General features: G+C 34.1%; 10 protein-coding genes across 10 annotated transcripts; 4 read left to right on the top strand and 6 right to left on the bottom strand.

The window, feature by feature from the left end:
- Window positions 1-22188: 22188 nt before the first annotated feature.
- Window positions 22189-23287, bottom strand: LOC138330889 (uncharacterized). The gene has a single exon (XM_069278378.1). The coding sequence runs from the start codon at window positions 22913-22915 to the stop codon at window positions 22253-22255; it is 663 nt and encodes a 220-aa protein (XP_069134479.1). The 5' UTR covers window positions 22916-23287; the 3' UTR covers window positions 22189-22252.
- A 15323-nt stretch (window positions 23288-38610) lies between these two features.
- Window positions 38611-47878, top strand: LOC138331782 (putative cysteine protease YraA). The gene is made up of 3 exons (XM_069279546.1): window positions 38611-38921; window positions 43869-43983; window positions 47192-47878. The coding sequence occupies exons 1-3, from the start codon at window positions 38816-38818 to the stop codon at window positions 47301-47303; spliced, it is 333 nt and encodes a 110-aa protein (XP_069135647.1). The 5' UTR covers window positions 38611-38815; the 3' UTR covers window positions 47304-47878.
- Window positions 47879-61397: 13519 nt separating this feature from the next.
- LOC138331781 (cholecystokinin receptor-like) lies at window positions 61398-66305 on the bottom strand. The gene has a single exon (XM_069279545.1). It carries the CDS (start codon window positions 65933-65935, stop codon window positions 64544-64546), a length of 1392 nt encoding a protein of 463 aa, XP_069135646.1. The 5' UTR covers window positions 65936-66305; the 3' UTR covers window positions 61398-64543.
- A 9987-nt stretch (window positions 66306-76292) lies between these two features.
- LOC138331780 (protein adenylyltransferase SelO-like) lies at window positions 76293-80242 on the bottom strand. The gene is made up of 2 exons (XM_069279544.1): window positions 79474-80242; window positions 76293-77949 (listed from the first exon to the last, which is right to left on the bottom strand). Exons 1-2 carry the CDS (start codon window positions 80150-80152, stop codon window positions 76865-76867), a joined length of 1764 nt encoding a protein of 587 aa, XP_069135645.1. The 5' UTR covers window positions 80153-80242; the 3' UTR covers window positions 76293-76864.
- A 325-nt stretch (window positions 80243-80567) lies between these two features.
- On the top strand, window positions 80568-85047 carry LOC138331778 (uncharacterized). Its single transcript, XM_069279543.1, has 4 exons — window positions 80568-80717; window positions 82389-82492; window positions 83636-83730; window positions 84190-85047. Exons 2-4 carry the CDS (start codon window positions 82418-82420, stop codon window positions 84290-84292), a joined length of 273 nt encoding a protein of 90 aa, XP_069135644.1. The 5' UTR covers window positions 80568-80717; window positions 82389-82417; the 3' UTR covers window positions 84293-85047.
- Window positions 85048-87345: 2298 nt separating this feature from the next.
- On the bottom strand, window positions 87346-94032 carry LOC138331777 (dynein regulatory complex protein 10-like). The gene is made up of 4 exons (XM_069279542.1): window positions 92837-94032; window positions 92298-92531; window positions 89687-89758; window positions 87346-88765 (listed from the first exon to the last, which is right to left on the bottom strand). Exons 1-4 carry the CDS (start codon window positions 93809-93811, stop codon window positions 88496-88498), a joined length of 1551 nt encoding a protein of 516 aa, XP_069135643.1. The 5' UTR covers window positions 93812-94032; the 3' UTR covers window positions 87346-88495.
- A 247-nt stretch (window positions 94033-94279) lies between these two features.
- On the top strand, window positions 94280-117657 carry LOC138330635 (two pore channel protein 1-like). The gene is made up of 27 exons (XM_069278187.1): window positions 94280-94423; window positions 96159-96484; window positions 98904-99017; window positions 99887-100017; window positions 100634-100722; window positions 101476-101510; window positions 102682-102740; window positions 103171-103270; window positions 103509-103625; window positions 103932-103995; window positions 104681-104790; window positions 106031-106097; window positions 106319-106363; window positions 106941-106997; window positions 107353-107418; window positions 107842-107914; window positions 108431-108535; window positions 108907-108978; window positions 109206-109295; window positions 109905-110002; window positions 110223-110269; window positions 110527-110595; window positions 112172-112262; window positions 112788-112909; window positions 113549-113626; window positions 114135-114291; window positions 117515-117657. Exons 1-27 carry the CDS (start codon window positions 94330-94332, stop codon window positions 117655-117657), a joined length of 2619 nt encoding a protein of 872 aa, XP_069134288.1. The 5' UTR covers window positions 94280-94329.
- Window positions 117658-119430: 1773 nt separating this feature from the next.
- Window positions 119431-121036, bottom strand: LOC138330634 (uncharacterized). Its single transcript, XM_069278185.1, has 2 exons — window positions 119796-121036; window positions 119431-119647 (listed from the first exon to the last, which is right to left on the bottom strand). Exons 1-2 carry the CDS (start codon window positions 121034-121036, stop codon window positions 119431-119433), a joined length of 1458 nt encoding a protein of 485 aa, XP_069134286.1.
- Window positions 121037-123428: 2392 nt separating this feature from the next.
- Window positions 123429-125140, top strand: LOC138330633 (uncharacterized). Its single transcript, XM_069278184.1, has 2 exons — window positions 123429-124564; window positions 124933-125140. The coding sequence occupies exons 1-2, from the start codon at window positions 123429-123431 to the stop codon at window positions 125138-125140; spliced, it is 1344 nt and encodes a 447-aa protein (XP_069134285.1).
- A 9304-nt stretch (window positions 125141-134444) lies between these two features.
- LOC138331776 (uncharacterized) lies at window positions 134445-136641 on the bottom strand. The gene is made up of 2 exons (XM_069279541.1): window positions 135773-136641; window positions 134445-135290 (listed from the first exon to the last, which is right to left on the bottom strand). The coding sequence occupies exons 1-2, from the start codon at window positions 136368-136370 to the stop codon at window positions 135118-135120; spliced, it is 771 nt and encodes a 256-aa protein (XP_069135642.1). The 5' UTR covers window positions 136371-136641; the 3' UTR covers window positions 134445-135117.
- Between the last annotated feature and the right edge of the window lie 7538 nt (window positions 136642-144179).

The following is a 144179-nucleotide window of genomic DNA, read 5'->3' as shown; positions in this document are numbered from 1 at the left end:
GTTTTTTTATCATAGATTTATCCGCCTTATGGTATTTATTCAATGATAAACGATATGTTGGACTATTGAAAATTGCTTTTCAGTCTATAGTCTCTTTTTCATTCATAGTGCTTTTCTTCATTCTTTTATTTTATATCTATGTGACATCTTTATTACAATATGGCCAATGATAGATCTTTGCCATATTCACCTAATATGATATTGAAAAAATATGATTACGGAGAGTTAAGAAAATCTTCCGCAGTAAAAATAGATGGGCGAAATGCAGAGTGATTGGACGATCCCATACCGACCACCAGATTGCACTTCGCTCCAACATTCTACCCATGTCATATTGAATTGTGTGTTACATTATAACATTACATTGTATGTACATTACAGCTGTACATATGTATCAAGGCCTGATTGCAGGGGGGGGTTAAACGTTAGTGCGATCACATATCCACCATCATAGGTATAAATGTATATAAGTTACAATGTCTTCTAATAATTTAATATAAATAAATCCACTACTCTTAATTTCAAAGATAACATATTTAACGCAGTCCATTCCGTGTGATTTTTTTAGTATGACTTAAGACCCTTAGTTCGTTTTCAAATATTGCTTTTACATTAATATTTTACGTTTTCGATCACTGGTATGAAATGCCTTATAAATTGAGTAACCTATTAACGCTAACAATATATTGGTTTCATAGTGTACTGATTGATTAATTTTATATCCAGTTATGATGAATTTTAATTTCTTCAAATTTACTGTGTATCCAAATGAATTAATTGATTCTTCTATATGACTCCAAAATTCGTCAAAGTATTTGCATTCAATGAAACAGTGAAGAATGCAAATACTTTGACGAATTTTGGAGACATATAGAGGAATCAATTTTAGAAACTAATTGATACATTGCATTTCATGACCTGATATTGATATATTTTCCAATGTAGGTATCGATTCGCGGAGACAAACGTTCACGAATTTACTTTGATTTGGAAAATTCTCGAAGTAAATAGCACACGACAGAAAGTGGGGTTACAGTATAAAAATATGTTTGGAGCACTAGTGAAAAATCGGATCAATTAATATTATCAGTATACTGAAGATGGCTGACTATACTAAACAAATGACAAGGAAAAAATCACTATCTCTCAGCTGCAGTCAATTCTTCTATTTTATGTCGTAGATATCATGGGCTTTATCGAATTTAGATTATTAGCTTTGATTCTCATTAGATTTGCTTTTCGACTACGTTTATATAGAGAGTGCAAACAGTGTTTTTGATTGCGTTTAAGGTGGTATGACCGCTATGGGATTACTGACATTTCCAAAGTATGAGGGTGTTCGTTTAGCGCCGTCCTGGTAGAAGTGATGTCTGTTTATCCTCAGGGCGGTTACTTACACACGAGCCGGGTTTTAACGCAATCATATAACTCTGTGCAAATTTTTCTAATTGACATTATAAATAAGTCTACTTATTTACGGCAAATTTTTAAAAACTGTGGATGGTTTGCTAAGTTGGGGGTGTAATGTAAACTACGGTGTAGTCAGGATGCATTGACGAAAAGAGAAGATGTTAAATTATAGTTCCGATTGCTGCTGACTGTTATAGCTTGTGCAGTTTGATTTGATAATTATAACATTGAACACCTTGTAATTATTTTGTTTTAACATTACCCTGGTTTTATTTTTTTCCCATTTGGATTACTGTATAAATAATGTCCATTTTGAAAATAAAAAATTGCGGATAAACGCAGGCCGGAATCGAGAACTACCGGTATCGTTGTCAGGGTTGTTGATGGCAGGGTCCGATGGTGGAAGCGACAGAGGCTAGCCCCCCGCCCATATTTTGATTTTCAACCGAGAGGGAAAGGAAAGTAACTCGTAAATAGTTCTGGTGATCAAAAATGGTACATGGTCTGAACTGTTGAGCATGGCTCTGATGTTCTAATGTATTGTGCACTGGTTCTACGTACGGCGATATGACGACAAAACACGATTTTCATAGTTCACGGACTTTTATGAATTATTTTATTGTACGGATGATAGACAAAGTCGTTTGAATTGGATGTGGGGACGGAGCTTAAACTATGGAAATTCCGTTGAAACATTCCTGAGCGGCGGTAAGCCACGGTTTCCGGGTAGACTCGACCAGAGCGCATTCTTCTTTTTGTTGTTTATTACGTTTTTTTTTGTTTTTTTTTTTTTATTATTTAATGTGCTTTCGATTTACATTATTTCTGGTTGTTTTTGATGTAATAAATGCATTTTAATTGGGATAATCTAATAACAACTGTTCTTTTTATTATTTTGATTCGGATAACGATTGAAACTTTGTTTTTACATTTCATACAGTAGGCCAACCGAGTAGTAAGCGGTGCCGCCTAAGGATCAGTCTTGAGACAAATAGTAGACCGAAATCGTTTTTTTTAGTTTATTATTAATTCAAAGCAAATCTGTCATCTTGTGAAAAGGTTTTTTAAAAATGTAAATTAATAAGTAATTATATGTTTATTTCTAGATTATCAGTATGACGCAAAATCCCTTACCTGAAGCGTATGGAACTAGGAAAGGAAATAGTCCGATCTACTTTGGGTTTGTATTCATACGTCTCGTTTATGCGTTTAACGCACGTAATTTTGAACGCAACTCCAACTCCCCATTGGACTATATAAGAGGTCGATATGGTCAAATATATGTGAATGTGAAGTTACAAAATCAGGAATTATGGGTAACAGCCTTTGCATTTTTTCAAGTGTAGTCATAAATATATGGATTGCATATGTATCTAGCGATATACATGTATGTTATATAAGGCTGAAACGTGTATTTTAAGTATATTAGCTATTTACAGAGTATAATTGTACGCTCTTTGTATCTAGGTTTGCTAAAGCCAACGTCTTGAAAAACATATATTGCTGGTGCGTGAGGGTTTATTATTTTTGTCATCCAAAGTAGAATGGTTGAAATAAACATTCTAAGGACAGGTTGAATTGTCAATGCAATATTTTACGAAATATAATAATGTTCTAAGTTAGATTCTCGAAGAAACCTAGAATATGACTCGAAATGACTTCTAACATAGAATGACCAACTTTTTTTTTTTTAAGTTATCAAGAACTAATGTTTTGCAGGTGGGTAGATTGTTAATTGTTTTACGATTTTTTGTTTTGTTTGTTTTTGGTCCTTCTTGAGCAAGTTTTCCATTTAGAAGACCATACTGTATTTCCTTCTCCTAGCGAATCATATTCTGTTCAATATGCTTGGCTAGATAAAATACATATTTGCAAATATAGATCACAGGTACTATTGTGCAAAAAGTCGCGATATTATAGTCTCGACACGGGAGGCGTGAAATAAAACACGTGAAAGTGTGATGTGTGATAAGGTAAGTATTGCGTTTGAGTAATATATTGTTTCACAATAGCACCACGTTAACTGTTGTCACATAAAGCATTCAGTTATTTACCTAAGCAGTACCTGGATGTGGAAATCGATTGTTGTTAAGGCCCTTAACCTCTTACCCCTCATTTCGCCCTGGCGACACGACCATCATCCGTTGGCATTCCTCCTGGCATTATCACGTGAACCACTAAACGCGATATTATTTGTTATATTTATGCACAATGGTACAATGTATTAATGTTTTCAGATATTAATAGTATAATTACGGATATATGTTTTTTTTATCTGGAATATTCAATAATGAATATTGGGCAGCTGCATACTCGGTATCTTGAACAGGATGATAAATAGTTCATAATTCATAATCCAGACACAAGACAGTGTAATTGTTGCAACCTTGGCATTTATAGAAATATGAAAAGAAGCAAGAAAATCACTTGATCATTTAAGTGTACGTTGCTCTTAATGATATTTCTTAATTGTGTAAATAACATTGCATTGTATGGTTATAATGCTATATTTACTTTGTTTAAATAAACAAAATATATTCTACCTAATCACTAGAATTATGCTGTAACTAGACTTCATTGTCCACTTTATCACCCGTGTAAAATATTATTAGTACCACTGTAGTGTTTCAATAGTTATGCCAGACAGAAAATCCCCTTTGACGTCATTATATGAACATTGACGTGGCGTCAGGAAATAAAATGCGACGTTAAAGTCAGAATACGTGCTTCTATGTGTTATAAACTATATGTAGCGAAACATATGAATTAGTGCATTTATAATGCTAATTTATATGGTTGACGACTTGCTATGGCTTTACTTTATAGAAATTATTGTGTTGAATGTGGTGTGTTACAATACATAAATTAATACGTTGATTATGGTGTTACTCTATACAACAACGTACTGATGTTGCTAAGATGTTACTTTACCACACGAGGTTAATACGTTGCTATAGTGTTATCATCCACAAGTTTAAAATGTTGCTTATGTTGTTACTGCCATCGTTTAAGGGGTTGCTATGGTGTTACTATACACAAGTTAAAGGTTAGTTGCTATGGTGTTTACTACACACAAGTTAAGGTGTTGCTATGGTGTTAACTACACACAGGTTGAAGGTGTGTTGCTATGGTGTTACTGCACACAACAAGTTAAGGTGTTTTAGCTTTAGTGTTACTTTGTACAAATCGACATTATACTATAAATTAAAATACACTTTTCTGGATGTTTATTTAGTTCCAGTATGTGTTTTATATAATAAATTATTTTGACCTTGTCTGATCTTCAATATTAAGTTGCACGTTACGACGAGACTCTACGACACCCAAAATGACCTTGGCTGTAGAACTCTAGGACGTTAAGGCCTAATACAACAAAACCCAACTTACTATGGTGATTAATAATTGCAAACACATAATGTACCATTGCGATATTTCAACATATAAAATCGATACGATACAATTGCTTTACCTTATATATTTACAGATCACTATGCTACCCGCCTAGATAACCAAAGGTCCGCGCGTCATGCCGGTTTCCACCACCCCCCCCTCCCCCCCCCCCACTCTCATGCCACCCATTCAACGTAAGTACAAAAGCATGCTTTATTAATCCCAATAACTTCTTTAGGCATTGTATGATTACATATGAGGGATTCGCTGTCGTAGGCCGCCAATGACCACATGTTTGTAGAAAAACAATATAATTGACCGAATACAAAATCACATGATATGGTAGTATACTATCCTGTGTGTATAATAACCACATCAGAACTCAAGTCTGATACTAAGTTTTCTCAAATGACGGATAGGGAACTAATTTGTACAGCTTTATATTTTTGATTGTGTGTAACTATTAATTTCTGCTAAAGGAAACCAAGAGTTAAAACATCTCCGGCCACCAACTGTACCACCTGGCCTAATAAGGTTTCATTTCTTTGGATACGACACATAGCCCTACATGTATTTTAACAATATATTGACCTGTGTAATAATATTCCAAGATATTGTCTGATGGTTTGGTGTAGACAGATTTTCAATATATATTTTTGTTTTTGGCAACTGTACATGTGTGTGTCTGTTGAGCAACAAGAATTATCCTACAGTTTAGTGCGTGGGTTCTGAAATTTATATATTCTCAAGAGGGACTAATAAAATTTTAAGAACCCATCTTGTCTTTTATAGTATTTAAAAGTTTCGGGATTTTTGAAAATATTTAATTAGGCTGATAACAAAAAGAATGTATGGTAATAAGCAACAATTATGTAAACTAAATCTACCTTTATTACTTAGAGAACCAATTTCATTTCAGCCTATACTTTGTATACAGCCACCGTATATGTCATCATCAATAGAGACGAAGAAAGAAGAAATTTAACACTTGAAGACTCAAACGCATATATTTGTCGAACATTGATTTATATAAAGGTTTTTGTAATTGTGGTAACCAATGTACCCTTTGAAAATCGTTTATGTTTTCGAGTCGATTTCACTTAAAATTACCCGTCATATCTATTAGGGCAACATTAAGTATGTGTCAAATATTGACAAAGATAGTCACACAAAATTTGGCTAAAATAGGGTACACACAGCTGTGAATGTAATAAATTCAGATTATGAAAAAGTTCCTAAAGAGCTGGAAGTAATCCTGGATATACATTCTAATAACTAGACACTCTACCAGATTTGTGCTCTAGCGACACTTCCAGCATCAAACACATTAAATAAAAATAATATATAGAAATCGAGAAATGAAATAAAAAATTCTTAACGATGAAAACATTAGGTAAAAGTTTTAAAGCCAGAATCGGACAATAGACAAATTTCCACGCCTGGGACAATAAATCAAATATTACTAGTAATTTTATACCTATTTTGATGATGTAATATCAACTGAGAGATTCTCATAGATATCTCCATAAAATTAAATACAAACGATAAAGGGATATCGATGTATAAATATTTAATAGCTTTTAAAAGGAAGCTAATGAAATGTAACACCAAAACTGGTCCTAGCAAATGAGTGTATATGTATGACTCAGTTGATCTATGTGGAAAGCGTCATTCTCTATATCAAACCCAATAAGTTGGATTCAGACAATCATAGGTTATAAAATATGATTTTTTACTAGGAAATGTAGTCTTCAGTGCAATATCACCGTTTTTACTAGCACCCAGCTCTTTTAGTGTGTCATGTGGCTTTCATATGCGACATTAAATATGTTATTAATTTTGAGTATAATGGATTTAGAAATACAGTTTAATTACAATAGGTTTAAAACAGGTAAAATCAATATGGGAAACAACATAACAATTTTTAAGTCAACTCCTACTGGAAAAAACCCCCAAATCCAATTAAGCTGACAAAGCCTGCCTGGTATGTATACCGCTTTAAGTTAGAGTTTCGCATTCATCATGTTACTAGGATGTTGGTTGTTAATATTTACTGCTATACCACGCACATGCTTAATGTGGGGGATGAGGGGCAGGTGGGCGGGGATGGTGGTGAGGGGAGGGGGGGAGGGGTGTGATACTGAGAGGTTGGGGGCGATTTATTGTCCAGGGCTCAAAAAAATTTGAAACGCAAAATAAATTTTTAAAAGCTATCCACCAGCGCAGTGAATTCACCTGATACACCCCAAAGCACCGAAACACCCAAGCTAATACAAATAAAAAGACATGCATTCCAGAGAATACGCTGAATGTATAAAATCACAAAGAAAATATGACAAAGCTGCATATTATGTTAAGTCCCCCCCTTTAAGGTTTAATGCCATATTGAAACATAGTTATTTATTGCAGAGTGAGTTGTGAGTTCTGGCGTGCAATAGCAGGAGAATGAACGGGTCAGTGTTGTAAAAAAATATGTTACATAAAGGACGTAAGCATATTATTAAATGATCAGATTTAGTTCTTTTAGATTGGTAACCGATATATAGATCGATTCGTTTCTAAACTAGAATTGTTGAAAACGTTTTTGTTTGAAAATGGCAAATGACTTCACTCTTTCCCCTATTTTATTTGAGTTCGTTTGTTTTTTTTGTGTATTTAAGTGATAACATTTTGGGAACAACACACTTTCGTTGATTTTTTAGCAATATGTGATTGCTATATGTCATTTTAATTTTTGTCAATTTCGATGTGCTGTCAATTCGATGTGCTGTCAATGCGATATGCTGTCAATTGCTACATTTTATGTACCCTATTATGATGCTCCATTTCTGATGATATTTTTGCGTTAGTTCCAGGGCGACATTCCCGGCCAAGCGTCCGTTTACGTTACCGTGGGGGCATAATCCACATTGTGCCGGGTTTGTCGGAGGACTACTTATCGTCATCGCCGTTATCCTCTTCTGCAAGTTTTTGTCTGACGAAAGATAAAGGACTTGGCAGGTACGTGTAAATGGAATTATTTATCCTCTTCACAATGCGATAGTAAATAATCATATCCTAAAAGGAAGCCACTTGCACGTCTTCAATGCGATGGGAATAAGTCACGTACCACGTGATACCCGATAATGTTTGTGCGGGATTATTGTTTTTTATTGATGATAGAATGACGTCAAAAGATTATATTCCGCACTAACGTCATTTTAGCGGGAATATTACAAATAGTTACGTCCCATCACCAGTGGAGATACTAGCCCCACACAAACGTTATCGGGTATCACGTAGTACGTGAATTAGTCCTATTAAAATGTGACTTCATGACCAGGAAATAATCCTTGGAGATCTGAAGTGTTTAGGATCATCCAAACCATCAGCTTGCTTAAACGTATTAATAGTGACAAAAATTGAATACTTTGCCATGATATTGTAGCCAGATCTTTCATTACATATCGTTTACGAAAACATCTGACGAAACTGACAAAAATACTAATTCGTCTGCTCCTCTTATTTATTAAGACAAAGATACCATTTGTCAGCGGTGTAACAGTTTAAGCATATGAAATGATATATCATTTATTTTATACTGGTAACAATATATAAAACAGTTTAGACAATCAGAAAACGTTCTGTGTACAGTACACCTTGCCACATCGCTGAAGGAGATACTTTATTTGATAAAAGTCGGGATGATAGATATGCATTCTTATAAATATCAAAAGTAACTTCTCTGTTACAGACGAAGTAATAGCGACAACAGATTAACGTTAATACAGAGATCAAAGGTTCAAACCCACTGCAGCGATATGAGACCATCAACTCGGATGTTTTTCTCTGAGCCCAGCACAGGTTTCCATGGAGGGCGTTCCTATCAGTCCCCGTAAAGCCTATGACTCAAGGTAGAACGTTTTTTAGAAAAATAGTAGTTAGGTTATGGATATATAACACACAAATACGAGTGTGCTCGAAAGAAAACGCGAAAAGGATGGGGAAAAGAGTACATTCAGATTATATTATATCTCCTAACGTAAGAATAAGGGTCAAAGAAGTAGTATCAACAGGAATTTCCAGACGACACGGATCCAATCAAACGTAAGTCTGTTGGATATGAATTACTTCAAATGGTAAATAGTGGACAAGGAAGTAATTCCAACCGTGTGGACAAAACGAAATTATCAAATTTTCGAGGCGATCTACCCCTTTATCAATACATACAAAACGAACACGATTACATAATTTGGATACGAACAATAATGCGGGACAAAGTAGACAAATATTAAACTAAAAAGCACAATGGAGCGCAATTTACCCTTCGGCAAGTGGCATTCGAAGGCCGGATCTACAAAAATTATCAATGCTGTTCGGCAGAACGCTAAATATATATTAAAAATTGTTTTCATTATAATCAAATCTACTAGATAACCTCTTCAAAATTCATTGAGAGACTTTTCTGTGAAATTTACGCCGTTGGTAGTGTCAATCAGACTTAGAATTACAAACGACACTATCAGTTTTTCGTTTTAGGTGATAAAGTGCGATGACGTAGCTCTGAACGACGGACGGAAGATTTCTGACAGATGGTCGTCGTCAGAGCTACGATTCCGTCCCATTGCCCGTAGTGTTGCAAAACATCCAGCGGTGAAAATGTTGCATTTCATGTGTGTCATGTAATTTTTTAATTAAATTCAACAATATCAAACATTTTTAACATAAAATGATTATTTATTTACCCACCTCCATGTCTAAATTATGTTTTGAAGCACTTTTGAATGGCTCACATCTCCGACACGGCTCACTTGGCCGCCATGATGCTTCTCGTTAGAAAGTCTCGCGCTCCAAATATGGCACCTAGTACCATATCGTTCATTCTCCACTAATTTGCATGTTTTCAGAAATGAAAACATAAAATATAAAAATTGAAAACAAAGTTCTTATGTATTGTCATTTGTTTGGCAAATATCTCTACTTTTTAAATCCAAAAGGGCTGGCTCCTATCTTTACTCAAAGAAAAGTTATAATTGTTACAGTCAACCATCATAATTTGGTAAAGAACAGATACGTGACTTTGTTAAAATGAACTAAATTGAGGTTTGTCATTAGAAATGCCACAAAATATACATTTTAACTGAATTTTTGCTTTGGTTTTGGACTTTTCTTTCCATTCAAAGCCATTTGTCCGTCTCAAAAGCAACTTGTCTTTATCAATTGCAGTTATGAAAAGTTCATTTGTGAATATTGGTTTGTATGATTCATAAGTGTGTTCGAATAGTTTCATATAAAAATAGTACCAAAGTATTTTGTTTCTATATTTTTCCTTATTATCAAACTGTACCTTTATCTGCATCAGTACATGTCAGTAATTTTGTATTTGTATAAATCACAAATTACTCTATAGGACATTAAAATCCTGCTTTAAACAGTAACGTATATGTTACAACATACTTAATATATGACTGTAGAAATCTGACAGGATTATTGTGTTTTTCTATTTCATAAATTCGTCAAAATGCATCAAAGAAAACGTACTTATCATCGGTTTCACTTCTCTGCAATACTTTAGATGATTTTTGCCTAAATTAGCAGCGATAACGTATCTGTTCTCTTGGTATAGGTCTTTATGAAGTATTAGAAAATAAACGAATTCAATAACACGAATCTGCTTCAAAACTTGTAGTCAAAACTACAACATCGAAATTATCAAACGATAGATCAAAACTACTGAGTGGCGTCGATGAAGGGATGATTATGTTTGTACTATATTGGTAACGTATCTGTCTACACCGATTCCCATTGACTGCGAATGGTTTCGGCGTTCTTGTCATTTAATTGGGAAAAAACGACCCGCAAGGCTGACAGGTAGATGTGATAACTCAGGATAAACAGTTCGTCTAATATTATTGGCCAACGAAACCTCACTTGTCCTTTGTTGATGTTTTGTGACATGAGGAAAAGGAATAATTCATTGTCATTGTCCTCGCCTTCCTTCACCTGAGAAACGTATCAGTCTCCGTCATACTTGATTGCCACAAACAACCCTAAACTTACATTTTCTGACCATATCTAGTCTGAAACAAATTGCTACAAATGAAACCAAGTTCACTCAAATTAAGGTTTACGTACAAAAGTACAGATCCGTTACCAAATATGACAGGTACGTTACCAAATAAACAGATACGTTATTTCATGTTTATATATCACATTACCGTATCATTAGTATAACAAACATTCTAACAATATCTGGCTATAAAATGTATTTGAATTAGTCGATGTAACAGTATTTTTATTGGTTTTACACTAAATATTACAGTTAACGGGACATCTTTCATCAAACAGATACGTGATCTTTTATACCAGATACGTTACTATTTTGATATGTGATTTATACATTTAACAATTAATTATATACCTAATAGCTTAATCAATACAGCTAACTAGTGTTAGGAATCACGTGATTATTATCAGAAATGTATATATATGTTACTATGTACAGGTATATACTAAAGGAAAGTAAAGGTTTTTCTTATTTCGAGTTTCCCAACACTGGCAACACAACGAATCTTCCCGCTTGTAAACTATTGACAAACTCTCGGACACTTGCCACGTGGTTAAGCTAATTTCAAATGTTTTATGACAAGCGTTAGAATTTCTGTCGATATGGGTATTTTTCCATAACGTATCTGTCGATAACGTACTGACCGACACTAACCCCTCTCATCATTTAAATGACACCGTGTGACTTGTCGACCAAACCACAAACATTGTAACACTTAGTATTATATACTTTTCAAACTGTGATGTGAATTTATCTCTGTGGGAAAGTGGCATCTTAGGTAATCAAGTACATAGTAGTAACGTATCTGTTGATGTCGTTGCGTAACATGTATATTTTCAAGATTAGATCGCACCTGTCCATTTAATTGTTAATGGATGTGTCCTTGTCATAAAGGTAAAAGTTAGTATACATATTAAAGTACATTATCACGAAAAAAACGTGGACATTTAATAATACATTAATTGTGTACATGATTTTATTTGTTTGTAACGTATCTGCCAACATAGTTTGTGACAGTGATAAAATGAGTTATATAAAAAATATCTAAGCATTTTGTGTGCCAATACTTGTCTATTCTCATTGCGTATGCTAATATCTATGATATGATAGAAAAAAATATAACATTTACCCATTTCCTTCGTCACAGTTGATTTACGAAATACATTATAGCTTAAGAGGACAGTCGAAATTCGTCACAAGAGCCATATTTAATGTGATGATGAGAAAAATCTTAATTGGTCAGAGGAACCACACTTGATTGTTTTCGAAGATCAATCAATATATTTTACGTGTGAAACAAACATGATATACAAACATGGTTTTTAAGTCCCGATATTGATAGAGGACACTTAATAATGGAATTTGTACATTTAGTGGAGAATGAACGATATATGGAATGACCTACAAATTTTCACTACGAAAGAAATAAATGTTACAAAGTTTTTAACATGAACTTTAAAAATTCTTTTTTGCTTAATTCTTAATAATACTTACATTTGTTCAGTTTCACCATATTTATTCTTAGTTTGTTGGCTTTTTAAAACTTTTAAACATATTTTACCTGTTGAGTGTTTCATTTCGTCACGGTTTCCGGTAAATCAAACATGGCGGCGTATTTGAACAGAATTATACATGTGTTGTGTTTGCCTTGGATTTTACCACTAATAGTTGATGAAAGATTATAATCGAAAGGTTTGTGAATTGAATATTGATCATAGTTGTCAGAACAATACAGTTACATAAGGATAATACCCGAAAAATATATTTTTATCAGTCTCAAAGTGCCCGATGTGGATCACATCGGGGCTTGCAACACTAGCGGCAACGGGGTGGAATTCATACCCAATAGGAACCTCTAGTACAGTACCAAACCATGATTTGTGTTTTCATATACTAAAAGTGACCACCTGTTCAATCCCTCTAATCGGTACTCAGTTTGTGAATTAAACTATTCAAGTAATGCCATGAATCTGACTTTAAATGATTATAAGTTCCAAACGTGTTAAGCTCTAAGAAGACATCAAATTTATGTCGGGGTGGTTCGGTATTGGCCCACAATATGGTAATGAATATTTTCAATATGCATATGTGACTATTGAAAAGCAATATTACCAATAAATGTATTTTGTCATATTTAGTTATTCAAATAAGCTGATATATATAAATCAGTTTTAGATCTTTTCAGAAAATCCACATTAAATTTTTTTGAAATTACCCTATTTAGTAAATGCGAGTCTTTAACTAGAATCACAAAAGATACCACCAATGGAATTCAGGTATTTTACTTGTTCTACAAAAGATGGTACATTTTAGCTATAGCTAAATAGGAATATGAAAATTGTTTAATCTCATATTTGACAAATATCACATGTTCTACCCTGATGTAGTAAACAAGCTTGGACAGAACTTCAGCTCACTGCTTTGAACGAGACCTTTGGGCAAAGCTTTTGTTAATTCTAAAATGTGACTTGTCAAAAAAGAAATAGCTCCTTGGAAACATTGATTCCTAACTGTAGCTGAAATAGCAATCGGTAAAAAATAATGTAAGCTCCTTTTATTTCCAGTGATTTATGCGATTATTCTGAACATTTCAAATGATTCGTACATCACTAAACCCCCCTAAGTACAACAATTATTTTTGCTCCGATATTTTAAAAAAACGCAGTTTTGAACTTGTGAAATTTAAGGTCCAAAAAAAAATGAGATAACTCCTTATTGCCATCAAAAAAAATCATAATTTAAAAGTATCACCAAATGACATGTTGCCTGTTATAAGCCATAATTGTGATCAACGAAAAAAAAGTCGGATTAACAATAGATTTTATTAAATTACATGACAAGAACCAAAAGTTTTCTGAATATTATTCAATTGCATGCATGTATTGTTTGCCAGATTTAAGTGAAATAAAAAAATTACAAAAATGCTAAATTTTAATAAATTGTTTAAAAGAATCCTCCATCATTTCTATAGGACAGAGATGCATAATTGTATTATGAACACAGCTGAGTATTTTTTGTTTCCTAAATGTCATTCTTGACCTTTTTCCTTTGTCATGGGTACATTCAAATAGTTGAAACTTATTATAATTATGTTTGACAAAATTACCGAATTTATAAACGCCTATGAATTGCGTTTTTCCCAAAAAGACTATTTGTGTACTGATGAATTATTTTCCATAGAATCAATACACAAGGTTTTATAGTCTGGAATTTTAATTGGTATATTCCCAGTTTAAAACAAATAGTGAAGATCTTCGTCCCAAAACACTGATAGAATTAAAATTGGATACCTAAATAGAATGGACTCCTTTTTTTAGTTGTTTACCAATGTTTGAATGCAAGTTCAAAATAGTATAAGTTGCTAACAAAACATGCGGTCTCCGACAGTTTATTAGTCTCTAGGCTTAAAAGATGTTAAAGTTATGACTCAGCTGCGTACTGAAATAAATGATTAGCTATTCAAATTCAATGTAGATTTTATGACAAATTTCTCTGGTGATTAATTGAACTAACTTCAAATACATTTGTTTCTAGTTCAAGATGAAATTTATTTTAATGTTTTTAATCTTGTGTCATTCAATAAGGGCCTATCTTATAGTTAACCTTGGTTTATCACAAAATGGGATAATACATGGCCCTTACCAAGACATCGATTTGTCACCTAGTTGTTGAACAATTGGTTCGTAATATTATCGTTATTGTGGGTGTAATGACGTTTGATGTTTTTAAATGGAACATATATGATACTTCGTTTATAAATATATGATGGGAATGTAACATGAGTTTGAAGTTAAATGTGACATTGAGATGTGTTTATTAGGCATATCTAACAGTTTACTTCCTTGTATGCAGTGAATTAGCGGATTCACCGATGTTTGAACAATAAATAAAAACGCTGTAATTAAATCACCGCCAGTGAATTAAAAGAAATCATCTCCCATTTATGCTGATGGACCAGTTCTCTGACTTAAATTTGGTGATATCATTAGGATACTGTAACAAATGTATTAAAGATGTTTGCATAATACACCATAAGTTTCAATTATATTCATATCTAACAGGACTGAAAAGGATAAAAAATTTGGTAAGGTGTGCGATTAAAAATTTTCTTTCATTTAAAGTACTGTACATTTTCATGAAGAACATATATTTGCAAAAGTAACATTCCTAAAAGATAATACTTAGTCATGAAAAAATATATAGGTCAATGGAATTTGCACAAGTTTTTTAAAGAGTAGAATTTTAATTTAAATTTTGTTTATTCAAATTAATTATATATTTATGATATGAATCGAATGAATTTGATCTTATTTCAAGATATGTGTGAAAAATGCTCAGCAACGAGTCTATGAAACACATGATAACTCAATAACATATATTGTTGGGTACCATAAAACCGGACATTTGGAAGTACCTTAAGCCATAATTGAATTCTTGCCCTTTAACTGGAAACCTATCTTAGCTTTATACCATGCTTTGAACCCTAGTATAAACAGTTTTGCCATATAGCATTTAATTGATATTCAATCTTTACCATGCAGTTAAATTGTAAATTCCTACTGAGTTGCAAAAGGTATGAAGTATGCAGGGAAGCCGATGTGTTAGCATATTATCGTAGCTGAAGTTGATAAATAAAAGATTAGTCCTACCGTCTTTTGAAATTCATGAGGCAATGCCATAATTGTGGATATGCATTCCAACTCAAATCTGCTATCATTAACTTTCCGTGGTATTTAGATGTTATTAGAACAATGTCAAACTGAAATTGGAAATACTTATATTTGGGAATTTTACCAAGTAATGAAATAGCTTCTTTTGCAAATGGAGTTTTAATGCTGTGTTTACGCCACGTCTTGAATTACATTTGGTGTAGCTTTCTACACATGTGTAACCAGATTGCACCGTATACAAAGAGATGGTAGAAGCGCTATCGGCAATGAATGCATTCCATGAAAAGTAAATGGACATATCTCCGAATTTTCACAGTTGACATCGAATGCTTTCAATGTTCATATTAAATGCATGACAATACACTTAATTATATTGTATTCATAATGTTAATGTAAATATAAATTATTGGATGCAATATAGTCCTAAATTTACTAAGACTGTATCTGCACTGTTGAGGCTTTTAAATTAGTTATTATGTTTATATCCGTGTCACTGTTTTCTTTTTACATAGAAGTTGTCATAGAAGGAATGTAAAATTCCACGAATGTAGTTAACGCCATTATTGTTCATAATCTAAGATTGGTAGCAACATGGTAAGATATGCCATATTGGCCATTTTTTATTGTGCACCTAGTTGTTGAGGAACCTTATAAGCATGCTTCAAATTTTGTAGGCTTGCAAATTTAGTATCCGTCGCTAGCCTAGATTGTATACTACAGCTGTGTTTCAATGATGGACCCAATTGCTAAAATTTAGGTCACTATAAGCTCCAGCATTAATCTGTAATAATGGAGTTTTATTATGTAAATAGGCCTTTACTCCTTTTCTTATGTAATATAGATTTGCGGGTTTGTAACTGTTTCAGGGGTGTGAATACCTGAATAATCTGGATTTAATTATGATAAACGCGGCTTCGTATTTTGCCTATGTGTTGACCTTTATCCATGATGGTTTAATTTATAATTCCGTATGTAATTTGGCCCTTTTTTGGCGTTACGCCTTCAGTCAATATTGTATACGCTTGTAATGAATATGGCTTGGGTGTGTCGATGTGGCCTGCTGAATCCTGTGGCGTTGCCTATGCTAGTGTAGGCACTTGGTTTTCCAGGTCAGGACTTGGACAAACTGCATTCCATACTGCAGGTTTGATACAATAAGTGTTACTCATTATTTACATTGTGAAAGTTGATTGATGGGTTTCGGAGGGCTACCAGTTGTGTACACTACATGGAATGACCTTGGAAATCCCTTCGATTTCGTTGTGCAGGCTGGGGTCATAGACGAAAGGCTAAAATCTTTTATATTGACTTGAGGTAAAAGAACCAGTACGGTGAACCAAATAGATTTGTCAATCGGTGGGGTATGCTGGGGGAACACATAGCCAGGTAACTACCAAACGATACAGCATCATAAATGTCACATTATCTTTAGGAACAGCATAGATTGGGGGTCCACGTATTTATAATATACTGTCTCGAAGCTAGTCAATACAGTTAAACTAAATTTCATGTGTTATTATACTGAAATCCTAGTAAGACCCGGCGGCTAATTATCTAGGCCCTCGTTGCTAACTGAAGATTATAATAAATTACAAACAATCTAGTTCAAACCAAAGGGGTAATCATTTGAGAAAACAATTAATTCAGTCGATTATTGGTCAAAACCAACTCTTAGGATCCGATTCATTTAAAAACTTCTTTTTGAACAAGTGGCGGGCTTTATTAGGTCAATGAATCATGGCCTGGTAGATTCTGGATGACACTTTTATTGGCTTCCATGCACAACAATTCCGTCGTACAAAGTTGGCTGTATGCCGCCGTCTGAACATACCTGTCCGCCGTTGCGCCGTGCGCAAACTTTGCTATTGGCCTGTGGCATGCTGGGATGGAAGGGCTACCAAGTTTGTCCAAATGAATGACCTTGATCTTCATTCAAGGTCACAGGGGTCAAAATAGGCTTAAATCTTTAAATGAATTCTTCTTAAGAACCAGAGGCCTAGAGACCTGATATTAGGCTGTGGATGCTGGGATGAAGGGCTACCAAGTTTGTTCAAATAAATGACCTTGACCTTCATTCAAGGTCACAGGGGTCAAATAGGCTAAAATCCTTTAAATAACTTCTTGTGAATAACTAAGAGGCCTAGAGACCTGATATTAGGCCTGTGGCATGCTGGGTTGAAGGGCTACAAAGTTTGTTCAAATAAATGACCTTGACCTTCATTCAAGGTCTCGAGGGTCAAATAGGCTAAAATCTTTAAACAACTTCTTCTCAAGAACCAGAAGGCCCAGGGTACTGATATTGGGCCTGTGACATGCTTGGATGAAGGGCTACCAAGTTTGTTCAAATGAATGACCTTGACCTTCAATCAAGGTCACAGGGGTCAAAAAGGCTTAAATCTTTAAACAACTTCTTCTCAAGAACCAGAAGGCCCAGGGTACTGATATTTGCCCTGTAGGATGCTGGGATGAAGGGCTACCAAGTTTGTTCAAATAAATGACCTTGACCTTCATTCAAGGTCACACTGGTCAAATAGGCTAAAATCCTTTAAATAACTTCTTGTGAATAACTAAGAGGCCCTAGAGACCTGATATTTGGCCTGTGGCATGCTGGGATGAAGGGCTACCAAGTTTGTTCAAATAAATGACATTGACCTTCATTCAAGGTCACGAGGGTCAAATAGGCTAAAATCTTTAAACAACTTCTTGTGAATAACTAGGGAAATAACTAGGCCTAGAGACCTGATATTAGGCCTGTGGCATGCTGGAATGAAGGGCTACCAAGTTTGTTCAAATAAATGACATTGACCTTCATTCAAGGTCACGAGGGTCAAAATAGGCTAAAATCTTTAAACATTTTCTTCTCAAGAACCAGAAGGCCCAGGGTACTGATATTTGCCCTGTAGGATGCTGGGATGAAGGCTACCAAGTTTGTTCAAATAAATAACCTTGACCTTCATTCAAGGTCACGAGGGTCAAAAAGGCTAAAATCTTTTAACAACTTCTTCTCAAGAACCAGAAGCCCAGGGTACTGATATTTTGCCCTGTAGGATGCTGGGATGAAAGGCTACCAAGTTTGTTCAAATAAATGACCTTGACCTTCATTCAAGGTCACGAGGGTCAAAAAGGCTAAAATCTTTAAACAACTTCTTCTCAAGAACCAGAAGGCCCAGGGTACTGATATTGGGACTGTGACATGCTTGGATGAAGGGCTACCAAGTTTGTTCAAATGAATGACCTTAACCTTCATTCAAGGTCACAGGGGTCAAAAAGGCTAAAATCTTTAAACAACTTCTTCTCAAGAACCAGAAGGCCCAGGGTACTGATGTTGTTGATGGCAAGAGATTCTTTCTTAGAGGAAATTGTTTCTTATTTTAAACATTTCAAAATTATATATATTAAGCCGTAGGTCTATTTCCTTACTTTTAGAGAACTCCTGCATAACCTAGCAAAGCGTTTTAAAATATATTTTCAGTTCCAATTAAGATAATTGCTAAATATCTGTTCAATTTCGTATATTTCATTGGAAAGGTAATTCTCGATAGTTTTATGTCACCATCGGTAATTTCAAATATAGTCCTTCGGTCATTTTAACCTTCAACGGTGTTAGACTGTTATACACGTTATCGGGTGGAGCGGCTCGCTGACCACTGTCCACTTCAAACATAGACAACATTAATACCGTAACCTATGCGAACTGATCATGAGGTACATGTGTGTATTTTGGCACTACATGGTTATTTACCTCTTTAGACGTGGTTAAATCGACTATATAGCCCTAGGGGTCACGAGACGGAGACACGTGAGCCAATACAGCCAGCTGACCACACTGTCACGTGTTTCTGTGAGCTCATGTTTTGTATAAATACCACTCTGTTAGATGATAAGCAGCCTGACCGTTCTAGTAATTGAACGCATATTCTGTATCGATCGGGCCGTTTCGCGTCGGTTGTGATGAGATTTATTATGGTTCAAGGTTAGGTGAAACTCCTACAAGTTCGTTGAAATAATATTAAAATATAATTTGTTATGACATATTTTGGAGAACAAATATGCATTAGATGTTATGAACACTTCAGGTGGTCAGTTTCGTTAAACTTTATCGGGTAAGAATTAAAGACCACGGACTAGCAACGGTCAAGGTCGTTTACATTATGTTTACACTGGACATTGGCCAGCTGTTTCTTATTCAATAAAAATACTTGACCACGACAGATTCGAGAACCTGCTGATAAAAGCTAGGCGGGTATTTTTGATATCATCGGGGACCCATGCTGCTTAGATATGAATAGGTCAAAATGAACAATCTGGTGCAGTCATGATTTGAAGTCTATTTTAGTTAAGTGAAATTATTTCCTCTTGCATTTTAATGAACTTTATGGCAAACCAAAGTGGTAAAATAGCTATTTGTGAATATCGATATTCATGTATCCTTAATTAATTTATAAATATTTATGAATAGGGGATGTTTATCCACTTTGGATTGCCTTGGAAATTCCTTTATATTTGTATCATATCTTCAAATGTCCAATGAATAATACAAAATAACGAATAAGACAATTTTATCACTTGTGGCTTGTTCATGCTATGTGCTTGCGATGTACAAATGCCGTTCTCCATGGATAGCATACTTGCGGTTTACACCACTGCCTCTAAAACTTGATCAGTGAATATGAGCTCGATACACTCTCATTGTTACAGTACCAGATCAATTGTAATTTAAGTTAAAAATGCGTACGGAGATCTCAATCGTAATGTTCTCCTATTTATGGAACTATTTGAACGATTACTTATGTAATCATTACTGCCATCATGTTGCTAATAATCAAATTTAACATTAAACAATTGGTTCCAGCTTTGACAAAATGGGCAATATGATATGAATGTTTTGTTTAAGGTTTAAGCGGTGTTAATTTAGGGACACTTCGTAATTCATGGAACTATTGTCAGGCTAACATTTATTTACATTATGTTATGGTTGAGTTGGTAAATGACCTTGATGGACAGTGGACGTCTTATTGTAAGGTAAATACTGAACGAGAACTTTGTTATGTTTTCATGTGTTACTGGTTCAGGTCACTTACACATATTACACTACTAAATATAGACGTTTTCGTATGTTACGACACAACGGAATATATTTGAAGGCCTTTTACACTTCTAAATATACATCATATATACAATATATACATTAAAACATAAAAAAATATCTTATTTAAGTACAAAGTATGCATAGACCATTTAATGAATATTTACGTTTGCATATAAACCTTCTGAATATCGCTGTGTTCGTATGTTGAAGCACAATTGAATATTGATGATTGCGTACTATTAAGTTGCTAATATTCGCGGAAGTTTTAATTTCGCTAATTTTGCAAATTCACCCAAAAGTCGCGAAATTAAATACCTCGCGTTTTTTCCCATTCTATATGTCCATGTATTAATATGTTGCAACAATAATGATAAATCCAAGGCTATGTTTACGTATAACTTTTTTTCTTGTTGTGCATGCGTTCATATGCTACGTATCACAAAACATAATGTCCATGGCGTCGTATTAATGCATAACATTATCTACATCTAGATGTTTATGTATCATTGCATTAGGTATGGTTCGTTACGACATGAAATTATTTTCATGTGGAGTTTCAATGCAGAAATTCATTGTAAATTAAATTGTAAACTCAAGCGAATATTCAGTAATTCATAGACGTATTTAAGAACAATAGACAAAAGTATCATAATAATTTGTAAACCGCGACATTTAACCTCAACCAATATGTCCCATATAGTCAACCGCGACATTTAACCTCTCCCAATATGTTCCGTATAGTTAATCGCGACATTTAACCTCTCCCAATATGTTCCATATAGTTTACAGCGACATTTAACCTCCGCCAATATGTCCCGTATAGTCAACTGCGCATTTAACCTCCACCACTAAGTCCCGTATAGTCAACCGCGACATTTAATCTCCGCCAATATATCTCGTATAGTCAATCGCGTATACGTCTATTAAAATGGAGAAATTTTTATTTTATAATTCAACATTTCACTTTCTGGCTAAGAGTATTTATAATTTATTTGAAACCTACACATGTTTAATTTTGCAAATGATGGTTTTTGCGATCGCAACATAATCCCGACAAATCGTGAAAATTTCATCCGTGTGAAAATGAAGGAATGTTTAATTTGTGCGTGTCCATATACATAAGACATTATCAGCTTCTTTATCATATCTGATAAAGAGTCTGAGGACACATTCTTACTGTCATATCTATATGTGGAGGGATCAAGCTTTATGATTTGTCTAAATATTATACGGTTAAGTACTTGTGTCTTTGTATCTTATTTACTATTTGTATCCATGTATGGTTAGCTTAACCTGCAGTATCACTTGTTTCTTTGTATCTTATTTACTATTTGTATCCATGTATGGTTAGCTTAACCTGCAGTATCACTTGTTTCTTTGTATCTTATTTACTATTTGTATCCATGTATGGTAAGCTTACCCTTCAGTATCACTTGTTTCTTTGTATCTTATTTACTATTTGTATCAATGTATGGTTAGCTTAACCTGCAGTATCACTTGTTTCTTTGTATCTTATTTACTATTTGTATCCATGTATGGTAAGCTTAACCTTCAGTATCACTTGTTTCTTTGTATCTTATTTACTATTTGTATCCATGTATGGTTAGCTTTACCTGCAGTATCACTTGTTTCTTTGTATCTTATTTATTATTTGTATCCATGTAGGGTAGCTTTACCTGCAGTATCGCAGACTGTCATGGTCACTCTTCCTTTGGCACGTTTAATAACAGACTCGTAATGGGCTTTCCTTGGAAATCCATCTTTTACAGTTTTACTTATATGACGAGAGTGTGTCTGTTTTACAGTTTTGGATTCTGACATAACCCTCTCAAATGTTTCAAACACTGTTGTTTTTCCAGCACCATTTTCTCCTAGAAATATCACTTTCACTTTCAGGTCCGCATATTGTTCCTTTGGAACTCTCCGTTTAACGTTCGTTCGTGTTGCTTCTGATGTCAGTACATTTGCTATGTATTTTCCATTGTGTTGCGGCATTGGATTAACAAATTGCGCCTTGGTCCACTGATTGTATTGTAGTAACTCTCCGTTTTTGTGGTGTTGCCGTTCTTTAATGATCCTATTGAACGGTTTAGTAATGCTTTCGGAGGAAAGCATTTGACAGAAGTCAATGTTTTCTTTGCGTTGAGATTTAGTTTCATTTGAATGCAGGTACGACCGTTCCCGCGAACCATGTGGTTCTTCAATAATGTCATTTAGCAGGGAATGGAAACACAAAGCCATACCGTCTCCTAAATTCCATCGATCCACTATAAAATCAAGTGGTAGTAAACACGGTACAGGGAAACTCATTCGTCATTAAAATGTTATCCAGAGAAATACACAGCTCACATTATACTGAGTACTTAGTACCTTTCATGTGAAGACGGCCCGAAGGTATATACTGAATGACTTCACCACAATAATTCAATCGCCTTAGTAAACAATTGCAATTTTACCTTGAAGACGCGACAGCTAATAACACGTTCCTTTCCATGCACAGTTCCATTTAAAAGTGAAAATTATCTGAACACCAATAACAACAGGTAAACTATCATATATTTCTATTTCATTTAACACTATGCTAAGACACGTGCTTTTGACTATAGATAACGATAGCATACACCGCAGTCGTCCAATCGAAAAGCTCGATAAAGTTTTATGGGCGGGGCGACATTCCTGTGGACAGTTCACTGACGATAAGTGTGATATTTAAATATAGCTGATCGGATGTCCTTCAGCCGTGTGTGTACATGTAAACTAAACAATAAGAGAAACCTTGTAGCGTCATTATGACCCATGTTAGTTCAGAAAGTTAGCATGTGAGGTTTACGATAGCCTTTGTAGAGTTAATGTAATCATAAATCTGGGCATGATAGGAGAAACCTCGCTCTCCCATGTACTACTTACCGTTAGTTTAGTTATGTTTTAAACATTAAATTTTGGTTTTTGCCAAAAGTTGTCCAGCGTTGCTTCCTTACAGTGACGAGTTCAAAAGGATGGGGTGATATGCTGTAAAGCGCTTTAAATTCCCGGGGCGCTTATTTTGTTAGCAGATGTCGTCTTGTCCTAATGATACTACTTAAAGATGCCCCATCGCTGACGAATGGCGTTTTTTCTCTATCAAAAATAGCAGCTGACGGATTCTTATTTCTCTTCAGTTAAAAATTTACTTACTTGACACAATTACCACAATTCAAAAGTTTGAGCTTCTTATTCTTCTTAAAGATGAAAATATTGAAAATAATTAATTGCGGCCTGAAAAAAAATCAATGGCACTATGGCCTATATAGAATGAAGTATCGATTGCGCATGTACCAAAAGCAAAATAATTTAGTTGATATGTATTTTTGTGTAAATTACATTTATATATATATACACGATCAGTACTTATTAAAATGATGGGTGTCGTTCATGCTCTGTTGACGGTGGAGCATCTTTAACGTTTTGTGACATTTGTATATTTGCGACAAATCTGATTTTAATTGGTGATACAATATAAAATAATATAATTATGATAGTTTTGTATAAGGATCGAGTGTTTGACAAAAAACTCATATGAACATTGTTTATTTAGTTACATTTATTGCAAAATGCGTTGGTTTCATTTTGTGTCGCCTGCAACGCAAGGGCGACACTTAGGTATCAGCGTCGGCGTCGTCGGTGTCGGTGTTCGGGAAACGGTTTCTGTGCGATAACTTAATTATTTATTTTTCGATTTCAACCAAATTAGTTATATTGCTTTATATCGATGAGATCTCGTATGAGAGCGATAATGGACAAAATACGTCAATATTTTCAAGAGTTACGGGACTTTAAAATCGTCAAAACAGATAAATCCATAGTTTCCGCTCAATAACTTGAATAGTTATTGTCCACTTTCAACCAAATTTTATAAATTGCTTTTTGTCAATGATGTGTCAGATGAGTACAATAATGGACAAAATCCGTCAATATTTGCAAGAGTTACAGGACTTTAAAATCGTCAAAAAAGATAAATCATTGGTTTCTGCTCGATAACTTTATTATTAATTGTCCGATTTCACCTAATTTTGGTGTATTGCTTTATATCAATAAGATCTTAAATGGGTTAGTTTTGGTCAAAATCCGTCAATATTTGCAAGAGTTACGGGACTTTAAAATCGGCAAAACATTGTTCCTGCTCGATAACTTTAGTTTTCAACCAAATTTGGTGTATTGCTTTATATCAATAAAATCTTAGGTGGGTCTTATACTGGTCAAAATCCATTAATATTTGCAAGAGTTATGGGACTTCACCTATTTATTAACAATATTTTCGACTGTAAATAACTATTTTTATGATGCTGTGCAGGCGACACATCCACTTCCGTGGAATTCTTGTCGAGGTTTTCATTTGATCGGCAAATCCTATATGTTATTCCAGTAAATTAGCTTCATATATGGGTTTGAAGTTTGGCGGATATATGACAATGTTCTATAACAATGATCCCGTTAAGTATCTACACACTATGTCAGTGATGTATACAAGCCTCAGTGCCACTTTTAAAGATGTAAATTATCATCAATTCAGAAAGTGTGACAATGTTCAGTGCTTGGGTACATGGATTTAATAGCACGGGATTGCTGACCTCCTTCGTTACAATGCTTATAGCGTATCAATCAGTCTTATTTCCTTTTAAGATACCACATCCAAAATTTGCAAACTTATCAAAACATTATACATCAAAAAGAAAATGTCATCACGTAACCATGTGCTATACATCGTGATCAAATTAACCTAATAAATCTCATTACTAATGCCGTTATTGAGGTACAATACTGTGGTCAATAGACCATAATACAAGGATTGTGTGTTTAGATAAGTCAGTTTATAAAAATAAGGTTTAACATTAAATCGGATTAAATTATGTTATAAAATGCTAGACTTGAAATTATTTTCATTTTACCAATACATTTTATGATTGATGTATCTGCTAGTATATTTGTGGTTTTAATTTGCAAAATATACTAAAAAGGCCATGCAATTTTGTGCAAGTGACATCGTCGTCAAAATACATACATTGTATGTAGTTTTGTTTTTTCCTGCTAAGCCAACAATTCTCGATTCTATAATCACGAATGTGCCTTTTATTCATTATGACAATAAACGTTTAGACTCTAAAGATATTTAATTTTGACAGAAGTATACACATATTGCAATATAAATCCGACATTTTTGACAGGTTTGTTTACACTACTGCGATACTTCAATACCGTTAATAATTATTAAAGATTTGTCTACAATGTGACTTCTTTCCTCCTTTCTTTTAAAGTTATATTTGCTGTAATGTTCATACTCACATGAAGACCTTTCGATGTTTTATTCAACGCCATAAATTATCGTTTTACATTTTGAGAATTTCAAAACTAAATAATGATTGGTTATAATTTAACGCAAAGCGTACAAATAAGTACTGCCAAAAATCGTTGTATTTACTTATACAGTGCAGTGAAATAAGTACATAGGTCCGACAATGAAGGCAGATTGTTGTCTACGATTTCATTTTTACAGTGTTTTAGTAATTGTTAAGTGATTTCTGCAGGCATATTTCCATGTTAACTTACATAAGTCATTAAAAAAGAGTTCTACAGTGTATGAATTCTGTGTTGTAACTAATGTTTATAAAGCATCTTACATATTTCTCAGCCTATTTGAATGTTTAAGTTATCAACCCTGATGGTTTCAATAGATTACTTAAGAAAAAAATCACATATCAAAATGGTCGCCATGGCACATATAACTTCAGTGAAAATAATGGAAACTGATAAATGATAAAGACAAAAACAGCTCGTCGGCTATTTGTCATAATTTTCGTTACCTAGGATCTTATCGAAATACACAATCTAATGGATTCCTTTATTTTGATTTACAATAGACGTTATCGTATCGCTACATTAGGAGAATAAAATGGTTTAACTAAGAGTCAGACCAAATAACCGGGGTCATTGTTACATAGCTAGCGTTATCAGTGTGGACATTGGACACCTGGCTATCAGTGCGTGCGTCTACTAGGCGTGACCACTGTAACATTATGGTTGACCACCGCCAGACATGACCTTTATAATCCTAGGCTTGCCTATCATGTAGTACGAGGCTGACCATTTTAGGCCTGACCAGTGTAATACTAGGCTTGACCATTACCAAACATGGCCAATGTAATAGGAGGCTTGACCATCACCAGACCTGACCAATGTAATAGGAGGCTTGACCATCACCAGACCTGACCAATGTAATACTAGGCTTGACCATCACCAGACCTGACCAATATATTACTGAGCTTAACTACATTGCAAAAAACACATGTATTGTGTCTTATTTACGAGTATTTAACTTTTCTTATATCATAAGATCAAAATAAATTCTCAGAACCAAAGTACGCAATCTTAGTATTCCCCATTCGCATTTTAACACAAAAGTATGGCTGTGACCATTGTGATCAATAAGATCTCGGATGGGTTTCATACTGGTCAAAATTCGTCAATATTTACAAGGTTTACAGGACTTTAAAATCGTCAAAACAGATAATTTCTTGGATTCAACACTACGTTACTGGGTTTTCAAGATAATATGCTGATCTGGCATGTGTAAATTGGTGATTGCACGAATTCAGATTATAATGATTTTTAATTAAATTTCACTTGCTTAGGTATGTAACACAAACTGAAAGCTATATAAGACAATTGTCAAATTTCAAACTTCACCTTATTCTTATCAATATTTTCAAATGTAAAGAACTATTCGAGGTTTTAAACTGCCGTGCAGGCGACACATCCACTTCCGTGGAATTCTTGTCTGTTTATGTATAGATCTATGAAAAGACACTATGCTACTATATTAACAATGAAATATCACCATCAATCGTAGTCATTGCTGTATAAGGTGCGAGATAAGCAATAAACATATATTACTTGCATTAACGGGACGATTAAGTATTATATACTATATACTATATTATAATGAATATTGTGGATGTTCCTTATAAACCCCAAGAAATAAATGACGATTTTTTTAACAAAACGATATCGGTATTACATTCTATTGGAATATATTTGACCTTTACCAGTGGTAAATAGCTGGTATGCAGCATACATGATCATGATATCAGCTGTAAACGTAAAGGTTAGACCGCGATGTGATGAGAATTAACATTACCACTCCTGATAGATCATACGATGTTGCGTTGATTTTGACCCTGAAAGTTATCTTCACTTTTTAACACCGCCATATCTATCTGACCTTCGTTTCCTACCCTTTTTCCCCTCCCACTAACCGTCATGGTATTCATTGCAGACCGGTTGGTCTTCCGGTGTCACATTGTGGTTTCGCTTAGGAGAATTATCTTTACCCCCATGTCAGAAGAGTGGAAGGGTTTATAAAACGTTTAGTTTTTTAATGACTATAAATGGCAAATGTGACGATGGAAAGTAAAGGCTTGGGGGAACTGTTCATTTTCAGTGAATGATATGCATACATAAGCTTTGAAGACTGACATATGGAGTATTGAAATATTGGGACAAATCTAGAAATAGGCACTGCAAGCTTGATTTTCTGTTGTTTTAACTCACAGCATTTGTTTTAAAATGTTTGTTAAAATCATCCCTTACTATCACAGAAATAAAATACACACTCGTAATGTGTTGGTCACGATGCATCTACATTCTATTTATTATGATATATATATATATTATTGATCATTGATCAGTAATATAATATCATTGATTAAAAGATGTTTGGCAAGGTTTGTTATATCGTCTATAAAACGCAGCTTCTGTTTACGATGAAAAGGGGAAATTACAGATTTGTTATGTAGATATCATGAAGTCCACTAAACATGGTCTTTGCATTCGCCATAAATTAATATTAGATACTGGTAGTTTTTGTCATTGTAAAGTTTTACCAATTGCAATCTGTAAATAAACAAAAAATTAATATTGGTATATTTTTTAATTGTTTGCGTCAAGTTTATTATTATTATTTTTCATTGATTATTTGTGAAAATGAAAATTTTATCAATAACAATGTATAAATAAACACTAACGAAATTTGTATTCTTATCGTCTTGAATTGATCATGTCAACATTAGATATTATTATCATTCATAATTAATATTTGAATGTATGTTTAGTTTTCCCAATTCAAATTTACAAATAAGCATTAACGAAGTTATTAATATTATGGTTTTGGATTGTTGATCATATCTTATTGGTATAATTCATTTAATATTTTAAAAAAATGTTTTAAAATCTATAAATAAACAATACCGACGGAATTTTGATTTTGATTATGGCCACTCTAATTATAATATATTGCAATGAGTTACAAAAGGGATTCCCAACTCTATAAATAGATCAATATCATTATAATGATATCCCGTGTTGATGACACAAGAGGAAAACCCTTTCTGTTATGAATTGTTCGGTGGTCAACATAATGATTTACTGACGTAATCATGATAATATCAGAATAAAGATAGAAGCAGTATATATGCATGGTGATTCATCTACATGTGTATGGGCTTTACTCAGATTCGCCTATTTACAAAGTAATTCACGTGATGTTCGTAATTTTTATATTGACGAGGCCTCGCGTTCGTGATTTTTGCACGTATGTTTCAAAACTATCTGTAAAGAAACGTTTAATGATCAAATTTTCAGATATAATTGAAGTTAACCTGTTACGAATAAGGCATCATGAAATGTTTTCAACAATAATTATGTTACGATGAATTATATCCAAAGTAGGGTAGCGACGGAGAGAGAAGACTAAGGCCGAACGAAGACATTGACATGTTCACAGTAATTATTTTCATATGAATTCTCATAGATTTAACATTAAGACATATACGTTATCTTTTAAGTAGATATGTAAATATGATTTTTGCATAAGACTGTACTTGTGGAACTGTTTTGATGAAAACTACTCATAAAAGTTGCAGATTGAAAACTATTCCGCCACTACTATATAAATAGGTTGTATATTTGCATGATTTCCCGTAAGAAGGGTGTCATTCGAGAACATTTCACTTTCGAAATAATGTGCATTAATTATAACCATTTACTCTTACAGTCTTTCACGATATTTTAATTCGTTCAGATTATTTTTATTTTGTTTAATTCAAATTTGCAAAATTATATTCTTATTTTTTATCCATATTTCTCTTTTGGCCTTATTTGAGCAAATCTTATTTAATGACGGTTTTACACACTGAGTGTAAGGAGTCACGTATCCCTTTTAAGTAACGTATACGAGTTGAATATCCTACTGAATTCAAATTCACGGCACTGACCATGTGTTTTGATCAATATGTAACCACTGTAACCCTACCTGTCAACAACTGGAATGAACATCCCTATAAAGAAATTCATTTATGTATGAGGGTGTTCGTGCAAATTGTTGACAGGTGACGTCAGACTCACATGGGGGTATTTCTCCTATTGAAGTGGAGCTATGAATTTGTAAAGGTAGTGACACATACCCTTATACATTTGGAAGCAGGGAGGACTGGGGGAGGTGCGTTTTTGTTATTTTCTGATATTGACCTTTTTTTGAAAAAAATATTCTAGGAACAAATGGCTATTGACACATCTACAAAATTATTATTATATATGGCACTGTAATATATTCATTACTCAATTGAAGCTTGTATTTTTGAGTGTTGAAAATATATCAATGATGCATACATATTTCCAAACTCGAGTGCTTGAATTTCTGTAAGGAAGTAAATTAATTTATCATATCTCATTAACGTAATACATAACGTGATGGTGAGAGATTGATCGAACACTTCACTTGATTTGGCCATGTTCACAAATTCAGAATTGATAACCGAGAGTTTATTAATAAGCATTTTTATTTAACCCTTTCACTTTGTAAAATGTTAAATGTCCTGTTGTACGGAAATAAGTACAATGAAACATATTACTCCTTCTAATACAGGGGACTTAAACAAAGTAATAGGACTGGAATTGGGGAGAGTGACTACGGAAGCTGTTGGTCCAGACAGTTGATTAATTGTACTTAGAAAATCAATAATTTGCAAGTGTAAACGTATGCATATTACTCTGATTTTTGTCAGTTGTATGGATATTTGAATTGATTCATATGAAATGCATTTAAATCACGTCAGAACAATTTAGTTCCTTTTGAAATCAATTATACAGGATTCAGTTCAGTACAGTTCTGTTTTACATATTTTTTGAAAACTAACAACTACCAGGAGATATTTTGTATAGTTCCAACTAAATATATAATGCGTACATAAATTGTAATTCTATGGAATACACATACTTATTTCATATACACAACTGCTATAATGGCACTTGGTCTGGTACTTCCACGACTGTACAAGGGACATCTGTGATTGTTGTCTTTTGTTTGTAACATGACATGCTTTACAATTAAGAGACATTTTAATTCATCGTTGTGTATGTGTCATCTTCTACATTCTATATATATACGCTATATGTCGTTTAATTGCAGTAGTTAGACTAGACGCTTTTGACATTTTCAGCAAAGATGTAACAAAATAGAGAAGCATTTACTGTTTTGATGAATGTCGATTGTGGTTTGTCCATAATAGCTTTATTACATTTGTTTCTAGTATATATTTCTACATTCAAAATATTTTCGGTAAGCAACTATTACTGATTCAAAGCCTGGCGATTTTGTTGCAGAGGACAAAATATGGTTTTTATAACGAAGTATTCTTCATACATACGCTGGTCAAGTTCTGTTCAATTGTGACGCCAACAAATTATTCTTATTGCACAAATAAATTTAAACCAAATATTCAATGTTGAATGGACATGTATCAAAAGATGAATAAAATACTACTTAGACTAAACAAAACTTCAGTATATGCAGGTGGTCGCTAAGACATGTTTACTGCAATAACTATATTTTTCGCTAACGTCATCAGATTTTAAATTATTGTCGACAGGCCTATATAAAATTTTCTCATGATCTGTAAGTTTCCTTCGTGTAGTCGATATATTTCCTTGTATAGACTATATGATAACCCTAGCCAGTGAGCGGTTGCCTTAGTGAACCGTCATCGCTGTCAGATGTACAAGCGACCACCTGTATCCCCATTCTGTTTCTATGTTCACGCAGTTTGGTACGTTCTCAGGTGACACTTGTTCTGATAAAACAACCTAATCTAGTTTATTTTACTGATTATGTCTGGTTAAAAACGTTATTGGTAGTGCTAAATCAGCTTCTCAGTATCTTGCCGGAACTTTTTCCGTACAGTTTTATAAATTATTTGTTTTACTTTAGCAATTGATGCAGGTGTCAGTACCTGTCTACAGGAAGTGATCATGTCAGTTTTTAAGTCATTTATCAATACAGATGTATAGTTTGAATTATTCAGTTAGTACGACTATTCATACATCTCCGCACTAATATTATTCAGTTTTATTACAAATACCGCATAGATCTCAGTATATTTGAATAAACTTTAATAACACTAATAAAATTTAATTTGTACAAGTGTAAAGAAATTTCTCAGACAACCATGTTTGGTTTTGTACGATTGATTATTGTTGCCGCTCTGGCTAAGAATTAAAATTAGTGCGAGTCCGACCATAACAACAGGAGAGATGCAGGCACCCATATGTACGTGTAGTTTCCCTATGTTTATAAAACTTTTCAATGAAAGTGACAAAGAAGCGAAATATCATTCCTTCTTTCGCTTAAAATATTGTTAAATGGATGACATGAAAATGTCTCTCTTGAGTTATTCATTGCTGTTCTAATAAAATGTCTTTACACTCTACAGCTGTTTCGACTCATCAGTTGTATTGAGATACAAGAAAATACATAATGTTGCACATCTCACGACAATGATAAACCTTAGCTCAGGAAATTATTTTTATTTGGCATGTCATATCGGTGCAGACGACTCTTTCTGCACCTGGAAGGAAATCAGACGTTTGCACTAAATATCACACTCGTGTAAAAAGATAGGAGATGGTTTTACACCAAACAACTTTTCTTTAGCACTTTTTAATAGATGTAGATACTTGTACGCAGACGACCTGTGTGGGTAATCAGTTTACTTTTTTTATTTCAGATTATAGATATACTTTAAGTAATTGTGGAGAATTCATCACCTTGAAAGCATGTTGCGACAACGATCAGTAAAATATATTCCATGTGTTTAGACACCTAGATTCATATTGGAATGACAACTGGTTTCTATTTGTTAGGCGCATAATCTATATTACACTTTGTAAATAACATCTTAAACAAATATCGTGATGAAATTGAAGATTATTATATTAATATTTTGTCAATAGTAATTATGATGTTGTATATCTATATCTGTAAGGGAAACTTGAAATTTGAGGTAATGACTTGACGTTGTGCAGTGGTTACAAGGTAACGTTATCGTCTGACCTTGAGGAACAATAGAAGCTGTGACGTACTGATCTATGAACTGATAACGGGTAAAGATGACACTTTATATAAAGCGTCCTACACGTTGTACATCGTGGATGTTGTCGGTATGATGCTGTTGTTTATATCTATAGTGTTACCCTTAACGATACATACGATACTATCGTTTTTATCATTATCGAATATATGTAGGTGACATACCGAGCTGTGTAGTTGGTATTAAAACTACTTATTTCTGTTATTTATCGAAGATAGTTAAAGATTCACTGGTACCATTATAATGTTTATCATTCAGTGATTTTCTTGAGTTAATAGTTACTCAAAAATATATCAATATTAATAAAACAAAAAAGCATTCAAATCAGATCTAAGAAATGTTGTTGCGATGTGTAATTGCTTTGGAAAACGAAAGTACAACATTTGAGATGATTCAAGATAAATGTATGGCTGTCATACGTGAATTGTATAAACATGCCGTGATTATTTTCGAACATGTATCGACATAACATAACGTTGAACCTACCTGCTGTATCCCATATATCTAATTTGATAGCCTTGCTCTCTCTAGATATGACGCTTGTCGCTTTACTAGCGTATCCTGTCCTGGGCTGGGAACCTTTGGACGAGCTTGAAAACTGACTAGATTTAGACATCTCGTATTGATGATCTTCGTCCCTGCTGACGAACGTGTCCACGAAAACAGTTTTACCGACACCTAAATCCCCAATAACAACAACTTTACATTTCAAAGTTCGTTCAGTTAGTCTCCCCGTGGCCATTGCGGCGGACAGAAAACTTTCTCATTTTCAATTGACACCTTGATTTGTTTATCATGCATGATAACAATTGAATTCCTGTCACGTGATAAAATCGACACGAGATCAAACAGGCGACCACATCACCGGTATTATAGGTGGACCCGCAGTAGATAAAGAGGATGTCTCCATACATAATTAACTGCGGCTATTAATGCAGTGTCATGGGTAAGGGGGAGAGGTCATAGTCATGTTATCGTGGTATTTCTAGAGTATTACCGTATTGTCGGTTACTTTTGCGAAGATGTTTGCGGTTCGCGGGCATTTGGTGGCGAAAAAATTACAAAATAAGTAAAAGTTGTGAAGTATTATCACTAGATTGAGAATTTTTAACTCTCGAATTTTTATTTTCTCTCATTAAATAAAAATCGCGAAGTATTTTACATCATTGGATATAAATGTACCGTAGTTTTACAGGAAGGGTCAGAATGACCTATAGTCATCGTGCTTCGTCCGTGGGAAAGGACAATCCTATTTTAGGTCATTTGACCCGAAGGGTCAGAATGACCTATAGCTATCGTGCTTCGTCCGTCGTCGTGCGCCGCGCGTTGCGCCGTACGCCATGCGCCATGCGTCGTGCGTAAACATTTACATTTAAAACCCTACTCCTCCTTAACCCTTGAGTGGATTACTTCAATATTAAGTGTGAAACATCATTGGGGAGAGAAAATCATATTTTATATAAATGAGCCTGGCTCTTTTAAGGTTGTGAAATATCATCACTAGATTGAGAATTTTTAACTCTCGAATTTTTATTTTCTCTCATTAAATAAAAATCGCGAAGAATTTTACATCATTGGATATAAATGTACCGTAGTTTTTTAGGAAGGGTCAGAACGACCTATAGTCATCGTGCTTCGTCCATCGTTGAGCGCCATGCGTCGTGCGTCGTGCGTCGCGCATAAACTTTTGCATTTAAAACGCTACTCGCCCTTACCGCTTGAGTGGATTTCGTCCATATTTGGTGTGAAACATAATTGGGAAAGGACAATCATATTTTATATAAATGAGCATGGTCCTTCCCCTAGGGGCTGAGGGGTGGGGCCCCAAAAGGGCTATTTTTCTTAATTTTAGCTTTAAAATCCTACTCCTCCTTCATCCTTGGATGGATTTCATTCATATTTGTTGTGAAACATCATTTGGGAAAAAAATATCATATTTTATATAAATGCGCCTTGTCCGATCCCTAGGGGCTGAGGGTTGGGGTCCAAAAAAGTGCAAATTTTCTTAATTTTAGTTTTAAAATCCTACTCCTCCTTCATCCTTGGATGGATTTCATCAATATATGGTGTGAAACATCATTGGGGAAGTATAATCATTTCTTATATGAATGAGCCTGGTCCAACTACTAGGGGCTGAGGGGTATGGCCCCAAAAGAGCAAATTTTCTTAATTTTAGCTTTAAAATCCTTCTCCTCCTTCATCTTTGGATGAATTTCATTCATATTTGGTGTGAAACATTATTGGGGAAGGACAATCATTTTAACTCACCTCGTCCGAAGGTCCGGGCTGACACCCCAGGGGCCTGAGGGACGGGGCCAAAAGGGGTCATTTTGGCTATTTCCATATAAACGACTTCTTCTCTGAAATTAAGCATGAGATAGCACCTACAATGCAATCGTAGCATCCTTATTGTGTGTAGATTCAAAATTGTACAAATGATAGGGGTTACCCCCGTGAGCTTGAGGAGCGGGGTCAAAAGAGGTCAATTTGGCTATTTCCATATAAACGACTTCCTCTCTGAAACTAAGCATGAGATAGCACCCATAATGCAATGGTAGCTTCCTTATAGGGTGGGGATTCAATATTGTACAAAGGATGGGGCTGACCCCCTGGGGGCTTGAAGGGCGAAGTCAAAAGGGCTCAATTTGGCTATTTCCATATAAATGAGTTCTTCTCTGAAACTAAGCATGGGATAGCACCCATAATGCAATGTTAGCATCCTTAAAGGGTGGGGATTCCAAATTGTGCAAATGATAGGGCTGACCCCCGGGGGCCTGAGGGGCGGGGTCAAAAGGGGTCAATTTGGCTATTTCCATATAAACGACTTCTCTGCAACTAAGCATGGAAGAATATGTAATGGTGTCCATTACTGAAATGAGTACTTGTTTTTGCTTTAAAATCCTACCCCTCCTTAACCTTTTGAGTGGATGAATGCATCCATATTTTGTGTGAAACATCACTTGGGAAGGACAATCATATTTAATATAAACGAGTTAGGTCCGACCCATTGGGAAAGAGGGGCGGGGCTCAGAAGGGGGAACTTTAGGCGAGGAAAATCATATTTTATAAAGGACTGAGGTAAGACCAATGGGGATAGAACGGCGGGGGTCCAAAATGGGAGCTTTGCTGAAATTTGGCTTTAAAATCTGACTCCTCCTTAATCCTTGAATGGGTTACAACCATATGTGGATGAATGGCTACCAAGTTTGTTCAAAAAATGACTTTTACCTATTTTAGAAACTTACATATTCAACAAAGGAGTCCCTTGAATTGCTTACATTAATTGTTAACCACTACTTTATACTGTGCCTGTTGTTATGTGCCATGAGTCAGATGACCGTTAAGGCCCATGGACCTCTTGTTTAATCAAAAGGATTGTGTATGATATTAAGTGATTGTAAGTTATAAGATGAGGTTAAAGTTATTGTTCTTCACCCTTTCATTCATATACTCATAGTCTATATAATATATACATTGTATGTACAGCAAAAGTCTTTTTGTTATAATAGAAGATACAATGAAGATCATAAATATACACTTACAACGAAGTTAGGAAGTATACTGGAATCAGCTTTATCTATCTGTCTGTCCGTCCGTAGAAAAGTGTGTTCTAACAACTCCTCCTAAACAACTAAATCGATTCCAATGAAACTTGGATGTAATGTTTGGGACCATGTGTGGATATGAACATGCAGGTTTTCAATTTTTTTTATACATCTTTTGTTTTCGTTTTTGCCATGGTAACCAGATCACTATACACTGGTGTTTAGCTTAAAAAACTCCTCTGTCTTAAAAAACTCCTCTGTCTATGTTAGGGACCATATTAAAATATGGTTACCATGGTGTTACCATTGGAACCAGGTGACTTCATTTTACACATGTTTCCAAATCTGTCCAGACAAATTCTCTGAAACTATCGTATCAATTCCAATGAAACATGGCAGTCATGTGTAGATGTGTATGCATGTGTTCTTGCCATAATTTTGGTTGACCAGGTCAATATACACATTATTATGCTATAATATAATCCGCTATATGATATAATATCTATTATATACAATATTATATCACTTTCAAAATAAATCACGCACTTGCGATAAAAGGATGCGGGGTAGAGTAGCTATTATGCAATCATCGACGTACAGTTTGTGTTGGTATTTCCCTGTATAAACACACGAGGTAGTATAGAGAATGATTCGATGTTTCTTAATGAACTGGATATATAGATATATTAAATGAACATGATCAGTTGTTCTATTCATATTGCAATATGTCTCGAAATGAGGACGGGATGAAATAGCACATATATTTTATCACTATCTAACAAACAATTATCTAAACTATAGTTGAATTCACTAAGATACTGTATATAATATCGGTTGTTTTACAGGATTTAAAAGGGAAAAAAATCATTTGCATGATGATTTCATTTCGCATTTTAAGACTAAAGACGTTTTACGCTGTTTAAGCTTTCCGAACATCTGCTGTAAATCCATATATTTATATCCAGTATCCACGGAAATCCGTATGTTATATCCAATATCCATGGAAATCCGTATATTTCTATCAAATATCAATGAAAATCCGTATATTTATATCCAGTATCCATGGAAATCCGTATATTTATATCAAATATCAATGAAAATCCGTATATTTATATCCAGTATCCATGGAAATCCGTATATTTATATCCAATATCCATGGAATTCCGTATATTTATATCCAATATCCATGGAATTCCGTATATTTACGCTTAAGGCTATAAGCCTTTCAGCGTATTGGTATTGCCTCTACAACCGGAAATACCGGAAATACCCTTTCGACTACGACACCACCTAGCGTGAAAAAGTACTACAACTCGGGTCCAAAAAATCCGCTTTCTAAAGCAAATATGCTGTCATAGTGTAATTATGATTGCATGAAAAAAACCTGTAGTATTTCCTTAAGTGTTATAGCTTCAAAAATGTGTCCAAAGCTATAATAATATCATTGTCTATTAATGAAAAATAGTGAGAATAATTTACATGAATGATAGCGATCGATGACCTATATTCTCGCCAATCATTTGCGTATATGATGAACTTCTAGTTTAGATAACACTAATTAAAGGAATTGACAGGATTTAAGTATGTATAAGTAGGGCTGGTATGGGTACTAAATTTTGTCCTCGTGTACCCCAATTTAAGTATCCGATCCGTACCTAGGTAGTCGACATGCATTCCTATTTGAACGTATTCCTGTGTGAACGTATCAACTTCGTGAGTTAGCTTAGTGGTACATTTTACCGATGTTGTTTGGGGCGATCTTCAAATGGAGCAAATTTCAATGTAAGCATAATGAAATGTGAGAGATTTATTCTCCAACACTGCAAATGGCATTGGTATATCAATTTAATATCAATCGGTAACATCATACAATCGTAATGTAACAAGCTGACATAGCCCAGAATGTCCGTGACAGATATTGTTTTACCGCACATGCGCAACAGGAAGTACAAAAGAGTGACGTAGTCTTCATTCGGATAGCCTCTGGTGTTATCACTTACAGCATACCGATAGTGAAAGTAAACATGTGCGCCATTCATGATCACTTCTCCGATCATGGGAAATAAGAATTGCAACAATGTTGCTTGTGAACATGTCGTTAGCAGATGAAGTGTCATCCTTTGTGAGTAAAACAGAACAAAAGAGTGCTATTTTGTACTTCTTGTTACTGAATTTTACGTTTACACAGACATCTATCACTCAGTATCAGTATGTTTCCTATTTTGACGGATGCCCGGCCGGGAAGGCCCTTAATTGTGACAATAATCAAAGCCTACAACATTCTATTTGTATTTGGACACAGAAACAGCAAAAATCGTAAGTGTTTATTTCGTTTTGCTTATACCTGTCTACAGTAAATAAAACTGCTAACATGTGATATAGATGTTTTATTTTATTACAAGAACAAGAACATTACTTTAAATTTTGGAGCAGTTTCTTTTTCAAAGTCGAAGTTGACAAAAATTAACTGCTAGCATTATTTTCTAATTTTATGACATACGATTTAATGCATTAAATCAGTAGGTGTAACAGATTTAATTTGCCAAATTGTCCATATGGATACCGTGGTAATGGAGTGTCACATCACAAAACAGAACGGTATGTAGGATTTTGTATAGTGTGTAACATACATGACAATGAATTAGCATATTGATGTAATCAATATATAGCTACTGTTGTAGCGGAAAAGATATCACCTTCTGACTGACTTTCAGTCAAAAGGTGATATCTTTTCCGCTACAACAGTAGCTAATCAAGATAGAGATACAATCATGCATACACAATACATTTGTACATGTATATATGTACATAATATACATGTGTATATATGAAGTTTAAGAGACAAGTGTAATAAGGCTAGATTTTATTAAGACAATTATTATCTCTGATTTAAAAACTGGAAACATGAGCTTAAAATATTGATGAAAATTAAAAATAAAAAGATTAAAAATGATGCTAATATATTAACTCAAATTACTTGTATACAAGATTCCACAACTGACTTGAACTAAACAAAATTCTTGTTTAAGTTTATGTTAGAGGACTCTAACATAATTTTTTATTGAAATTATTGCATATTTTGTTAAATTCTAAAATAACAGGACCCAATATTTGCTGTTCATTCACAGCAGACTCAAAATGTTGAAGAATTGAGATTATCAAGAAGCAGTGAAATAATACCGGGCATATATTAACTAGCTGCAATGGCAGATATATAAAGCTCTAGACAACTTTGTCGTCAAATCTAGGGTTACAATTCTGTCCAATGGACCGTAGTGTTGCAAAACATCTAATGAAGAACATGACATAATTAGTGGACTGCAGGTTTCAAGTAAATTTGCAATTGAACAGATTTACGGTACGGTGTATGTAAAAACATATAAAAATGCATACATTCAGATGGACATGTATCACTAAAGAGTAAAATAAAAATAATGTTTTGTAATGTTATGCTATGTTATTTTATTCAAGTATTTTTGAATAAATATAATTAAACGCTGTTCACTTTGGATTTTGATGCAGCAACCAATTCTTTATAGGACAATTAACCCTTGGATCATCTGACCTGAAGGGTAAGGATGACCTATAGTAGATATTTTACGATTCACATGGATGCATCAATGTATTGCATCCCTTGATGCACGTGGTGCATCAATGTATCGTGTACAATTTATTTGTATCGCGATACCTAAAAATAAAAATTGAACATTGGATTATCTCCCTTGGTCAATGTCAGTCGAACGTTTGTTTGTAACAAAATTGTGGAATCATAATCTGTAACCTTTAAGTCCACTTGCTGGTCTTATTAAGTTTCTGTCTATAAAACTCGCGTCTATTGTAGTGAGTGTAAGCAAAAAATAAAATTTTCCGGAAATACAACCAACCTAACAACACATTTACAACAACATCATGACATTCGATGTGTCTATTAAAATATCGTGATATGTATCGTATCGTGAACCCTGTATCATGATATGTATTGCATCGTCAGATACCTTGCGATACACAGCACTAACCTAAAGTCATCATGCACCTTCCTTCGTCTTGCATAAATTTTTCACTCAAACGACTTCTCAATATCGGAAAGGCCCAGGGTACTGATATTTGCAGCATGCTAAGAAGAAGGGCTACCGAGTTTGTTCAAATGATTTACCTTGATCTACATTCAATGTCACAGGGGTAAAAAAGGTTAAAAAGGTTTAAAGATATGATGAGATAAAAGGCTTCCAAGTTTGTTCAAATGAATGACCTTGACTGCCGTTCAGTGTCACAGGAGTCAAAAAGCTATAACTTTAAACAACTTTTTGGGAATAACTAAGAGGCCTAGAGAACTGACATTGGGCTTGTGACATACTGGAATGAAGGGCTACCAGGTTATTCAAATGAATGACCTTGGTCGCCATTTAAGGTCACAGGGGTCAAATAGTCTAAAATATTTTTATAACATCTTGCAAATAACTAAGAGGCCCAGAGAACTGATATTGGGCCAGTGACATGCTAGGATGAAAGGCTACAACGTTCAATGACCTTGACTGCCATTTTAGGTCACAGGAACCAAATAGGCATACACGGTAAATATTTAAAACGACTTGTTGTGAATAACTAAGAGGCCTAGAGACCTGATATTTGGTCTGTGACATGCTAGGATGAAGGGCTACCAAGTTTGTTCAAATGAATGACCTTGACCTTCATTCAAGGTCAAATAATCAAATTAAAGATTTCTTTTTATTGCCTTAATTATTTGCCATTACTATTTTTTAAATGTTTTATTGTGCCAATAGTCAGATGATCATTACGACCCATGATCCTTTTGTTATTACTTGCATTTAATTTCCTGTCTTGATAACTCTGCCTTTCCTTCTGTAGTTGATCTATACCACTGAATTCATCCAGAAAGTTTTACATGTAAATTTTAGATATTGCATATAGTTCCTTATCAATGCTATCTGTAAACAACATTTAAGATAAAAGCCATGAAACTTGTGAAAAGCAATATCATTTGTATCATACACATAAGATCAATAATCAAATAATAGCTTAATTGACAATAATTAATGTTACTTCTCTCTGGGGAGATTATTTGGATAGGAACACATTTTTTAAGTTGTAGGTTCCAGTGATTTTCATTATTGCTACCATCCTATTATAATTGGTTGCTTTGCCTGCCATGTTGTTGGGATTTCACATTGTTATAAGTAGTCTGTTCACTTTGATTGGCTGGCCCAAATGATTTACATGTGTTGTTTGTTTGATTATTTTAACGTCCTATTAACAGCTATGGTCATGTAAGGACGGCCTTCCATGTATGCGGTGTGTTGCGTGTATTATGTGCGAGGTGCATGTCTTGGGAGACTGCAGTATATTCATGTTGTGTCTTCTTGCATAGTGGAACTGTTGCCCTTTTTATAGTGCTATACCACTGAAGCATGCAACTGAAGACACCAAGCAACACACCCCACCCGGTTACATTATACTGACAACGGGCGAACCAGTCGTTCCACTCCCCGGAGCAGAAACTACCACTTTTATAGACTTTGGTCTGTCTCAGCCAGGGGAGAGAACCCAGAGCCTTCCTCACAGGGGCGAACGCTCATCTCAAGGCCAAAAGTGAGGCGGTGCCAAGGGAGGCATTAGGAAAGATAAAGTAAGATAGGAAGAATAGAAAAGATAAGATCCTAAATTTAGTTGCCTTTTACGATCATGCAATAGGGGCAGCAGGTACAATTCTAACGCCCTACCTGCAGGACAAACAAATAATTGGTTACTTGTTGTTGAAGATTTCATGTGTGTAAGGGATACCAGTGGGGAAATCATTGCAAACAAATTATCATTAGATAAACCCAGAGAAGTCAGAATGTTTTTTCTGGTTGTTGGACATTATTCTCAGAAATCACACAAGGCGTCGCTACACGTACTGAATAGAAACATTGCCGGGAGCGCGTGGAGCATCTAGATATAGCCGAACTGATACTGTACGCTAGATTGTCATGACCTACAAAAATTGTACTTGTAAAAACTGTCCGTACATGGAAGATGCTGAAACAAAGTTAGGCTTTACTTAGGGGATATTTGTGGAACAGTATGCGCTCAATTAAAGTACAGTTTTAACTGAAAAGTTATGCTTGTATACTATGTATTTCACCAACTTGTCCAAGTACATGTACATGTAAATGTATATCAGTATAGTGTATATTTGACGGAAAACTTGTTAGCATAAGAAAAAGGCCCTCTTCACCTTATGAACAACTTTATTGAAATAAATAAAAGGTTAAGTTTCATATCGCAGGTCGTATTATGTTAGTTGTCCATTTCTGCGCCACACGGCAAAACTTCAATTTATTATGTTATAATTGTTATAAAAATTTTTTTATTTTTTTTTTGTATCGGAAAGGTAGCCTAGTGGCCCTTTCATGAATATCATGAAGTTGATAATCTTTTACATTGAATGCGAAAGCATTTGAATTATCATTATTCAATAATGAGAATAAGAACTATGGCAGCTACCCTAGGTAACTGTGAAAATGCTTCCTAATAAACAATACTGTATGGTAGCCTTCTTAGCTTTTTGGGAAGCTAACACTTGTTTGTTATGTCTACTCGTGTGAATACCTGCAAATTAACTTTCTTCACTTGCCTTAAGCTCTCAGTACTTTCAGTACTTTGATGATATCCAGTATCCATGGATGAAAATGGTTAGGTTTAAGACTTTGTTTAAACTGGTGATTTCTGTATGCCTTTAAATCGTGTGAAGGAAAACGAATAGAAAAAAGGATTGGTTTACAGAACATATATCATTATAATGATTTATAGCACTACCGATCAACGTTATGAGAAGTATTTTAGATGATATTAGTGTAACACTAATCTGTCTGTATATTGTAACCAAGGTATCTGTATCATCACACCCAGTGATATTACGATTCGAAGATTCGCAGTATTCTTCAATTAAATGACAGACATTTGTTTACTTTCTTGCCAGTTTAACTAAAAGTATGAAATATTGGTTAGTGGCCCATACTCGACACTCGAGACAGCGTCAACGATACATATATTATACATATATAATATAGACAAACTGTACTACAAGCTTTTATTTTTTATTTAAACTAGGTTATATATAGTTATACGTTCTATTGTATTCACGGGTGTTTCAGTCCACAGTAGTTAACCTGGCCACAATTTTATCCCACGACTAAAAGCAACTATACAACTAAACATATCGTCTGTACATAACGCTGTAAAAATGTTTCTTTTGTTGTACAGGAAAGCCGATTGCTGCGATTTGTCATGGCGCCTGGATGTTCTGTTCTGCAAAAATACTAAAAGACAAGAAAGTTACATGCTTCGTAGCTATCAAAGATGACGTTGAAAATGCCGGGTAAGAATATCAATAAGTCAAGATGTCAAATATATAATCAGTTCATGACTTCGTTTCTTCCTAGCTACGCGTGATCAGGCAACGTACTAGCCAGGAAAAGATTAGCGTAAAGATTGTGCACTCACTTTTCGTTTTCCTCGGACATATTTCATTCTGTTTGTGTATGAACTTTATATGTTATGAGCGTATTTAATATCATATTTGTAAAATAAACATACATTACAATATCAACAATTAGATAAATGTTTATAGATGTTACCATATAGGTTTATTGTTGGTTTGAAATAATTCTTATGGTGATATGTATCTTTTAATAACTGATACTGCGATATCAAATTTGTATTTAACTTCAAAACGCATCACAACAAAGGAAATTTGTTGGCGGAGGATAAAACTGAAGAATACAAATTTGATGGCCCGTTCTAATCAGATTCTCATCACATCCGAAGAGGGACAAACGTTATCTTGAAAACCCATACACGCGTATAAAATATATTAGATATATATATATTGAATACCTAAGTTCACCTCATAGTCATCTATACCCTTTCATCGCTCAATCAAAATAATATTTAAAATTAGATAAAATATCACGTGATTGCCTAACTAAACATAGAGTTGATATTTTTACCTATCCTGCCTGTCGGTCGATATAGAGGACAAGTGTAAACATCCAAGGGTTCATAGGTTTTTGAACCAGACAAGAAATTATTTACTGTAAGATAAAAACATGTATTGTTTTGACCTCGGAAAATGATTACGCATATTGATAGTAAGGGGACCAGATAACTTCTCAATGCTATTGACATTAATTCACTTGATGATAATTTAATAGGTCGTTGTCGCTAGTAATACCTAATTATGAGCTTTACTTTTCTGATACACTTTGGTAGAACATATTGAAGCTATAGACTAATAAATTAATTTCATATGTTACACTTATTTCAATTGAATTTTGAGGTTATATTTGCATAGACTGAAAGATGTGTATGTCGAGTATTTTGACGTCATAGACAAGAACGTTATCGCAGAAAATTTTAAAAGTGGCATATTCATTGGCCAAGCACAACTATGGGCTAAGATATCAATGCGCCACATCTGAATTTGTTATATTGTAAAAAAAAAGTAAAAGCAAGAAATTCCATGCCTAATTAGTCTTTTAGTGGCACAGTCATTTGCCAAAGTCTAATATAGATATCAATTCGCCACATCTGAATTTGTTTTATTATCACAATATGTAAAAGCAAGACAATCATTGCCTAATTATTAGGCGGGGGATATACAAATGGGTTCCGTCCGTCCGTCCGTCTGTACGTCCGTCCGTATGAATGGTTTCCGGAGCATAACTCTAAAACCAGTAGAGATATTTCCTCGAAACTTCATACACACATTGGTCTTATGGTCTAGTAGTGCCTTTTGCTATTTTTAGGTTTTCATTTTTTGCATTTTTTCCGTAACCATGGAAACATTGTTGAAAATATCATATTTTTGTACCAGGTTCGTTTCCGGAGCATAACTCTAAAACCAGAAGAGATATTTCCACGAAACTTCATAGAAACATTGTTCTTATGGTCTTGTAGTGCCTTTTGCTATTTTAAGGTTTTCACTTTTTGTAATTTTTTCTGTAACCATGGAAACATTGCTGAAAATGGCAGATTTTTGTGTAAGAATCATTTCCGGAGCACAACTCTAAAACCAGCAGAGATATTTCCATGAAACTTCATAGACACATTGTTCTTATGGTCTAGTAGTACCTTTTGCTATTTTTAGGTTTTCATTTTTTGCATTTTTTCCGTAACCATGGAAACATTGCTGAAAATATATTTTTGTACCAGGTTAGTTTCCGTAGCATAACTGGAAAACCGGTTGAGATATATGCACGGAACTCCATAGGCACATTAGTCTTATGATCTAGTAGTGCCTTTTGCTATTTTAAGGTTTTCACTTTTTGTACTTTTTTCTGTAACCATGGAAACATTGCTGAAAATGGCAGATTTATGTGTAAGAATCGTTTCCGGAGCACAACTCTAAAACCAGCAGAGATATTTCCATGAAACTTCAGACACATTGTTCTTATGGTCTAGTAGTGCCTTTTGCTATTTTTTAGGTTTTCACTTTTTGTGCTTTTTTCTGTAACCATAGAAACATTGCTGAAAATATCATATTTTTGTAGCCGGTTTCATTTCCGGAGCATAACTCTAAAACCAGCAGAGATATTGCCACGAAACTTCATAGACACATTCTTTTTATGGTCTAGTAGTACCTTTTGCTATTTTTACGTTTTCATTTTTTGCACTTTTTCCGTTACCATGGAAACATTGCTGAAAATATCATGGTAAATGGTAAATGTTACTGTGCAAAACTCCACCCATCTTTGTGTATATAGTCTAATATAAATGTCAAGGCTGTATACCTGATTCAACAATTGCAGCCCCGCTCTACTTTAATTATACTCCATTTTTCTTTAGCTCAACTTCCTTTTTTCTGGTTTTTTTTTTCATACACATAAGTCTCCACAATCAAACTTACTTCAGCTTTGATATCTCCATTGGCGGGGGATCTGAATGACTATGTCCTTGTTAGTATTTAACTGAATCATTCAAATGAAATTGTAAGCATTATTCTCATTATTATTCGGTGTTATGAAGTCATAGACGAAAAATGGACGAGCATTCTTTTTCAAAGACGCACAAAATGTCTTTCCGGTCCGGTTTTTGTCTATGACTTCATAAACCCAAAATAAATTAAGAATGAATACATTAATGTCATTCGACGTAAGTAATATATCGTCAGATATGAACATTAAGTACCAATGTCTGGTCATTGTGACGTCATATACAAAATGTACATTTATTAAAATATGACGTCGTCACAGTAACCAGAAAATGGGACTAATCGTACTCAAGCTACGTCATTTTCATTATATCGAAACCTCCGTTTACATTTTAATTCTACAGGAATCTAATGCAATCATTCCAGTTCCCTTTGTGGTTAAATATCGTTTTGCACACTAGCGCCTGATACAAGACATGCCTTACATCAATGTTTACTGTGACAGTAATACATGGAGTCGTAAATGTTTATTCGAGTGTGTAGTATGGTTATTTACTTTCGACACAGAATGCAACATGTCTACAACACAATGCCATTTGATCTGATTGTCAATAGATTGTAATGATAAACTTTAAAGACCTGCATTATATTGTAGGGCACTTTACGAGGACTCGCCAGTTGTAGTGGATGGCAATATGATAACGTCTCGCCATCCGAAGGATTTACCGGAGTTCTGTAAAGCTATCATAAGTCAACTGAAGAAGTAGACGTCAGCTGTTGCCTGGATGTCTCTAGTGGTCCATATACTACTCATCTGCATTCCATAGGACTAACGTCGCTAATCAGCATTTTGAGTCTTTCAATCGTCCAGAGTTATCCCCTGGAAGCTGGAACTAATGGTTACATCATTTTGGAGGAATGTCATTAAGTTTGGAGATGTTAAACGACATAACTTTCTCAATCTCAAAAGTAACGTACATTCTTCCATCATTGACTAATTTGTCACCTGTTTTGAGTTTGGGATATTTCTGTTTAAAACCCAAGGATACAACATCTGCTATTTTAGTATTTTATTTTGAGAATAGGAGGGAAATAACAAAGCTATGATGTGTCAAGTAGATAGGGATTTCCCAGTTGGCATGAAAGATTTGACTATTCAGAAATATTAACGCGGTTGAAATGTCGCTCAAGATTATATCCATCAAGATAATCTTAAAAAGGGAAATAACTCAGGAGTACTGAAAAGACTGTTAACAAAACTAATTTATTGTTAGCGGAAACGAAATATGATTTACAATCTGCATTATAATGTATAACTTCACAATTAAATATTTCACAAAGATGTTTTTGTTGTTCTTACCTCACTTGGCCCAAAGGGCCGGTGAACATTTCCTTTAAATCTATACTAGTTTTAAAATTCTGCATGAATTGTAATCACATTTGGTCAAAAACATCCTTTGGAGAAGGGAAACTGAGCTTTTTAGGTCACCTGAGACGAAGTCTCAAGTGACCTATTCTAATCGCCTTTTGTCCGTCGTCGTGCGTCGTCCGTCGTCCGTCGTCCGTCGTATGTCCGTAAACAATTTACATTTTCGACTTCTTCTCTTTCCATGAAATTTTGCACAAACCTTCTAAGGCATAAGGCCAATCAAAATTGTGAATTATATGGTCCCCACCCCCCAGGGGGCTGTAGGAGGGGCCAAAAGGGGTAAAATTGAGTAAAATTTCAAAAATCTTCTTCTCTACTCACAGATGTGGTAGAATCAAATACTCTTCATAGATAGAAAGGTCTTAAGGTCCTTTACAAAAATTGTGAATTATATGACCCTGGGGTCTCTAGTTTCCCCCTGGGGAGGGGGTTAAGTTTACTATACTTTATATTGAGAAAACACATTTTTGCGCATTATTTGGTCATTTGTAATAGGAAATGAGTCAAATGTTGTCAGAATTATCAGTATGAGATGGCCATTTAATCCTATTAACAAATTTTCTATAACTGACCCCCAGGGGCCTTAGGGGCGGGGTCAAAAGGGGTCAAATAGGCTAAAACTTCAAAAATCTTCTTCTGAAATTCTGGATTTGGTAGAATCAAATACTTTTCATAAATAGAAAGGTCTTAAGGTCCTTTACAAAAATTGTGAATTATATGACCCTGGGGTCTCACGTTTCTCCCAGGGGAGGGGGTCAAGTTTACTATAGTTTATATAGGGAAAACACATTTATGAGCATTTTTTGCTCAATTTTCATTGGAAACGAGTCAAACTTGGTTAGAATTATTAGCCTGAGATAGCATTTTAATATCATATCCATATTGGTCCAGGCCGACCCCCTGGGGGCAGAGGGGCGGGGCCAAAAAAGGTCAAATCGGCTAAAACTTCAAAAATATTCTTTTGAAATTCTGGAAATGGTATAATCAAATACACTTTATAGATATGAAAAGGTCTTAAAGTTCATTTATAAAAATTGTAAATTATATGACCCTGGGGTCTCCTGTTTCCCCTTGGGGAGGGGTCAAGTTTACTATAGTTTATATAGGAAAAACACATTAATGAGCATTTTTTGCTCAATTTTCATAGGAAATGAGTCAAACTTGGTTAGAATTATTAGCCTGAGATAGCATTTTAACATCATATCCACATTGGTCCTGGCCGACCCCCTGGGGGCAGGGGGTGGGGGCTAAAAAGGGTCAAATAGGCTAAAACTTCAAAAAATTTCTAAAATTCTGGATATAGTAGAGTCAAATAATTATAGATGGAAAGGTCTTCAGGTGTTTTATTAAAACTGTGAATTATATGATCTTGGGGTCTCACGTTACCCCCTGGGGAGGGGTCAAGTTTACTTTAGTTTATATAGGAAAAACATATTTGTGAACATTATTTGCCCAATTTTCGTAGGAAATTAGTCAAACTTGATTAGAATTATTAGCCTAAGATATAGCATTTTAACATCCATATCCGTCCTCGATGACCCCCTGGGGGACCAGAGGGGCAGGACCAAACAGGGTAAAATTGATTAAAATTTCAAAAAATACCTCTAAGTTCACAGGTTTGATGGAAGCAAATACTCTTCATAGTCTAAAAAGGTCAAATTTATAAATCACTGACCAACTTCAAGGCCCAGCATATAGTGTTTATATGTCTTTAATTTGTTTCATTATTTGTTTCATTATGTATTTTAACTCAGGTGACCGTTAAGGCCCATGGGCCTCTTGTTAAAATTTTAGCTCTAACTCCCGGGGGCAGGACTGGCGGGCCCAGTAAGGGAAATAGAGGTGAATCCTTTAAGTCGCTACTAGTCATCGAGTTCTACATGGATTGTAACCAAAATTAAGAGATGCACAAAATCTTAAACCGAATTATTTTAACGACGGCAAAACTGATTAAATAACCTAGGATTTGAATGATAACTACATTACACTAGATTTGCGACTGAACTTGCCGTTGCTTCTGTAAAATTTCAATTTCTTCTGATTCCATATTAAGTACATGTTCTTCATCGCTAGCAGTGAGGTCAGCAAGAAGATCTGCTTGTAAATTGATATGAAAATTATTCACGGGTAGCTCAATTTCCATCTCAAACTCTGAGTCACTTGAAGACATGTCCACTTTGAGCAGACGACAAATCCCAGGTACTTTATGAATATTTTTAGCTTGTCATTATATTTTGAAAAATTGATAAAAATATTTAATATTTTAAAAATCATTTTTAATATTTCGGAAATTTTATAATTTATTACACTGCAGTGCCAAATGTAAATATTTCACGGAAGAAAAGAAAAATTGCTTTCATTGTTAATTATTTTTTTCACTTACAATTACGTTGGTAAAAAGGCCAATAAAGCATTTTGATTTCGTTTGGGTTAAAACGTGAATCCTACCCGCAACCTCGTGTGTTTGATTTGATCTTTCAGCAACCTCATAAGATATACTCTGTATCAGTGATGACCCAATATTTATGACCTCTCTTTGTTTACTAGGCATTCATAGTCAGCATATGATCTTCTTTAAACACGAGTACAAATGCACCAATGGTGTTCTAATTATGGGGCTAACCTCTTGGTACCGGAGTTGCAAGGCCAAACGTGGTAAATGTGATCCTTTGACTAGACTTCTCTGAACGAAATAAATGATTTACATCATACAGAATGTACATACATGTATTAAGTTGATATGCGTTCTTTTATATAACTCAACGCCATGCAAACTAAAATTTATAACTCCAATATATAATATAATTATCGGCTTCTACGCCAGATATGGGTTTGTTATTATCAAACGTAAATCAGTTAAGCGATAATACTATCTAGGCCTTTTTACTCGTAGTTTAATAGCAGCTATAAAAGCAACTGAAGCAACATCATGACAATTTCAAGGTATACATATACTGAAAGTCATTTCTAACATAAGAATACATGGCGATGCTAATTTGATGAACTCTTCTTATTCATGAATGCGCGTGCTCCGCGTAATTAAATGTGCTAAAAATAAATATTATCTATCATGGCCTGGTTGAGAGGGCATTATTGCCTTAATATATTGTTGAGGAATGGAATACTATAATGGGTTTAGTACATCACCATCACATGAGACCCGTTATTATGTCATCGTAACAGAAATATGTCTAGCGACACCTCGGTTATCTTCATTTCCACACCGCGTTGTTACATTAAAAGTACAACATAAGAATTGTGACAGAAAACTGTGTTTCTATAAAACGGGATTAAGCTTCATGAAGATTAAAATTATATTAATATTAGAACATGAGTTATCTGTCTTCGGTAGAAAAGCAACATTTACTTCCATCATCGCTCACAACAGCCTGTCCGCCATCTTGGTCAAAGCCAATCTCTCCCAGGGTGCATTGCGGTCCCCACAATTTCACCTCAGTAAACAGCCCAGTGAAATTTCAAGATTTTTGAAAAACGTATTTCGGACGCAAACTAATTTTTTAAATACATATTGAACGTTTCCTTTTGTAGCATTCCCTGTAAATGATTGATAGTTCAGACACAATACAATTACATTTTCATCTCAACAAATACAGAGGTAAATAGACCAATGTGACATTTTGATTTCTTTTGAGTTAAAACGTGAATTCTGTCGCAGCCTCATGTGTTTGATTTGATCGTTACGAGACTTTATTTGATGTACTCTGTATATGATGAACCAATAGTTACGGCCTCTCTATAATACATAAGCGTCAATAATCAGAATCTGATCTTCTTCTTTAAACACATGTACCAATGGTGGGGACCTAGGTTGCAAAGCCAAACGTTGGTTTTTTTGCCAGACTTCTTATCTGAAAGATATGAATGGATATCACGTATATCATATGTACATATCATCTTGGTATGCTTTCCTGTGAATGCACAACGTCATGTAAATTAAAATTCATGACAATTTCATGGTACTAGATGCTGAAAATTGTTTTTTTTTATTAAAGAAAAATGGCGATAGTAATCTGATAAACATATCTTATTCGTAAAATTAGCACGCATGGTGTAATTGAATACGCAAATAAGAATATGTCAAAAATGAATATTCAATATTATTTGTTTTAATCAGTAAACTTTCTATCTATTAAACCACATGGATAAGGTTCTGTTTACTTTTCACGTAATCCGGATTACAGGAGTTTGACGTTCTGTTAATAACATATTAGTATAAATATATAAAGAATACCCCTATATACTATATAAATATAGTATGGTATGCAATGATGGTAATGATGTATATCAGTAACTTTTGTAGAAAAATTACAAATTCGTCGGATCCTGTTTTAATACCATTCATCTTTAAAGTTGAACTCGGGAATCAATGTCTTTTTGGTTTTCATTTTATTTCATTTTTAATTTGAAACATTTATACACAATTAAATATTTTAATGTTAACATTGATACTACGTCCACCTTGAGTAAAATAAGAACTAAAATATATTTGGAGGAAAGGGATATGTCATTAAAAATTTCACCATATGAAATGTCGCCTCCAAACAAGTAGAGTGTATAGTTTCTTTGGAGAACAAATAACAGTAATTTATCGGACATATTTGTACAAACTTCGATATATTTAACTTTAGTTTACTTGCAATCTGTTAGTCTGTTTAGTCTGCTTTGTAGTTATGAATCTCTATATCAATGAAAGTTTGAACTATTTTTTTTTACCAATGTTGATTATAAAGAATGTATGATTCATTTTCTTTTCGCTATAATCTTTCAACACAATTAACAAAACTTAATATCGAAATACCACATAATAAATCTGATCTTTATCAACAAAGACAAAGCTATAATCTTTCAACACCTCCGTATGTTAACCTAAGCGTCAATAATCAGCATCATATCTTCTTTAAACACCAGTTCACATGTAGCAAGGGTGTTCAAATGGTGGTACCGACCCAGGGTACCTGAGAAACGAGGCCAAACGTAGTTATTTTTGTCATTTCGTTAAACGTTTGTCTATAAATTGTACATATCAACTTGATATGTTTTGTTTTGAATGACACAGCGTAAATTCAAGTTTATAACTGCAATATACCGTTATGTCGGCTACGCGAGATAGGGGTTCGGTAATATCACAAAATTAAACCATCTGATCGATATATGCCACCTAGGCCTCTTTTTATATCCTTGGTTTTTACAGCAGTCACAAAACACAAACGAAAACTTCATCATGACAACTTTATGGTATAAAATATGCTGCAAATTATTTCATACAAAAAATACATGTCGATGATACTTTGATAAAGACGTCTTATTCGCTAATGAGCGTGTGTTCTACGTTATCAATTACGTAAAAGGGATGTGTCAAAAATGAATATTCAAAAACTTAATATTTTGTAAATAAACAAACTCTCTGTTAGACTTTTAAATGCAATCGCCTTAGATAAATGAAATATTTTGAAATGAAAAAATTATACATTTAATGTTGAACTCAGGAATATATATATATTTTTTTTTAATTTTATTTCTATTTTATCTGATGTAGAAATACCGTAAAATAAATCTGATCTACATTAACAAATGTAAAAGTAGCTATGTCAATGCAGCATTTTGGCCTCTCTTTAAGCTAGGCGTCAGTAATCAACAGATTATCTCCTTTTCTTCTTTAAAAACGAGTACGCATGTGCCATTTGTGTACAAATGGTGAGACTGACATCGAGGGACCTGAGATGCTAGGCCAAACATGGTTAATTTGCCAATCTGGCTAGATTCTCTACACAAAGTTACGCCAGTTTATTCGCCAGATTGTGGTTTGGTAATATCAATCAATTACAGGCCATCTGGACCTCTTGTTATATTCATGGTTTAATAGCAGCCATAAACAACAAAGGGATCCAAATTCAAATAAAAATTCAAATCAATATCAACTGATTAAAATCAAGGAACTGTATATATTGAACTGATATGAATCCATTATAAATTTCAACTTATAATTATCTGGCTGTACTGAGTATCCACGTTTGAACTATAAACATAAGTATACATATATACATATTCGTCTTCAATAAACAGTCTGAAGAGCTCCTTTGAATGGGGCGAAAGCGCTCACTAGCCTGTCGTTATTATTTTTATTTCTTATAGATTTCGTCCGTAAGGGTTTTTCTTTAAATTTATCATATATATATATATATATACTTAATTAACATGCTTTTTACCTGCTCATTATTGGAGTGTTATCATAGTACTACTTACAAGTGTATCTTTGATATATATTTAATTTCAATATTGTCTGTAAAATTACATATATTCGTAATTGTATCCACAGGGAGAGGGCTTATATAGGCATAGCCTGCTGCCAAATCCCTATTAAATCAAATGATTTAATAAAAATATTTTGAAATAAAATAAACAACAACGAAAGCTGAATCATGACGATCTCGTTGTACAAAATATGCTCAATATTATATCTTACAAGAGAATGATCAAGCGGTCTTTAAATATGTTAAAATCAATATAAAAAAATAGGAATTATTTTGTCTAATCAGAAAAGGTCATGTATCTATCTATTCAATGAATTTATAATATTTTGATTAGAATTAATCTAAATTAATAAAGTTCTCTTTACTATACATATTATCTTGATATATTGTATTGAAAGGCATGCACAGGAACACATGAATATGAGTAATAGTATGTGATATCAAAACAAAAATATATTTGCTATACCTAAATAGGAAGCACTGGGCTTTTTAATACATTCATCTTCGAGACGAATTCTCTGAAATGGAAAATTGTATGTTTAAGGTTAAACTGGCATTTTTTAGTGTTTTTTTTATATTCCAAACATATATACACTATTTATTGTTTTGAATGTAATATTTATTATGCTTTAAGTTTAAAGGATTTGCAGAAAAAGGATAATATACCAAAATTGCTTACTTCACCTCCTGAAATGTCACCTCCATACAAGAAATAGTGGAATTGGTTACTTGTATTTGAAAAAAACCTGAAGTAACCACAGCAGTTTCTCGGACTAATTTGTTCAACTTACTCTGTTAGTCTTTTACTGCCAGTAACACTATTAGTTTTAACAAAAGTTATTCATTGTTTTACAAATTCTGATTACGAAGTATGATTCTATTATCTTTAGATGTTTTTATTCTGTTAATGTTGATATTTCGCTGTTATAGGTAATTGTGCACACGCCTTAATGATGTGGTATTTTATAGATGCATACAAGTATGGCATTTACACAGATGACATTGTTTGTTGATAAGTATAATTTAAAATACGAATATCAACACTGCTCAAGAATATATTTACATGAAAGTGCAATTTCGTTTTTAAATTGCACAAATAATTGTTAGTTTTTTTAAATATAAGGTTCTATATGAAGAAACTCCAAGTAATTACAAAAAACTAGAATGAAATGAAGGAACGCAAAAAACATAAATAATCCCCACTCGTGAAATTAATAATAAAAAATACCCAAATAAACAAACAGAAAGACAGCCCACTAATAAATACTATTGTTACAGGCCATATTTCATACAATTCAATTACTCAAAATTACATTCTATATATTGGACCTTAAATAAGGGCTCATTTCATATGAAAGTTTATGAGAATAGTCTTAGAAGTTTTCAATTTAGTGAGCAAAAATTAAACTTCGCGATGATATTTTTATCACATAATTATATAACTTGACATTCTATAATCTATTTATCATAATTCTAAATCTTGACCTTTATATATATATAGATATGGGGCCGCAGTGGCCGAGTGGTTTAGATGTACCGACATATTGCCACATGCCCTCCACCTCTGGATCGCGAATTCGAATCCATGTGGGGCAGTTGCCAGGTACTGACCGCTGGTCGGTGGTTTTTCTCCGGGTATATACTCTGGCTTTCCTCCACCAACAAACCTGGCACGTCCTTAAATGACCCTGGCTGTTAATAGGAGGTTAAACTAATCAAACCAAAAAATGACCTTTATACTCTGTGAAATGAGATAACATGAGGTTGAGATGAAGAAGTTGTATGTCCTATTTTGAACACATGACCTTTGAACAATTGACATATAGTGTGCCATATCTTTTTATAGTCTACAACACAACACTTCCTCCTGTTGGATTAATCTTATAATTTTACTCACGCACAAAATGTAAGGTGATGAAAACGTGGATAGTCACCACGTGTCAATCGTGGTGAATATACCTAGGAATAAGAGAATATGTTCATTTTATGTTGATGATATCGAAGATGAATTCCATTTCGTTATAAATGTAAGGTGTATTTAAGATTAAAATTTATAAAAACAAGATTTTGTCAGAAATCCCAGCATGCACAAATTATAAAGGAATTTAATAATTTGTGTAAATATATTTCTTTTGCTTTAGAAAGAAGAAAATTGTTGTCAGGTAAATTACAATTTAACGTCGAGGTGCGAGAAAAAATACTCTTCTATATAGATATGAATGATAGGGGTATTCCATCATTGGGATCACAAAATGTATAACTCTCTGTAAGTCTCGGGTTTTACAACTTTTTATGACCTATGTTGGAATATCCCTATCTTTTATATCTACATATTAAAGAGTCTTATATTATTCCATATAGTCAGCAAATGAAACATTGTCATGGTCTGGAATGAATGAAAAATCTACCCCAATACGTAATAATTCAATAAATAAATACTACATCTACAGAAGAAATTAAACGATTGAAATATATCATTATAGGAAAGAAAGAGAGAAGGTGTAGAGGATACAGGGAATACAGGAAAGAGAGTGTCTACACTCAAAGAAGTTGTGATGTGCGTTTTGGTAAAAAAAAAAATTGGTTTTGCTCTGAGGACATTGGTATGTAAGGAGAAAGTTAATTTTACAAAGATGTTGGGAAGGCAGTGATAAGTACTGCTGAGAGTCGAATGCAGGAACGAGATATCTGTAAGAGAAAGCACGAAGAAGAAATTATATATCACAATTATTTTAAGGTATTAAAAGATGCTCCACTGCTGCCAAATGGTATTTTTTCTCTATCAAAAACAGGAGCAGACGATTAAGTATTTTTCTTCAGTTACAAAAGTTACTTACTTTACACCATAATTACCATTGAAAAGTTTGTGTTTTCTAATTTACCTTCAAGTTAAAAATATAAAAAATAATTAATTAAATCCCGAAAAAATTCTGTGGCACTATGTTTTATATAGAATGAAGTTCTGACTTCGCATGCACCAAAAGCAAAATAAAATAATTTATATTATTTTTTGTGTTAATTAGACACATATACACATGATGAAACACCAATTGTTGTTCAAATGATGAGAATCATTTATAATCTGTCGGCGGCGGAGCATCTTTAACTGTTACTCTCTGTGTTGATCAGTGTGTAGTAGGAGTTCGTTTAAGTATTCGGATGTCTAAAGGTTGTTGTGCATTCCTCGTTCACGATGGTTCACGAGAGTATCTCGCCATGTGTTACACTCGTGTATTTGAAGTAAGTGCTCATTTACACTATTTCTAACAGCATGTTTAACTGTGCAGTTCTTGGTGCTTTGTACAGCTCCAACTTTATAAGGCAATAACTGACGAAATGTACATTTGTAAAAATAAGTTATCATCGTGGTAACTAGAGATACACTCTTATTGACCTCTTTAGACACCATTTTCATTTTCCAATAATAACGTATGGCTGCTGGAATTTTTTCAACATGAATCAATGTCTTAGCCTTTCGTATTTATAGTCTACCTGTATAAACATATTTTTAAGGTGCGAAGATATCTTTAGTACCCCTGGAACCGCGAGGCATCTTAAAAAATACCGAAGTTACAACGTAAAGTCCATAAGATGTACCTGACGGGTTAACAGGTACGGCATGTCGATTGTATATTTTTTATGTAATGATAATGCTGTAAAGCATTTTAGAAATCATGGTAATGAATATTCAAACAATTAACTAGCAAGTCAATCTTTCATTCACCCACTGCCCATAACTGACATACAGTTACATGTATATAATCAATTGGTGTTAGTTACTGTTAGTACTATCTAAGTTTTGCGGGTGTCACAATTTCGCGATTTATTGTATTGAACTTATTCGCGGAGGTTTATCTTCTCGAATTATCCTTCTAACCTTTTGAAGCCTCATTCTTATGACAGGCTGTGATACGTGAAACCATGATTTTGATAAATTTCGATAGGTATTTAAGATCGCGTTTTTAATGAACCCGCGAATCTAGCGAATTTGAATCCCCCATATCACACATATTACTAAGTTCACTTTATACACTTATTTATTTATGATATACAGCAGGGTAACAGTATGAACAAGCACTGTCATATGTAACATTATGGATTATAGATAATTTTCCGACACACACTATTATGTTCATGTCAACTCATTTGTGCCACCTGTAAAAAGAAAAGACTTAAGATAGACTGTGTGATGTTCCATCCTATTGTGATTTACCATCTTTTGTCAATAACATATTTGGAAATTGAATTGAAATGATTTTCAGACAGAAACTACAGTATAATAGACTTCGAACATAAAATATCACTGCAATTATTATTGATGTGTCAAAAATAAAAAATCATTGTGAAAGTAATAGTTAAACTATAAATGAGAAACATCGTCCTAACCTATACACAATAACGTCTGTAACGTAAGTATTAGTGTGTTAGTTACAGCACAAGACATGAATAACTTGTCTGTGTATATTTCATATTATTCCATTTTTTTATTGACTAAACTTTATTTAAGCATTGAACCATCTCTTTTTATAAAATGTATGATTTATATATGCTAGAGTTTTGCAGACAATCGTTATATAATGCGCTATAGTATCTGGTCTCTAGACAGTACATTTCAATAAAAGACACTTTAATCTTGATAATAAAGTGATGTGATAATTTTAGGCTTATCCACCGGTGATGCGATCAGAGGCAGACAATGCAATCCATAATACGGAATTCCGTCTTTGCATATCACAGAGTTAGCTCCCTTGCGGGTAGGTATCCATTGTGACGTGATAATTTTGTGAGCGCAATTCACGTCGCTTTCTCAAAAAAGTATGACGTTGCGCTCGTAAACGCATGACGTCACAATCAATACCTACCCGCAAGGGCACATAACTCTGTAATATGCAAATACAGAATAGCCATTATGATGGTGATCATTGGACAAGATCAACGTCAACATATGAAAGTGACGTCATGGACAAGATCAACGTCAACATATGAAAGTGACGTCATGATGGTAACGTTTTGAATGTCAATTTCTATAAGGAGTGTATCTATTATCCATAATATTACAAATGATTGTGTTTGATGACTGTTTTACTATAACCCTTTTGTATCACTATAAATATATGAAGATATACTAAGAAAGATAACTCCTGCATTATCTCTATCATGATTCAACAAATTAATTTCAAACTATTGAACATTCATTTTATTCTCATCTTATATTGCAAATTACAAATACACTTGCCAAAGTATTAAATATATGATATTCGTTTTCTAAATGTGTCGATCAGTCAATCAATTAAAATAGTTATTACATTCTATATATATACGTATTATGAATTCCTTATATGAATCTTGCCTTGGACCCGGAATGAATAATACTTCACTAAAACAATAATCATTGCAAGCATGTTAGTTATAAATGTGATTTTACTTTATTACCATATAACAGTAGATCATTGGTAAATTACCTAAGCAGTAAATGTTGTTTTGTGTCATACACGTATAGTTAGTTTGATAATCATGACAGCACCCATCCCCAATTTTATTTCATTTCATAATAGTTTTATTAAATCATTTGATTTAAAAGGGATTGGGCAGCAGGCTATGCCTATATAAGCCCTCTCCCTGTGGATACATACATGTACATCTCTATAATTGATTCATATCAGTTCAATATATACAGTTCCTTGATTTAAATCAGTTAATATTGATTTGAATTTAGTTTAATTTGGATCCCTCAATATCACTCCCACACAAGCCATTCCTAGTGACCGGGCAGTACTATAAAGTAACCCCGAATCCCCAATTATATGAATCTTGCCTGGGACCCGGAATGAACGATACTTCACTATAACAATAATCATTGCAAGCGTGTTAGTTATAAATGTGATTTTACCGTATTACCATATAACAGTAGATCATAGCTAAATGACCTAAGCAGTAAATGTTGTTTTGTATCCTACACGCATAGTAAGTTTGATAAGCATGACAGCACCCATCCCCAATTATAACTGTTTTTCACTTATTTAAGTCGGTCATGTTGCTTTTTTTTAAATATTATGTTAGTTATTCATTTATTAACAAGCATTTTTTTTTCTTTTCAAGCAGTTTGGAATACAGCTAAATTGCCAAACTGACGTTTAGACTTGGGGACGTAATTAAGTGATTGCGATATTCTACCGTCAATTAATTAAGTTCTGCTGGGTAAATGTAACCGTATATTTGCTCAGTGCCGTTGCTATTGATTCCCAGATATAGCTAGTATCGATTTCAGGCCCCGTAACACTGGCAACATAACGGAGTACTAACTCACATGTACGTATCCGCCACATGTATTCATGATTCCAAAAGTTGAGGATATATTGGTTAGATTTCAATACCGTGTGCTTTTTTCCGGTAAGGATCCAGGCTTTATAAACACCAAAGATGAGACAATTAGAGACCTTTGTTTGCTCATTTGTTCTGTGTTCATTGCTTAATAACGCAGATGAAGAGATAAAAGAGATTTCCTAAATTACGGCGCGGGCTCCCAGTAGTCCAAATATCAATACTGTAACTAGAGAATGCCATTAGGTAGGCTCATATATGGCGATATCGTCCTTTACTATATATAGTTATACATATATAACGCGTATCTGTTTCCATGGTAACCGTAGGTTTTCCAGTCAATACTATCCTCGAATGAATGTTTCTGTTAAGCTCACATAAACGTATGTCTCGGTGAATCCAATAATGATCATTCTATGTGGTGTTTTACAGAACTGAATATGAAGAAGGAATATGAAAACACAATACTGGGATACCTTACAGACTGTAGTGGTAGCATTTCTTGAGTCTTGTATTAATTCTTACAATGTGCCGAAAAACAGTCTCTTTAAAGAATATACTCGTATTTTATCTTTCTAATTTCATGAAAAAATCTGTTTCCTGTCCTCTCATTTAAGATAGGTAATCTTTAATACAAAAGTATATTTTTCACGACTGCCTCTCTAGAAGCGACGTTGGCTACAAAACCAAACGCCTTTTTGAGAGTACGTGTCGTTGTGCTTGTGAAAATAAAAATGAACAAGAATTGACCTAATTTCCATTCAAATGCTTTGCATTAAGACGAATATAATCACCCGAATGAAACAAATAAAAACTTGATAACATGGCCTCCTCTTGTATATATATATAATTTATTATGACTTTCACAGAAAGTAGAACATTTCCATAATAATTTGTATCGATTTATGCTGTAACTTTTTTGAAGAAAAAAAATCAGTCCAATGACTGAAAAAAACAACCATTTATACGCATGTATCTTTCTTATTTGATTTAATTTTTTTTCTTTTAAAAGTTATATGTTCCGATAAGTTTGTAATATGTGCCGATAAGTTTTTAATACATTGTATGTTATTTATTACAAAAAGTTACCAACATATTGATGCATAAGGTTTAATTTTACAAGTACAAATAGGGCATCTGAAGCCATTTGAATGATTTTTACAGCTTCATCAAACCTATATGGTTTTCAATAGATTGCTGAAGTAAACATAAGATGTCATTTTGTCGCCTACTTACGGCACATATAACTTTAAACGTTATGCTTTCATTGGCAAAGTGATATGCATGTATAAGACTATTCAACATTCGATGAAGCACCGTGTTTCTGGATGAGTTGAACTGTGAACGAACATTTCTTGGCGCAAATAAATTTGCTGAAGCAATCTTTAACAGGGTTCCGCATAATTGAATTTGTTCAATCACTATAATGGTTATTCTGTATTTGCATATTACAGAGTTATCTGCCCTTGCGGGTAGGTATTGATTGTGACGCCATGTGTTTGCGAGCGTAATGGAGCTAACTCTGTAATATGCAAAGACCGAGAATAATACAAAAATATTCTTACCGCAATCACATTTAGCGTAGCGAACAAAATAAGATAACTTCTAAAATATGTACGTATACAGTGTATCTATAGTTACCAAAATATATCTACATTTATATAAAACAATATGATATCTCAAAATAAAATTCAAACAATATTCATTTCTGATAACGTAAATATGAGAAAGACTGTTATGAAAGAAGAACTAGTCACATTCAATCTCATTACACGTTTCTGTCCATGACATCATTTCGTGTTCACTGCATACGATTTACAAACCAGGAGTCACGTTTTACTGTATACCATTTTATTTTTGCAACGACTTGAGGCCGTTTTCATCCCTAACGGCCTTTTCTCGGTATTTTGATTTCACGATTAGTGATCATATGGTTATGTATCAAATATATACAGTATGTATCATCCTCGATACTCAAGGGGTTCCGATCACATACGATCTCTACATCCCTGAACTATCTCATAATTAAACTGAAGGGAGCTCAGGGGAACAAATCCGAACCAATCACAGGCCTGCAAATAATCTTACACGACTACAGAGAGAGCGACGCAACTTCAAATCCACACAATCAACCACAGTGTACCGCTATACGGCTCTTTTGGTGTACATCAAAGGACTAAATTACCTGTTCTGTTGCCTCCGGTTTTACTATAAGATAGTCCAGGAATGTAAAGATCGTACCAAAGCGATCGGAACCCATTAAGTATCGAGGATGTATATTAATGTACTTTTTCGATTACATTTGTAATTAACTAATAAGTTGGTGTACAGTACGTAACTAGTATAACTGTAATTAACTAGATTTTTGAGGTTAAAAAACACGAACATTTATGCACTAATAGCAAAATCTAAGCAACCATTTTTCTTAAATAAATAGATTTTTGAAGTTAAAAAAACCCCGAACATTTCTGCACTAATAGCAAAATCTGAGCAACCATTTTTCTTAAATATACACACATTCAGTTATTCTGTATTTGCATATTACAGAGTTATCTGCCCTTGTGGGTAGGTATTGATTGTTGCGTCATGTATATGCGAGCGTAACGTCACACTTTTTGAAGAAAACGACGTGAATTGCGCTCACAAAATAATGACGTAACAATCGATACCTACCCACAAGGGAGCTAACTCTGTAATATGCAAAGACGGAATACACAATAAGCACATATACAAATAATACAAAAACATACTATTTAAAAAAACATCGTATTTAGCTTAAAAAAGATAAAACCTCTTTGTAGTGTTATATATAAATTCAAAACTATAGTTCTTGTCTTTATCAGCTCCAATTTATATATTTATGATATTCTCCATAAAGAATCAGTTACTTATTGTTTGAAAAAGAACAAACAAACAAAATATTCTAAACGATTATTTGTTTTTCATTTGATAGTCACTATTTAGCTTTATAAATATAACCCTATTGAAAATTCAAATCATGCCGATACATTCATGACTCAATTGATTTATTCTAAATGGAAAAGGGCGAGTTTTGACTCAATGGATATAATTATAAAAATAGATTTCCAAGTAAATAACCGCAATAAATTGTTCATTACTAATAATTTTGCACTTTACAGTTTTGTATATACACTCACTTAGTAACGTAATTAATATATCTGTTGAACATATTTCCGTATGACAACTTGCTAAAGTGTTTGGTGGCTTTTTTTGAAAATTAAACGAGAGTTGATAAGGCTGAAGTCTGAGGAGAGTATATCATTAATATGTAAATATATTAACAAAAATAGAAACCCGTATCCAAATATAAATTCATAAATATAATTCTTTGACACATAAGCATGAATGAAGTCATGCTGCTTAAAGAAGCTTATTTTCGCTGAAATAACCTTTGTGAGCAACATCGATATCCCTCTTAACACAGTCTCAAATAAAGTCACACATTTATACTAAATAAACACTATATCATTTTGTATCGCCTACCACACAGTACTGAGATGTATAAACAAATACTTTGAATCTGTATCATCTACTATCGTTATCAATCACAACGTCGTCTGTTATCTTAGCCGGATCATAATTTCGCGAATTTACCTAAAAGGAGGACATTAATTTTTCATCATCGGACTACTTGATACATCTACATAATGTATAATATATGATTCAGGAATTTTCGCAATATTTCGCGGATAAAATTTTTAACAATGTACTGTGAAATTGCAAAATATTATTTCTGCAAAAATAACCGGCTTTACTATATGGTATATTGTTTTCATTTTATGAAAATCACGTATGTTTATTAGCGAGTAAAAAATTACTTCTTATCTATCCTTATTAAATGTTTTGAGAGAAATAAATACTACACAAACAAAATATAATGTTTGAGATATTTTCTTCCAACTATTGTTGGTGATATAAATAGATCCCAAACATACGAGTCGCTTATTTACATAAAAAAAAGCTTTTACCGCCTAACTTTGAGACATAGAAGTACATTTTCAAATAGACGAAACATACATTTTCTCACCCGTTTACTGAACAATAAGTACCACAATGGATAAATACAAACATTTAGGTAAAACAACAGTCGGAAACTTAGTAATACAAATATTCTGTTTGTTCCTATCTTATCCAAGATGCCTGGTATGCTGCAGAGGAGCAATGGAAACGTACAGCTGATATAGGCTGACAGCATGATTATACTATTCTTGGTAGCACTACTCAAACTGATTCGGTCACGACGCAACGACTGCTTCTTTAGGGCAGAGTTATTCTTAATAGTTTGAAGACGCTGCAGATCTGCACCAGGAGAAATATCCGCGAAGTTAAGGTGTCTCGATTTCGTTGAGGTCGTACTGGAATTACTCAACGTAGCGCCAAGAGGAATCTTTTGATTTAATTTCGTTTTCAGACTAGACGCAAGAATAGGGTTTTCTAAAGCAAATATGTCTTCGAAGGCCAATAAATTTTCGTTCCGCTTGTAGTGAACGATTACAGAACTGTCAAGGTCTTCACTTGGTATTGAGTAGGGCCTTGCGAAACTGTTGTTATCTTCTGGCGCATACGCTGTGCGACTATGCAGATTCAAGTCCCCAGTGGCATCAGACGACAGACTAAAATTTCTGTTTAATGGTAAAACCCTATTTCTGCCAATGGTGCCGGTGATATTAAGAGTACGGCAAATGTTATAATAACACCGGAATATAACAATCAGGCCGATCGTGTACACTATGCTGATGAAACCAAGAGCGCAGAACTGGTCAGCAGTGAGGTGGTCCTTAGGTGGTATGGCTTTGATCGCAAACCGTCTTTGCAACGGGTTGAGTGATAAGCTGACGTCATCATCGTCACGAAGGAATGCAAGCGTGAACACAAGTCCCAGTAAGTACGTGATAAGGATACTTATTAGTATTGACCTTGACACAATTGTCCGTCTGACCTTCAGGGAAAGTGATGGCTTCTGCATGGTTCGGTTTCTGTAGAATCCTATAGAAGCAAATGTACACAAATATTGCATGGCGCAGACGGACGTCAGGAAAAGCTGAATACCAGTTAATACACGACTGTTATCTAAATCACCGGGTTTCGCGCTGACGGTTATCAACGAAAACAAAATACACACACATAATAAAATGTTGTTGATGCTGATGTTCACAAGGTGACTGTTAGGCGGTGTTCGAAGGCTTGGAGAATTATATATGATCATGATTAACAATGTGTTTGTAAACAATCCAAAGACAACATCAAGTGCTAGGTATATGACACTTATTATGACGGCAAATATCGGCAATTCCCAAACAGTCATCGACGTTGGTAACGTAGTATAATTAGACACACCATCAGTTGTGTTCAACATCTTCAAGCTCAAACTTTAAAATAATTTCAATGAGCTAAACATCTAAATATAGGTGTTTTGGTATGCACATGATATTTTAACATAGCCCCACTCAAAATATTGTCACTCGAAGTTTTCTAATCCGTCGTACTCTGTTCTTGCGTCTTCGTATACTGTGTTCCAATGTAGCTTACGTTCCATTAGTTGTTTGTGATAAATGTCAGATATCACTTGATAAATGTAATTTCTCTTCTCGTGTAAAATTTCTCATGTTGATCGGCTTAACAAGAGGTAATCCATTGGATCTAGGGTAATCGTGGGCAAATGTAGATGTCTGAAAAAGAGTAAATAAGAGAATTATGAAATGAAGTGGTTATCGCTGAACAAAAAAACAAAAAACAAAACAACAACCACATTTTAAATGTACATCTATGAATAAGAGCATATTCACAATTAACTTGATTGGAAAGGCTTAGTTGAAAATGTTCCCACTAAACTCCAAAATATAACACAAAGATATTGATGTATTCAAAATTAACCACCCTGATGTTTGTTTTACAGCTTTGTAAGTCAGTTATGCTAAACTATGATATAAAGGAGATTAAAAAAGGAGATTAAAACAGAAGGAAAGGGACGCTAGAAACATTTGTAAATGCCATTTAAGCATATATCAGTATGACATTTGTTCATATCTTGTCTCTGAATTGTAAAATAAATAAAAGCAATCTTAACATTTTTTGACAAAATCCGTGAAACGATTTGTTTTCATCTTTTAGTTGACTTCCTATGACGTCATCTGTGCCAATCAAGCGAGAGTCGTTGCGCGACAATTTCACGGAATTGCATGCCAACGTGCATGTTAATGTTGTACTTGCTCCATGTTTATTCCCCTACGTACTAAACATGGAGAAGGTACTGGCTATTACGTCAGTATCATGATATCTTCACTACATAGTGACGTAGTTATGACGTCACAACTTATAGAATGATGTCATTAATGTCGAGTAAACTGAAGGGTGGCGTCGAACCTAATGTCATTTTCACGAATGGGTAGTGCAGCACCTTCCATCTTTGCCTAATACGTTTATTGTTCAATACGTTTATTGTTAACAGTGCAGGGATTTGAGAGCTCGAGTTGCCAAAAGTTACTTCATTTCAGAAATAGCATAGTATTGAACGTAAGTTTATCTGAAGTTAGATATATTAGAGTATAAAACAAGTATATGTAAAAATGTATGCAATTTATATAACATATTGTCCTGTTTATTTTATATCAAATACCAAAATGTAACATGGAATATAAAGAACATACCTATTTTCTCGGTTACTATGGCAACGTTTTTCATAGAATGTTTATAAAGTGTTTGAAACCGATATATGTTTTATGGGATATTATGCAAATATATATATGTATGGAGGATTTATTCATATTTCCATATTACCAATTTGACTACATCAATGTTGATTGCAAATTTTAATGCATCCTATATTCTGTAAAATTCCGAAGAATACTTTCCATTTTCGTACGAACTAGTACATGGGAAGACATAGGAAAAGAGTCTTAAAAAATTAGTCATAGATTTTTAAGAAATATATATTCATTTTTTACATAAAAAATCTATAACATAGCCAAGTTACAACATAACTTATATGGCCTTCTATACGATGATAGAGGTTGTGTACGTTAACACACAGGATTTTGCCAGGAGACCTACATATTGTGTAACTCTCCCATAAGTTACCTTTTACTGTCTAATGAGTGACTGTCTTATTGTCTTATATTAGAGTCACATATAACACAGTGAATAAGATATTTTAGTATCAGTCTAAAACAGCCAATAATATTTATAATCTCTGGAAAGCTGCTTCTTTTGTAGATATGGGCTGATTTTGCAAGCGATGATGAACATGAACACCCAGCATACCAACGTACAACAGTGCATTAAATAAAACCTATATGTTTTCCCATCTGTGATATGCATCGCACTACTCGTGTATTTCGATTCGTTGGCTGTGCGTTTTTACGGGTAATGTATAATAACAATTAAACACTAGTAATGAGGTTTATTAAGTAAATATGTGACATTAATGTCAAAACTAATATGTGTGCTTTTGGTATTTAATTATGTGCAACTGGAAAGAGGATGTTAAATAGAGGACATGTAATGATTTAGGTCAGCATTGTGAACGCTGAGGGTGATTAAACGCTGACCAGGAAGCGCAATACAAATATCCAGATTAATTAAATAAGTTGTAAGAAATACAAGATTACAAATAATTATTAAGGAACACAATACAATATATAATGCGTTATGAAAATACACTGACTGATATATTATTTGAATTCATTAAGACATATTGAGTATCTCTTTTTTAACTAGTGATATTTTGCATGCCAGCCTATATCTTATTTCGTGTGTACAATTGATAAAAAAATACAGTGTATGTACGACTAATGGTTAACATAGCTTAAAACATATTTAAATATAATATATAATCAGAATATTTTCCTCCTAAATTGTACCTTTTGTCGCATATTTACAATAAAGTCTATCTTAGTTTACAAATATTCAACAGTAATAATTTATTGCTAGCCCAGATGCATAGAGACATTTGATCTACTTGGTCTGGTAAACTGAGCCGATTAGTAATATATCGGCCTGATTTTTTTTTTTTTTTAGTTTAACGTCCTAATAACAGCCGGGGTCATTTAAGGATGTGACAGGTTTGTTAGTGGGGGAAATTCGGAGTACCCGGAGAAAAAAACCCACCGACCAGCGGTCAGTACCTGATAACTGCCTCACAATGGGTTTGAACTCGCGACCCAGAGGTAGAGGGTTTGTGGTAATAGATCGGGAAATATTAAACACTCGGCCACTGCGGCCCCCTATATCGCCGTGAAAAGTATCACTAACTTAAACAAAAATAATACCTTTAAAAACAATATTTTTCTCCATATTTTTCCTATGGAGAACAAATGCAATACAGAGACCTTTCATAAAGCAAGACTTTTCACAAAAGTGCAAATACCTTATTAAAGGAAAATCATTCACCTTAATGTTGTGTGTAGAAGGTGTGAATGGTTCTCTGTGGTAGTAATTATCACCATTTATGAACATATATAAAAACCGGTCTCGTCTCTGTTACTGAACTTAGCTGATATGGTCCTTGCAAGCGAACTTCCTTTGTTAAAGACTATCATATCACTGTGTATAGGTGTGGTAAATAGCAAAAGAACAATGGTTCAAAGGTTAAGATGACTGACATTACAAGTATACACCACTATCTAATTACCTAACTTTTTGTAATACTTAAAAATCCATGTACTTTAACATGGAAGTACAGAAACAGATAAACGTGTTCAACGATGTTGTTTTTCCCAGTGCTCCGCAACAACCTTCCTCTAGTACTTTCGCTAGGTCTTGATGCGGTTCTTCAGAAATATAAATAAATATAGATGTTTATTTCAGTACTATTTATATATTATCAGTTACAACAATTAGAACACTTTATGAGGTATCGCATTATTGAACGAACCTTAGGAATACTGTTTACTAGTGTTTTCCGTCATAATTTCAGGAAGTGCAATTAAGCGTTATATCTAAATACGTATCTCTTTTATTGTACTTCGTTATAGAGGAGTAGATAATTATTTATCATATAAACCAAATGATTACACTATGATAAAAGAATTTCAGATATATCTTTATTTGACACTTTATGATTAAACAAAATGTTCAATGTAAATTATCCTGCCAGAGTAAAATTACTGAGTGAATTTGCGACCCGCATTTTGGTTTTGGTCCTATTCTTATTGCAAACTGTACTGAATATCTTCTCATTATGCATAATCAAAAAATATTCCGGAAAATTTTGTAGCAGGAATAGAGCCAAAATTCCAATTATAAATTTTATGCGGAGGACATTAACATTGCGTTGGTATTTGGATCATATTTTTTTTTGACAATACTGCCTCCCTATATAGATTGTCTGGTATTTTATTAAATTGCATCAGTCAGATTTCCTAATGATACAAGTGTTTGACAAACATTAATATTTAGGGCATGGCATGGGATACATTGATCATCGTCGACGACGAAGCTTGATGCTTAGTTACCTTTGCAGGTCTATTATTCCATTCTGCCATATTAGACATCTTTATGTAATGAATCAAAAGCCAATCTCAGATTTACAGCTTATCATTCATTGTCGCTGTAATACTTTGCTTCCACGAAATCAAAGAAAAGAATATTTTCATTTCTAACAGAAAATTAAAAAAAGACGACTATAAGAATATTTATCTTACCTTTGTAGTCCCATTTTTCAGTCTGGCAAATTCATCATTCTAAAATAATACATCAAAGACAATTCCTGGTTAGTCTTTCCAGGTCGTGACAATTCCCTGTATCTACGAAGTCAGGGAAGGGCCTACCGTTATGTAGTGCTGCTAAACAGAGAATGTATAATGCTAGCAACGTCCACCATGATGTAAGATACATTCACCGAGAACCATGAAAGAGCAGGTACGGTGATGGGAAATGCTAGTGATGACTTCTTGCCTGATTCTGAAATGAAACATCTGTAGGGTCGTAAAATGGAAATATATCAGCTCTGTTCAGCGTTTGTTTACCTGGAGTATTCACCTGTAGCTCGCGTGTCTTCCTCCACTAGTGAACCAATCGATCGCCTATGACAACCTCTCGGACTGATCAGAAGCGACACTCCATTCTGTACAGAGCAAAACTAAAGCCTTGTCACCCTCATCAGAATCTGATACAAATACTAATATTACACGTCGCAACAAGTTCCTGGGTAAATGGCTGAATGAGAAACAAATGTGTATATGAAGATAAAATTAGAAGAGAAATGGTAATTTGTGTTAACATTATTTGAAATGTTATGTTCATATAACTCGCACTGTATTTTAACATTCAACACAAGACAGTGAACTTTGTACAACAGATTGTCAGATGATATTGGGATCCAATAATTGATTGAAAAATATCGTTGAAGAGCATCACTTCCGTCATATTAGAAATGAGATATACAGCCTACCCCAATTAAATATATTGAATAAGATATATTCGTATTTAAATTACTATAACAAATTCGCAATCCTCTGTCACATTCCAACATAATACATACTGTATATTTGTTATAATGAATTAGTTGGTATAAATAAATTTCCCGTATATTACTTTTTTTTAAACTTAATGTACTGCCCATCGGCGATTGCATTTTATGAAGTTGCATTAAATAGTTTAACAGAACAAGAGTATTGGTAATTCTATAAGACAACTCGCCCCCAAATTACAATTATTATTCCAAATAACAGAATAAATGTATTCGGGAAACATCTTGATTTTACTACAAGCATCCTTACCAATGCGGGGAGTTTCCACGTAGGACGTTATGCACGTCTTTTGTTTACAAACACACCATTTCTGCTTGATACACCTAGCGTTGCACACATTCGTTACATTAAGTATCTACGTATGTACAAATATAAATAAATTATAATCTAAAATTTTGATATTTATAAGAGGTTATCTGCATGTTCTTTGTGTTCATTGTTTTTGTTTTTGTGAACATCCGTGACAGTCCTTAATATGTTATTTTATTTCTTTTTGTGTCAGTCTTGACAAAGGGGCAGATCGCCTCAAACATTTGACAATATTTTGTCCACACTGTTTGAATTACTTCTTTGCCCTATATTTACTACTTTACGTAATTCGTATCCTACAGACATATGTCTATAAGGATCCAGTGTTATAAGAAAAACAACCGTTGATATTAATTCCTTGATCTCTATATTACTTCTTACGTATAATTGAACATAACTTTTTGATAAAAAGTACGTATGAATTGAGCCAAACCAAAGGTATTGCTGTTGACTCGTAGAAAGATGCCTTACGGAAATTTTGTCAAAGCATTAGACTTCTATTGTTTTAAGATTTTTTATACAGGGACTTCAAAAAACATAATCCACTTAGCTTTGCTTCGAGTATAGCTAAATTTTCACCACTTTTTTACCTTGTTTATCAAACGCTTCACTTTCAATTTATATGCTTGGATAATTTCAAATATAACAAACATTGATATACAACGATTGATAAGCAATATAATAAAGTATTTTCAAAAGCGTAATACCATAACTTTTTCTATAAAGGATTAACGCAGGCTAAACGACTACAAATAGTGCATTTTGTTATTGAAAATCAGGGGAAGGGGTAGCGTATGTTACTTTTCTTAGAAAGTTATATAAGCCATAAGCTCCATACACATGAATCAAGGAGAATTTTTTGATATTTCATCCACCATCAAAGATTTCCATTATTTTGAGAATCACAATACTCACAATGCATAAGTTTCTATTTTACCGGTACAATTAAAGTAAAACGATTTTAGCAGTGCTGCCAAAAATTATATTGAATTTTGCATCCGGTCAGACCATGAAGCCAGGTTGCAGTCTACAATTTCATTACAACTTTTTACAGTGATATTAATAAGTGATTTCTGCAGGCATGTTTCCATATAAACAGAGAAAAAAAGAGTTTACAGAGCATAAATCTGTGTTGCAATTATGTTTATAGGCTCCATACATGTTTGTCTGTCCACATGAATGAGTTTCACAGCTTAACTCAACAAACATGGTGGGTTTTTTAAATAGATTATTGCAGAAAAAATAACACGTCTAACTTTTCGCACATTTAACTTTAAAATCTCCAACGATTTAGCTTAAACTAATCGTGAATATGACCAAAATCAAAACAAAATTTTATAAAGTCCTGAGTTTTATGTATCTGTGAGCGGAAATAGCTTACGGAGATACTTTTTCTTCTATTTTCGTCTATGGTATGAACAAAGGTTTTACAGGAAATTTTTGACTTCTCAGAGATGTTCATCCTTTAATTTGCATGTTAGTCAACATTGAACTGCAAAACCACTTCTCTTTTGTGTACGATTTCCTGTGGCGACAAAAATGAATAAATTCGCAAAAGTTTATTTGTTATTCTATTCATTTTTCATTTCTGAGAAATTATAGCAACACAAACTTGTTTTGAAACGGAAAGTTGATTATTCCTAACATGCCATTAAGATATATGATCTCAGTGAAGCATATTCCAAAGACAAAGAACAGCACACCCCGCCCAGTCATAGTTATAGGTAGTCACAGTGTCCTGACAAATGGAGGATGAGGAGTTTGAGATAGGATCAATCCCTATCGAACTGTAACGTGTTCTTAAAATGTTTTTTTTTATTCCATCTGAGCATCAAGAAGTATCATACTAACTGCTCGCAGACATGTTCTTCAGCAAAACAACAGAAACCAATAAAGTGGCACAGTTAAATGTTAATCCCAATGTTCAATAGTCTGAAGGATTCAAAGTAATTGGCTGTAAGCTTTTGTATATCATATCGTCAGACACAGTGTACGTCGACAACAACATATTATTTAATCTTTTGATCTGTAATAATAGTATCTTGAGAGATTTAAATTAGGACAAAGGAAGCGACTTCCTGCTCTACATTTCACTTTATTGCAGCGTTTTCTTTAATGAAATAGAAATGTCTTGTTACAACACAATGTATATCAAGCTACTGTTGTTCAAAGCATTTGACGTGACGATCCCATAGAAATGTATATAGTAGGAACATCAATGACATGTTAGTAATATACGATGGTCATTAGTTTGGTGTAGCCAATCCCAGAAAGACAATTCAAGGTTACAATAGCCAAGCCTATTTTCATCCAGGAAATTAACTTCAGCACAAATATATTTACGGTCAAGTTAGCATTTACAAATCTCATATTACAACGGATATATCAATGCCACAATCAAATAACTTACTACAATTACTATCATGATATATACGGTACATAAACATGTTTTGTTAAGACAATTATATCACTATCTGTCTTCTATAAAGATTTCACTTATTGGCATCCGTGATATATTGTCTTTTATGACAGAAATGAATGTATATATAACACAGATTAAGAGGTTACGAGACAAAATGAGTCTGAAGATTTCAATAGATCAAAATTTCAAGATCAAAGTTAATTATCTTATTTGTACAATTTGGACAGGTAATACCAATATAAAACCCCAAATACTGTGATAATCCGTAGGCTAAAACTAATATGGTCAATGCATTAACAGTCTTTAAAAGCTTTCTGAGGACATCGTTTTTTCTTATGATGACTGCAACCAATTTCTTTGAAATCGTTCTCGTGCGAAAAATGACTTAGGATCATGGCCCAAGTTGGGCAACTTAGCAATTATTCTGATTTTATGATGGCAGATAAAAACAGAAAGAAAATCAATAATTTCTACTTATTATTGTTAGAGTTAAAGAAAATATTATTTTTTACAACTGATCTACAAAAAAAAAAATAAATATATTATTGTCTTTAGGATTGTTAACTAGTCTTTAAGACTAATTGAAGTTTGACCTAGCCAATCACAGATATCGTTACAAAACGTTATGTCGTTTATGATTGGTTAAGCAACCATTGAAGTTTGAATTGTTTCGTGACAGGAGGAAAGTGTTCTATTCGGTGTCAGTCATCTGCACGTTTTCCATTAACTACGCGCGTGCATAAACCAAACAATATCGTGCTGTGATACATAGTCAGAAACCTCCATGTATCCTAGCGGAGGAAGTAGACATGTTTAATTGTAAACAAGATTCTTAATTCAATAACTCCGCGTTGTCTATACAATAATAAACCTGATTTCCTATAGGTTATACGTTATATTAGGACTCCGGCTTTGTAATAACGGTGATTGCCGGTTGGATCCTACGATTTGCAGTGAGCTAGAACACAAGTACAGTCAAATGACTAAATATCTGATTTTCCGGAGGGATCTAATCGACTACTATTAAAGCGTTATTGTCGATCTGAATATCTGCTGGCATCTTCTCATCTTATATCATAGAATTACACAGTAAACCAAGTTCATTTGTAGGTTAAAGAAGTTTCAACCACAAACATCAAATAGTGCAGGCCCAGGGTGTCCACATAATTGTTTTTTTAACCAGGATCAAAATTAAGGTCGGGCCTGATTTACACTAATAATAATAAAAGATGCTCCACCGCTGACAAATGGTATTTTTTCTCTATCAAAAACAGGAGCAGACGATTTAATATTTTTCTTCAGTTACAAAAGTTACGTACTTTACACCATTACCACCATTGAAAAGTTTGAGCTTCTAATTTTACTTCAAGGTAAAAATATGAAAAATAATTTATTGCATCCCGAAAAAATTCCGTGGCACTATATCTTATATGGAATGAAGTACTGGTTGCGCATGCACAAAAGGCAAAATAAATTATTTTATATCAGTTTTGTGTTAATTAGACAGATATATACACGATTACACATCAATTATTGTTCAAATGATGAATATCACTTATGCTCTGTCGGCGATGGAGCATCTTTAATAAGACCAAGTACGATTAGAGATACAATGTAAAAGAGATGAAATCGATACAGAATGCAACTCTGTAAGCAAAACGATATAGATAGATATATATGTAACTGGTGTATTATAAGAACTCATGTAAATTGTCTTACATTCTGGGAAATATCTCCATCGTGAGATATTGCGGATGAAACATTCCCAATATCGGTTGTTATTTAAAATCATATACAAAGCTTAGGCGATGTGTTAGTTTACCAAGAATTAATTAAATATCGTATGTCGTGTAAAAAATCACGTGTTTGTGTTCATGGGAATACAGAACATATTAAGAAAATGCGTCTAAATCATATTGCTTAATAAATAAACCCCAAATAAAAATCTGTAGAGAGGTAATTTGTAGATCTAACAATTTGATAGCATTATTCAATAGATGTATGAATCCAAATGTTGTCCATATACGTAATGCTATCTAACAAGTGGTGATACCTGTCATGCATTACAATGTGACTGGGTGGTATGTGGTATTCTGTATTTGTATATTACAGAGTTATCTGCCCTTGTGGGTAGGTATTGATTGTGACGTCATGTGTTTGCGATCGTAACGTCATACATTTCGGAGAAAACGACGTAAATTTTGCCCATAAAATAATGACGTCACAATGGATACCTACCCGCAAGGGAGCTAACTCTGTAATATGCAAAGACGGGATTTGGTGTCTTTGGTGGTATGCTTCAGCGAGATACATAATAGGCAAGAGTTTCCAAGACGTATAAAATTTCACACGCGCAACGAACTGCATATAGGGGAGAGCCAACCAACAACCATGTGATTACAATATTGTCAATAAGAAGAGATAACAATTAGAGGCAGGATCTGTATTCCGGAGTATCTCGTATCAAATGTAACAACAACGACACAACAACAAACAACACAACAACAACAGGGTATTTTATATTAATTGTCTTAATTATACATTTGCTTACCATTTGCAAATTCTCCGACATGAAATATTTAAGATCGACTTTATACCTTCTATTATAACAATAGCTATTACATATATATAGTGTACATCAGACTGTTGACAATGGCTTGGGGACAGTTGTAACGGACAATGTATAGTCTCTATAATCTTATATAATTCACTCAGTATTAGCGATCAATCAATCATTAAAGAAATATCACATTTAAGGAGCTACACAACTCAATGATAAAAAGATAACAATTCATAAAGGTATCGAATTCATGAGCAATGAGTACCGTAAAACACACCATAGTAACCATAGGCTCATTTCTGAACAAATAAACCCCAAACATATGTGATATTTCCGAGGCAACTCGGGAACAAAACGAGTGATTTTGTATACTTAGTATTAATGGGTTTCGACAACTTTTGGTTACCGTAAATTAGTATTGCGGGCGCATTGTTCAGGAAATCGACACGTGTTTGAAAAGTTATCCTTTACCAGTGAGTTCTGTGTAGCTCTACCTTAACTGTCTGGTGTCTCCAGCACCAAAGGTCAAGATGAACAGCTGACACGAAGATGTTTCGCCCACTGTGGAGGCGGGGAGGCGAATCCGTTCGCTTCGGCTTCCTCCTGAAATGTGAAAGGTCTTTCCAATACCCGTAAAACCTTGTTGATCTCGTCAAAATCATCGTGCTCCGCTTGTGATATAGCTCTCTGTGCCATCCAGTTCCTAAGTACGTATCGTGGATTGGCCTTCCTCATGATTCTTTGTCTCTTTGATTCAGTGACATGTTGGTCCATCAACATTGTCTTGTACATTTTCACCCAGGCATCATACCAATCATGGGTAGCAAGTCTTTTCAACGCCCACGCTTGATCGTCGGGTAACGTTAGCACTTTTTCAATGTCATTAATATGTCTCTCTGATAACTGCCGGAATGTCATAGTAAAATCGGCTTTAGCGTCTTCCATCATCTTCAACAATATCGCAATGAACTGTTCGTCATCTTCAGCCTGTCTAATACCAACCTTCCTTCTGAAATTCTCCATGAATTTCGTCTTATAAATGTCAACGTATCCTTTGAGAACAGTTGTCATCTGCTTTGTCTGATCCTTGCTCAGTAATGGCTGAAGTGCCACTCTAAGTTTATCTAAGTTGTAGTAGCCAACATCGGGCTGTCTTTCGTAGCTATACCTCCCCTCATCGTCAGACGTATTTGGGACAAATTCAGGGTTGTATTCCTCCATAAACCCAAACGGTCCGAAGTCAATGGTTAACGAAAGAATGCTGAAGTTGTCAGTGTTGCAGACTCCGTGGGTGAAACCCAAAGATTGCCAAGCTGCAATCATGGTGGCTGTCTGCTCGACTACGACGCTATACAACTCCAAATATCTGTCATCGCTGTGAGGGTCGATGTCTAGAAAGTACCTTGCGATGATAAAATCCGTCAGTTGTTGAAGTAAGTCTATCTCTCCGGTTTTGGCGAGTATTTCTAAAGATCCGAATCTGAACCACGAGGGTGATGTACGCAACACAACCGCGGCTCTCTCTGTCTGGGGGTGTCCGTCATAAAACTGGTCACGTGTCACAGGGTCGTTACTGACCACAAGAGAGGCTACTCGACTGGTAGGCACCCCTGTATATAAAATACAGAGACATATAAAACAGATGGAAATGGTCTGTCAACAGATGTATGATTTTAAATTAAGTCATAGGGCAAAACAATGGCATCTTTGTAGCAGGATTTCTTATCGTATTTGTGAAAGGTTAATCTGTCACTGCTCGTCTACATTTATTGAAGTGTGATTCTTTAAGAGGGCATTCCATCGTTACAAACGGGTGCCGCAATGAAAGTATTTAAACGGAGTATTAGTATTTGATCTAAAACATGCAGTGAAAGGCATATTTATATAGTTACGCGAGGGTAATGAAGGCTGTTTTTGGCTGAACGGTTTATTGGGGAAAAAAAAGAATTTCTCTATTCTTAAACTCCAAGTACAAGTATAACACGAGTCAAAGAAGTGTAGAGAAAATAGATAGTCGATTTTTCACAGCAGTTTGCCCTTTTATCAAGACACAACTACAACAAACAAGGATACATGTATAGACTTAATATTAGACGATACAAGAAGACAAAGGAAACAAATGTTATAATAAAGTATATGATTAGCGCTATAAACCCATCTGTGAGCGGAGGCCGAAGGCGGGTCTAGTAAGATTCAAAAGAAGCTACACTATACAATGTATATATATGTATAGACAGAATGTGAGACGAACACTGGCAATCATTTTAAAACCAAGACAAAATATACAGACTGATACTTGTCATATAACCAAATGCATCAACAATTTGTCAATTATGTCTGCGATTTGGAATAAGAAAATCCGATTAACTGAACTCTTTAACCTAAATTATTTATGATTTTGTCTCTTCGAGGGTTGATGAAATATCCCGTGATCACGCTTTAAGTATTATAAATATCAAAGCTAGCAGGTTATGTAATCCGTAAGTGTTACGTTAGACACACCTACATGTATATTCGACAGAGAGAAACTATCGACGAGGTGGCTTTATTTGATACACCTTAGAAGATTGTGATTAGGTATTTGTGCGAAGGGTGAGGAGGCTGTATTCCAGACGCCATTAGACCGGAGTTTTCTTTATCAATGTGATAACAATTGAGGTTTAATATCTAAAGAAAGTGGGGGAAAATAAATAAATATGGCTTAAAAGTTAAAGAAAGTGGGGGAAAATAAATAAATATGGCTTAAAAGTTAACCCCATTGCAAGTTATTTTGCCGGATTTCACTACTACACTGTTCTGTTTCTTTTTTATTCATACAAAAACTCGGATATACACATGTACATGCATATTGTGACGTACAACTTACAATATTAAATGCATGTAATTATTATAATGGCCATGAGGCTGCTAAAGTTATATATCTGCCACATATTTTCTACAGAAACAATTTAGCATTAAACTGTCTTGGGGATTTTAAGGTCCTACGTGTATAACTCTCCCAGGATTGCAGACAACTTGAATAACGCGCGTTAAACATTCAATTGAGTAATTCCACATACTGTACAATGTAATTAATTGATGTTTTATACTTGATAGCGATTTATGTTCTTAGACGGTTTGATCGTAAATCTTACCGAGATAGTATAGTGCTTCACTACACAGAAATTCACGTACAGACGATCGTATCACTGCTCGGCCGTCCCCTCGGCGGGAGTAGGGTGTTAGGCCCGATCCTTTCAATTGTAGTTCCCATCTTTCTCCTTTTCTGTTAATATACTCCCCTAACATGACTGCCCGTCCGTCCCCGAGTTGACCAGCCCAACTGCCAAACTGATGACCGCCATATCTGTGAGTCAAGGGAACGGCTCCGTGCAGAACAAGATTTCCACTTACAAAGTTGACAAACTCTTTGCTACGAACGACAACCGGATCGAGATCCAAAATATTCACCAACACATCATCGGAAATGGCAGCCAAAATGGGCTTCGATCGTAATGGGATGGGATACGTAATAGAAAACACAGAGTTCCTCACTTGGCGAACGTAGTTATCTTTAATCGAATCAATGGGGAATTCATTCAAAAGGGCACTTCGGGTGCCAAATTTCCATTCCTGCAAAGTCAAGACCAGTGGATTTTGGTAGACATCACAAATGTCATTGTCATAAATGATACAACGAAAGTCTGAGGGCATGCACTTTTTCCTGTTTGTAAAATTGCATGTTGTAGATTCCTTACATGTGCGTGTTAAATGTACCAGTCCGCTCCAAACTATCAAAACAAAGACAAAACGAAAGTGGACACGTGGAAGCATCACTCTGCATGTTTACGGAAATGATGTTAGTCGTACCAGAATTCGCAATATTTTTTAACCGAAACGGGAAAGCAATCTAATCAATGTCACGTCTATGTATATATTATAATATTATTTTTAAACTGTACTTTTCATACAACTTCACCCAATTTATTTTATCTTACTGAAAATTGCACATTTGTCTCTCTTTTGTCTAGAAAAAAATCTTAGTGAGTTCCGTATGTTAATCAATTCTCCTCTGGCACACGTTCATTTAGCTGGCTGAACCGATATTGCCAAAGTGAGTATAAAATATTACATAAAGTAATTAGAGTCAACTCCTGTGGCAAATAGAATATTCTTGTGATGTAGTAATGTGTTTCACATAATCAAAGTTAAAATCGGAATAATTACTTCGTTGAATAAATCTGGCTTAGTTAAAACGGCTTGGCCACACAATTCGATAGGGTCATTTGTAGTAACTGATACGGATCCGGTGACCACACAGTCAGAGTTTATATTATTTTGCTAAGACTGATTATCACCAAGGCGCTAGAAATCAAAGTGTTGGGATTCTACCACGAAGGTATACGTATACTGAACACAAACTGGGAATTTTCTATTGTGACAAATTATTTTTATTTATTTTATTCAATAGTACGCTATCGCGTTACCAGTTTTGACGAATCACGTAGGCTCGTCATTTGTACCAAATAAGTAGGCAGCCTATATGGCAAAACAGATATGGTGTACAAAAATACGGGTAATCTCTATGGCGTATTTTTGACATTGAAATGTAAAAGACTAAGTAAACATTACAAAATAAATTTTATATAATGTCACATTTATTCAACTTTCCTTTATTTTGCTGCGAGTTATGTCCCTTTACCTATGAAATAACTTGCCTGTGAATCTACAAAACTCATATCTATTAAGGTTCATGTAATGGCTTTAACCAGTGATATTTTGCAAGCCTAAAACGCATTACTGTGCTGCTATTGAACAGAACTAATTTCATTAATTGTTGGTATATACCCTGGCTAACTATTTGCTGGTCCGATTTTGCCAAACAAACTGTTGGAGTACCTGGCATATTCACAACTGAACACGATGGCATGATTATTTGGTTCCATCAATGCAATTCACACGAGTTCTATGTCTTCTCCAGAAGTATACATTTTTCTCATATTTTACTGTATTTTACACGCAGCTTCACAAATTACATATCAACAGTAAGACTAACAGTTAGCCAGGGTATATACCAACAATTAATGAAATTAGTTCTGTTCAATTGCAGCACAGTAATGAGTTTTAGGCTTGCAAAATATCACTGTTTAAAGCCATTACATGAACCTTAATGACATTTCCTGATTTAATACTAAATAGGTACATTATATATAAATGTGTGACAACAGGAGAACTTACAATGTACGTGTGATAATTAGTTGTTAATATTACAATGTAATATATAAAGATTTATGGCCCTTTACTCAAAAGAAAATTCTGGTCAGTAGTTTGTGCTAAATTTATTTTGTGAAACAGCTTACCGCACAAATGTGTTTATTTAGTTTATGGGCTTCATTCTATTAAAAAAAAACAATAAAAAGAAAAGAAGCTGTATGATGTGATTGATTGGATGCTTACAGTCATCCTCAATATTCCAGGGGTTGATATCACCCAATCTATTATATATCCATCCGAATATGTCATTGAAAAATTAAAGCCTGTAAGCATAACAGCTGATGAGCAGTTAGTTTAATTGTCCTTTGATATACATGTACATTAAAAGAATTTAATAATTAAAGGGATATATGACTGTAACATGTAGAAATGGTGGGTGACGTACGCGCGTTATCTGTGTAATTTTTAATTGAAGTCTACTGGCCAATTGATTAGTTTGCGGATTTTACTGTCTTCGGTTTTACCATGAAATAATCTAAGGGTGAATAAAACGATAGTAATAGTTAACCCCTGGAATATTGAGGATAGGAAACAGTGAATAAATTTATGTGAGCTTTTGATCCCCTTCGTAATTTTTTATTTTTTTTTTTATTTACTTTTTTGTTTTCAAAATTTACTTATGTTATTTGACAGCTTAAACTCACTCCTTATTTCTTAAGTATTACTATGTGTGCATGTGTTAATGTATATGTATTGCAAAGTTGTAAAACTGAAACAAATAAAGAATCAGATAATCAACTCACTTACAAAACACAATTATATTCTTAAAGAGAAAAAATGTATTGGCTTTTTCCAGGTGAGGAGCTTAAAGGGAGGTAACTGAAGATGAGTGGAGGAACAGGTGTAACATGCGAGTTCCTGAAGGAAAAGCTAACTACAGCAATTGAAGCAACAAGTGTCGTTAGTTCTTTTTTTTATTTTACTCTTAAGTTTTAATCATACATTATCTATTGGCTGCAAATCAACAGAGTTGTAGCACTATTAATGGATATGGATTTCTCAAGGAAACAACTGCACGAGAATGATTGAGTGCTCTTTTACGAAAGATTGTAGAGTGGCAGTGTTTAGAACAGAAAATCTTAATAACTATACACTGTACATTATTGTAAATTTAATGTTGTTTAAGAGAGAATGTTCATGATGTGTGATAAAAAATAAAGGTTCAGTAAAATGTTATAATTATGTATGATATGTTTTTGTTCAAAGGTAACTTACATGGCCTACAACAGCTAAGCTTATTAAATTAAGGCACAATGCATGGACATACATATATGAAGTGGATTTTCGACTTTTCAAAATAAAACTTGTATCATGTCATCTTATGTGCCCTAGGTGACCTCATCCTAATTACTGCAACAAATAATTAACTATCACTACAGCTCACAGCAAAAAATGACTTGAACCAGTAGACTCATTTTTAATAGATGTACAGAGAATATCAGATTTGTCTGATGCTGGTAGTAAATTGTTATGATTATGGGTTATATACTGGTCAGGAGTGGAGTGGTATTGGTATATATTAATCCGGATAATTGTTACCGACAATTGATTATTTTTTTCTATATTACTAAATATCCGGAATCTGGATGTTTCTGGATCTGGCTTATGTTTTTGTTGTGAATAAACACGAGGAACGTCAGATGAATCGTGTTTGGATTGAGTTTTTTTTAAATTTCTAACAAATTAATGACATTTTATCAGAAGTGTCACATCCTCAGCACTTCTACAAAATATATGAGGACAATCCTCACTCCTAACAATCTCCAGCAGAATTTATCTACTGTATTATATATATAAATTTATACTGTTGTATTATATATATAAATTTATACTGTTGTATTATATATATAAATTTATACTGTTGTATTATATATATAAATTTATATACTGTTGTATTATATATATAAATTTATATTGTTGTATTATATATATAAATTTATACTGTTGTATTATATATATAAATTTATACTGTTGTATTATATATATAAATTTATATTGTTGTACACTGTATTATATACTATAATAGTAAATGGTTTGTTTCAGGATATACAAGATATGTCTGACGGATGTGGAGCCAAATTTGAAGCTGTGATTGTTTCACCACAATTCGAAGGCAAGAAGTTGTTAGCTAGACATAGGTAAGCCCTCTATATACCCAGAAAAACCTTGTTAAAGATGCTCCACAGAGCATAAATGATATTCATTATTTGAACAATAATTGCATTTAATCGTGTATATATATGTCAAAGTAACACAAAAAATAATGTAAAATAATTTATTTCGCCTTTGGTGAATGCACAATCGGTACTTCATTTCATATAGGATATAGTGACAAGGAATTTTTTCGGGATGCAATTAATTATTTTTCATAATTTAGCTTGAAGTAAAATTAGAAGCTCAAACTTTGCAATGGTGGTAATGGTGTAAAGTAAGTAACTTTTGTAACTGAAGAAAAATACTAATGTCAGCGATGGAGCATTTTTAATTAACCCAAAGTTGATGGGCCGAGGCATTATTATTACAACAGTGACTGAGAGTTACCAAGTAAAATTTAAATGCACAGTCAAATGTATTAATGCTATTTCATTATTTTCCAGATTAGTGAATGACACACTTGTAGATGAAATGAAGATCATTCATGCCTTTACTATGAAGACATATACACCTGACCAATGGGCCAAAATGAACAGTAATCAATGAGAAAATCTTATCAAACTTCTAGGCAACAAAAACTTTACAAACTTGTGAGGATCTCAATTTCCAGCCCTGAGCTAGGATCAAGATGATGTAGTAAAACTTTAAAATATATGGTGTTAATAAAATACATGTATTTCAACAAGTTGCAACCCTGAAATATTCGTTACATGTACCGGTATGTCAGCAAATTGTGCAACTCTGTTTTTTATACCATGTTATCTAAAAATCAGAACAAAGCATATAGGAAAATAGTAGACACATCCATTTAAAACGGTTTTTGAATGTATTTTTATCAGGATTATCTCCCCTTCCTTCATTGCATCTGATTGTATAAATAAGAACTAACAAAAATTGTTAGAAATACATTTGATTCCATTTTCTGGTAAAAATGGATGAAAATGAGTGCAGTCATTAATTATTTGCAGCTGGAACTTAATAGAAGGTTGTTTAAATAGAGAAATACAATGATTTTAAATGTCTTTATAATAATTAGTAAACTTTTTACAGCATGCATGAGGACAATGCTATTGTAAATGGTTAAACAATCATGTGAGTTAATTCATACTTGTTATAGGGATTTTTCTTCCATGTAGTAGTCAACTTCACGACAACTTGTAAGCTGTATGTGACTGAGAATGGACAAAAAACATGATTTGATGCAATTATGTATGCGTATATATGTATTTGATTGTAAGTGGCTGTACATGTACATTGTTGATGCATTCTTTGTACATGTAATAAAGATGTTATTATAAAGATATTTTCTTGTGGTGGCTTTTAAAAACAAATTGCAAGAATAAAGTAACACTCCAATATCATCCATCATCAATACTCCAAGGGTTACTATCTTGGTCATTATATCCACACCTGGACTACATAATCAAACTGAAGGTTCTGTGTGAAACAACAGATGAGACCAGCTTTGGAGTTCACTCTCGCTGTGTGTATATGTTGGTCATGCAGTTTGTCCTGAAATGCCTTCAGTTGGGTGGATATACAATAATGACAGTGGTAGTAAACTCCTGGAATAAGCAAGATGGATATCATTAAGATCTATCTGTCTATATTCATTTTTGTAATGTTCTCTTTGAATTCATTACCATGTTACAATTTCTGATCTTCTAGAGTTACCTCCTTTCATTTCACTTTACAGCAGTTGCAATAGAAGTGTATTGAGCAATTTTTTAAAGCCTTATTAGTCTTTAAGTTAATATAAACTAAAATACTTCAATATGTATACATCATGTATCGGTAATATCACAGGCTATGACCACCCAATCCTGATGGTCAAATGTGGCTATCCAGTAAGAGACAACCATTTCTACAACGAGCCATGACAATCAAGAGGCATCTATACAGGCAGGCTTTCTTTCCATGCAGATTTCAGCCAAAGAGATATATTATCACAGGGTAAAGTACAAGAACAGCTTCAGGAGGTGGAGGAAAGCCAGAGTATCTAGAGAAAAACCACCAACCTACATTCAGTAACTGGCAACTGCCACACATGGTTTTCAAACTTGCGACACAGAGGTAATATACATGTATGTTATGACATCTTAAACTTTAACTCTGCCATCATAGACGTGTCACCATTATTATTGATGATCTCTCTCTGATGTTAATAGACATTATAAACGTGCTTCATAATTATTGGGAATCAAAACATTTAAGCATTGTAGAGTCTTTCAATTGGCATTAATAGCCAATATGAATGCAAACTGGATTGATTAAAATAAATAAAATGTTCATTTTCATAATGCGGGTCGTATTATGTTTCCCGCCGTCGTCCTAAATACCGGGCGGTAGTTTACTATCACTGCGCCAGACGGCAAAACAGCGAATTGACTCTCCACTGTTTTCATATATTACGCAGGAAATCTTGCATATGCTTGGTGTCGTAACCTTATTTAAGGTCATCGTACGCATTTTCTGATGTTATTTATGTTTTTTTTAAGAAACCTTTATATTTTGCTCCGGAAAGGTAATGGGCCTTTAATAGTATTAGACATTATAAACTGCAAACTTATATTATTTTGTTTCTCTGGTTTATGTCAGAAATACTACAGATGTTACCTTATACTATTGTAAACAAATAATTATTGGGATCAAATTCATTGAAACATGATTCATTTCATCAGCAATTCTTATATCATGGTTGATCAGTTTCTATGGTAAAGTATCACAAAATTATAGAAAATAAATTTCGTTCATCTATTTGTGCAGTCACAGCCAGAGGTCAAATATGTTAAAAGCTTAAAAGTTATGTAAATTAAGTGAAGGGTTTTTGTGCTATAAGGTAAAGTGCATTTAATTTACCTTCATTTAATTCATTTCAAGTGTTTATATCGGTATTAATAGTTAACATGAAACACCTGTTAAAGAGAGGGTGGGTTTAGGTCATCTGACCCGAAGGCCCAGGGTACTGATATTTGGCCTTTAGCATGCTGAGATGAAGGGCTATCTAGTTTGTTCAAATGAATGACCTTGACCTTCATTCAAGGTCACCAGGGGTCAAATACGTTAAAATCTTTAAATTACTTATTGTGAATAACTAAGAGGCCTTAAGACCTGATATTGGACTTGTGGCATGCTAGCTGGAAGTGCTACCAAGTGTGTTCAGGCTAAGATCTTGTGAATAACTAAAAGGCCTAGAGACCTGATATTGGGCTTGTGACATGCTGGGACAAATGGCTACCAAGTTTGTTCAAATGAATGATCTTGACATTCATTCAAGGTCACAGGGGTCAAATAGGCTTAAATTTTTAAACGACTTCTTGTAAATAACTAAGAGGCCTAGAGACTTTATATTGGACTTGTAGGATGGAGGGGATAAAGAGACCTTCATTCATGGTCTAATATATCAGAATCTGCACTTCTTCTATTTAATAAAAGAATTTTTTTGTGTTGCCTTAATTGTTTGCCACTAATAAATTCTTTGAGGTGTTGTATTGTGCCAATAGTCAGATGACCATTAAGGCCATGTGCCTCTTGTTGTATACTTTTGTTTACGTATTGATTTATTAATACATTGTGCATGTAATGATAACGAGCCAAAATTCATTATATGAGATTTTAAAGTTTATTGAGAGCACTCATTTTGGACGGATGGACATCACATTATAAGTTTTTACTTGAAAGATAATGTAGAAATCTTGGTACTCCATAGCATAATTATGATAAAACCTTACGGAAATGATGCAACATTTCTACATAAAAATAGCATGTGAGCTATGGTAAGCAATTATGAAAAATTTTCAATTACTTCAAGGCATTATTCTTAACATATAATCTTGTACATACATGTACTAGCTTTTCAGTTACCATCAAAATTGTATACAATATAATATATATTTGTATACATAAATCTGTTTATGCTCAAGATATCAGATAACTAAATGAATATACATAACTCTATAAATCATAACAATAAGTTTATCACAGTTAGTAGAAACAAAAACAATAATGATATCATTTATTCGTGAAATTCCTATAGTACAGAACAGTAACCAGTATATACATGTTGACCCAGAATGAATTGTATATTTTAAGGCTTGCTAATGTGAATGTGAGTCTTTGAGTTGGAATGATACAATGTAAATCCATCAGATACAGTCTATAAACTGCTAATTTAATACAGCATACAGAAGTTAAATGATAAACATCAATTATAGTATATTTCACACATCAATAATGTCATATAATAAAAGACATCATATTTAATTAAAGAACAATTTTTAGGTATTGAACCAAAATATGACATATATATAGATTGATATGATGCAGTAAAACTACATGTTGTTTGGTGATAATAAACAATTTCAAAAGAGGACAAATATTGTTTTTGTTTTTTGTTTTTTTTTAGAATGACAAATTTGGCAATGAGATCTCTACACTGAATTCTGAACAACCAGTACTACTATAATAACAAAGATCGGTGATGAATGAACATCATACATACTATGTACGAGTGTTCCAAAAAGTGAAACTTTTTTCACATGCAGTTAGCATTAACTCTAAGGTTTCATTACTAAAGCATAGATCATATTTTTTATGTTTCAGTTTACATATTCCTGTTTTTAATTTCTCACGAATTAAAATTTGTTTCACACGATAATCTGACTTCTTAATTTATATTTCACCACAAAACTTTGTGCATTTATTATTTTTCTCACTTTTGTTATCAAATTCATTATCAACTCTGTGTGTCTATTTCTTTTTCTTTCCGCCGCCTCCCTTCTTCTTTCGTCCTTTGAGAGCCTTTCTGACCTTGAATGACCTCCAGAAGGCCTGAATGGTGGTAGCAGCCTTAACCATGTTGGACATGTCACGCTCGGCTGCCTCGCGTTTCTCGCGGGCGATACGTCGTTCCTCCATGATCTGTTGGTACTCGTCCTCTAGAGTCTTGAATCTCTCCTCCAACTCGTGTAGCTGTTTCTTTTCCTTGGTATACTCAGCATCTATCTCCTCATACTCATTCTGTAATCAGACAAATCTCAAATGTCAATGACGAAAAGAAACAGAAAAGAAATAAAACGTTTACATTTGAACTATAATCAAAGAAACTTGAGGGACGCCTATGGGTTTTAATTTAAACAAACATCTCACAAAATTCATTTTATACTAACATTTCACAAAATTATTGTAAAAGTACCAGGTATTAAATAAGAAAAACAAATAAATAGAAACTACATTGAAATTTTCAGTACTATTTCCTATAGATTTAAATTCAAGTTAAGTAAATGAACTTATGGTCTAGAAAAAGGGGAGGCGTGTCTACTCCATAGGGACTGGGACACTTAGTAGATTGAATACCATACATTTTTTTTTTTTTGGTCTGATAGAGTAGAAGTAAGGAAAGACAAAATATAAAGGTTTATTAAAAACGTTAATAACATCAGAAAATACATATCGATGGCCTAAGATGAGGTTCAACACCAAACATATGCAAGATTTCCTGCGTAATATATGACAACAGCTGAGAGTCATTTCGCTGTTTTGATTCACTTAAGTTTTGATAACTTTTCATTAATGATTTTTTTTCTAAATTGTAGATTATTTCCTGGATCCCAGTATCAATCAAATGACATTTACCCTGGTAGTCAGTTTCTGCCTGATTTGATCATCTGCATCAAATGTCTATTTTACAGCCATACTATTTATATGGTCATAACATATTACAGAGTTTTCTCTCCTTGTGAGTATGTATCGATTGTGATGATGTTAATTTGTGTGCAATACTCACATTTCCTTTCGGAAATATGTTGTTACACTTGTCACAATTAATACACAAGGACAGATAACTCTATAATAAGCAAATACATAGTAATTCTACGCTAACTAAAATTTAATATCTTGAACTCCATGGCTCGTTCTCTTCAAAAAATGTTAATATTTTACCTGTCTCTCCGTCATATCTGCATCAAACTTTTGTATCAAGTTTTCAACCTGTGACTCCACTCGGAACTTTTTCTGTAACATCACTTATACAGTTAGCACATACAAGATTTCTCTTACATTTGAATTAATAATGTAAAAAATGTACTAAGTATAGGACCACTATATTTTTTAAATTAATTATCATTTCCTGTCTCAATCAAAATTAAACATTATAATCAGTTAAACATACTGAGATATTTCATTCTTATGAATATCATACTTGATTCGTTAAATGAAATGAATAATTATATCAATTCAGTTTTTAAACAAATTATTCATTGTAAAATATTTTTTTTGGATTGAAAAAGAGTATCTACTAAAATGGAAAGATATAAAGATGGGTATATAAATATTCTACCATGAGAGCTTAACTAAAACTACAGAACTATAAATGTATTGCATGCAAGTGAAGAACCAGATTCTACATGTGGATAACAGAAACAAAGGAACAAGAAGGGAGCAGGAATGTGTAGTACAAAGGGTATAGTGCAGGGGTAGGTAATACAGTGGCAGGTAGGAAATGTGGCACTGGGGTGGGGCTCCATGACACTAGGGTGGGGCTTCACGACACTGGAGTGGGGCTCCATGACACTTGGGTGTGGCTCCATGTCACTAAGGCAAGAATATATTGATACTAGGGTGGCGCTCCATTTTCATGGGTGTAGGTTTTTAAGAAACTGGAGTTACTTAAGCATTATCCTCAATATCTTTTGGGTTTATAAAGTCATAGACCAAAATCGGAAGGACATTCTTCATACAAATGTAGATGGAGCAAAATAAAGTTTAGGGTCTTTCATCAGTGACTCAAGTTTAAACTGGGTTACTTTCATGGCAAATGTAGTTTGGCATATTTTAACAGAGTTAAGTTATGATATGAAACTACAAAGCATATTGGTATTTGTAGTTGATCATTGTGAGTATCTGATGGCATGCAGCATTCCTGTATGTAAACGCTAACAATGACATAGCCTATACATGTAGGTCAATTTTACAGGACATCTAGGCCAAGTTTCACAAACATTCCTTAAATCTAAGGAATCCCTTAACTTAAAATTTTCTATAAGAAAGCAATACAAATATTTAGGAAGGCTCCTTAACTAATTTTTTTTGTAAGGAGTTTTCCTTAACTCATGTAATGCTTTTGTATGGAGAATTTTAAGATAAGGAATTTCTTAAGTTAAGGAATGTTTGTGAAACTTGGCCCAGATTTTATCACTGGGGATATTGGTAACTGTACAAATAAGATACGATATCCGTTATGTACTGCCATCAACTGTTATAGTTTCTTAGAATATTCTAAATGCTACGAAATGGAAGGCTGGTATGGTAATTATTTTTTTTTGAATTCTTGACAAATACGATAAAGATACTAATTTGGAATAACATAAACTGTAAAAATATTGTTAGCACATCACCAATAATTTTTATATTTTACGTAACTTTTTCTCATTAAAAAAAATGATTTTGCCAATTTTGACTTTGATGATTAAAATTACGTTTTATTTTCTGAAGCTGAATTTTGGAACCATAATCGGAGCTTGTTCATTATTTATACACCCAAAGTCTAATGCAACTGAAATTTTGGAATGTTTGATCATACATCAATAAGAATATACATATCTACATTAATGTAACATTGTGTGTGATAAGATAACAGATAAAACATTACTGTACATACATTTAACAGTAGCAAGTGAAAGGAAAGAAAACTAGTGAAGGAGAAATAATTAGTGAAAGGAGTACTGAAAAAAAGTGAAATACCTTTATAATTAAATTAATGTTATACTACTGGTGAGGGGAGAATTAGTGAATGGAGTATCTACAGGAAAGTGGGAGTGAATGGAGTATCTACAAAAAAAAGTGGGAGTGACTGGAATATCTACGGGAAAGTGGCAGTGAACGGAGTATCTACGGGAAAGTGGGAGTGAATGGCGTATCTACGGGAATGTGGGAGTTAATGGAGTATCTACGAGAAAGTGGGAGTGAATGGTGTACTACTAGTGAAGGGAGACCAGCCCAGTGCCACTACAGTAGAAATATCTACGTGCTACTTCCAGGATAATACAGTCCAAAGAGTTCTGACATTTTTAATATCATTGCCTTGATGTTACAGCCATTAATCAGATAGATCATGGCACCCGTTGCATATTGAGTTGTTCTATGCTTAGCCATTCTGTAATTGCATATTACATAGTTATCTACCCTTGTGAGCAGGTATCGATTGTGACATAATTAAGTTTGTGAATGTAATGTTATAACTCATATTTTTAGAGAAAATGACGCATTGAGTTCTGCTCACAAAATAATGACATCACTTCCGATATCTACCCTCAAAGGCAGATAACTCTGTAATATATCTGTAATATGCAAAGACAGCATATTAAAGTCAGTGATTAGCTAAACTTTATGGATATAGTACCACTAATATAGCTTTCATTCTTCATTTATGGTTGATCATCGGATCATCAAGCAATAAATATCATAAGCTCTGTCAGAAACTCTTACGACTATACTTCCAGTCTACCAGTGTACTATCTAGCCATGCCTAGTACACAATGTACAGTATACACACTCTTCTCAATTCCTGTTCACTCTCTCTGTGCTCCGTAATCAGATTCTGATTCTGGGTCTTCAGTTGCTGCAGTTCCTGTAGAAGCCTCTGCTTCTTTCCATCACTCGTCTTGATGTCAGCAGCCTCCTGTTTCTCAGCTTCTGTCTGGACTCGCTTCATGTTCTCCTCAGAGAATTTTTCTATCTGGCGAAGATCAGCCTGAATTCTCCTTATGACGTCATTTTTCTTTTTGATCTGTATGATTGAAACAACACATATATTTTAGAAATATTTTTTCAGCATCAATATATACAGATATTTTTTAATCAAAAGGAAGAACATTTCTGATAAACATTTGTAAAATATGATACTGTAAGTTAAAAATAAATAAACTGCACTATACATTACTGAAAAACTAGTCATTTAAATTTAAATTAATGATGTTTTTAAAACTTATAATTTCAAATTATCAGCTAATTTAATTTTTTCTCACAAAAGGTATCAATGAATTTTATTTATTAATGAAGAAACTTTAAATAATATATATTATATCATTATACCTCCTCATCTTTATCAGCCATAGCAGCTCTCAGTTCTTCCTCTAGCTTTTCGATTATAGCGGCATTGTTTCTCTCCCTCAAGGATATCTCCTGGATATAATCCATTCGCTCACTCTCTTCTTCTGGAGTTGTCAGTAATTTATTGAGAAGGATCTCTTTGAGTTCATTGAGATACTGAATCAAGGACTGATTGCTATTGGGAATCTGGTGACGAGCCTGGTTCATGATGGTCTTCATAGCAGCAGTGTTCAGTTGAAAGCATCGAATGATGTTTTTGCACGAGGTACTCAGCTGTTGAGCAACCAAATTAAGATTCCTCATAGTACGATCGATTGTACTGTTAAAGCTGGCTCCGCTTATATTAGAAATGTCACTTTGGCGAGAGCTGGACTGACGATCACTCTGTGCATCTTCTTCAGCCTCGTCAAATGCATCCATGCCCTTGGCATCCTTCATCTCACTTTCTTCGGTAGGCATTGTTGGAGCAGTTGTGTCATCCCCACTGAACCGACTGTCAGCTCTTCCCTCACTTGTATAGGAACCCCCTGTACTGGGACGGGTTACAGCTTTCTGGCGTTGCCTACGGTTTTGTCTGATTTGACTATCAAGCTGTTGTTTAATTTCTTGATAACTTTCCTGGATTACCTGATGGTTTTCCAAATGCCCGGCTAGCTCAGCTCCCAAACTGACCTTGAATCGGTCAATGTTATTCAGTAAGTATGGAAGAATGCTGACCATCTCGATTCTGTGAATGGTGTCCTCAAATACCGACATTACTCTTTGAGCTTCAATGGTGGCAATCTTTTTCCTAGCTGGTTCCAAAGCCCTTGATGGATCTAGTCTTAGTCTATTCCTCATTTTGCTGGGACCTGCTCCCGGAGCCCCTTTCGGAGGGCGTGGTAGTTGCAACTTCATTTGTAGAGTTGGCTCCACTGGAAGTGTTTCAACCATGCTCTGAATGCCCGCAGCAGCCATTTTGAAGATAGGCCTAATTTGTTAATATACAGCAAACTATCAGGGGAACGACAAAATGTTGAATAAATATTAACAATAAAAACACTTGCTTTACCGTTCGACTGTAATTAATTTCATTTTCCTCAAGCCTAAACACTGATAATAGACAGTCCAATATTCCTTTCGGCGCTGATGTTTTCGTTTACGCCATTTTCTTGACCAAATCACCTTTTCATTGTTTAGTTGCACTACACTAGCAACAAATAGTTCTTTATTTTGCATTTTATTCAGTCGTAATACATGCAAATTTATATCACCCCAATTCGAAATGAAAATAATGGATATACATTTAGATTCATTGTTTTTTTTTACTTTTTCATAATAGCTCAAAATTACCAAGAATGTGGGCGTAGTAATTTGTCTGTAGTCATGGACTATCTAGCTTGAATGACCTGACCCAGAATTAAGAGGTCAACCCTCACTATCGATACTCATCTAATTCTATCATCACGGAATAGAAGATACCAGAGCAATTCCGAATGGATGGGGTGGAAAGCAATATGGCGGGTACTTTGGAGGACCAACTTTTAAATTTTGGAATAGATGATGGGCCTTATATTCACAGAGACGAAGGTTAATACTTTATAGCATTCTATCGATCTAGTTTGAAACGAAGCTGAACATTCATGTAATTACATGAACCGTTACTTCTGACATTAACGAGCTCTCATGAAAATGGTGTAAATATACACAGGTGTTTTTGTACCCATCATCATCATCTGACTGAACTTGTTTGTTTACTTAATACGTAATATGGCTTCTTTATGTATAATTAGTCTTTCATTTTTGGACCATTCAATTGAAATTGACACTTTTATGCAAATTGAAAAGGAACTAAACAACGAAATTGATATTGTATATCCTATATAAACCAGTAGATGCAGAAATCTACTAGTGATAGTCTATGTTTTAATTATTTATTTTCAAAAAACACGTTTATGATTCTGTTATAAATGAATACATGTACCATACAGTTTATAGACAGTATGCCTATACATATCCCGTAGTTTCTTTTTTTTTTCAATTTTATTTGTGGTGAGTTAAATATCTTAAGCTAGCTCTATTCATTAGTTTGAGAATGGGGTCTAAACTTGATCCCACTAATTATATAATTTAATTGATATAAGAGCATCCTCAAACTAATACTTATGTCATTCAGTAACCCACGAGAGCATGTTTTTGACTCCCCAAAATCAGATTTGACACTTGAGTTTGAAGCACATCTCTATTTCGTCATATGTTGGTTATTATTTGACTTCTGGAGGACTGAAACTTCTGGTATAAAAGACTTAAGTCCGGGGACCGGGTTAACTGCCCTGATCGATGTATACACTAGTAGCACTGTAGGTATCAGTCTGCGACTTTAAGTACTAGCTAGTCCGATGCCCTTGACTAGTAATTTTACAGCCGGACTATATGACCAATATGCCGTTTCCGGAATACAACTTTCAGTCAGTTTAGTCATGTGACTTTCATCACAACGTTACTTCATTTAGGGCAATTTTGAAACAAAATGGCGGCATTTATAATTATTGTACATAGGTGGAAAATTACATATTATGGCAGAACATTTAACTTTAATTATCAAAACATATTGTATTAGATATAATACAAATATGCATGAAAAATGAATTTAGACACTTCACAAGGAAATGACATTTAAGTTATGGCATCAAATGAAGCTGCATGTCCCCTAAAGGTAGGAAATCAACGGTATCTGATGTCTCACTCACAAATATTTCAAAGCCTACTTGGGTACTGGTTCCCAAAAATAACAAATAAGAAACACAAATTGTAACAGTTTGTCTTAGTTCAGTTATCGGACAAGTATTACCGATAATGACCTTTACTCGGACATTTGTATTCTCTTCCTATAAGTGTCAACGTCAAGTAAAAATGTGCCCAACATTTTTCGAGGTCACATGACCAAATCAACATTTTCTACCTCCTTCCCAGAAGAGTTCCTTGTATCCCGGAATCCGCGTATTGTAATGAACTAGTCCAATTGGACTAGTCGCTCCCCATTTGATTAATATTGTTTAATGCTACATTTACAAGAGAGAAGTGGTCAATTGCATTTTTCAAAACATTAAAATTTTGAGTGTACTCTATATGCAATTATTTCAGTCCGGATGCATCATTTTGTGAGAATTTGTGTTCACAAAAGAATCCAGACTGCAGTTTGGGTAAAAAATTGTAAACTGATCATGACTGAATTTAGCTTTACAGACTGAGGTATTAATTTTTTAATATCAAAATCTCAAACATTTTCATCATGATCCTGCATGAAGAATGTTCTTATTTCCAGATGATGAAGGAGAGGATGTCAGTGATATTTATAACGAGGCTGGAAACATGGGTTACGGTCTCCCATCAACATCCATTAACGGAGAGGTCTGGAACAATACCAAAAAAATCTGGGAATTGAACTACCATGAAGCAGCCATATATTTACAAGAGGGAGAAAACAATGACAAATACACCACACATCCGAGGAAACACGAAGCTTTACCTGCATATGAGATCGCACACAACCACTGGTTCTATGCTCTGGATCTATTTGCCTCTTTACTGGTGTTGTTTATGGCTGCCTGTGAACGGCCTGCTGTGCCATTCCTCACCTTACCTGTGGGAGTATGTATTTTGTCCATGATTAATTCCTGATATTATACTAGGCTATGCAAAGTCCCATCTTTGATTTCAAAATATTCACCATTCATAAATATTTGACAAACTATATAGATATGCATTTGAATAATTTTGATTATTCCTAATATAAAGTCAGAGGTCACAAAAATGGAGCGATAACAAATTATAATATAGATGATTAACCAACATAATATAAATAACCATGCATTATATGTCTCAAGCTTAGACAACAGATAAAAGATGAAATTCAAGATGTATGCCATAAACTCTTTTTTATTTACAAATTTTATGTATTTACTTTTTCCGAAATTGCTTCATATTCAGAATTTTTTTGTCATTTATTGTAAAATCATTCATTAATTTTGGTTTCATTCTTTCTTTTGGATGTGCTAATATTAGAAAATAAATGCAAAATTAATAGGATATTAGATAAATAACAATATGTATTAATTTGCCATTATAAAAATAATATTTGCTGTTGAACATTGCTATGCTTGCTTTATAAAATACATAAATAATGCTGTTATTAATACATAAATGAAATACTCAATCCGTCATACTCTCAAAATACTAATTTTAACAGAGTCAAATTTTAATACAATGTAAGAATTTGTTCATTATGATTTGTTAGCACAGATAATATAAATTAATTCTCTTCAGTTGTTTGATACAACAAATACCCTTTTACGAAATTTAGAGCTTTACATGAATTAGCTCAGTGCTTCAAAGACAGTGCAAAAAAAGTGCTAGAGTAAAACTACCACTAAAATAAATACATAGGTATGTTTACAGTTTATATATAATTTTCATATCATTTAATACATTATAGTAAGCCTATTAATTCATAACAAGTGATATTTTAAACGTATGTAACCAGTTTTCATTTGCACAAATTGCCACATTCTGAAAATAAATACACTACACTACAGTGACACTAAAAATTTTGCTTTCAAATGAATTGGTGAGTTGAAATTTTACCAACTTGCTGAAAATGGATAGTGGCTTAAAAATTAAATTCTACCCCTCATATAAATGCTATACATGTACCTGGTATATCATCAAATATAAAAAATATATCATCAAATATAAATTTTTGAATAATCAAAACAACTTTAAATTTGATGTACACTCAATTAATGTTAAATGTTCATTATTTCATTTCAATAATGATGAGAATACTTGAATTAAATCATCAATTGTTTTAAGTGTAGTCTTTGCTTCATGTAATCAGTAATTGTTTTAAGTGTAGTCTTTGCTACATGTAATCAGTAATTGTTTTAAGTGTAGTCTTTGTTACATGTAATCAGTAATTGTTTTAAGTGTAGTCTTTGTTACATGTAATCAGTAATTGTTTTAAGTGTAGTCTTTGTTACATGTAATCAGTAATTGTTTGTTCTGTAATATACACCTGTGTTACAGTTATCTCTGATTATCTGTACGTGTCATATCCACTACCATGGATGTATTGATATGATAAGTAAATATGTAAACATGAGATCATATTGACAACTATAACAATCATAATGACGTTATACTGCTGGCCATGGTTTTCCAGTACAAATATATTTATGTACCGTGATTTATCTGCTCTGATCATTTGTTATGGTCACAGATTAATAATATAATAGAGTGGTTAAGATTTCCTGACTTTGCTTATTGCGGAGTTATTTCCCATGTGGGTCTATGTATATCCATTATGAATTTATGACATCATCATTTTGTGAGGGAAATTCATTTTGTTTTCTCTGAAGAATATAATGTTATGCATCCACAACCACTTGACATCATAATTAATATATATATACCTACCCACAAGGGCAGACAGATAACTCTGTAATATGCAAATACAGAGTACTACAATCTGCAAAATCAGCTTTGGCCAGCTGGTTGACTTCTGGTCGACTTCTGCAAAAGACACATGTGAATAGTGACACTACCTCACTACCAGTCTTAATAGGCTCAGACTGTTAATCAAAACAGGTGGGGAGATTGGCAGAGAGTGTTTACACCTCTTTTGGGTCTGAGAACCTTAACAGGAAGCTAGGGTATGAAAGATACTAGGGCTGAAACGATTTATAACGATATTTTTATGTCGATACAATTTTACGGTACAGCCTTGCCGTTTCAGTTTGATACGATGCAGTCTTTAGACTCACCAGTATATATAGTATCTTTCATCCCCTAGCTTCCTGTTAAGGTTCTCATAAAGCTTTTGTTATGGCATATACTGTATGTGTATACATAATGTAATTACATTGTATATAATGTGTAATGTAATGTGTGTACATATAATGTATAAGCATTATATTACCATTAACCGGTATGACATACATGTATATATCATAAAGACCTTTCTTAATGTCCTAAATTTGGGTACATTTACATGCATTGACTATAATTACAGGTACATGGTGCCCTGGAACTGTTTGGTCTCCTCATCATAGCCCTAGAGCTGGGAATCCGTATGAAATGGCTGGGATGGAAAGTTTTCTTCAGACATATACGTACTGTTATAAAGGTAAAAATAAATATAGCTGTTTACATTATATCTTAGCTCTGTTATTCATTAAATGTAAGGAAGATCTTTTATTTTCTCATCATTATGAAATGTTCAGACTGGAGCATACAGTGTTACTGTAATACTGTATACTCTGGTCTGAACATTTCAACTTACTATTGTAGACCTAGTTCTGTCCTGTCCCATCCAATTTGATTTCATATCAATCAGGGGAGGCCATGGTTCATTGATGTTTTAGTCGTCTTTACTTTAAAAATGATCTTTCACGAATAGTATCAGACCAACTTCTTTACTTTTAATGATGTATAATGGATAGGGCTATAATGGCCAAATGGTTAAGATGTCTAACATATAGATATTACCACAAACCCTCCACCTCTGGGTAGAGAGAGTTCAAATCCCATGTGGGACAGTTGCCAGATACTGACCACTGGATGATGGTTTTTCTTTGGGTACTCTGAAAATGTTTTAAAAAAAATACAAATAAAGCACAAGTTAAGATCTGTACATAATATATTAATTCACTTTACAAAATATGATTATTAGACCCCCTCCCACCCCCCCAGAGGAGTGGGGCCAAAAGGTGTCAATTTTGCTGTTTCCATAAAAACAACTTCTTCTCTGAAACATTTGATAGCATTCATATTGCATTGGTCACATCCTTATGGGGTGGGAATTCAAAATTGTACAATTTGTGGGGCTGACCTCCTCCCCATGGCCAGGCACTTGTTAATGATAATTACTAAATAAACCAGGTAAACGATACAGGCCCTCTGGGCCTCTTGTTATATTAAATTATTATTATTTCTTTATTTTCAGAAATGAAAAATTCCTTCAGATTGATTAATCTTTTCCTTTTGTATCCACAGACAGGGACTTTGTCTATAATGTTTATCGAGACCATAGTTGTAATGATCCGACAAACCAATCATTTCCGAGTGACACGAGCTCTTCGCCCTCTCTTTATTATAGACACATACTACTGTCGGAATGTCCGCAGGTAATTAACATTGACCACTTAATTATAGACACATACTACTGTCGGAATGTCCGCAGGTAATTAACATTGACCACTTAATGACAAGTTATGTACAGTTTATAGTTATAGCTGAACTTTGGAAAATATGGATACATATTTATTAGTAAATTAAAGTACATAAAGTAATGTGTTATCGTGAAAAATTTTATCAGTTAGAATTTGAAAAAAATCTTGAATGATGATAAATTGATTATGAGAAATAAGTATTCTAAGTGTTTGATTTGTCTAATGATATACAGGATTTATGTTATTGCGTTAAAAAGCTATGTTTATATTGTCAAACTTGTATGCACAGCACAGTCATTAGACACAAGATTTGTCATATTGATTCGGAAAGCTTACAAAACTTCAGTGAGCTGTTGATAGATACAGAGAGACTGCCTAATATCTGCTCAATAAGACCATTTTCTTGAGGCCCCATCAGAATTTCAATACAGTTTGACCTGTGTATAAAGACCACTTGGCTATAAAGACTGTATTTTCTTTGTCCCTTGGGTGGTCTATATAGACAGGTTTGACTGTATGTACAATAAATATGTATAGTAACCGATTGTACTATTGTTTATTTTTTTTTCAGAATATGTCGACAGATCTTGCAGTCCCTTCCACCTATACTTGATATGATATTTCTACTTTTGTTTTTCATGCTCATATTTTCTATATTAGGTAAGTCGAAAACAGAAACACAACCAATTGACACATAATTATATTACATAATTGTAATTATTTTTTAGTGTACTAATTATATAAGTAAGCTGTAAAGACATACATACAGTCAAATCTGCCTTTAATAGTTAAAAACTCTGTATAAAGACCACCTCCTTAATAAGACCACCTTCTCAGGGTCCCAAATGCTCAATCTCAACACAATTTGTCTAGTGTACAAAACCACTTTCCTTTATAGACCATATGTTCTCTGACCCATGGGCTGTCTTTATAGACAGGATTGAATGCACTATATTTAAAAAAGCATGGCTTTCCTTTCATCATCCTCAAATGAGGTTTAAATATTGGTATCATATCCAATGACCAGTCTTTCATTTTCTCGAGTTCCAAATTCAAAACCCCTCTATTAAGTAATGAAAGTTATTCAAAAATGGTTGTCAAAATTAATTACAGTCATGTAGTTTCATCTTCAAATTGATGTGCAATTTAGTTTAGTTTGAGATTGTGAAAGTAATCCAACAGCTGATCTGGTAGTTGTGAAGTGCAAGTACAGTGTATTTTCAATTTGTAAACTAAATGTTTGTTAAAACTGGAGACGATTCAGACATCTCTACATTTTAATTTTATTTACAAATTCTTATTAAAGTCCTTTTTCTAAAGTAATGTAAAGATACCTTTGCTGATATGAAATGTTTGTTTGCATTTGTAAAATGTATTTAAAAGGACATTATTATAGTTTTCATTCTTTTGAAGGATTTTACCTGTTTTCACAGATACCTCAGGACACAGTAAGTATAATTTAAGGCTACTAGTACTTTTAATTTTCATATTAAAGTATCACAGCCCAGTTTCATGAACATTCATTAACATTAAGGAATTCCTTAGCTTGTATTTCTCCATAGAAAACATTTCAAAAGTTAAGGAAAAAATCGTAAGGTTAAAAGTTAAGGAGCATTCCCTAAAATCTGTAATACAATGTATTTTCCTATAAGGAATGTGAGGGATTCCTTAAATTTAAGGAATGTTCGTGAAACTGGGCCCACTTGTATAATGTATGATGCAGTAATACGTATTATGCCTGTTGTTTAAATGAAAGTAAAGTATTAAGTGACACATTGAATTTATGGTAATGTTCTCGATCATGATACAGGATTTTTAGATACAAAAACAGCACAGGTGAAGTATGATTAACCATCAATTACTGCTACTCCCACTTTCATGTGATTTTGATGTCACAAAAAGTCGCATCAAAATATGATGTCACAATCACTGGTAGGTGGGACTTGTAATTATTTGCAAATTTTACTTCACTCACATCTATTTGGTACCCAGAAATTTTTTAAATGTGAAATGCATTTTAGTTTTATTTCCACGATGATACATGTAATGATGTTAACTTTCTTTGTCCTATGTCACATTAGCTATATTATGACTTTGGTTTCTCTATGATATTTAATGACGATTTGTACAGACTCTGTCATCAATTATATTATGACTTTGCTTTCTCTGTGATATTTTATGACGATTTGTACAGACTGTTTCATCAACTGTATTATGACTTTACTCTCTCTATGATATTTTATGACGATTTGTACAGACTCTCTCATCAACTATATTATGACTTTGCTTTCTCTGTGATATTTTATGACGATTTGTACAGACTGTTTCATCAACTATATTATGACTTTGCTTTCTCTGTGATACATGTATTTTATGACAATTTGTACAGACTCTCTCATCAACTATATTATGACTTTGCTTTCTCTGTGGTATTTTATGACAATTTGTACAGACTGTTTTATCAACTATATTATGACTTTGCTTTCTCTGTGATATTTTATGACGATTTGTACAGACTGTTTCATCAACTATATTATGACTTTGCTTTCTCTGTGATATTTTATGACGATTTGTACAGACTGTTTTATCAACTATATTATGACTTTGCATTCTTTGTAGTACTTTACAACGATCCAAGACAGTTTCATCAGTTTGTTTGTCCTCTTAACTACAGCAAAGTAAGTTGTACTTCTCACATAAAAAAGACATTTCCTACTTATCTCCCTTTGTTCTGTGTATGTGTTTGTATCTTCATCCACGCGCTCATTTATTATGGGTCCTTTTCATGTAGTCCTAGTTACTTAGCTTCAATCAATGCCTACCCAAAAAGGTAGTAACTCCGTGATATGTAGTAAAATAAGTATGTAAAAATGTATGTGTATATAAAAAAAGGTTTTAATCAACAGGTTTAGGATCAACGTATCCCATGTATACAAATGAAGGCTTCTGGTATTCCTCGTTTACCTGGTACAATATATAATTATTGTATACCAGTTGACATTGAAGTGATAGTTGATTTACAATAAAGTAAAACTTAAAATTTGAAAGAGAATATTTTTTTTTTTTTACATATTACGAAAGTGATAAATTTTGTGATATATCTTACAGTTATCCTGATGTGATGATGCCAGCCTATGCACATAATCATGGCTACGCCATTTTCTTTATCATCTATCTTGCTCTGGAGCTGTATTTCCTCATGAATCTGGTAAATATTAAATCTGAATGTTTTAATATAAATGCACATTTGTCGATTTTTTTCAATTACCTTCTTTTAAATTTTGAAAAGAAAAAATAACCTACCAAAAAGGATATATTGTAAAAAATCAGGCAGTGACCATCTAAAATTAACAGGAAATGTTGTTCTGCAAAATGTGCCTGCCTAAAATTTTAGTTTAATATTTACTTTTCAATTTTAATATTTGTGTTTTTCTTTCTTTTTTCAGCTCTTGGCTGTTGTTTATGACACCTTTTCTAATCTTGAGAAAAAGAAATTAAAAAAGTTATTTTTCCATAAACGTTTGGGATGTCGCCATGCGTTTAGATTACTTGTCACAAGGCGGGTGAGTGGATATAACAATAATGTCACAATGTCTGGTTTAAGTATTGACAATGATAAGTATCTATGAGTTTGCTGCATTTCCTTGCTTCTTCAATCATTGATATGTAAATTATAAGACTATTCTTATATTACACAAAATTGCCTCTTGGATACAAATTCCCCCTCTTTGTTAATTCCTTGTATACTGGTATGATTATATCTTACTAATGATATAGCCAAAGCAAAGGAATTCACATATTATGCATATTTTAACTGTGAGTCAATGTACCATTAAATTCTTATGTGATAATATTTCATTTACTTACAGAATAGCAACCATATTCAACTGAAACATTTTGCTGGAATGATGAAATATTTTAGACCAAAAAAGAGTAAGTGTTTCAGAATAATTTTTGTATCGGTGTAAAAATTGGTTGATGTTTAGTGTCCTGGCTATTAATACATAGATCAAACTGAGAGGGGCTAGGATGTTTAAGATCAAGAGATAAGAATTTGAGGTGGGGTGTTATCCGCTGCTTCACGCAAAGTCTCTTTAATTTGAAGAAGATATGTACTGTGTTGTCCTGCCAAATATATGTTCAAGTGCTCTTTACGTGTAAATACTCAGAGAATAATTTCTTGTTAAAGTTTTAATGTTTGCACTGACCATTTCATGTCTACGGTAAATAAATTTACACACATAATCTGTAAATATGTTGTTGACATCTTCTTGATAACCATTGGGTAAGCCTAAGAACTACTGTATAGTTGTTAATCTCTTAGGTGTAAAATTTTGCGATTTACTCTTTGGAACTTATTCACTAGGGTTTACTTTAGCGAATTATAGAAAAACAAGCTTTTATATGCCAAACTATGATTTTGATAGATTTCACAAGCTATTACACTTAGCATATTTGTATTGAAAAAGTCAAGAGAAATCAGAATCTATTTGAATATAAGCACCTATACAGTACGTATACCGGTACTTTCAGTATGGAATCCTGAAATACAAAATACAGAAAGAGCTGACCACTACATGTATTATATAACTTATATTAATAAATATGTTTATTACAGCAAGGCGAGAAGTTTACCTGACATTTAAGATAATCAACACATCGATGTCTGGCACGATCAGTTTGGATGAATTTTACAATATATATGACACAGTCAGCCTTCAATGGTCGGTAAGTAGAATGAATTGATAAAAACATTTTTTAAAGCATTGAATTTAATGTCATACAAAGATTCGCACAATCTGATTAAAATACAGATCCTTATAACCTCTTCGTTCAATAGAGGATCTGACAACATTCTATAAAGTGTCATGTTCGGATGACTTTTTTACTATGTGTACTTCAGATCACATACATTTTCTACACATTGCTACGTCAACTGATAACGCCATTTTGTCCCAGTATTCATATACATTTAGCTTTGCTGTGCTCTTTGGGTGAGATGACTATGTACACAAAATATTTTGGACAGCTTTTTCAAACTATTTTGTCCCCAGTCAAGATTCTGACAGTGACAATTTGATTGGCCATTTCCAAAGGTCATCTGGACATGACCCCTATAATGGGATGTTGTCAGATCCTCTTATCATACGTAGTGATAATAAGGATCTGTATTTTAATCAGATTGCAGATTCACACAGTTTGCAAACAAAATTTCTTTCATACCCCGATGAAGTTAAAAAATAGTGACATCAATGCTTATGATTAATTTTTCAGTTTATTGATTTAAAACATGAAATACCTTAAAACATACGATTCTATTGATTTTTCCATGAATTATTTATTTTTTAGATCAATGTACAATGTCGATGTCTCTATTGTGATGTTATGAATCAAAAATGTGATGTTATCGAGCCATGAATGTGATGTTTTCGAGCCATTCTCATAATTTTTCTTCATAGTATGAAAACAAATAAAAATTAATTATATAACATAACTTTACTTAATGGTAAATATGTTTAGAAAACCCACATTCTTTTAGAGCTATATATCTGTATGGCCATCAAATTGATCAATCCTTGATATTTCAGGGGTTATAATCACTGTCATTATGTCCACTCCTGTGATATTTTATAGCAAAACTGATGGCCGTTCAGACAAAAAAACTGAGCGACTTCCACTCAAGAATACAGATACAGTGATGCCCAACTTCAAAGCTATACATTCAACTACAGTGTACTAGCGTTAATCAATTCTTTTGATGTACATCAAAGGACCAAACTACCATCTCATCTGTGTGTCGCATACAGAGCCTTCAAATTTGCTATGAAATATACTAGGGATGGATATAGCAACTGTTATAGTGACGAGGTTGCTGTATGACCTGCATATAAAGACTGATTGGCTAGGCAGATCATTTTCTTACATACAAGTTTGACAGTACAATATAAACACTAAAATTGTCCTCCAGCCAACAGGTGAACAGACTCAGATATGGTCCTCAAAATTCCGTGCTCCATGGAACAAGCTGTTCTCTAGTAAGTATTTATATATGAAGCCTGGCTTTCTCATCTCATATTCTGAAAACTTTCATTATTAAACAAGAAGCAAATGTAAACAAACCATTATTAATAAGAGCCTAGTAATTTAGCGACACCTTGGAAGAAATATCACTATTCATAGTATCCTCATCTGAAAGGATCTTATTCTCATGCATTTTGATATCAAGATATTCTGTAATTTGATGGTTTTTTTTCAGAGCTACACTGGTTTGTCAACTGGAAATGGTTTGAAGGGTTTGTGTGTAAGTATAAGTCATATGACCATATATATAACATAGCTCTATTGGTATTTTTGGATTTGTGATGCATTTTATCTGCTCCCTTTATGTGTATTGTGTTATGGAAGTTATTTTATTAGTTATACATGGACTGCTGTGGCTATGTGGTTAAGATGTACTCACATATTCGCTTGGTTTGCTTAGTTTAATGTCATATTAACAGATAGGATATTTTAAGGACATGCCAGGTTTAGATGGTGGAGGAAAGCCAGAGTACCCGGAGAAAAACCACTGACCAGCGGCAGGTACCTGGCAACTGCCCCACATGGAATTCAAACTCTTGACCTTGAGGTGGAGGGCTTGTGAGAATATGTGAGGACATCGTAACCACACTTGTACAGCCACCATGGCCCTAACATATTAACACAAGACCTCCATCTCTGGGTCACAAGTTCAAATTCAGTTCAAATGCATGGTTGCCAGGTACTGGCCACAGGTTGATGGCTTTTCTCTGGGTACTTCAGCTTTTCTATATCTCCTAAACCTAACATGTCTAGATATATAGATAGATATTTAGAGATTTATATATCTCTCTTCTCAGATTTGGTGATTGCGGCCAATTTTATATGGATCCTCATAGAAACTATCCAGTGGTCAAGTAAGTCAAAATCTTTTTCTCCTGTTACGTAAAAATACACAACGATAATAATAGATCCATATTGTTACAATTGAGGATGATTTGTGTGAAAGAATAAATATAAAAGTATTTTAAAGAACAGCTCAAAAAACATGTTTTGCTAAGATTCTTTTTACATTAATAATGTATGCTAAACAATAAGTTTTTAAATAAGTTAATAAATAATACTGCATTGGAAATTTTCAAGAATTGTGATTCTGGAAGTTTTGTAGTTTTATGTCTATCCAGAGCAAATGATTCAAACCTGACAAGCATGGTTGACAAATTGTATTGAAACATTCATCATTTATTTACTGATTTATTCTTTATTTTGCAGTAAACAAAGTTGATATCCGTAATTATGAATTTGAGGCGTCCTGGGCATCATTCATATTTGTGTGTTGTAAGTATTAGATGTAGGCTACACTTTGTCTGGTAATTGTTAAGACATTTGGTTGTACAGGAGTGCACTTGTAGAGTTGGTTAAAATGGGTCTTTGATAAAACAACATGATATAGCAGACAATTTTCACAAAGGGATGATATTTTTGTGATTTCTCAGAATGTTTTTCTGATTATGAAAATTTAATCAAAGAAATAACAAGTGGTGTATATTTGTAGCCAGAATGGGGAAATCCTGTTTCATGTCAAATTTTGTCTAGCAAACATAAATGGCTGTATATTAATATAATAATTATTATTAATATAAACTTAAAATTATCAAAAGTTGAGCCAATTGTAAACCTGGAAATATAGTCTTAAGAATACCCAATGGTGTTTCTTTTACATGTATTTAGGATAAGTATAAAGATGTTTTGTATTTCCAGTGTATACTGTGGAGGCCATGTTAAAGATCCTAGGTAAAGGTCCAAGAGAGTATTTTACCACAGGATGGGATGCGTACGTACACATATGTTATATATATTATATATATATACCAGTATATAACTTGCCTAACAGTATTTTGTTTTATTGCTATTCCTATATTCCGTCTTTGCATGTTACAGAGTTATCTGCTCATGAGAGTACGACATCAGTTTATGTGTCAAAAGAAATTGTTTCTTTGAGAAACAAACAGCCACAAATACATGGCATCAAAATAATGATCTACTTGTATTAATCACATAGACAATATTCATTATTTCATTTGCTGTTTAAATCATTTGACCCAGAGGTCGATCATGTCAGAAAATTGACAAAATTTGTTTAATAAAACATTTAGATCTTCAAAATAACAGCCCCTCACCTGAAGACCATTGAAGGGGAGATAAATACTTTATTATTTAAATAAGTAAATATGTAGTTGATCTCAATTTGTCTATACATGACTTTAGGAAGTATTTAGCGATAAGATCACTACTACCTCTGAAATGTTGTAAGTTTTGATTGAATGACTATTTTTTTTATTTCTTGCAGGTTTGACTTTATTGTAACATTTACATGTGTCATTGGGGTGTTGGATGAATTCTTTGCTGGAACTTTTTACTTTTTCACCGTTTTGCGTCCATTCCGTTTACTGCGGTAAGATTCTCGATACTTGTACATCTGAATCAGGTCTTTAGATTGCCAGTATGTTATGATAGTAATATTTCCTATGACACAGAAAAGTTTGAAATGAATGATTAGCCTAACTCGATTTGCCCTCTTCTACTTCCAGAATATAACTTCCGTTCACTCGATTGTAGCTCTTCTACTTCTGGAAGCTCTTCCGTCTATAGGCTGGAAGATCTTCTGAGAAGACTTCTCTTCTTAGAAGAGCGCAAATCGAGTTGAGCTGTGATGTAAATATCTTAGAATAGCTATCGTAATAGTGTTTCTTCTAAAATGTCCATGATTTTATCACTTCTGAGATACCTGATGAAAGATGGACATTTTTCCTTGTTTGTTTCCAGGCTTTTCAAAATCAAGAAACGTTACAGAGATGTATTAGGAACATTTTTTGTGCTTCTAAATCGATTATTAAGGTAAGTATATCATTTAAATAATTTTTCACTTCATTTATTTTCTTTCAATGCGGAATTTTCATGCCTGTTTCTTAATTCTTAATAGTTACAGCTGGTGCATCACCTACCAGTACATAAGTCTGCCTATTCATGGCTAGGTTTCTTCTGACCAACTGTAGTCTGTGTCTGCTTGAAGACATATTGCTCTAAGTTTTGTACTCCATACGCCCCTGTGATCTTTGTTCCAGTTTGATTGGTGTGATTGTCCTGGTCTACTACTTCTTCAGTATTATAGGCATGGAGGTCTTTCTAAATGTAGATCTTAGAAATTGCTGCAAGTAAGTACATTGTCAATACAGTGTCAAGTAAACTAACTTTCCTTCATGTGAAATTTATTTCATGAATTTCATGGCCAAAGTACATTAGAGACATTCCATGAATGAAATATCTATCTTAAATGTTGAAAGGTATGTCACTTTCTTTTTTTCTCGACAAAAATGAAAAAATTATTTTGACATGGAAATCATGAAATTAAGTGCATGTAGATACGAAAACTATCTGGTTAACTTTACAATATTGTGTGACTGGCATTATTAAGTAAAAGACTCACCTGTATGATATAGAGATATTCATATGTTGTTTGAATTTTTAAAATGTAATAATGGTTTTGAAATTATGTTTATTTTAATGATAAAATATTTTGTTACTTGCTGAAATAAGCATTTAATCAAATCCACGTTGTGTACAAAAACTGCAGATTATTGGAAATTCATTACCCATATCAAAAATAGTTATATGAAAATGATTTTAATTTTAAATACATATAGCTACTTAACTATAAATCAGTTCTGAATGGAATTTTCTGTTGTTTTAAACAGAATTTACAGCATTTGAACATTGACATTTTGGTGTACTAAGTATTTCCAACTTGTGTTTCAATGTTTCAGAAACACCAGCGTGGAAGATTTCTACAAATACAGTAACGACTCGTTTTTTGAAGGCTACTACTATCTGAACAATTTTGAAAACATTCTAGTCTCTGGTGGTAAGTATGTTAATTATTTTTACGTAATAATTGAAATACTTGTTTGATCTACTACTCAAAAGATATTTGATTCCTGCTTCAAACTATCTTTTTGTTGTCAAATCGAATTTATAATATGATGCATGGGTATAAAATTATCAACAGCAACCTTTATGATTTTCAATTAATAAACACTTTTCAGGTTTGAAAATTTATTTATCTTTTTTTTTTTTTTTTGCAGTCACATTATTTGAATTAACAGTTGTAAATAACTGGTTCATAATAATGGTGAGTACAGAAGAACAGATAGTTTTAATGTTTTTTTGTTTTGTTTTTTTGTGTCAGATTAATTTTTCTTGTAGATTTGTACAAGACTTAAAGTTTAATAGTATTATATGGAAGTTTTAGTAGTTTATAACATTACCACATTACACTCAATCAATTTTCGATTATTTTTATTTGGAAATTTACATACCTGCTTTGACATGATCATTGAATCGATAAATAGAATTCTAAAAACTGGCTTTTGTGTTTGATATTTGCAGGAAGGGTATGCTCACCACGTTGGAGATCTATCTAGGATATTCTTTATGCTGTTTTATATTGTTATGATGGTAGGTACAGACAGAGTTGCTTCCCTTAATAAGAGTTTCTTCCTTAATAAGTATGCGATGTCCAATGCAATTAACACTTTTCTCAGTAGATCTTTCAAGTGTGACAGAAAACTTGTCATGGATTGAGAATTCTGTTTAAGTTATATGAATTAATTGCAAAAGAATCTTAACCTGAATAAGCAAAACATACATTGTTTCTTTTAGAGATGTTTGAAAAATTGCAGACCTTAAATTAGCAGGTTTCAATAGTAGCGGAGGGAAACCCTGTTTTAAATAGAGTTTGAGTCTTAAGGATGTACTCCTCTGAGAAGTCAAAATTTTCTTGTATTAAACTTTTTTTCTTATATAGATTTTTGGAAAGAGGAGTTCATACCATGAAAGAAAATGAAAGAAAAAACATATGTCTGTGTGCTTGTTTTTGAGTTACTGTCACTCAAAGATACCAAGTTGACAAAATATTGGATTTTATGGGAATTTTGCCGTTTTGACCATATACAAAAGATATTAAAGCCATAATTTCCTAATGAGGTGTTTGATATGTATTTATGTTTGTAGAATTTATTTTCCAGTAGTCTTCTTTAAAAATATACCAGTTTTGAACAAAAAGACTAATATTTTTTCTCAGAATAACAAGATATGCTACCCCTACCCCTTAATTTTGAGCTACAAAATGCACCATTTTCAGCCATTTTTGCCAAATCTAACCCTTTATAGGAAAAGTTCTGGTATCAAACTTTTGTTAATATTTTGCATATCAATTGAAAAAAGGTTGTTCTTTCAGAATCAGGCAGAAAAATGGGGGGTCCGTGTGCTTACTTTTTTGCCCCACTTGAATATTTGTTATTTTTTTAGTATTTTAGATTAAAAATTAAAAATGCTCAAAGTACCATTAAATGTAAATATAAAGTGAAAAAAGTGAATCATTTCATACATTAATGCTCAAAATTTTAATTATCACGAACCAAGTAAAGATTTACAGCAAAAATTAGCTCAATACAGCTAAAAATGCTGGTGCAGTGATGATTTAAGTAAAAACATTTTCAGTAACAAATGGTAAAACTGTGGCTCTACTTTATGCGAAAAAAGACACAATTTCAAAATGGCCGCCAAATGGGCCATTTCTTAAAATCCACGTATAAAAAAATCTGCTAAAGTTAGAACTGTAATTTTTTGACAAAATTTGCAACTGCCAACTTGCTACAGATATTGATAAATTGCATTTAAAAATCTTGTAACTTCTTTGATCTTTGTCGAAACGAGACTTCAATGGGACTGAAACCTCAGAAGAATACATCCTTAAGGGAATCTGGACACATTTAGATTTGATTTGGCTGTCTAGATAGCTTAACACTTGTGTAAATGATTTATTCGACACATCATGCAGTTTACTAATTAGATTAAAAATTGTTTTGTCATGGAAACAAGTACATGTATAAACAATTAATGCTTCACTTCTATTAAATCAAAAGTGTTTTATTTAATAAGCTGACCTAATTTTTTTACTGCGATAGATACCGGTATGTGTGAAGTCCAACAACTTGTTGCCTTTTTACAGTATTTTGATTTTTCTGTCCAGGTTGTGATGAATATAGTATTGGCCTTTATCTTGGAGCTCTTCTTATTCCGAATACAGTATCGAAGGAAACTAAAACTGGAAGACATTGATGGTAGGCATGCATACATAGTTTTTAAACAGCTTCAACTTACAGCAAAATACATTGATAAAGAACATGTTTGCAATGGATCCATGATTATATGATTATAATATAATCATGGTAATTTTCATTCTCATTGGAGTTTCTATAGTTTATTTGTGTGTGTGTTGACAAATTTTACTTATAAAAAAGTAATCTTGTTGATAAACAGGTTTGTATAGGTTTGTATGCTTATAAAATTGTTCCGATAAAGTTTTTGGAAATCTGAAATCTGTTGGTTTATACATCACACCCTATTTGGGGTTTTAAGATGTGGAATGTTATCAAAAGAAAAATAATTTGCCTGTTTACTTTTTAACAGTAACACTTTCATTAAATGAAACTGAATTTGAAGCTTTCAGGGATAGGTATAATTTAAAAATCATTGATTTCACACATTATAATCAAAGTATAAGACTTAATGTTGTGAAATTGTGTTAGGCAGTTAACTCAGAAATTCTTGATTTGGATTTGATTTTAGGATCTTTTTCCTTACAGCTCATTCCAAGCATGTGGAAGAGGTGTCTTTGACTGAGGAAGAAGAGGTGATGTGTAATGATCGACGCCTCGTATTTACCGGCCATCACATCAACTTACAGAAGCAATACCCAGAAATAAGGGTCAGTATATCAAATTTCCTTATGTGTAGTATCTCTCCTAATGTATTTCGTATGTCTTCTGGTTTCTCCAGCTTTATGGTTCTCTAAATATTTTTGTTTTATCAATATAATAGCTTATATTATATATCGGCAAAAAGGACTTACAGTGTCGGTAATGTCATATGTCATGTTTTACTGTCGAATGTGGTCATGCATTCGTAAAAATTCACACAAAAAATCTATTTGTTCATTAATCATAATTTATGTAATTAAGAAACTTTTATTTTAATTTACAATTTTTGCAAAACTTAATTTACATTGTGACATGGTAAGAATCTGTTTTCTTATGAAATACAGGTATCATTTGATTGTAAAGAATAACCAATTAATGCCAGTATTTTCTTGTAGACAGGCACATGTTTAAGACCTGAGGTTGAAAAAAAAGATATCAAGGTTTTTCGTTGAAGATTTCCCCATATTCTTTATAAGCAATGAAAATAAAAAGGACCCCCCATAATTTTCTAAAAGTTCATTCCAATTACATAAGAGGACCCCTTATTACCTGAGGAGGCATGACCCCATTGAAGTAACACACAAAGCAAGCCCTGAATCTTAATGAATGCCATTAATTGATGCTAATTGAAATATTTTTCTATTCAGACTCCTGTTACATATCGGGGAGAAAGGTTTAGAAGGAAAGATGACTTCAGTCTCAGAATGTACAGCGATGAAGTGAAGGTGAGATGACACAATCATCAGTATCTGTAAGAATCCTGGTATTTATCAAAATGTATTCATTTTTCACTCTATTCTGGCCTTTTATCATTGATTTGTCCATGTCAGTAACATGTTTTCGTGACATTTCCACACTTATTCTCATATTTTATGTTGCATCTATTGCAATGGAGGTTTAATGTGTAACAAACCCAGTTATTATGCTTAAACTGGATTGTGTTTTCATGGAAGGGGCACATACTGTGTTACCATCCTGTGTGTCCTGTCCATTACAAATGAAGAAAAAGGCTAGGACAGTTATGTAACTGACATTTTGTCATAATAAAGTCTTTCTGTGTAATTGAACCAAGCTTTTGTAATGCCATTACTATTGAATTGTAGGGCATATGGCATTGGTCACATTCATACTACTTTGCTATTAAAGATGAGTCATTTATGTGTATTTTACAAACATTTCTTGGTTTTTAGCTGTAAGATATTTGTAACATCTGATAAAATGTGTCCTTTTAAGGGATGGGTTGATGAGGATCAAGCTGAACGAGACGAGATAATTGAGAGTATGGATCAGATGCGGAGGAGACAGCGTGCCAACGCCGACTTGGAGGACAGTGTGGTCCAACGAGGTGACAGAGCTAACTCTACATATAGCCATGCTAGTGATGATCAGGGTAAGGGGGTGGGGTAGACCTTGGGGGAAGAATCATCCCATCAACCTGCTAGTGATGGTCAGAAGAAGGGGGAGGGGGTAGGGCCTTGGGGATGGGGGCATCCCATCACTCTGCTAATGATGCCTGAGGGGTGGGGGATGAGGGCCCCAGTGATAAATGTACTACGTCACACAGTTGTTGATGGTCCAGGGGGGGAGGAGTGCATTATTATTGTTGAAATAAGGGCCCTGGAATAGAGAAACCTTATGACCTCGCTGATGAAGCCTAAGGGGCATGGAATTAGGGCCCTTAGGCTAGTTATCAGCGGTAGTTAGAAGAACAGGGGAAGCTTTCTCACTGTTTACAGAGGGTCAGATATGTTGTTTTCCAGTTAATATAATTTGAATGGGAAGCAGGATTTTAAATCCATGTCTGTTACAGCTATGTTAGTAAAGTTCTACTTCATATTTCATTTGGATGCAAGTTACTTGGATTTCATTTTACTGACAAAGGATAACCAAAATTAGTGCTTGGGTTGTTGCCAGATTGGAAATAAAAGGTGATGCAATTTACTGTTGTGTAAATTCCTTCTTTAAGGAGTTAGCAATTACAGAGCTAACAATAAGTTTATTCTTTGATTTCTTAAAATTGTTTTAATATGCTTTGTGTTAAAAAAATCATTATAATTGAACAAAATTCATATTTTTTGCAAACTCCTAGATTTCAGTGCTTAGGTTTTGTCTATTTTGCCTTTATGTACAATTTTTCTGCACGTAGATATATAGCTATTTTATTTATAAGTATTGTTTATCTATTTTGTATGTAATTGTTACTTGGTATTGATATTGTCTTTAGTTTTGCTTTAATGTGTCATAGTATTATGAATTATTGAATTCATAGTATTGTATAATAAAACCCTAAAATGATATGTTTTTAATCCTTAGTTAAGGTTGGTTAAAGTGAATAACCTCCTCTCGGTATTACTTCAACACATTTGGTGGACACATATAATCATCAAATATTGAGAGGCTATATCATTTTAGTAGATATAGAGGGGCATATACATTACTAGGTATATCATTTTGCATGGCTTTAAGAAAATAAGCTTTATAGTTCAAAGGGACTCTTGCTAATATATAATCACACAATTATTAAAATAAAACTTATTTCTACTCTTAAAACTTTTATCTTTTCCTTAATTGTGGTGCAATGCTTATTTACTTATTGTTTTTCATGACTTTTGTTGTATACAATTACATTCCAGTATATATGATAACTGTGTTCAAAATATAATGCATGTCTTTCTATGATAGAGTGTAGGTTTACTTTTTTCATTTCTATTGTATGATGTGTTAATTATTATAGACAAAAGCAGGGACCAAAGTAATAATTTCGCCCTTTTTCGGTGATTTTGTTACTTTTAATTTGGAGGTAGGAAGTCAGGACATTCTGAAACTGGACTTATGGTTCAAAAGATGATGTGCTAATCAGATAGAAAAACTTAAAAAATCTCTTTTAAAACTATAGTAACATACCTGGTAACTTAATCCATTATCTGATTATTAATAGTTCTTCAATTTCTTCTCAAAGTTTAATACAACTATTTTAAACATATCATTTTTCTAACTAACAAGCTGACCTATATTGTAATCTGCAAATACATTTAAAAGGATACATTTATAGTCATGATATTAGAATTAGAAATTTTTAAATATTTCTTTGTTATAAGAATACCATACAATCTATACAATAAATTATGAAATGATTAAATAATGTTTCTCAGTAACCTGTATTCATTGTTGATGAATAGTGCTCTTGGAATTAAGTCTATTCCATTATTGAAATAATTTAGACATTTTGTTATTTTATTTTATCTGTACCTGCCTAAATTGGTCGTTTCACATTTCTTAGCTAGTCTGAATGTTTATGTCGACTTTTGTATTGAAGATTACTATATGCCACGATTCAAAATCTAGCTTACTTTACTACTATGTTGTTTTCTTGCCTAGGGTTCAAACATATTGTCTGCAATAATAATTTCTTGTTTGTTATGTATAAATGTGTGATCATTGTGTGGTTGGCTATATTTACGTCCTATTAACAGCCAGGTCCTTTAAGAATGGCCTTCCAAGTATGCGGTGTGTTGTATACGTGAAGTGTGTGCATGGTGTGGGAGACTGCGTAATGTTCGTCTTTCTAATGGGTTGAAATCTGTTATAATAACCCATTAATTAGATATGTATACAATAAACAACTAGTGGATAAATAATTATGTTTAAATCAAAAGTCGTTGACAAGTGGTAAGAGATTCTAATGAGAGTGCTTAAATGATTGAATGAGTTTAAAATGTGCGTTTTAAATCTTTAAGAGAGTGTTGATTAATTTGTTCAGCTCAGTAAGCATCTCCATATTTAGTCTACATATGTATATCGTTTAGATTGTGGTGCTGGTCGCCACTGGTGTTGTGTATTGATTTCTTGTTTAACTTTGTTATTGTTCTTTCTGTAGTTGTCATCGTAATCAAATGTATGAAATATGCACAAAATAATATTTATTAACAGTTTGAATATAGTGAATCCATGTCAGTCTTTCCAGTTGCGATTAGGAGTTACAGATGTTGTATTTTTATGATGCATACAGTGATTTTCAAAGGTGATAGGTAGTTTCTGATTATATCTGTTTCTGGGGTCATAAACTTATCTCAGATCATGTTTGTGTTTCTTATACCATCTGTGATAGGCTTAAGTCAAAACGTCAGTTGGTCTTTCACTTATTGCATCATGTGTGTGATTGGCTTATATCCAAGTTTCAGGAGGTTTTAAACTTCTTACACCATCTGTGATTGGTCAAGTCAAAACGTCAGGTGGTCTTAGGATTGTTACACCATCTGTGATTGGCTTAAGTCCAAACGTCAGTTGATCTTGGAATCCTTACACTATCTGTGATTGGCTAAAGTCAAAACGTTAGTTGGTCTTAGAATTTATACTGTCTCGCGTTTTAAGAACAGTCTTATACTTATATTGTCGCTAATGTTTCATTTTAAGCTCTCATTTTGATCCAAGGAAATTTCGTTTTTAGCTTTCATCTGGTCTCGGGGAATGGCTATTAGAACTCTTGTGAGAAGGTTAAAACTCTCTTTATGACATCTAGCATCGTATCATAACCCTTTTGACATTTATATAACCCTTCGTGTATTCTACTTGACTTACTGAGCCTAACTCGGTTTGCCCTCTTCTACTTCCAGAATATAACTTCCGTTCACTCGATTGTAGCTCTTCTACTTCTGGAAGCTCTTCCGTCTATAGGCTGGAAGATCTTCTGAGAAGACTTCTCTTCTTAGAAGAGCGCAAATCGAGTCGAGCTCTGGTTACAATCAACTGGTTCTAAGGGTAGTTTGACTATACACTAATAATAAACCTACATAATTATGTAAAGCATACTGGAATTACTTCAGTTAAAGAGGAGATTAATAGTATATATGCACTGAACTGGAGACAGAAGCCGGGTTTGCTTCAGTGAAACCTAACCTAATATGTATTTCACATGTTAGCCATTTGTGCCAATCTTTATTATCTTAGAAGAGTATATCTAGATATACACGCAGTGTACGTCGTCATATTGTGTTGTTAAATCTGTGACTTGCCTTATATGTCTGTATACAGTGTAAACCAAATTGGAATCATATAATGATATAAGAAACATTGTCATTGTCTTGCCTTATATACTGTATAGCCGGGCATCTTCGTGATTTTGGCTCAAAACAAAAACGAATTATATTTTGCTTAAATGGCTATAACGTTTATCCAGGATTTATAATAATAATTAATTGATTTGCGGATGTAACTTTTGTGAAAATATCAATATCCTGGGAATTCGCAAAAAATAAAATGCCAGGGAAAATTACCGGCTGAACGGTAAATACGTTTGTCAACCGTGTGCACTTTTTGATATCATTTGATGATATAGAACAAATGTTGTTGATCATGTTTTAACAAATAAACATTTTTTACTAAATCCTGTTTCAATTTCGTCGTTTTCATTTACCGATTTGATAGTGTGGTGGATTAGACAAAGACTGAATACTGTATAATGTAAACGTTTCGTTGTTTAGTGGTTGTGATGGAACCAGGAATATAAAAAAACACAACAAATTATGATTAATATATTATTATTATCATCGATCTTGAGGTAACCATGAACGTTTCTACCCAGGAATTTATTGGAACACTAAACCAAAAAAAGGACACACGGATATTTCATGTTATACAATACAGTATGTCTGTACAATGGATCGTCGGAGACCCACGGGTGGTCCTTCAACACTACGCTACATTTATTGATAAGCGTTGGTTAGTTTTATTAGCTCATAACTGCTACTGGTCATAGAGTTCTACATGGATTGTAACCAAATTTGGCCACAAACATCCTTGGGGGAAGGGGAACAGAACTTGTATAAATTTTGGCTCTGGCCCCCCGGGGGCGGGAGGGGCGGGGCCCAATAGGGGAAATAGAGGTAACTCCTTTAAATCACTACTAGTCATAGAGTTCTACATGGATTGAAACCAAATTTGGCCACAAACATCAGTGGAGGAAAGGGAACAGAGCTTGTATAAATTTTGGCTCTGACCCCCCGGAGGCAGGAGGGGCGGGGCTCAATAGGGGAAATAGAGGTTAATTCTTTAAATCGTTGCTTGTCCTAGATTTCTGCTTGGATTATAACCAAATTTGGCTACAAACATCCTTGGGGGAAGGGGAATAGAACTTGTATAAGTTTTGGCTCTGAGCGATACAGGTTAGTTTTATTAGTTTATAACATCCTATTTAAAACAGCCAGGGTCATTTAAGGACGTGCTAGGTTTGTTGGTGGAGGAAAGCCACAGTGCCTGGAGAAAAACCACCGACCAGCGGTCAGTACCTGGCTACTGCCCCACATGAGATTCGAACTCATAGAGTAGTGCTATCACCCGTGGGTCTCCGACGATGGTATAATGATAAAGGTCACTTTACTATAGCAAATATATATTTGTATCAGCTTTTGTTTTTAATAGGATCAATGTTGCATGAAAAATAGATAACATAATATTGGTCACAAAATTCGATGGCTACTGCTATTTCTTAACTTGTGTTTTAAAATGTGTAATCATTAGTTTTTGTAAACATCTATATAGAACAGCTACAGCTAATATCTGGTACTGAAAGTATCTGTTCTTGTTCAGCTTTGACCGCTATCTCTCCGACTGAAGATCTTTTGCCAGTAAGATTGAATATACCGACACTTTCGTCGTCATTGTCGTTGAAGACAAATATAGGGTTGATGTGGGTTGGAATGTACGATTTCCGTGGAGTAGGCTGTTTCAACGATTGGGGTTGGCAGCCTCTGTTAGGTAAATAAATGCAAATTAGATATGGTATTTGACCTCATTAACAAATGGCAGATTTGCAGTGAACGAATTAGCATTTTGACGATTTCACTGTTCCACTTACTACTTCATCTTGTCCGAATCCCATGTAATACATGTACTTACCCTGTAGATGGCTTCTGGTGGTTAGTCATCTCACTCTGTGCTAGCCTAACAGATCTGCTAGGCTTCAGGACACAACGGATCCGAGTGTGACTTCCGGAATTAAGAGCGTCGCCCTCGGCCTTATCTGAGAGCTTTGGATACCCCTTCTGTTTGCAATGTCTCAAGAAGGCTGGGTTAAGACTAAGATCCATCAATAAGTTAGATAGTTCAGTTTCCTCAGCGGAAGTATATTCTGGTGGAACTTTCCAGTCCGCCAGACTTCTGATGCATCTTTGTTCTTTTTCAGAATAGGCATCGATGACGCGATGTCCTGGTCTTAGGGACTTAGCGGGAGAGTCTTCCCTAATAATACCTAGTCTCAGTGCCATGTCAATGTCTAACTGACTTACAGTTTTTGGTGGAATATAAAAAGCCGATAATACCGTCACTTGTTTCATTTCTTCTGGGTTGAAGAAATCATTTAGTCCAATTCTCCTAATTTTTGAAGATGTTGTGGCATACTGAGCTGCGATATAGTGAATGATTTCATAACCTTTTCCGTAAATATCCTGAAGTTTTTCTATGAGTATGCTGAGATGGTCATTTTGATATCCTTTCCGACGAAAACCAACATCTCCAACACAGCCTACTTGCCAGATGACCACGTGAAAGTCTGTGTTAATCGGTCGACTTCGGATGAGAAAGTCGGTGGCTTCCATTGTCTGAAGTCCGGGTGTCGTCGGATCAACGCCTAGGTCAGCAAATAGGCAGGTTTCTGTTGACACGGCTGCTAACATCTTCGTTGGTATCCCTTCCTTTTTGGCGATATTCATAGCTCTATGTGATGGAAGAATGGACACGCTACAGTGCCCATAGAAAACCATACAGACATGTCGACCTTTTCTGGCTTGGTGAAGGCCAACCTCTGCCATCTGGACATACGTAGACATCCTCTTTTTGTCGTCATCGTATAACACATACAAATCAAGAGCGTCGGGACGCAGCCTCTTTATGAATATTTCAGTGACCGGATCTGCCACACAGTAGAACACATCATTGGCTGATTTTATTTCTGACAATGCTTCTAAAGTGAGATGACTGACGCTTTTAATACCAGACCCAACAAAGGTCAAAGAGCCGGATTTACTTGATGCTGTCCTTTCCTGAGTTCCAATTTCCTTTGTCAGAGCCACCCAACGTTCAGCGTCTAAAGCCTCACTGGCAACATGTCGATGTGTCTTAGCCTCGTTTGACGTCTCCATTGGTTAGTTGTGTCGTTTTTACTAAAACAGTAAAATTTAAGTGATTAGTTTAATGTATTATTCCTAAAGAACTGAGAGTTAATTAGAATACATAAATACTCGCAGTACAGATGTAAATTGTTTAATTTTCGTACTCTATATGGGGTTTTAGGAACGATTCTTGAATAGCCTGTCATTCATCGTTCATTTTTCATAATGAAATTATTGAATTAAATTTTCCTTAAAGAATATGAAACGATCACTTTAAATTGCCATACTTAATGAAATAATACCTAAATTTTGAGGTGGATATTATGTAATGTGGGAACCTTATTTACTTTTTGTTGAAACAAGTGCACATTCTGTGATATAAAGAGACGTCTAAATTGTTATTTCAATAAAATTGTAAAGAACGTAGGTGTGTTCCTAGTGATTTACTGTTAGCTCATCATTTAATTATTGCTGTTTTTTGCTTCATATATACATACATCTACATCATTATAGTTTCCTTACGTTTATGCGATTTTGTGTTTGACAATGTTTTAGCTGCATACAAATAGCGTTTTTACAAAATTTTTAATATCCACTTTCACCCTCACAACATCATCATGACTATGTGCGAGTTAGAACATTAAAATATTTCTTCAGCCACAAAATTCTTTTATACGACACATGGTATACATCTGAAGTCTACCAAGGTTTTGGCCATGGAGTCGGCCTTCAAAAATATAAATAAATGTCCCGACGTAGGAGGGCTCTCATTCATCATAACACTTACATACATATAATTCATACCATAAACATAGACAAACCAATGACAAGTAATAGGACTTGACTTCAAAGTGGTTTTGCCTTTTTTGTATATTGCTATTAAATTGCCATCTTAATCAAATACCACTTTACTATGATAGAATGTATAGTGAACCATTTAAAGTTGATATATGCTTGGCGTACAGTACTTAATTAGCATCACAATTGAAGTTTATATACTCTGATAATGCATTGAATGTTCATTGTTGCCAGGTCAATTTGTGTGAGCAATATAATAAAATAACAAAATCTTATTTAATTATCTGCTACTACCAATGAAATATTATATATAAACTATGCAAATCTTACTCCACGAATGGAAAATCAATTATTATAAACCACGAAAACTTATCACAATGACAAGAAATCATTTCACAGTAGTTAATGCATTTTAATTCATGTTGATGAATGTGATATATTTCAAACTTACCTGTTGCTGTTCAACACCACTACTTGTACCATACAGTATTCGTGTTATCTGATACAAATAGGATGTGTCAAAGACATTCGAGTGAATCATGCTCTACATAATACACTGATGATTAGAGTCATTTCCGGACTTTCAAACACCACTACTTGCTTGTACACGTAGATTATTTCAAGTCGTAAACCTCCATACGTTGCTTTATGATTATTAAAATTAAATAGTAGTATTATAATTATATGAAAACAAACACAAATGGGGCAGGTTATCAAATGTTAAGAAAACCTTCGTTCGGGTAACGATATTTTGGAACTGTTTATTTATGAAATGCGACAAACGTCATCTATTTTTATACAATCTCAATATATCGAGCATTTTTTGCATTGTTTATCAAATACAAAGACATCGAATAGACGATAACAATGTTGCGTGAGTGTAGTACTTTTGATATTAAAATAGTACATAATGTATTTAAAGGCCCATTACCTTTCCGGAGCAAAATATAAATATTTCTTAAAAAACATTAATAACATCAGAAAATGCATACCGATGACCTAAAAGAAGGTTACGACACCAAACATATGCAAGATTTCCTGCGTAATATATGAAAACAGTGGAGAGTCAATTCGCTGTTTTGCCGTCTGGCGCAGTGATAGTCAACTACCGCGCGGTATTTAGGACGAAGGCGGGAAACATAATACGACCCGCGTTATGAAAATAAACATTTTATTTATTTTAATCAAAACGTTCAGAAGGTGATGATGAATGTAGTATTAACGGTAAGTTAATAATTCTTAAGACTCTACAAAATTATCGATCTTGTTTTACATTCCCATTTTAAAAATTAAAAGCCGTTTCGGAAAGGTAGAGTACATAATGTATTTAATGATACTGATCTTTACGCTCTATATTATTGTAGATAACACATTTCCGCCACATTACCGGAACTTAAGGAAATTCACAGGAAGAAACGGAAGCCCAATGATTTACTTACAAAATGCAAGAGATGCACATCAAAAGAGTATATTCTAAAAATGAGAAATCATTCTCTGGTTTTGTAAACAGAAGGCTATACACTATAAATGTTATATCTTCACACACAATATCATTAGTATGGATCAACGAGATACCCTGTTAAATAATGAGCCAAATAGGGATAGTGTTAAACAATTAAAAGAGATGTGCCGTGACGTTAGCAACAGTGCTTTACCTAATATGACTGTCACGGATAAGCCGGGATATTTGTCAATCGTTCGAACAGGAATAAAGTCCATCGCACACTGTACTGTGGAGAGTTTGACAGAGATCAGGAGATCAGAATATGTATTTTTCTTGGTCGATGACACCGTCAGTGAACTTTTTCTTCAGGACCTTAGACCTGATGGGATCGATCTTAACGTATTTCTGCATAAATGTGACGATGATAAATTTAGTACGTGTGTAAAAGTTGTAGAAATATGTCTAAATTATGCCAGAAAGGGATCAACAGTCTGTATTGTATTTCATGGCGATAGTTATATAAACGCAACAATTTCACAAAGATTACAATTGATAGCGAAATCTGATGGAATCAACTTGAAAGCATTTCCCTCCCCTGGGCTAATGGAGAGTTTGACTGCCAGTCTTCAGCTTGATGTTTCTATTGGTACAATCTGTTTAACAGCGGTAGAATTTCTTCTGTCTAACATTGATTTAGATACTTGTTGTAATGTCATTTTACGACAACTTGAAGACGTTAAAGATTTCTGTCACACCGGAGATGTAAGCGGGTTGCAAGCTTTCCATTTATTAGTAGTAAAGCTAATGAAGACCTATACGGACTCACAGGAGGTGGTACTTTACCAAGGTACTCAGTATTGTCTTCTTCAACCACCATACGAACATGTCACCCTGACTGTACTGGCTAATATTACAGAGGAACAACTAGACGAACTCCCCGCGGATTGTTCACTGTTTATCCCTAACGTCGCTGAACCAACGGTCGACATCACAACTGGGATGTCATTGGGCTGTCTAACCAATGGGACACACGCACATGCCATCGTTAAGAAAGAGCTTGGCCAAAGCCAAAACAACTACGGGTCACAGGAGTGCAGGGCGATACAGGAGTTAAAGTCATGGGTGTTGCCTGGCGATTATATGTGGACCACAGATAATGAACTATCAGATTTGTTGTGTGAAATGAGTCTAAATTCAAAACTTCTACACCATTGGGAGGAAACTGGCAACCCTACCTTAACCGATCACGTGCAAAACAGTGCACTGCAATCCAAAGATGATTTGGTGATTGAAGATGCAATCAGATGCCGAATGAGGTATTTTTCCTTCTTAAATTATACATTATTCACCATAATAATTTAAAATTTTCATTCAATCGATCTGATATGTGAAACATGTAGATTTTCAAATGTCAAATTGTCAATAAAAAGAATATGTGATCATGCAGCGCTGAAATATTATACCCTAAAGTAATCATAAAAAGTACAATAGCAATGACCTGGATTCTGACTTCAAATGTTGTTTTAATCTGGATACTGTCATGCTTTTTTTCTTGGAAAGAATCCACATATACTCTAGTTTATCTCCATTTAAAAAAATGACATTTTGTAAAAGGCTTTGACTTTATTGAGTCATTTGAAATCAATTGAATTGAATAGTAATTTACGCTTTTACTTCGTTGCAGTTATGATCCGCAAAAGCCAACAAATGAAGAAGGAAGAACGGAAATGATACCCCTGACAATTAAACAGATGATAGTATTGTATGAAGACGACGTCGATGATGTTGGTGATGATGACTCGATAACGAGCACAGATTCTGACGTGGTTCGGGAATATTACACAGCCGATGTACCCAAAGTCCCTCCTTCTACAGAAGGCGTAAAGCAGTGACCATCTTAAAATAAAACTTGTGGTTATACATTTTTTACATTTAGGATATTTACTTGACGTAAACAATGACACATGACATATGACTTGTATATAGTGTAGACTGATGCAATTCTATTCCATTTATCTTGCAACTACCGCACATACTTCATAATAGATCTCCTCTTGGTGAAACGTTTCGTTACCATGGCAGCCAATATTTTCAAAGGTGTTCAAAAGATATTTAGCATCTAAAATAATTACTGTACTACACAAATTTTCACTAACATCAGACTCTGGAATCATAAACTGGAAATGTATAGCTAGTTATAGTGGCCCGTGACTACCTGCCCTCTCTATTTTCAAGTCACTCTCAAAAACTGTGTTCCCGGATTTTAATTTGGAAACCAATTTACACATAGACAGAATATGTCATGGGATTAATTTTATTTGGGCGTGAAATTGTGGACAAAACCAGTAACAGGGTGAAATGAGATGACAAAGAGTAATATTTCGGTTTCCCTTTTTTTCCAAAAGTGTGAATTTTTTTCGTAAAAATTGTTATTTCAAACAAATTTTTCCGTTAAAAATCTTTGACCTTTGAAAGCAACAAATCTTAAAATAAGAAATGCATTGTAAGATACTTTTGTATGCAGGTTTGCATATATATGTTACCTCGTGTAGTGTAGTTCGTTCTGTATGTGAATCGTAATAATTTGGCATAATACTGATACTGATTAGCATTCATTGTTTCAGCTGTGCCTATGCTTAATTGTGTTAGAACAGAAGAATTATTATCACAAACACTTTCTTATTTATTGTATACTGTAAGATATATTGCATATTAAATGAGGAACATCTGGGAGTATTACATTCTTAACATGATAATGTCAGCTCAGTAGAAAATAATAATTTTAAGTAACATTAGCATACTACAAGTACCCAAGATGTATTGTGACCTGACTGTTTAAATATAGCTACGTTTCGACAGCTTATACATGAAATTGCATAAAATTCGTTACAAATATACAATTAATTTCTTACAAACTATTGACCGGTCAATCAATAGTTTGACTGTTGAACGGCGAGTAATTTTTGCATGAATGTTGACGTCATAAACACAGGCGCGCCGGACCCAAATATTCTTTCAACAAAATTCTTCCTATAAGTGACAAGTTTAAGACTGCGGTTCGAACAATAAAACAAAAGTTGTTTCATGCCTTATCAGTCAATAGTGAAGACTCATTCCTGTCGGCCTCGGGAAACAGTTCTTCGGGGTTGTTCCAACACCTCGGGAAAAGATTTTGACTTTTTACTCATGAAACAACTGTATAGAATACTTAAATTCGCGACCAATCGGATTTACAATATTTCGTGATCCCGATATCTCTCTCATACCTCGACGTCTTATTGCAAATTAACAACTATATTCCAATGTGCCGCCATTTTTTAAATAAGTTCGAAAAAAACCGCGACTGCATATCAACAATCTCCATACTTAGTAACTTCGTGATATTTTCAAAGCGAATCCTGTTTTTTGCAACTTCTTTATTAATAAAGTACCAATAATACCCATAGGGAAAATGTAAAACACATACATGTATAAAAACTCGATTTTCTACCATAATGTAGTGTATATACAACTGGTGCAGGATAGTGCAGTAAACGAACGTTAATCTTAAAGGTCCACTACCTTTCCGGAGCAAAATTTAAAGGTTTCCTAAAAACATTAATAACAAAAGAAAATATATATCGATGGCTTAAGATGAGGTAACAACACCAAACTTATGCAAGATTTCCTGTCTAATGTACGATAACAGTGGAGATTCATTTCGCTGTTTTGCCGTCTGGCGCAGTGATAGTCAACTACCGCGCGGCATTTAGGACGACGGCGGGAAACATAAAACGACCCGCGTTATGAAAATTAACATTTTATTTATTCTTATTAAACAGTTCTGAAGGTGATGATAAGTGTGCTAGTAAACGAATAGTTAATAACTTCTGCGACTCTACAAAATTATTGATCTCGTTTTACATTCCTATTTTAAAAATTAAAAGCCGTTTCGGAAAGGTAGTGGCCCTTTAATGGCAACATGTAAAATTTATCTATATCTTTTCTTCGGGTAACGGATTCAAGTTTGCTCCAGTGGTTGGAAATCTTGGACATGGCGAATTCTTACAATATCGATGACACTTTTCGAAAATCATGAATTATTATTATTTCGAACTCTGGAAATATAGCACCGCCTTCGACAGCAATCGCTTCAAGTTTGAATTTTAGATAAACATGAATGTACATACGAGGAATGTTTTAAAAATATGTCAATTTAATTTTCTTGAAAACTCTATGGTACACGTCATCTATAGGAATACACTTTTTAAAACTCCCAATGACATTGTATCAAGATAAGCCTTGCTGTTATTATCTGGGATATGCTTCAGTTATCAAACCAGTAGCTTGGGCTTGTTTGTGGGTATATTGGACAGCGAATTTATCTCGATCGTCAAAGGGTAAGTACATGTATATATTATAGTCTTATAGCATCGATACAAGGGGAATTACATGTTTTAATAATTATAACACTTAAACAAAAATATCAATTTATAATTGACAATTTTATTAATCGGATATAGTTTGAGGAGGTACTAGAGAAAATATGGCGTGTTGCATAGCAGGCAAATAATGGATCACGATAAAAAAAATTTTCAGCAAACCTAACAATTTCATTATTTCATCAAACTCATTACATAAATGTTACCAGTTATAAATCCAGCTGTTCGTATAAACGCTCTAAACTGAAGCGAATTTTACAAATAAGCAGTACATTGGTTGACATTTTACATTAATTCATATTAAAATATTGTGAATCAAATAAACATATCATTTAGAAATTTAAGCTACACAACCATATGTATATGTATACTTGTTACATGTGGTTATACAAGAACAGTGCTTATTCTTGTCATCATATTTTCTCTTTCTAATGAGAAATGAATAAATACATGGTTCTGGAAGAACTGTTTTAACTTTATTCATATATGGGATTATTATACATGAATACCAACAAAAATTTCAAAATCGCTCAACTGTCAGCGAAATCAAACACGCTGATATTAAGTCCGCTAAACCTGCCTATATTATTAGACTTTTTTGCTTGCCTATATATTATTCTATAAACCTAAACATAGATCTGATTGCTGGACTTATCCTCCAGTAAATAAAATAGGTATACTGGGTTGTTAAATCTACTGCATATGCATAAGTACTATACATCTTTTAATATCAAATACTCTACCTTTACTTAATTTAACAGGTTTTAGCACCACTCTCGAGAGGGTGTTGACTTTTTAAAGATATTTGGCTCTGTTTTTGACGTAGCGCACATCACACTAAAATAGGTACAGGTACAGTACAACCATATAACTAAAGTATCTATAATCGATTTCAAAATCAAGCAATACCCTGCTTTTTGTCAACTGTACTCACAGCTCTCCAATCCCTCTTTAATAAAGCACTAATGCCATCAATTATTCAATCACCAAAACATCATATCACATGTTTTCTATCAAGTTGAAACTGAGGTCAATCAACATAATAACAAGAGGCCCAGAGGGCCTGTATCGCTCACCTGGTTTGTAATGCCAAGTAATGTTCTAAATACAGGCTCATTGTTTCTTTTCTGAAGGAATTCAAATATTTACCTCTATTTCCCCTATTGGGCCCCGCCCCTCCTGCCCCCGGGGGGTCAGAGCCTAACTTTATACAAGTTCTGTTCCCCTTCCCCCAAGGATGTTTGTGGCCAAATTTGGTTACAATCCATGCAGAACTCTAGGACAAGTAGCGATTTATAGGATTTGCCTCTATTTCCCCTATTGGGCCCGCCCCTCCTGCCCCCGGGGGGGTCAGAGCCAAACTTTATACAAGTTCTGTTCCCTTCCCCCAAGGATGTTTGTGGCCAAATTTGGTTACAATCCATGCAGAACTCTAGGACAAGTAGCGATTTATAGGATTTGCCTCTATTTCCCCTATTGGGCCCGCCCCTCCTGCCCCCGGGGGGGTCAGAGCCAAACTTTATACAAGTTCTGTTCCCTTCCCCCAAGGATGTTTGTGGCCAAATTTGGTTACAATCCGGACCATGGACAGAATTATGATTACTCTAGGACAAGTAGCGATTTATAGGATTTACCTCTATTTCCCCTATTGGGGTTCCCCCTATGCCCCTCCCTGCCCCCCGGGGGGTCAGAGCCAAACTTTATACAAGTTCTGTTCCCTTCCCCCAAGGATGTTTGTGTCCAATTTGGTTACAATCCATGCAGAACTCTAGGACAAGTAGCGATTTATAGAATTTACCTCTATTTCCCCTATTGGGCCCCGCCCCTCCTGCCCCCGGGGGGGTCAGAGCCAAACTTTATACAAGTTCTGTTCCCCTTCCCCCAAGGATGTTTGTGTGGTTACAATCCATGCAGAACTCTAGGACAAGTAGCGATTTATAGGATTTACCTCTATTTCCCCTATTGGGCCCCGCCCCTCCTGCCCCCGGGGGGTCAGAGCCAAACTTTATACAAGTTCTGTTCCCCTTCCCCCAAGGATGTTTGTGGCCAAATTTGGTTACAATCCATGCAGAACTCTAGGACAAGTAGCGATTTATAGGATTTACCTCTATTTCCCCTATTGGGCCCCCGCCCCTCCTGCCCCCGGGGGGTCAGAGCCAAACTTTATACAAGTTCTGTTCCCCTTCCCCCAAGGATGTTTGTGGCCAAATTTGGTTACAATCTATGCAGAACTCTATGACTAGTAGCGATTTAAAGGAAATGTTGACGGACGGACGACGGACGGACGACGGACGACGGACGGACGACGGACGACGGACGCCGCGCCATGACATAAGCTCACCGGCCCTTCGGGCCAGGTGAGCTAAAAATTATCCGGATATTTCAGTTCTTTTCTATGCATAAAAAGCAGCAACTGTAAAGAACCCAATTTAATAGCACCTTTCAGTAAGTAAACAGGGATAGATTAACTTATATATATATAGATGTTCAAATGAATTTGAAAAATATTTAATTGTATTCGTCTGGTTACACCCTGAGAAATATCGAGATAGCTATCAGTGAGGAAACATTCGCAAAAAGAAGAAGATATTATTAGTACCAATGTTTCAAAAAGTCCATGTATATATAGGTGTAAGATGAAAAATACTAATGACTTGTCTTGTCTTGTCGAAATACACCTTTACAACCGACAACTGCTTGAAGGATTGATTGTAGAAATGGTTATAATTTTCTTGATGGAAACCAAATTAATTTTTTTGTGTCAATATCATTTATCATTTTGCTTGTATATAATTTCATAATTAGTATATCACTTGCAGCAGTATTTACATTTAACAGTTATCAAATACAATATGATCGTGCAGTACATGTTGAAGTATATTTTGACTTAAAATATGTTTGGTTTAACATATATTTACTTGATGAAGACATGAGCGATACCAGAAAAACAATAAAATATACCTGCAATGTCCATCCGCACATAATTATCTAAATGAGACAATCTGTTTTATACAACAAAAAGACATTTTTTTAAAACATTTTACTTCTATTTATAAATATTAAAGGCCAGTGTTGCCCCATCCAAACGACCCTTTATTATGATTTCACCAATAGAGCTGATGATAATCTTATAATGTCTATCACATTCAATACTTTAACATTTTGGCAATACCTTAATAACATCGTAAACATTTGACAATGTCTCTTTATCTAAATCTCATTCAATTTAGAAGTTTATATAATCATATACTTGTACATGTGTAAATGCATCTTGATAATGTAAATATGTACAGCTACCTATTTTGGCAAAATTATAACACCAAAAACATGTTTATCAAAAATAAAGAAATTGTAAAATTGAGTGGGTAAGTTCGTCAAATATAATACATATAAAAACTGATGTTAACAAATATCGATAAAATTGTTGTGAGGTTTTATATAAATCGTTGTGTCTACTGTTATGCAAATACATTAAAGCCACATATGCGTGATGCTATTATTACTCATCATTCTCAAATGTTTACGCTTTGCTGACATCAGGCATGGTTTTTAAGGTATAAACTCTTTTCAATGTTAAACATAATGATACTGAAGTCATACATTGCCTAAAATGAATATACCATTTTTTAATAATTCAGACACTTTTGTCAAAACTTCAGACTTATTTTCATTGGAGCACCAAAATAATTTCTGTGCGTTTCGACTGACAATTTCACTGTTCGATTAGGTAGTACTTTTTAAGTAATTTGAAAAGAAGTTATTAATTGAAAACAAAACTTTTTGAAGAATCATTCATTTCATTCCGTCATGTTATTACAATACCACAGTATGTAACATGTAAAATGAGTTACAATGTGATGATATATACTGTATCAAATCTTTATCAAAATCCTTCGGAATCAGTAACAGTATTTTCCAAATCGAACATAAAATTGCCAGGCCAAAACTTTTATTCGAAATTAACAGATAATTCTAAAGCTAAGATAGATAAAATACTCGAATATGGAACACAACATTGTAATACATTTTATTCATGTAGATAAAATTTCTAATGTATTTTATTTTTGCATAGAAAATATCAATAATAAAAAACTATAGGGCAGATCATTTTTACAAATTATGTATTGCATGCAAATTAAAAACATTTAATTGAACAGTTAAAATAATAGCTCTAATTTAAGTTTACAGTTACTAATTATGGTGAAGCAAGATTGAATTCTATTAATCCATATGTTTGTCTGTTGACAATCCGTTATAACAGATCTAATTTCTAAATTTTTAATTCAAAATTTCAAATTGTATTACGGGTGTCTATTTAAAAAAAACCCAGACGTTAACAGATGTGCCTGGCATTGAAATGCTGAATATCTAAATCCACTGTGTTTAATGCACCTGAATAGTAACATATAATACTATTAAATGATCCTTCCTTGCCGCTATCTGACTAATCAGCGCTGACAAATATTACTCGAAACTAAGACAACAGCTGTAAATGATGAAAACGTTAATATCAAAACATCGTCAATTTTGCATTAAATATGCTTAATATATACAAATATCTAGAAATTTGCCATTTTAATACTAGGTTAGAAAATTGAGTCGAGGATTGTGAGAACTTGTGGAATGTTCAATGAATTTGAGAATATTGTGCCTGTAAAAAAGTGAATTCATCGAAAAATAAACAAAATAGTTGTTAATCATTTGGTAACAAAAATGCATGAATATAAATTTCTGTAGGTACATTGTATGTACATCAAACATGTGTTCAGATATGTAATTCTTGCATATGAAAATAAATGTTGCATTTAAAAGTGTATAGCTTAGGTTTTTTCAACATCATAGTTTCACATTCAAGTTATCTTATATTACATCACATTATCACACTTGCCTTATATCACAAATAGAAGACAATGATGAATATCACAATTGACCCAGAAGTGGTACATTTCCATTCAACATTCAGCAAACAGTTCATGTTTATCCTAATCCACTAAACATGTAGTCATACTAATTTAATTAAGAGCATCCATACCTATTATAATTATAAATGTTTTAATAATTATACCACACATTAGCGATAAGTATCTTCAATATATCTTGCTATTCCCTGTCACGATATAACGTATTCCACAATCAAACAAAAATCATCATCCAACATTATTAATATCTGTCTATATTCAATCATTTTTACTCAACCATTTCTTTCTTTCCGACGTAGTAACTTTCCTTCAAAGTAACTTACAGTATACCTATCAACATCGGAAAAGTCTCTCAATAGCCCAACATCCTTCTTACCATCGTAAATTTCTCTCAAAAATCACAGTGTTAATAGTAACGCTGTAACAACATACAACCACACAATATACTTTAGTAAAGGTAGACCAAACAAAGTCTCTCAATATCACAAAATGTATCAATATACAACACTGTAGTAATATATAAATTTCCCAACACTTTTTATCAAGCCCTCATTTCATCACTAAAATCAAAATACCCCCACTTAAAATCATATGTCATTTACATACTGACGAACCAAGAAGAGCTTTAATTTTGTTATTCGCTATTTTTAGTTACTATTTAAAGTTACCAATATTTTGAGGGTTTATACAATACTTACAATGCTGTGTTACATTAATGTTTATGAGGCATCCTACATTTTCTTATTACGCCTTTGAATGATTTTCAAAAATCAATTTTATTCGTGAAAACGTATGGCTTTTTATGGATAACTGAAGAAAAAAAAACATTTTCGCCCAGTAATTGCACATACGTATAACTTCAACATTATTACAATATCTCCCCAACATGTATTCTTTTCACTCAACAACTATTCCCCATAATACTACATAGATCATTACTCCATTGATACATTAAGTTCTCACAGATCACTTTCTTACATAGTGGACCCTTGATAACCAACCACTTTAATTGCGTCCCAACCCCAAACCTTCTGGATTGTGAATAATCAAATCTATCCCTGATAAATTCATACAAATTGCGAGTTTTCCGGACTGTCGCTCGGTGTCCGGATTATCGCAAGTCCACAGTACAAAGTTTAAACACTATCCCGTTGCCCTTATAGGGTAAACAACATACAATTACTCCATCTAATACTTCTCTGCTCATTCTTGTCTAGAATAAAAGTTGTATATAATCTCACTACAATAAAGCATCACCTTTCCCCAGCATGTGACATAAATATATATAAATACAGATTCAATAAAAATATTTCATATAATCACAGTATAATGATTTGTGACCAAAAGCATGTATTATATTACAACAAGAAAAGAGCTGTATATATAAGTATTATTTATCAAATTGCACCGGATAGAGGATAATTCTTTCCAACCTGAATAACCTTGGGTATCTGGACCTAAAACTCATTTGGATTATGGTATCGTATTCTTCTGGCAATTTGGCCCTCTACCATAAAAATGATTTTAATGGGAGGGGTCTTATTACCGAATTTAGGCTTAAAGTTTCCTGTATACGCCGGATTTGATTTTCAGCAAACGGATCTTGAAGTACCATAGCGAAAGTATATATGTCATGGGTATTTTGTGTAGTACTGGATTAGGTTGCATATCACTATACAGACATACTTTTGTTTGCTTATGATATATTTCTTAGTGGTATGCATATCCTCTGACTGCATTCTTATACAACATTGGTTGTTGTTATTTAGTTTTGTTTGCAAAAAAGAAGACCGACGTACATAATACAATGAATATGAAGTCAAATAATAAACACAAACTAAACATAATATCAAATATTCAACAGTATACAGTATCTCTATTGCAACATCTCAAACAAGTAAAGCATGTGAATATCTTTGACAGAAGTTCAAGATTGTTAGGTCAAGGTCAATGTCGCTATTTATAGAAAATCCTTGTCAGCACTCTGGTGGCTTCAATTATTTCTTGACCATAGTATATTTTTTAATGAATCAAAATATCTCGAATAGTTTCCTGAGTTACATGATTATTCTGTGACTTGCACAATTTCTATTTTTAGAAAGTCATTGTTTAGATTAATTGTATTCCTTTCTTTATTGATTTTCATTTTCAATGACGTGTAGCTACATACATGTAGTATAAGGGGCTGGTTGGAGATTCATTATTTTTAGTTAAAGTCGCAATAATAGCTTGCGGCGATCAGAGGGGGTTGGAAAGGTATTTCTTTGCTTCAGCAGTACTAAAATGCTTGTTTATGCTCGCATGAGAATATCTCCTGGGTTAAATCCGTGGTATCAATAGCCCTAACACTTAGCGGTTACTACATGTATATATTATTTGTTTTGTATGGCTAATGGAAAAATCAGAACATTATTAATTAATCAGAACATCAAATACCTTATCTAGAACATTGGATACCTTTTACGATATATCGCGATTTTCTGGAATAGATATCCAATGCATCATTTTGAGCTTCTTTTAAAAACGAATTCAATAAATACCTTGAATCACGTGACACAATGCTGCCCAGGTGATCAACAATGGATCGGTCTGCTGCTTTTCTCCAAAAAGGTTCCGGAGTGTGATTATGGCAGCAAACAAGCTGAACAGCAAGGCGATGATCATTTCTATTTCAGCACGAATGTAGACTGTACGTATCAAATCTGAAAGGTACAGAAAAGTCCGTTTTATATGAAGCTAATAATGCAAGTTAAAATACCTCAAATGTGTCCATACATGAGTTTGATATAGGAGTTGGCGTGTGTTGGAATGTAGGTATAGAACTAAAATTGCTGCCAAGTCCTTAAGGACAGAGAAATGTCTCATAATGGACAATCTGATAATTCATTATTATTTCTTTTCAATATCAAACTCATAATTTTGAAACATGCATTGTCAGCTTTGATAAACTTGGTGTACATAAAGATAACTAGAATTATATTAACAACAGGAAAAAAATCTAAATTTCTCATTTCTTTCTACTCCAACTCGGGGGGATGGGATCATCCCGCGAAAATAACTGCCTATACGGCATGTGTTGAATTAGAGGGCATACCTTGTATTTCCGACAATAAAACATTACAGAAAGATACCATATCAGGACATCAAACAACCCTGTAAGAGAATATCATTTGTGAATCATTACCTCCAATAGACTCCCAGGCTTTGTCACCGAGAAAGATCTTAGAGACGCCGTTTGTATCCATCATTGATACGATCTCGACAAGGGTTGATTCAACTTCATCTCCAAGAGTTTTGTAAGAACCTTCCCACGAATGTGACGTCATGGCTAACGCTGCTAGTGAAGGGCCTTGGCCTGCTGGGGCTGCAGGGATACCTGGTCCTGTCTGGCCACCTGGGGATTCTACCGGTTCTCCTTGACCTGTCTGACCTTGTGGAACAGCACCACTCATTTGGCCGAGAAGGGATGATGAGACGTCCTGACCTAACATGTCGGAAGGGACAGTAGGGGCTATTGTTGAAAATTTACAACGCCAAATCCCCAATGATACGCTCATTCCAAAATCACAAGAGGTACCCGGTGGCACATTCGTTGTTTGGATGTGTGGCTGACCATCTGCCCCCATCACTGCGGACCTCGCTATGTTCATCTCCTCCATCACTTCGGTCATTGACACACATACTTTGTAGCTGATCAGATTCGGCACCAACATAACAACAGCAGTTAGCAGAAGAATAACTACTGAACTAACAGACAGAAGCACACCTAACTTAGTCGCCATCTTTGTATTGTTTGAAGAAACTTCCTGGTCGCAAACTATCCTATTAGATATTGCATTACACGGTTAAATTCTATTCATTTCGCGTTCTATATTTAGCTTTTATACAGGTAAACATTAGCTATAGCCTGTATCCATACAGTACGTAGCAGTAGACTTGTTTACATTGCACACCGTATGTCGACTGCAATGTAAAATGGTGTGTGTAATAGTTTAAATTACAAATGTATGTCATTATACAGTAGTATTTACCTTTACATTTATGCACTTTAGACAATGTCTGTATATGTCATCAGAGCGCAGATATATTCTTTGTATTTCATGATGATCACTGACCCTTGTCTGTCCGTATACGGGTAGATAACACACCCGAGTGTATTGTAAGGTGAATACAGGTAATTATAAGATAAACGCAACCCCAGACTGTTTAACTGGCACGTAGCCATGTTGGCAGGGTGGAAAAGATTTATTTGACAAAGACGAATAATAACATGAACAGTAAATTTTCCTTAAAATAGCAAAAATACGCGGGGAAAAAATCCCCCAAAAAACCACGCACAACAATATACAGTACATGTACGCAGTAAGAAAAGTTAAAATTACTTAATTGAATAACATTTCTTCAAACAATTTTTAATATTTATTTTTCTAACTTATGTTAATTGTTTCAATGGCGTGTTTAAAACTATTATATACATTATCACAGAAGAGTGTGTTTGGTATGGCTTCTGGTTTGGTACAGAAACAAGCACCATATGGAAGAAGAAAAAACCTTAAATATTCAGCACCCTTTTTCATCCTACCGGCATAAATCATGTGGTTATAAAGTAAAATCAAACTTGTCTGGGATGGCGTCACCAAAGGCCACAAGTTGTAATGTGGCATGTGGGTGCATCATCACAAATGGTTGTAAATGTGTTCGTTTGATTTCAGAAAGAAAAGAAATTACCTTTGTTGGAAAAACATATCCAGGAGTGGGTCCAGAGGAGGTGTAGCAGAAACCCCAAATGCAGTTTATTTGCTCTTACCCCGGACATGGACAGGGATATATATCCACAATTGTACCGGTGTGAGATTTTTCTATTTCACCATAGGGTAAAGATAAGCTACACATTATTTTTTTCACAGTTCAAATATTTTATTCCCCAAGCTGTATATGATGTGTTTATACATTTGTGGCATTGCAACAAATGTATATACACATCGGTAATTTGGTGAGAGCTGCCTGGGTTGGGGTGCCCTGGGGTCAACCTCCGAACAATATTGTCCTCGCACAGGAGGGCTCTCGCACAGCATGCATCAATTTAAACAATAAACATAATTTTTAGAGCCATTGTAGTTAAAGAGAAAAAAAGGAAAAACTTTTAAAGAAAATTACTTGTGTATTGAGTATTCTGTTCACATTAAGATTTGGAATTTAATTGTTTTGGTTTAATGTTTGTAGTGGGGTGAATAAAATATTTGTATATACAAACAAAAACTAGCACAAAAAGACACACACACACACACACACACACACACACACACACACACACACATATATATATAAAGAGAAATTATAGAAAATACACAAACAAAACAAAAAGGATTCAAATCATACATATTTAAGTACAACAACATAAAACATCATACAAACATCGATTGGCATATTTCAAGAACTATTCAAAAATATATTTCCAATTGATCTATATTTGATCAAATTTCTCAATACATCCAATGTCATCCATTTTTAATTGACAGCTTTTTTTCAACATCATATTTTGTTAACAAAAACTCACTCAAACCTTGCATATTTATGTTTTTGTTTCTTTCTTGATACAGAAAAAATATTTAACTTCATATAAAGAATAATAAAATCGAGAGGTATTGAAAAATTTTCAGTCTCGCCAAACAGTATTGTTTCTCATTTAAATTCCACCACATTATTAGTTTTTTCATATATTTTTCTTTTCATATCTTGCCATATTTCAAAAGAATTTTGACAATACCAAAAAACATGTTCTATGGTTTCAACTTCTGTATTACAGATATTAAATATATTATTTATTCTGAAGACAGCTTGTTGCTTTCATTTCTGCTCTGATGTTATCAAACCTTTAATTTTTTTCAATTAAACAAAAAATACATGACTTTACATCAATATCTTTGTATGTGCTCACATAGGGTAAGAGAAAAAGAATCATTCATCCATTTTGGGGAGAGACAGGAGATCTCAACCATCGGGATACGATTCTCAACTGTCAAACACGAGGGCATCAAGTTTGACAACTTAAGAATTTAACCCTTCAGTATGAGATTCTCCTGTTTCATCCCAAAGAGAACAGATTCTTTTAAATTGGAATACATGTATGAGGATGCGATTTATGAAATTATATTTAGCGGAAGATGGCACAAGTCAAATTTATTTAACGATTTATTTGTAATGAATAGATACATTGTCAATAGCCATAACACAAAACTCAGAGCGTATTCTGATTATAACCGAAGACATTTCTGATGAGAGTACGCTATGATTTTTTTGTTCGAGCTTCATAACATAACAAAAAATCCACTGTTTTAAGCATACACACGACAAACTAAAGCAATATTTTGCAAATTAGTTGTCTGATAAGTATGAATATTCACAAACTTGACAATACCAATATTTTCTTTAAGAAAATAATAATATCACAGTCAACCCATTATTTTTGCTCAGAACAACTGTATATGCATCTTCGCTAGCCAAGCTTCTGATTACGTTACACTCCACGAACGTAATCAGAAGCCTTGGCTAGCGAAGATGCTGTATATGTTACTCCTACCCCCTAAATTAACAGAAAAAGTTCTGACGACTATTTTTTCTAAAGTTTTGCAGATCATAGTCTGAAGAAAATACATGAAATAAGTTGTTCTTTATAAAACCATCATAAAAATAGGGGGGTCAGTGTGCTTGATTTTTTTTGTCTCGATACACAATTTGTTATTTTCAGCATTTTTTGCAAAATGTCAGGAAATTAAAACCAGGTTACGCTTTAAAAGCGTTAAATTCTTTCAATTTTTATCTCAGTGTTTACAGCAAAAATATCTGGATATAGCTACATGTATATTGTAATAATGTCACAGCACAGGTGAGTTACAGTACATATGTACTATCTGCGATGACGTAGCTCTGAACGACGGACGGAAGATTTCTGACAGATGGTCGTCGGGAACCGGAGTGGAGGCAGGGTATGATTATTCGTTCTACATATGTACATGTAAGCAAAAATGTTGAACTAAAAAGTGTGAAATTTCCACAGGCAACAGAAGTCTAATTTTTTGACAAATTTTCCTTATGTCAACTTGCTACAAATTGAAAAAAAAAAAGTTTTGAAAGTCACAAAAACTCTTAGATGATTAATGTTGAAACGAGACTGAAACCTCACCAGAGCCAGGGAGATAAACAACATCACCGCAAATGCAAACAGAACACTAGGTTTCCTAAAACGAAACCTCACAATCAATTCACCACACATTAAAGAACACGCATATAAAGCACTTGTTAGACCCAAACTTGAGTACTGCTCCTCTATCTGGGACCCACACAATACTGGCCAAATACAACAAATAGAAAAAAACTCAACGCAGAGCAGCAAGATATGTACAAAACAGGTATCATAACACTTCTTCAGTCTCAGACATGTTATACACACTCCAATGGCCAACACTACAAAACACGCCGTCTACAATCACGACTCATCCTCCTATATAAAATCACACACCATCTCGTTGCCATCAACCCAGAACAATACCTAACACCTGTAGACACCCGCACTAGACACACACATCCCTTGCATACAGTATTCGCTCAGTATTCGCTCAGTTGACATCATTGGTAAGCTAAGACTAGCTTGTGGAGATGTATTAAAGTTTCTTCAAACAATGACATTGTGTACTCCTAACGCGTACTATGGACTTCCGGTTGCTTAAAATAATGTATATACAGTCATTTCATTAAATGTTGAAATCCTTTTCCGTTGTTAGGGGAACAGGAGATATATATATACACAATGTTACTTAATCTCATAGTAATGAGATACCGACACATATTTATAAGTGCCAGACTCTGATAAAAACACTAATTAAAAAGTTTCCATGGATTTAGAATATCACAGGGTTTGCTGTCCATTCCTGTGAGTAATTTTTTCACCCCGATTTATACAATTTTGTCAGAAAGATGGTTGAAATTTTGCTGGGTGGTTTTTTCCAGTACTTATTGAGTCTTGACTTGAAGGTGTTAAGAGATGGTGAACACACACCACTTCCTCTGGTAGAGAATTCCAGATGTTGATAACTCTGTTGCTGAAGAAGTGGCCTGATTTTCCCAGTCTGAATTGCCTTTTATATAGTTTTCTGGAGTGCCCCCTTGTTGAAGTTCGTCCGATTTCATCGAATAGTGACTCAACGTTCAGTATGTCCAAATGATTTAGAATTTTGTAGGTTTGGATGATATCTGCGCGCTCTCTACGATATTGAAGTGTTGGTAGACTTAGACTCTTTAAGCGATCTTGGTAGGATAGATGTTTTAAACACGGTATCCTTTTTGTTGCTCGTCTTTGTACATTTTCAATGACGGTCATGTCTCTGAACAGGTGTGGTGAGGATACTGGTGTTGCGTATTCCACAATTGGACGAATAAGTGATTTATACAGTGCCAGGAACATTTGAGGGCTCATATATGAGAATGATCTAAACATTAGACCGATGATTTTGTTGGCCTTTGAGCTTGACGAGTTGGCATGAATTGAGAACTGCAGGTTTTGGTCAATGTTCACTCCTAAGTCCTTTTCCGACTCTACTTTTTGTACTGGTGTTGCGATGCCATCTTGACTAATAGTATAAACATGGTTTCCTTGAGATCTGCCTATCTCCAGGTATTTACATTTGGATGTATTAAGTTTCATTAGCCAGGTCTGTGTCCATTTACACATTTGGTCTATGTTGTGCTGCAGGTTTTGTCTATCATCCATATTGTTGATTTTAGAGTATAACTTTGTGTCGTCAGCAAAAAGTTTAATTGTACAGTTTAGCATGTCTGGCATGTCATTGACATAGATCAAGAAGAGGATTGGTCCTAGTACACTCCCCTGCGGTACTCCACTTGTAACTGGATGGGGTTCTGATGTTGCTCCATTTACCGTTACTCGTTGTGTCATGTTGTCGAGAAAGGCTTTGATCCATCCCAACAGTTTACCGTTGATTCCATACTGTTTTAATTTATGGAGGAGGAATTTGTGCGAGACTTTGTCGAAAGCCTTGCTAAAGTCCAGATAAATGACATCAACACTTTTTCCTGAATCTATGCTTCTGGTCCAGTTTTCCATGGATTCTAGTAACTGAGTGACACACGATTTTCCAGATCTGAAGCCATGTTGATGAGGAGTAAATAGGTTGTTGATATCCATATAAGCTACAATTTCATCCCTCACTATCCGTTGCATGATTTTTGATGGGACTGATGTTAAGCTAATTGGTCTGTAATTGCTAGGATCGTTTTTTGCTCCCTTTTTGAATAATGGAGTGACTATGGCTTCTTTCCATGCTGATGGTAATTTACAGTTTTGTAGGGACTTCTTAAAAATAATTTTCAAAGGTCCTTTTAGTTCTTCTGCTGCTTCGGTTATAAACTTTGGGTGAATGTTGTCAGGGCCAGGAGACTTGTTTGGGTTAATATTCTTAATGGCTTTTAGTACCTTTTCTTCTGTAATGTCTATGTTGACTATGTCGTCTTGTTGATGTCTTCGGGGAAAGGGAGGTAATTCAGCATCTTGGTCTTTGACAAATACACTTGCAAAGTAGTTGTTTAATGTATCAGCTGTTTCCTTGTTATTGGTTGATAGTTCGCCATTTGGTTTTTTTTATTTCTCCTATGGTTGATTTAACTCTGGATTTGGATTTGACATGAGACCAGAATAGTTTTGGGTTTGTTTTGATCTTCCCGGCAAGGTCCTTTTCGTAGTTGTATTTCGAGGATCGAATTTGTTTTGTAGCAATGTTTCTGGCAGATTTGTAAAGTATGAAGTTATCTTCTGTCTTACAATGTAAGTATTTAATCCAGCGACGGTTTTTAGCTCGGATGGCTGACTTGGCCTCGTGACTCAATTCACGGTTTTGAGGTTTGTTGGTGTTTCTCCCCTTACTCACTGGTATGAATTTCTCTATAATGTAGTTAAAATGAACAGTAAGGGAATTCCAAGCTACATCAACATCTTGGATTGAGTCTAAGCGATGACAGTCTATCTTGGCTAGGTTACTTTTTATCTCTGTGTACTGACCCTTGAAGAAATTTCGATGAGTTGAAGTTTGGTTCTCTAGAGGTGTTTCCTTGTAACAGTAAAGTCTAAACTGGAGACTTAGATGGTCACTTTTCCCCAGTCCTGATTCATAGGATATGTCTCGTATCATTTCTTCTTCGTTGGTAAAAATGAGGTCTAAAGTAGATGGAGTCTGATTTACTCGGTAACGTGTTGGACTAGTTACGTGTTGGATCAGGAAATTGTCACGTGTTGCTTCTAGGAATTTTGTTGCTGGGTTATTTAGGCCTGACAGTGATATCTGGTTTTTCCAATCAATCTCCTTGTAATTAAAGTCACCGAGTAGCAATATGTGTGAGTAGCATTTTGTGTTTCCCAGACTGTCTATCAACTCGTTCAGATGTTTATTGTTGTCCTCTGGGCTGTTTGGGCTTCTATACACACAGCATATCAAAAGTTCATCTTTTTCGTTGAGTTTTACAGAGATTGTAGTATATTCTTGAAAAGGTATGTGCTGATCAGTTTTTTCAGCATTCAGTGTATCTCTGGTGTAGATTACTACTCCTCTGTGACTGACTGTTGAGATATTAGTTGTGTAGTATCTCAGATGGTAGGAATCCTCGTCGAGATGAAGGCTTGTATGTTTTGGAAAAATTTCAGTTAAACAGATGATATCTGGCTTGTCATTTTCAATAATTTCTAATAGCTCCAATTTTTTGTCTGATGATAAGGTGTCAACATTTGAATAGAAGATTTTGATGTATTGCCTGTTGATTCTGATGGAAGTGTCTTGATTTGGTAAGGCGTTAAAATAGTTAAAACCTGAATCCTATGTTCTATCCACCACAGGTGATGTAGGTTGTTCTGGTGAGGGACTACACGATAGACGTGAATCAGAGTAGATTATGGTAGAGTCTTCGTTGTTTGTGTCATCCATAATGGTGTTGTAGTGGTATGCACTGTTATTCTGCATGCTTGATGCACTTTCATTTATTATTGGACTCAGTGGGAGTTGCATCTGTTGTTTTACTTTTTGCTGGGTTACCCTAGGTTGTTGCCGTTCCATATTTGGACTGGTGATACTCTGTGGATTAGCCCGTGGGGCATCTATGTTTGAGACTTGGGGAGTTCGGCCAGGATTTTTGGCAGGCATTTTCAGCGAACTTGAGTCGGAGCATTCCCCAAACATCAGGTTACTACTAAATGTCCTGCCAAAATATTCTACGTGAGGAACGATATGGCCCGAGTCGGAGCATTCCCCAAACATCGGGTTACATCTCGTCCTACGTAGAGCTGATTCTGTTGTATCTTCTTTTACTGAAGTTTGGTCACCCCGGTCTTGTAGTGCTTTTTTATCTTTTCTTTCCCTCCTTTGTTCTTGTGTTAGGTTCCGTGTTAAGATTACACGGATTAGATTTTCTGGTACGGAGTCTTTTATTTGGCGTGCCTTCTCAAGCAGTGATTTTCTCTGTTTTTTGTGTTCTAGGACAGCAACAAGTGGTCTGTTTTGTCCCTATTTTCTTTTTCCCATCCGAAACTG

This window comes from Argopecten irradians, chromosome 9 (genome assembly GCF_041381155.1).
Source record: "Argopecten irradians isolate NY chromosome 9, Ai_NY, whole genome shotgun sequence".
NCBI classification, from domain to species: domain Eukaryota; kingdom Metazoa; phylum Mollusca; class Bivalvia; order Pectinida; family Pectinidae; genus Argopecten; species Argopecten irradians.
Note: the sequence above shows the minus strand (reverse complement) of the source record. Positions and strands in the feature narration are given on the sequence as shown.

What these genes read in the sequence shown, in the direction of transcription:
- LOC138331777 (XM_069279542.1), bottom strand. Translation starts at nt 93,811, where the DNA reads ATGGCTGCTGCGGGCATTCAGAGCATGGTTGAAACACTTCCAGTGGAG. An exon ending in TGGCTGATAAAGATGAGGAG is followed by an intron (nt 92,532 to 92,836) that starts GTATAATGATAT and finishes TCAATCATACAG; the next exon opens with ATCAAAAAGAAAAATGACGT. An exon ending in GTGAACAGGAATTGAGAAGA is followed by an intron (nt 89,759 to 92,297) that starts GTGTGTATACTG and finishes GTGATGTTACAG; the next exon opens with AAAAAGTTCCGAGTGGAGTC.
- LOC138330634 (XM_069278185.1), bottom strand. Translation starts at nt 121,036, where the DNA reads ATGGAGACGTCAAACGAGGCTAAGACACATCGACATGTTGCCAGTGAG. An exon ending in CACCAGAAGCCATCTACAGG is followed by an intron (nt 119,648 to 119,795) that starts GTAAGTACATGT and finishes TTTACCTAACAG; the next exon opens with AGGCTGCCAACCCCAATCGT.
- LOC138331778 (XM_069279543.1), top strand. Translation starts at nt 82,418, where the DNA reads ATGAGTGGAGGAACAGGTGTAACATGCGAGTTCCTGAAGGAAAAGCTA. An exon ending in CAATTGAAGCAACAAGTGTC is followed by an intron (nt 82,493 to 83,635) that starts GTTAGTTCTTTT and finishes GGTTTGTTTCAG; the next exon opens with GATATACAAGATATGTCTGA. An exon ending in AAGTTGTTAGCTAGACATAG is followed by an intron (nt 83,731 to 84,189) that starts GTAAGCCCTCTA and finishes ATTATTTTCCAG; the next exon opens with ATTAGTGAATGACACACTTG.
- LOC138331780 (XM_069279544.1), bottom strand. Translation starts at nt 80,152, where the DNA reads ATGCTTCCACGTGTCCACTTTCGTTTTGTCTTTGTTTTGATAGTTTGG. An exon ending in TGAAGCACTATACTATCTCG is followed by an intron (nt 77,950 to 79,473) that starts GTAAGATTTACG and finishes TTTTATATACAG; the next exon opens with GGGTGCCTACCAGTCGAGTA.
- LOC138331776 (XM_069279541.1), bottom strand. Translation starts at nt 136,370, where the DNA reads ATGGCGACTAAGTTAGGTGTGCTTCTGTCTGTTAGTTCAGTAGTTATT. An exon ending in AGCCTGGGAGTCTATTGGAG is followed by an intron (nt 135,291 to 135,772) that starts GTAATGATTCAC and finishes TGTACCTTTCAG; the next exon opens with ATTTGATACGTACAGTCTAC.
- LOC138331782 (XM_069279546.1), top strand. Translation starts at nt 38,816, where the DNA reads ATGTTTCCTATTTTGACGGATGCCCGGCCGGGAAGGCCCTTAATTGTG. An exon ending in ACACAGAAACAGCAAAAATC is followed by an intron (nt 38,922 to 43,868) that starts GTAAGTGTTTAT and finishes TTTGTTGTACAG; the next exon opens with GAAAGCCGATTGCTGCGATT. An exon ending in GATGACGTTGAAAATGCCGG is followed by an intron (nt 43,984 to 47,191) that starts GTAAGAATATCA and finishes ATTATATTGTAG; the next exon opens with GGCACTTTACGAGGACTCGC.
- LOC138331781 (XM_069279545.1), bottom strand. Translation starts at nt 65,935, where the DNA reads ATGTTGAACACAACTGATGGTGTGTCTAATTATACTACGTTACCAACG.
- LOC138330889 (XM_069278378.1), bottom strand. Translation starts at nt 22,915, where the DNA reads ATGAGTTTCCCTGTACCGTGTTTACTACCACTTGATTTTATAGTGGAT.
- LOC138330635 (XM_069278187.1), top strand. Translation starts at nt 94,330, where the DNA reads ATGGATGGGGTGGAAAGCAATATGGCGGGTACTTTGGAGGACCAACTT. An exon ending in TTATATTCACAGAGACGAAG is followed by an intron (nt 94,424 to 96,158) that starts GTTAATACTTTA and finishes TCTTATTTCCAG; the next exon opens with ATGATGAAGGAGAGGATGTC. An exon ending in CTTCTAAATCGATTATTAAG is followed by an intron (nt 108,979 to 109,205) that starts GTAAGTATATCA and finishes TCTTTGTTCCAG; the next exon opens with TTTGATTGGTGTGATTGTCC.
- LOC138330633 (XM_069278184.1), top strand. Translation starts at nt 123,429, where the DNA reads ATGTGCCGTGACGTTAGCAACAGTGCTTTACCTAATATGACTGTCACG. An exon ending in GCAATCAGATGCCGAATGAG is followed by an intron (nt 124,565 to 124,932) that starts GTATTTTTCCTT and finishes ACTTCGTTGCAG; the next exon opens with TTATGATCCGCAAAAGCCAA.